The sequence below is a fragment of the Gymnoscopelus braueri genome (assembly GCF_963280865.1).
Source record: "Gymnoscopelus braueri genome assembly, chromosome: 19".
Classification (NCBI taxonomy): Eukaryota; Metazoa; Chordata; class Actinopteri; order Myctophiformes; family Myctophidae; genus Gymnoscopelus; species Gymnoscopelus braueri.
The window spans coordinates 50,592,162-50,736,340 of NC_137621.1; the positions used below are offsets into that span (position 1 = coordinate 50,592,162).

General features: G+C 41.3%; 4 protein-coding genes and 1 pseudogene across 9 annotated transcripts; 4 read left to right on the forward strand and 1 right to left on the reverse strand.

Annotated features, from left to right (window-relative positions):
* Positions 1-2,869: 2,869 nt before the first annotated feature.
* Positions 2,870-16,372, forward strand: LOC308075320 (alcohol dehydrogenase 1-like). The gene is made up of 11 exons (XM_080415131.1): positions 2,870-3,050; positions 6,758-6,859; positions 7,734-7,875; positions 9,220-9,307; positions 10,718-10,790; positions 11,300-11,446; positions 12,756-12,947; positions 13,830-13,898; positions 14,646-14,778; positions 15,588-15,726; positions 16,188-16,372. Exons 1-11 carry the CDS (start codon positions 3,033-3,035, stop codon positions 16,219-16,221), a joined length of 1,137 nt encoding a protein of 378 aa, XP_080271257.1. The 5' UTR covers positions 2,870-3,032; the 3' UTR covers positions 16,222-16,372.
* Positions 16,373-26,097: 9,725 nt separating this feature from the next.
* Positions 26,098-42,337, forward strand: LOC308075321 (alcohol dehydrogenase class-3 chain L). Its single transcript, XM_080415132.1, has 9 exons — positions 26,098-26,233; positions 27,649-27,750; positions 30,897-31,038; positions 32,048-32,135; positions 32,467-32,686; positions 33,601-33,861; positions 34,022-34,157; positions 39,581-39,719; positions 40,263-42,337. The coding sequence occupies exons 1-9, from the start codon at positions 26,216-26,218 to the stop codon at positions 40,285-40,287; spliced, it is 1,131 nt and encodes a 376-aa protein (XP_080271258.1). The 5' UTR covers positions 26,098-26,215; the 3' UTR covers positions 40,288-42,337.
* A 4,679-nt stretch (positions 42,338-47,016) lies between these two features.
* On the forward strand, positions 47,017-52,111 carry LOC308074360 (kinesin-like protein KIF2C; annotated as a pseudogene). The gene is made up of 2 exons (XR_013935020.1): positions 47,017-47,984; positions 48,483-52,111. The product of XR_013935020.1 is annotated as a kinesin-like protein KIF2C (transcript).
* metap1 (methionyl aminopeptidase 1) lies at positions 52,046-100,386 on the reverse strand. Of its 4 annotated transcripts, none has more exons than XR_013932094.1 (13): positions 100,233-100,386; positions 93,419-93,470; positions 91,931-92,034; positions 91,124-91,184; positions 80,301-80,324; positions 76,985-77,076; positions 74,914-74,997; positions 73,628-73,766; positions 58,469-58,600; positions 57,946-58,089; positions 57,124-57,189; positions 53,173-53,409; positions 52,046-52,634 (listed from the first exon to the last, which is right to left on the reverse strand). XR_013932094.1 is itself a non-coding variant. In XM_080413782.1 (12 exons), exons 1-12 carry the CDS (start codon positions 100,371-100,373, stop codon positions 53,243-53,245), a joined length of 1,206 nt encoding a protein of 401 aa, XP_080269908.1. In that variant the 5' UTR covers positions 100,374-100,386; the 3' UTR covers positions 52,046-53,242. The 4 variants fall into 4 exon arrangements, 2 of the variants coding, with proteins under 2 accessions (XP_080269908.1, XP_080269909.1); XR_013932095.1 differs by having other exon boundaries at positions 52,046-52,464; positions 52,525-53,409; XM_080413782.1 differs by having other exon boundaries at positions 52,046-53,409.
* A 3,616-nt stretch (positions 100,387-104,002) lies between these two features.
* Positions 104,003-121,548, forward strand: eif4eb (eukaryotic translation initiation factor 4eb). Of its 2 annotated transcripts, XM_080415137.1 has the most exons (7): positions 104,003-104,046; positions 109,110-109,213; positions 113,677-113,772; positions 115,273-115,336; positions 115,742-115,855; positions 116,721-116,860; positions 119,272-121,548. In XM_080415137.1, exons 1-7 carry the CDS (start codon positions 104,029-104,031, stop codon positions 119,384-119,386), a joined length of 651 nt encoding a protein of 216 aa, XP_080271263.1. In that variant the 5' UTR covers positions 104,003-104,028; the 3' UTR covers positions 119,387-121,548. The 2 variants fall into 2 exon arrangements, with proteins under 2 accessions (XP_080271263.1, XP_080271264.1); XM_080415138.1 differs by lacking the exon at positions 113,677-113,772.
* The last annotated feature ends 22,631 nt before the right edge of the window (positions 121,549-144,179 follow it).

Sequence of the window (144,179 nt, forward strand, 5' to 3'; positions counted from 1 at the left end):
TAAAAGATGCCTATTTTCACGTCCCCATCTACCCCGCGCACCGGAAGTTCCTACGTTTTGGCTTTGAAGGCAAAATATACGAATACACGGTGCTCCCGTTCGGCATGTCACTGAGCCCTCGGGTCTTCGTGAAGTGCACGGACGCGGCTATCGCCCCGCTACGCCAGCAGGGTCTCCGCCTGGCGACGTACATAGATGACTGGCTACTGGCGGCGCGGTCGAGGGAGGAGGTGGCGCTGCACACAAAGGTAGCCATTGCGCACCTGACGTCCCTGGGGTTTACGATCAATACTCAGAAGAGTGTTCTGATCCCATCCCAGCAGACCACCTTCGTGGGGATTTCCTTGGACTCATCCACGATGGTGGCGCGCCTGTCTCAGGACAGGTTGGCCGGTTTCCTGGCATGTGTGCGCTCTTTCCGTGTGGGGCGCAGAGTCGCGTACAGGACATGCATGCAGGCTGCAGGTCTTATGGCCTCGGCCATACACCTGATCCGGCTGGGCAGATTCCACATGAGACCTTTTCAAAGGTGGATGCGGAGTCTTAGGATACCGCGCACCATGAAGTCTCGTAAGGTGGTGATATCTCCCCAGTGCGTGACGACGTTGCAACCGTGGTCACAGGCGTCCTTCCTGTCCGGTGGAGTCAGGATGGGCGAGGTGGTGTCACGAAACGGGATTACCACAGACGCTAGCCTCTCAGGTTGGGGGGCTGTCCACGACGGTTACTCAGCCAGGGGGGTGTGGACTTCTGCTCAGAAGGTATACCACATCAACTATTTGGAGTTGGTGGCGGTCTTCCTCGCCCTCCGACGGTTCGAGGACCGCATTGTGGGATGTCATGTTCTGGTTAGAACGGATAACACCACAACGATGTGCTATGTCAATAAACAAGGGGGCCTGGGCTCTGTTGTTTTGGACAATTTGGCACGCGAACTGACGCTATGGAGCACGTTGCGCCTAGCCTCGTTACGCGCTTCCCATGTGCCGGGTCTCCTCAACAGCGGAGCGGATCTGCTGTCTAGGGGCGAACTTCGGTACGGGGAGTGGTCTCTCAACCCGCAGGTGGCGAGCCTGATCTGGCTCCGGTTCGGTCGGGCTCGGATTGACCTGTTTGCGTCCGGGGGAAACGCAAAGTGTCGATTATTTTCTTTGAATCGCAAGGATTCATCCTTGGGAGTGGACTCGTTGGCACACGTCTGGCCGGACGTTTGCTTTCCCACCTTTGGAACTGATCCCGTCCGTTCTGGAGCGGGTCAGGGTCCAAGGCAGGACGGTCCTGCTGGTGGCCCCAGCATGGGGAGTGTGGAGGTCGGAGATCGCTCCTCTCCTCTACGCTGAACCCTGGCCTCTCCCGCTTTTCAGAGTCCTTCTGAGGCAAGGCGGGGATGAGGTGTTTCACGAGTTCCCCGGGGTTTTGGACCTGTGGGTCTGGCCCGTGAGGGGTCGGTGAACGACCAGAGGTGGTTGGACCGGTGATACATGTCCCTTGGGGACACGGTTATTGCCGCTGGCCGTCCGGCGTGGAGTCTTGACAAAGGGTTTTTGCCTCTGTGGCCCTGGCTCGACCGTGATGGCACCTGGGGTGTCATGCGTGGTCGGGATGGGGTGGGACTATGGTCAGGGGGTTTGGCTGGTTTCTCTTCCCTTGACCAGTGGTCTCCTTTCTGTTTCCCTGGGGCCGGCTGGGCCAGGCCAAGGGATGGAAGGTGGGGACAGGAGCCTGGCTCTCTTTCAGAGAGAGGTCAGGTTCATCTGATGGGCTCCTGTCTCGTTTCCCTTCCTTATGACCTTTTGGGTCATGCGTCTGGGGGTCGGGGTTTTGCCGGGAGGCATGACCTTTTTGACCTTGGGGCGTACAGGTTGGATAGGGTTGCTCCTGGTACTCCCCAGGGGGGTCTATGTGTCCCGTAAGTACGTTTCTTATGGAGAAACGAAAAGAACAACTATGGGTTACGTAGGTAACCCCAGTTTTCTTAGTTTCGTAGTAAGAAACTTACCGGAAACCCCTTCTGTGCGCTTCAACTAGCGTGTGAAGGGTGAAGGGTGAAGGGTAAGGGTATCAGAGGACGAACCTAGTGACGCTGGGGGCTTTATAACCCAACCGGTTTCCGGTTTGCGTCACAGAACCCTGTCCAATCGAAGATTGTTTCCGGGAGCTCATGTGTTGTGCTCTGTGCCATCGTCAGAGGGCGATGATATCCCATAAGTAAGTTTCTTACTTTGAAACTAAGAAAATTGGGGTTACCTACGTAACCCCTAGTTACTAGTTACTTTGTAAATTTTGATTATTATTACAAAACCTACATTAAAGGTTTCATGACGTTCAGTTTTACCACACATTAAAAGTCTTTGTCATGGTCCTTCAAACGTGTATAAAAAGTTTAAACAAAAAATTCCACTCCATTGATCCATGGCAGGTGTTTTTCTCTCACATTTCTAAAGCCTTTTCAACTGCAGGTTGCCTGCGGGTGTCGCTGTTGAGGGATTTTGCCTGTCAATCATCGCCTCGGCTCCTTTTTATAGATTTTATTTTATTATTTAAAAATTTGGAAATGGGCCATTCTGCATAATGATAGGCTATACCTTCTACTTTTGGTACTTCAAGTATATTTTGATACCAATACTTCAATACTTTTACTCAAGTCAATTTTGAATTCAGGACTTTTACTTGTAACAGAGTATTTCTCCATTGCAGTATTGATACTTTTACTCAAGTAAAACATTTGAGTACTTTTCCCACCACTAACTACTCTCTTATGGTGCATTGATCACAGCAGCTGTTAGTCCCTCCTCTCTTCATGTGGGCATGTGTCCAGCCTCTATATTAACCTCTGCAGCTGGCTCTGCTCTGCTGTGTTGCTGTGAGCCTGCTGTCCTCCACTCAACCCTAAAACCTATGCTTAATACTTAATACACTTTAAAACGTACTCACTTATACTTATACTCACCAGGACTCTGCTGTGTTGCTGTGTCAGCCTGCTTGTCCTCAACTCAACTCTCCTGCTCATCTTCTCTTTGCACCGAGACATCATGGCAACCGCAGGGAAGGTGAGTAAACATGCTTCTGAAACTTTTTTTTTTAAATTTCAAGGACCCCCATAACCCTGAGAGTGTACAAATGTAACCAAATGGACCCGTAAGGGTCCATTTGGTTCTATTTGTAAACTCTCAGGGCTATAGACCTGTAAGGGTCCATTTGGTTCTATTTGTACACTCTCATAGTTATAGACCTATAAGGGTTCATTTGGTTCCATTTGTACACTCTCAGGATTACAGACAGACCCACAAGGGTCCATTTGGTTCCATTTGCATCAGTGGTGGAAAAAGTGCTCAAATGTTTTACTTCAAAATTTACTTGAGTAAAAGTACAAAAGTATTGGTATCAAAATGTACTTAAAGTACCAAAAGTTTAAAAAAATGAAAATTGCAGATCTACAAGCTCACAATGCGTCGCATCTCGACGTATTGTGAGCTTGTAGATCGGCTATTTTCAAATGGACTAAATGTATATAGGGTTACTGTATGTTTTGTAAGAATAATCCAAATCTACAAAGTAAGTTTTCAAATAAATGTAGTGGAGTAAAAGTAGAATATTTGGACCCGAGATGTAGTGGAGTAGAAGTAAAAGTATTGGAAAGTAAAGTACAAATACCTCAAAATTGTACTTAAGTACATTAAAGTAAATGTACTTAGTTACTTTCCACCACTGATTTGTATACACTCTCAGAGTTACAGACCCGTAAGGGTCCATTTGGGGTCCCCGTCAAGGAGCCCTGAGGGTCCCTGGACCCCAACTTCGAGAACCACTGCTCTATCTCAAAGAAAGTAAGAATGGAATTAGGCAAAAGAACAAACAAACAAAAAAACTGTTTTAATAACTTTAAACCCTCTTAGTAGAGTGGACCTGAGTTGGCTCTGTACTTCTCTTTTTTCCTCTCCTCACCAAATCTATTCACCCAAAAATAGCCGATTGTGCCGTTGTTGAGAGCCTGTAGATCTGCACATTTTTTGGCCATTATTCCCCCCAGGATAATATGGATGTTGGGGTCCAAGTGGTTAAACATGTTGCCCCTTCATCATGGAGTGATCTGTAGAAGATTTTGAAACTATGAGCTGATAAATATGTAATTGACACGAACTGTTGGAAATAAAAATCTAATTTTAAAGTATTGGTGCTATTGGCAAAAGTGACATATTCAAGATTCAATACCTTTTATCTGTCACTGACTATACAGTTATATTATATTATATTGTGAGAAAATGAAATTTTAAGCAATACAATAAAATAGAATGACAATAATAAAAAGAAAATATATACAGATACTATACCCCAACACTTAGGGACTTGTCTTTGACAGGCACAGTGTATATATACAGTATGCATAGTGCACACAGGGGTGGAAGAAGTAATCAATATATATATATTTTTACTTAAGTAAAAGTAGCAATACTCTATTACACGTCAACATATTATATTATAAGTAAAAAAGAACAAAGGGATTGGCATCCAAAAGAACAAATAGTAAAAGTACTCATTATGCAGAACCCATTAATTGTCAAAATCTTTAAAAATAGTAGATCTACAAGTTTTGAATGTGTCACATCGCAACGCGTCAGGAGATTGTAGATCAGTTATTTTAAAACAACCAAAACATAAAATAGAGCTTAATTGGTTAATGTAATAATACACAAATTAACTTAAAATTCAACATTGTTGTACTTAAGTAGGCTACAGTACTAAATGTACTTTTACTTTCCACAACTTGATGCATGATATATATGCGTGGTAAAAAATAGCAGCAATAGCAATTATTTCTCCCACTGTTTTACACCTGTACACTAAATAGTGTAAATAATCACTTCATTTCATTAATTTTATTTCTATGTAAACATGATCAAAACCTACGGCTATGAGCCTGACTCAATAGAAAGCAGTTTTATGCAATAAACCAACTTTTGAATCATAACGATCTGCTATTGCACACTGGAGTTGTAACTAGAATGCAACTCCAATGTGTGTGTCTCTCTCTCTCTCTCTCTCTCACACACGTACGCCATGCGCGTGTGTGTGCACGTGTGTGGCGTACGTGTGAGAGAGAGAGAGAGAGAGAGAGAGAGAGAGAGAGAGAGAGAGAGAGAGAGAGAGAGAGAGAGAGAGAGAGAGAGAGAGAGAGAGAGAGAGAATTGTAATTACAGTAAGTGTAATGTTGTTACTGTGCAATGCAGTTTTTCAGTTCAGTGTGTGAGTGCACCACAAATTGTAATAATAATAAATGAATAATAATAATTACAAGTTTGCGTCATGGTGTGACACATAGTGAGCTTGTATATCAGCTATAGTCAGTATAAAATCAAATCAAAGTCAAAATATATAAAATAAATTAAATACATAAAAAATAAATACAAATAAAAAAACTTCCACACATGTAGGCTACTTAAATCTACTTAGTTGTTGTCCAGCACTGCTGTGCTGAATAATGGCCTGGTCAAAGCAATGCTGTCACAGAGAGTTGAAGTGACATGCACTGTGTTTCTGTGTGTTAATGTGACTCCACCCAAATAAACGTAGATTCAGTTGGCTGCCCACTAAGGGAGGGGGCAATGAGATCGGTGCTTTGAAGTCACGTAGGCAGCAGGAAATTATGGAAACCAGCGAGCTTGCAACATAACTGAAATTAATCTTGTAACCTTAAAATTCCCCCAACTCTCTGTCTGTCTGTCTGTCTGTCTGTCTGTCTGTCTGTCTGTCTGTCTGTCTGTCTGTCTGTCTGTCTGTCTGTCTGTCTGTCTGTCTGTCTGTCTGTCTGTCTGTCTGTCTGTCTGTCTGTCTTACTCTACTGTGTGTAAGGTCAGTGAAATGCGGTCTTTGCGTTAGACAGAATGTTTGAAACACTCCACATTGCTTGGCAGAGTGTGTAAGACACTGAGTCAACAGACAGATAACACTGGAAGCAGTGGTTTTGATAGGGAAAAAAAGCAGACATCCACCAATAAAACCTGCTTGTATTGTTTTATGATCACTACACTGTGGTCTCACTTTTATTAGAGTGGTTATTTGTTTTTTACTGCCTTGTGCATGTCTAATTAAATCACACACACACATACACACACACGCACACTCACGTATGCACGCACGCACGCAAGCACAGATACAAGTGTGGTGATAAGATCTTTCCTGGTGTGTGTTAATGAACAAACAGAGGAAATCCCTCTTTATCATGTTTTACTGTACTGCACTGCATGTGACCTTTGACACCATCTGTCCCCTTCTGGCCCATGCATCTACTGGCTACAGTATAGATGAAACTGAAGTCAATTAAATTTTTATAGTCTCATATGGCCTCATAATCTAAATGTAATTCAATTATGTACACACACACACACACACACACACACACACACACACACACACACACACACAACAAACACACACACACACACACACACACACACACACACACACACACACACACACACACACACACACACGCACACGCACACGCACACGCACACGCACACACACACACACACACACACACACACACGCACGCACGCAAATGCCATCTCTCTCGAGTTATGGGAGTCTTTGAAATTAAACAAAGTTTGAAAACTGTGCTACACTAAATGGAACAGCCTTCATTAGTATCATTGGTAACACCTGAAGGAAGTAAGAAGCCCAATTTCTTTCCAATATGGCTGCTGTGTCTAGAGCCTATTGGTCCCTTGAGCAAGGCATTATGAATGTGTTTCTCCAGGTGATTAAGTGTCGTGCAGCCGTGGCCTGGGAACCAAACCAACCACTGGTCATTGAGAACATAGAGGTGGCCCCTCCTCAGAAGAACGAGATCCGTATTAAGGTACTGTACACACGCAAAAACACAAGCACGCACACACGCACACACTCGGGCGCGCGTGCGCACACACACACACACACACACACACACACACACACACACACACACACACACACACACACACACACACACACACACACACCTGTGTTTGCTGTGGTGGGAGTGGATTCATGTCAAGTGTGGGTGCTCAATGATTCAAAGACACGATTCAACATGCTCATACTGTAGATATAAGTAAGTATGTATGTGTACATGTACAGACAGTTGCTCTGTCATACTGCGCTAAACATAATGTTCAACCTATAGAATAGAGGGTAAATATAATTAAGGGTGTGGAAGTAACCTGTACCTGAATGCCCTTATTATCTCACACACACCTAGCCTGTCTGAGACATTTGACAAGTGGTGGACAAAGTACTTGAGTCAAAGTATAGATACTCCCGGTCAAATATTACTCCATAAGTGAGAGTTCCTCTGTCAAATTTGTACCGGAGTAGGCCTACTTTTTTTTTTAACAATACTTGAATAATGTTCAAAAGTACATGCTTTAAAAAAAATACTTTTAATGAAAAAGAGATTTACACATTTATACTGTACATACATTTTAAAATAAAGTTTTGTAATATAACGACGAGTGGACTTTTGCCTATCATTTAAGCTTTGTCTCACTGTGTTTTCAATTATTAAAAAAAAAAAGGAAAAAGGTCCTGGCAAAGCTTTTTGCAATAGCAGATCTGCAAGGCGCCGTGAGCTTGTAGATCAATATAATGTCTCTCGACACGTTCAGCCTAAATAATCTAAAATGAGGCTGTACACAGTATAGCTAACTGTAAAATCTAATTTCAGTTGTAAAATGTCATGGCGGTTGTCGTTGCAGATCGTGGCCACCGGGGTGTGCCACACTGACCTGTACCATATGTTTGAGGGGAAACATAAGGACGGCTTCCCAACGGTCCTGGGTCACGAGGGGGGCGGCATCGTGGAGAGTGTGGGACCCGGGGTCACCGAGTACCAGCCAGGTCAGTGTCTGTCCTCATTTATACTCTCTTAACCCATGAAGACCAGGAAAGCGATCTGTCATTTTAGATTTCAACCACTCTAGCCAGTGCCACCTTATACTTGGGCTATTCAAAAATAGCAGATCTGCAATTATTATTATTTTAAATCATGACCATTTTTACAAATCTTTGAATGTATGTTTTTTAGGGGGGACCTGAGACCGATTCTACAAAATATGTCTTCTAAATCCTAACAGTTTTCTGAAAAACGTATGATGTTGTATCAGTGGTGCTCAAACTTTTTCATGTCACGACCCAAAATTATATGTACTTGGCCGTGGACCCCCATCTCAAATTATTTTGTTCCAGAGACCCCCCAGAAGCAAAGATTCGAAAACATTTAAAAGCTTATTTATCAGCTATTTTTTACAAATCGTGACACACACTAATACAATTTAGCTAAAATCTAAAATGACACAGATGCTTTCTCGGTTTTGAGGTTAAAGGACCACTTCACCTATTTTCATATAATTGGTCTTCACTAATGCTCATTATAATATGGCACCATTTCTGTCTACTTACTCTGTGTCTCTCTGTTCAGAAAAGGTATCATCAGTAGGCAGGTTTGGTTATTTCAAATAAGATTTCAAATGTTTATTTTGTTTTCTATTAATGCAAAAACAATGGTTTCCATTATAGCATGCTAACTTCCCAGGAACAGAAAGCCTGCAGTTTCTATTAGCTTGGATCACACATCGATCACTGGTAGGCAGGTTTCTGAACTGTCCACAGCCCTCCTCTGAGGCACAGAGTGAGTAGACAGAAATAGTGCCATATTATAATGAGCATTAGGGAGGACCACTTATATTGTATGAAGATAGGTTGAAAATGGGTGAAGTGGTCCTTTAATGGCATTAATAGTGAAACCTTGCCATTAACCCATTAAGACCGGGAACGCAGCTGTGTGTCATTTTTTGATTTCTTTGGCTATTCAAAAATAGCAGATATACAAGGTCATAGTGTGGCACAGAGTTTAAACATTTTTTTTAACTCTATAGGAGGCTCATAGCGCGGCACTCGGTGCCGCGCTATGAGCCTCCTATAGAGTTGTAGATCTGCTATTTTTGAATAGCCAAAGTATAACATATGGATAAAGCGGTTAAAATGATTGTGACGCTTTATTAACTAATTTTGCCGAAGGACCCCCTGGTACCCACCCAAGGACCCCTGGGGGTCCCCGGACCCCACTTTGAGAACCAATGCTCTATATTCCAATGTGGGCGGGGTTATCGGGACGTTGTGAAATGGGACGGCTCGAGAGGGAGAGTGAGTTGCATTAAAGGAAGTTGTGTCTCCTCTCTATAGGAGACAAGGTGATTCCACTGTTCATCGCCCAGTGTGGGGAGTGTCGCTTCTGCAAGAACCCCAAGACCAACCTGTGTGTGGAGGGATGGTGAGAGAGCATGCTACACACCTCCAATACACATACTGCACTAAGTTCTATGATCTCATCTGCAAGGAGAGGGAGAGAGAGAGAGAGAGAGAGAGAGAGAGAGAGAGAGAGAGAGAGAGAGAGAGAGAGAGAGAGAGAGAGAGAGAGAGAGAGAGACTTATGATTTTTAAATCACATAAGAACTAGGGTATAAAACCAGAAAAGCTAGACGAATGCTTTGTTATGAAGGAAAGTCTTTTGTCCTCTCTTGAAAACATCAGCTATTTTGGGATGGGTGAGGAGCTCTCAGGTCATGAGGGAGTGAGTTAGTTCCACAGTGGAGGGGCAGCCGAACAGAAGGCTCCGGTCGCCGGTGACGCCACGGCTCCCTTCATCCATATTTCCATATTTCGTCCATATTTCAGGATCCTAGCAGCACTGTTCTGGATATATATGGATATATCCTGGCTAGGGATCCCGATGAGAAGTGCGTTACTGTAAGTCCAGCCTGAATCTTTGCACAGGTGTTTAATGTGGGCCTCACAGCTGATGTGGGCCTCACAGCTGATGTGGGCCTCACAGCTGATGTGGGCCTCACAGCTGATGTGTAGCCTGGGACCAGACGAATCTGCGAGTGAAAAAGAAAATTGGGTCTGGCACCGCTCCATAGAGAATCTATTTCCTGCTCCAGAAGACGTGGGTGACCAATCAGGGCCCAGTATTCGAATATGGGAGACTGTAATTGGTAGTTTGGTTGTAGGTCTAACCAATTGCGTGATCCCGCCCCTTAGGAAAAAAAACGTCCCCATGGAAGCACCAGACTCATATCCATTCCACGCAGTGATATAGTCTGGCTACGCGAGGCTATGATGTGGGGGTCCATTCTTACACCCAGGTTGGTGAGAACATATGCAAGGGGATAGCCCTGACCAGAGAAGATGACACTGGTTTATGGGGGATGATTGGACCTGGTGTGCAGGATGCCGACTTAGAAGTTTGAGTTGTAGGAAGTTTTTTTTTCATCCGCGCCTTTATCTCCACCAGGCAGTTGGTGGGTTTGGATGAAGGTGAAGATGACGACGGGGCTGCAGAGGGGGTTGGTTCAGTCTTTATGGAGAGTTGGGATGGGTGTGGTGCTATATAGAACCTCAGTGGTTCTTTGGGATGATCTGTGGTGCTATATATAACCTCAGTGGTTCTTTGGGATGATTTGTGGCGTGCTATAAACCTCAGTGGCTCTTCAGTGGTTCTTTGGGATGGGTGTGGTGCTATATAACACCTTTTAAAGATAGGTGCAACTGCATCTAGCACCAAAAACGATTCACCTATAACTACGAGCCAAAGTACCGCTTATTGGTGCTATATAGCACAATTCGGTTTTTTTAATCCACTGAGTAAATGTACTTATTAACTTCCCACCACTGTGTGCAGGTCTGATGAGCGTTATGACGTGATGTCAGAGGAGGACAGCCGGCTTTCTTGTAAGGGTCAGAAGCTCTACCAGGTGTGTATATACAGTACCACTGTTTTTCTGTAAACAGTCAAATCCCTAGTGTTAATTTCAGTGGTGGAAAGAGTACTCAAAAGTTTTACTTACGTAAAAGTATCAATACTGCTAAAAGTATCAATACTGCAATATAGAAATATTCTGTTACAAGTAAAAGTCTGGAATTCTAAATTTACTTGAGTAAAAGTACAAAAGCATTGGTATCAAAATGTACTTAAAGTACCAAAAGTAGAAAGTACTCATTATGCAGTTTGTCCCATTTCACAAGTTTTCAAATGTATAAAAATCTTTTGAAAATAGCAGATCTACAAGCTCACAATGTGTCACGACACGACGCATTGTGAGCTTGTAGATCTGCTATTTTCAAATGGCCGAAATGTGTATATAGGGCTGAAGTGATTTATGTGTTTTGTAATAATAATCAATCAGCAAGGTGATTTAGTTTCCCATTTTCCTCAAAAGTACCAGTTTTGGACAAAACAAGGTCTGATCTTCTACCATTCCAGTTCATGGGGACCAGTACGTTCTCAGAGTACACCGTACTGAACCAGCACTCGGTGGCTAAGATCAACCCCGAAGCCCCGCTGGACAAAGTGTGTCTGCTGGGGTGTGGCATCTGCACCGGATACGGGGCTGCCGTCAACTCTGCCAAGGTACTGCTGCACCACTCCTGTGTGTGTGTGTGTGTGTGTGTGCGTGCGTGCGTGCGTGCGTGTGTCATACTTTAAACTCATTCAATCCAGGAATGCATCTGTGTCACTTTTAGATTTCTTTGGCTATTCAAAAATAGCAGATCTGCTATTTTCTGCTAAAAAACGTGAACATTTGTGCAAATCTTTGAATATATATTTTTTAAAGTGAACATTTGTAACTCAAATCTTATGCGTCTGGAGGAGGTCCCTGGAACAAACTATTTTACAAATGTTCGCACAATTTTTTTTCAAAAATAGTTGATCAACAGCTTGGCACTCGGTGCCGCGCTATGAGCTTGTAATGTATATCTGTTTTTTTTTTAATAGGCAAAGAAATCTTAAAATGACACATGGATTCAGAACAACTTCACCCATTTTCAACCTATCTTCATATTATTGGTCCTCACTAACGCTCATTATTCCCATTGTCCCATTGTTCCCACGGGGGAATGAGCACCAGTGAGGAGCAAATAAAATATGAAGATAAGTTGAAAATGGGTGAAGTGCTCCTTTAACTAAAACTACAATTGGAAAAACATTTAATGAACTACAAAATAAATAATGAATATAAACGTACTGAAGCTGTATTGTGTGTTTTTACACAACTAACTTTAACTAAAATCATGTAGAAATGTCCCTAGTTTAAGTTTTTGTAGTACAAATGATAAAATACAAAAAACATCAATAGTGAAAATAGCTGATCTACAAGGTCACTTGTGAGCTTACACCTCTATAGTATTTTCACTATATTGCCTAAGTGGCCAATTAATAATATACTTTCCCTTCCTAGAAATGTAGTGGAGTCAAACGTACAACATTTGTCTTTGAATTGTAGTGGAGTGAAAGTCATTAATTATCAAAAAATACAATATAAATAATAATGTACGGAGAAACTTTTTATTTTTTTTATTTAAAGGGGTAGTTCACCCGCAAAAAAAAAATTCTATGGATTAGTCACCCCATGGAGACTTGAATTCATGGATATTTTTTAGTTTTTGTCACATCCTTAAGCCAATAATTTGATGACCAGCGGACCGGTAGGCAGTGGTTCCGGTAGGAGACACAAAGGAGACTCTTCGTGTCTCCTACCGGAACCGCTGCCTACCAGTCATCAAATTATTGGCCTAGGAATGCGACAAAAACATAAAAAATATCCATGAATTCAAGTCCCCATGGGGTGACTAATCGATAGGAAGAAAAGTCATTTTGGGGGTGCACTATCCCTTTAAGTACAAGTACATCTTTTTCTGTCCACCACTGCCCCCTGCAGGTAGAGCCGGGGTCTACGTGTGCAGTGTTTGGCCTGGGGGCCGTGGGCCTGGCGGCGGTGATGGGCTGCAAGGCGGCGGGGGCCAGCCGGATCATCGCCATCGACATCAACCCCGACAAGTTTGAGAAGGCCAAGGTGTTCGGCGCCACCGAGTTTGTCAACCCCAAAGACCACAGCAAACCCATCAGCCAGGTGAGAGATGACGAGAGACGCCCAGGGGCATGACACCAGACCTTATTCCGCCCTAAATTCGGCTCAAACATGGGGGGGGGGGGGTAAAATGGCTTCTATGCTGCCACCAAAATGTGGAATGCCCTACCAACAGCCATTACTCCATTTAGACCGGGAACGCATCTGTTTCGTTTTAAGATTTCTTTGGGCTGTTAAAAAATAGCAGATATACAAGCTCATAGCGCGGCACTCGGTGCCGCGCTATGAGCTTGTAGATCTGCTATTTTTTGGGGGGGAAATCGTGGCAATGTGTTCAAATCTTTGAACATATATATATACATTGTACTCAAATCTTTGCTTCTGGGGGTCCCTGGAACAAGATATTTTCAGATGGGGGTCCGCGGTCATCATTTTGGGAGGTCCTTGACATGAAAAAGTTTGAGAACCGCTGATATATAGCAACATAAGTTTAAAAAAAACACACATTTAGGATTTGTATATTGATTTGACCCCAGAAGCAATAACATTTGAGTTACAAATGTTCGCTTTAAAAATATATATTCAAAGATTTGCACACATTTTCAGGAATAAAAAAAAAATGTAGATCTACAATTGAATAGCCAAAGAAATCAAAAATGACACAGATGCGTTCCCTGTGTGCAGTGCTATCCTCTGCCCCCATCCTCCACCCCTCTGTTTCCGTATAATATATATTTTTGCTCTTATTGGTGTTGTTACTGATAAGTCATTTATTGTGTGTATGTCTTGTTGATGAATTGAGTACAATGGACCACAATGGAAACATTTTGTGCAATCCTTTTAGCAGAGCTATTTAGACTGTACTGCCGTAAAACATGTTATAAAAGTATTCATTCAATCAATCAAACAATCAATCTATCAAAGGTACTGGCTGACATGACTGGAGGAGGAGTGGACTTCTCTCTGGAGTGTGTGGGCAACACTGGAGTCATGGTGAGAGAGAGAGAGAGAGAGAGAGAGAGAGAGAGAGAGAGAGAGAGAGAGAGAGAGAGAGAGAGAGAGAGAGAGATGCGTGCGTGCGTGCGTGCGTGCGTGCGTGCGTGCGTGCGTGCGTGCGTGCGTGCGTGCGTGCGTGCGTGCGTGCGTGCGTGCGTGCGTGTACAGTAGTGTCTACTACATTTGTGGTATTTCTATGTATATGTAGTCAATTAACCCATTAAAACCAGTGGTGTAAAGTAACTAAGTACATTTACTCTCAAGTACTGTACTTAAGTACTCCACTACATGTCAGAAGCAAATATTTATACTTTTACTCCACTACAATTATTTGAAAACTTTAGTAAGTAGTTACTTTGTAGATTTTTTGATTATCATTACAAAACATACATTAACCACTTTAGCCCTATATACATTTCGGTCATTTGAAAATAGCCGATCTACAAGCTCACAATGCGTCGTGATGCGACACATTGTGAGCTTGTAGATCTGCTATTTACAAAAGATTTGTATACATTTTATACATTTGAAACCTTGTGAAATGGGCCATTCTGCATAATGAACTTTTGTTAGGCTACTTTAAGTATATTTTGATACCAATATTTTTGTACCTTTACTCAAGTAAATTGTGTGTGTGTGTGTGTGTGTGTGTGTGTGTGTGTGTGTGTGTGTGTGTGTGTGTGTGTGTGTGTGTGTGTGTGTGTGTGTGTGTGTGTGTGTGTGTGTGCGTGCGTGCGTACACAGAGGAGTGCGTTGGAGTCGTGTGTGAAGGGCTGGGGGGTCAGTGTTCTGGTGGGATGGACTGACATGGAGGACTTCGCTGCCAGACCCATCCAGCTCATCGCGGGACGCACCTGGAAGGGCTCCCTGTTTGGAGGTCTGTCAGATCACTGCAGCTCGATCACTGTGACACACACTCTACTGCACTGTCAAGTACATTTACTTAAGTACTGTACTTAATTACAATGTTGAGGTATTTGTACTTTACTTGAGTATTTCCAATTTCCAACACTTTTACTTCTACTCCACTACATCTCGGATCCAAATGATGTACTTTTACGAGTGCGGCGCTATGAGCTGTAGATCTGCTATTTTAAAAAAATAGTGAACATTTTTGCAAATCTTGGAATATATTTTTTTAAAGCATTTGACCCCCAGACGCAAAGTTACAAATGTCCGGGGGGGAAAAAAAGAATCTAATATTTCAACAGATTTTCATGATTTTTCAAAAATATCAGATCTACAAGCTCATAGCACGGCACTCGCCCTTGAGATTAATAAAGGGTTCCTCTATCCACAGCAGTGGTTCTCAAAGTGGGGTCATTGAAGGAGTCCCAAGGGGTCCCCAGCAAAATCCAAGTCATTTTAACCTATACTCATCGATATTCAAAAGTAGCCGAACTAAAAGCTCACAAAACGTTGTGATGTGACGCGTTGTGAGCTTGTAAATCGTCTATTTTCAAAAAATCGTAATTTTTTTTAAGAACATTTCAACAACAACAAATCTTGTATGGCTGTCCCTGATACAAACAATTTTCAGATGAGGGACCAAATACATATTAATTGTGTGTGTGTGTGTGTGTGTGTGTGTGTGTGTGTGTGTGTGTGTGTGTGTGTGTGTGTGTGTGTGTGTGTGTGTGTGTGTGTGTGTGTGTGTGTGTGTGTGTGTGTGTGTGTGTGTGTCAGGTTTTAAGAGTAAGGACGGCGTACCAGAGATGGTGAATGCGTACCTGCAGAAAAAGGTGAAGATAGACGAGTTCATCACTCACAAGATGAACCTGGACAAGATCAACGACGCCATCGAGCTGATGAAGCACGGACGATGGTACTGAAAACTGTCTTCTTTAGCTGGGAAGGAATATGTCAAAAATCCTAAATATCGTGCGCTTGGTGACTAGTCTGGTGTTTAGTCTTTGTTACAAAAGCATAAGCAGTTTTAGTTAAATTAGTCAGACTGAATTAAATACATATGTGCCCTTTTGATATGTTTGTTATTCATGTTAGATTATATCACTATTGAACAGTGTAATTATGTATTACCATTTTGGGCAGGAAAACATTTTTCTTATTTTAAATAAAACAAATGAGAAAATAGCTGATCTACAAGCTCACAACATGTTGCATCACCACACATTGTGAGCTTGTAGATCAGCTGTTATTTGTTGATGTAAGTATATAGGGCTTAAGTATTTTTAACATTATTATTTTTATTTTATTGCAGTCTATTGGAAGTTCTGCAGTGTTGCGGTGAAGTAATATTTCATTTTTGTTTGTTTTGTTCGACAGCATTCGGTGTATCGTGAGCGTCTCTCCACAATAAGACGGAGGTGGTCCATTCACCCTGCAGGGAGACAGAAGCCCACCCTGCACGCTTAGCCCAAACGCTAGCTACCAGCTAGCCAAACATTAGCTCCCACCGCTGCCTTTGTTCTACTCACTCCCCCTCCTCTCTACTTCCATACACTGTCTCACACTCAACCATGCAAGCTCTTTAAAGAGAATATCGGTTCATCATTTGAAATGGTTGCAAATGAAAATGTCAAAGTCATACTGTTAACATACATTTTTGTAGAGTATTTGGCAACGCCTCTGGTAGCTCCATTGTCATTACAGCGTTTGTCTAAACGGAAGTACCGCTCAAAAAAGAATGCTGGTCCTAGTGCATTAGGATATTTTTGAACGCAACAATTTGTCAGAAATGTATTTATCTTACAGTAAATGCAGGGAATCTCTGTACGTACGTATGTATGTAATTCACGTATCTCGAGAACCGTTCGACCGACTTCAAATTCGGCACACACATCGTAGACGACCCGAGGGAGTGCAGTGCCAAGTCGGTGCCATGGCAACCCCAGCCTAAGCTTGATTTGCCAAATTCCCCACACCTGCCATTTGATTAGTTAGTCAGTTCACTTTCCACAGTCAGTTTGCACTCTTCAGACATTCGTCACAGACGTTTACCACTGAAAAAGGACTATACTGGTATAATCCCTATTTGCATCGTTCCTGAGTAGGGCGGTAGCCTACCCAACGGGTCTAATTGATGTTAAAACTCATAAATTGGTACATTTCCGGTGCCTACGTCATTTGGGCGTGAGTGTCGGGGGCAGACCATTAAAATAGTGTTTAACACATTAATGTGGCATGGTTATGGTGACAAATATACCAGTGAAAGAACAACTTATGGTTAATTGAAAAATGTACACAGTATGACTTTAGCATAATACTGTTATTCAGTTTAATGAGTATTGTGAACAATTGTTGAAATTTAGATTTTTTTAGATTTAGAGTTTGTTTCTAAAACTCAATGATTCAAGCTTTTTCTTAAGAGAAAAGCACGTTATCTCAACAAAAAAGTTTAGGTCAGAAAAAACGTTTTGTAAGTTTATTTCAATACCCAAACATGTAGTAAAGAAAGTTGAAACTTTAAGTTTTCTCCTTTTCTATTTTACAGTGCATGTCAGAGCTGTACATTTTTTATTTCAAAGGCAGTTATATTGATTAAGCTACAACATTACTAAAACATTGACGTTATGTGTATTAAAACCATGATTATTAATCAGCATTGAGACTATTATGAGAACAAGATGAAACTTTTGCTTTGCTTCGAAATAAAGCTTTTGTTACAGCCACAATAAATGACTTCAAATGTTCTATCTGTTTTACGGGTTTGGTCAACATGCTCCTTTGTCTTTTATATTTTAACTGCATGCAGTGGTGGAAGAGGTACTCCCATTTTTTTTTTAACTTTCACCCATATTCAACCTATCTTCATATAATTGGTCCTCACTAATGCTCATTATAATATGGTATCATTTATGTCTTGGGCTGTCTCAGAGGAGGGCTGTGGCCAATTTTGAAACGCCGCCTTCCAGTGCTATAGGCAGGTTTGGTCATTTCAAGATTACATTTTTATTTTATTTTATTTTGTATTGATTGAAACAGAAGACATTGCTGTTGCATTAATATTAATACAAATATAATAAATAAAAATGACCAAACCTGCCAAACGATGTTGTCCCTGGTAGGCAGGTTTCTGAACTGTCCACAGCCCTCCTTTGAGACACAGAGTGAGTATGTAGACAGAAATGGTGCCATATATAATCAGAATTAGTGAGGACCACTTATATGAAGATATGGTTGAAAATGGGTGATGCTATTTGCATTAGTTTGGGTCGCAGGGAGACAGATTTGTCTTTTGGGTCTCGGGGTATAAAGTTTGGGAAATAGTGGTCTAGAGTTTTTCTCTAATGACCCTCTATAGATATATTGTCTAATCATTTTATCTAATGAAGAAAAAACTGAGGAAACATTGGATTGGAATTACTTGAAAGACGTACATAAAATTTGGGAAGACATTCATTTTAAAAGTGTTAATTTCACTGGTGGAAAAAGTACTCAACTCCAGTGCTTGAGTCCTGGTCCTGGTGAAAGTTGCTCTGTCAAATTTGTATATAGTATTTGCTTTAAAAAATACTGATGCATTCAAAGGTACACATTTTTTGTCATACTAAAAGTATTGAAAAGTACAAATTACAAAGTATATGTTCTTTTAATATCAATGCATTGCTGGATTTTATAAAGAGAAACCTATATCAATAATAGTAGCTGATCTTAAGTGGTTAGTTCATAATGTACTTTTTCCCTTTTTAGAAGAGTTGTGCAATCAAAGAACAATATTTGTCTTTAAAATGGAGTGGAGTGAAATGCAAGTATCCAAAAACACACATACTCAAGTAAAGTACAGATACTCTAAACATGCACACAGTACTCAATTAAATGCACTTAGTTTCTGTCCACCACTGGTTGAAACTCAAAACTGTTCATTTTTCAGGAAATGGGAAAAAATTGAGTTAGGAGGTTTTGTTCATCATTGATAAGAACAGCTAAATGGACCTCCAAGCTCACAATGAGGTTGGAGGTCAAAAGGGGGTGTAGCCTGGAGTTAGCAAAACCAGCTAACTCCACCCCCCTTTGGTGGAGTTAGCTGGTTTAGCATAACGTTTGAGGATCCAATGGAGTTAGTTGGTTTTGTCAGAAACGCTTTTTAATACTTTTCATTGGATCAATATTTTTTAACACAGACATAAAGGGTGTTCAATGGTACTGATTTATGAAAAAAAATAAAAGATGAAAAATTGAGTTAGCTGGTTTCTGCCAGACACCGACAAATTATGCTCTATACATATCTCATATATCTAGCTCTATAGAGATTAGAGACACACGGCAGACTACAAATTCACGCCCACGATTGAGACAGCACCCCCACTCAAGGTCCGTTAGAACGATGTACTGAAGCTGTCAATGCAATCCCTATGAGAGGCATTGTAAAATACTGTAATTTCACTGTGTAGCGATTTTTTTTGTGTTCTAATAAAGTGTCCCATTTGTTTGATTTGTCTGTTTTAATGTGACATACCTGCCATCTCAACATACAACCCACCATATACTATAATATACTCCATCAGTGTGTCAAACGTTCTAGCATCTGAAATCTGAAGTTTAAGTGGTCCCATACGTCACAGACACATCCCCCAATACCCAGATACGTTTGTGTCTCTCATGTATCATTTTGATAGGCTATTCATTTTGGACAATGATCCAAACAGCATCTTGCAAGACTATTTGTATATTAATACTAACCTGGAGAATTCAATAAGTAGTTGAAAATGTCGGGATATGTCACCCCTCCATTTAGGCCATGTAAGTTCCCCAACTTACATTCAGGCAAGTTAATACAACAGCGGTAAACCCACACGTTAAAATTTTTTTCACCTCGAGTGGGGGTGCTGTCTCAATTGAATTGTGTAGTCCGCCGTGTGTCCCTATTTCTGAGGCTAGCTGTACTCCTTAGTATACTGTACATATAGTTACTACATCAGCTAAACTCATTAAAAGGGTCTCACATTATAAGTAGGCCTGGTCTGCTTTTTTATAACATAGTTTATTATGGTCTTACATTTAAACATCATATATATGCTCTCATGTTTCTGTGTTGTGGTGAGAAAGGAGCTTGTCTCAAAGTGTGAGCTATGTTTTTTGTCACTGTCAGGTGGAAACCTTGTATGTCCAATACTGTTACTTTTCAGGAAATAGAAAAAAAGAATAGTCTGTGTTCCAATGGATCCAATGTTATTATTTAGTCACAAGCTAGGCCTACTTGTTAATACTTGTCATTGGTTCAATATTTATAAAACACATGGATGCTCTAAACCACTTTCACTTTCAAAAAAGTTCCAAAATAGTTTAAATAGCTGATCTACAAGCTCACAATGCATCGCTTTGTCATGATCTACACACAATTGTGCATGTAGATCGACTACTTTTGCACAACACTCTTGTTAGACGAAGCAGGACATTAACGTACAAAAATAATAAAATAAAAATAAAACACATACAAAGCTGGGATTTGGAGATACAATGGCTTCTGGCCCACAGTGAGGATTTGATTGATTGATTGATTGATTGATTGATTGATTGATTGATTGATTGATTGATTGATTGATTGATTGATTGATTGATTGATTGAATACTTTATTAACAGTTTGCAAAAACAAGGCACGGTGGCACAGATTTATACAAAATAATGGATAAAAAGGATAAACCAGATAAGCCCTCAGGGCTTGTTTCCATTAAGGCCCTGTGTATTCAATTCAGCGAGACATTTAAAGACAAACAATAATATAGGGGGGGGGGGGGGGGGGGTGGCATTTCCGGAGATAAGTTTCGAGTTTTTACTTTTTACAGGGGGGGGGGGGGGGCAGTTACAATTTGCAGCCACCTGTAGGTGCTCTTTTAGAGCGGTTTTGAAGGAGGGTAAGGAGGCACACTTTTTTATGCCTGTTGGTAAGCATTCCACGTTCTGGCGGCATAGCAGTAGAAATAATTTGACCTCATTTTTGTGCCGAAACTGGGTTTAGTGAGATCAGTGAGGCTCCTGGTGTTGTGCCTGTGTGTGTCTTTTACGCTATTGAAGTATAGCTGGGAGGGAATTCGTCAAAAATCATCAAGATTGTGCACTTGGTGACATAAGGTTTTCAAAAGCCATCGCAAACGAGTTGGGCTCGCCCCCCTGTGGTCGGTTTGCAATGAATCCAATATTAGATATTTCAGTATGGTTCAAACCCAAAATAATTGATATAAGAGATTTTTCTATGGATTCTGTTACTATTGGGTATGCTAAATAACATACACAAAATGTACGAAAATGTAACTTCCGGAAAGGCATCACTTTCAAGATAGTTCATATTCCCTCCCAGCTTATAGCATTTTAAGCTCCTGGCATTTTAAGTTCCTGCCATCTTGAAAATGATGCCTTTCCAGGAGTTAGCTATTTTTTTTGTATGTTATTTAGCATACCCAATAGTTTCAACCATGCCTATCTAATATCGGATTCATTTCAAACAGACCACTAGGGGGCGAGCCCATATGCCCATACCTAACACCATGCCAAAAATCTAAAACTTTTCACAAAGTGTCAAGTGATTTTTATGAATTCTCTCCCACCTAGAAGTCTGACAGGTACATGGGTATCCCTGTATTCTCACGTATCTTGAAGACCAGACCCATTGCAAGTTGCTTTGCTCTGTCCTCTACCCTGAGTCATCCCGCCCTAGCATAATGAGCAGGGCTTAGGTGAGTTCTGGGTGTGAGGCCTTGTCGTAACCTGACCAGTTTGTTTTGAGAAGTCTGCAGTTTTGTAAAGGCTCACCACACTTAAGCATATAAGGCTTAAAGCAGTAAAGGCTCTATATAGTGAGAAAAGTAAACATACTTTGGTGGTGATGTGGCGACTCATAGCTGCACTTCAGTGAGAAGAGGTTCCTTAACAAGTCCCTCTTAACTATCTGATTCTTTAACGGTTCCCTTTAACGATTCCTATATATTTTTACGAATATATATATAATTTTGGTCTTCATTAACCATTAAATCCGGGAACGTGTCTGTGTCTATTTAGATGTCTTTGGCTATTCAAGGGGGAAAATCGTGAAAATTAGTTGTTGTTTTTTTTAAAAACGTATGTTGCTATATCAGTGGTTCTCAAACTTTTTTCATGTCAAGGACCCCCAAAATTATATGTATTTGTCCACGGACCCCCCCATCTTAAAATATTTGTTCCAGCCAGGTACCCCCAGAAACAAAGATTTGAGTTAAAAATGTATACATAATATTCAAAGATTTGTGCAAATTTTCAAGATTTTTCAAAAAATTGCAGATCTACAAGCTCATAGCGCGGCACTTGGTGCCGCGCTATGAGCTTGTAGATCTTCTATTTTTGAATAGCCAAAGAAATCTTAAGTGACACAGATGTGTTCCCGGATTGAATGGGTTAAAATAGTTGATGAACACAAATTCAATCATACAGGAGTATTGCATACATATTATTGTAGTGGTTCTCAAAGTGAGGTCCACGGACCCTCTGGGTTTCTTATAGACCCTTACAGGTCTGTAACTCTGAGAGTGTACAAATGGAACCAAATGTGTACACTCTCAGAGTTATGGTGGTCCTTGAAATTAAAAAAAATTGAGAATCACTGCTATTATAATAGTATAGTAGACGTGAAGTCCTCACACCAGCTCTGACACTGTGATAAATCGGTTCCACGGCTAAATGTGATGGAACGGAGGTGATGTAATAATAGGCAATTCAGCTTAAAAACAGATGGTAAGATAAACAACAATAAAATCATTACAGCCATAAACAAGAAAAACAATAAAGCAATAAACACATGATCTATGAGAAAGCCTTGGTATAGGTTTTCAGGAGTGATTTACAGTAAAAGATGGCACTGAGTTTGCATCCCTCAGGTCCTGAGGTAGGGTGTGTTGGGCATTTTGAGGTACTTTGACTTTACTGGAGTGTTTCCAATTTTCTGTACTTTTACTTCTACTCCACTACATCTCAGAGACAAATATTGTACTTTTTACTCTACTACAATTACTTGAAAACTTTAGTTACTAGTTACTTTGTAGATTTGGATTATTATTACAAAACATACATTACCCACTTCAGCCCTATATACATTTCGGCCATTTGAAAATAGCCGATCTACAAGCTCACAATGCGTCACAATGCGACACATTGTGAGATTGTAGATCTGCTATTTTCCAACATATATAACTTATAATACAACAGAATCAGAATCAGAATCAATCTTTATTGTCACATCACAGGTAAAGTGGGTGAAATTCTTAATTGTGCAGGCTCAGTTGCAGTTTAAAAGATAGATAGTCATCTCATAAGAGAGAGGAGAGGCACAAAGTGCATAAATGACTAATCTACATAACAATACAATAATGTGACTATGTGCATAAACCTAAAAAGTCATGAAAGTGCTTCTAAAAAGTGTCCCTTTAAGCACATTTCACAGTTCATGTCTGTGCAGTGTCACCAAACTTAGTTTTTGTTCAGCAGCCTGATTGCTGCTGGGTAAAAACTGTTCAAGAGTTTGGTGGTACTGCTCGCCAGGCTCCTATACCGTTTGCCCGGCCGTGGATGCGGCAGCGGTTGGAACAGATTGTGGCTGGGATGGTAAATGTCCTTGATGATGTTCTCAGCCTTAGCGACACAATGTTTTTCGTGTATTCCCTGGAGGGCGGGAAGCTCCCCTCCCACGATGCGCTGCGCTGTTCGCACCACTCTCTGCAGATTTTTGCGCTCCGCTGCGGTGCAGTTCCCAAACCAGGCCGTGGCGCCGCTCATCAGAACGCTCTCGATGGTACTGCTGTAGAACGCTCTGAGGATGCGAGGGCTCATTCTGAACTTCTTCAGGCGTCGGAGGCAGTAGTCTTTGTTGGGCTTTTTTCACCACTTGTGTGGTGTGTGTGGCCCACTTCAAGTCCCTTGAGATGCGTATCCCAAGGAACTTGAAGTCGCTGACCTGCTCCACTGCAACACCATTGATGTAAACTGGTGCATGCACCCTCTCAGTCCTCCTAAAGTCCACGATCAACTCCTTGGTTTTATCAACATTCAGAACCAGGCTGTTCTCCTGACACCACTGTGTCAGTGCTCCAACCTCAGCTCTGTAGGCCGTCTCGTCATTGTTGTCGATCAGGCCCACCACTGTCGTGTCGTCCGCATACTTGATCAGGACGTTGGAGCTGTACGTGGCTGTACAGTCGTATGTGTACAGGGAATAGAGGAGAGGGCTCAGCACACAGCCCTGTGGGGCTCCTGTGTTGAGGGTCAGGGGGTCCGACGTGATGTTACCCAACCTCACCACATGGTCGAGTGCAGGCCCAGGTCTTCTAGCTTTGCGACCAGTCTGGTTGGGATGATAGTGTTAAAGGCAGAACTGTAATCCACGAAAAGCATCCGCACACATCTGTTCTTCCCCTTATCCAAGTGGGTGAGCGCAGAGTGTACAGCCAAGGCAACTGCGCCGTCAGTTGATCGATTCTGACGATAAGCAAATTGCCATGGGTCCAGCGTGGCAGGCAGCATGGAGCAGATGTGGTCTCTCACCAGTCTCTCAAAACACTTACTCACAATCGGTGTTAGAGCGACCGTTCTCCAATCGTTGAGGCACGTCACCTTGGAGTGTTTGGGAATCGGGACCACGATTGATGAACACTGATGATACGTCCCAGGTGCATCCACGTGATGTTTTTTATTTATTTTGTATAGTATACTATATTGCGATTTTGAGTTGTATGGCAGAATTGTCTGTTTTTGTGTGGAGGTTGGGGGGTTCTGATCTACTCAAATTTTACCTGAGTAAAAGTACAAAAGTGTTGGCATCAAAATATACTTGAAGAACCAAAAATAAAAGTACTCATTATGCAAAACGTCCCATTTCACAAGAGTTTGCATCGTCGAATAGACGGGGGGGAAAATCGGGCTGAATTGGTTATTGTTTTGTAATAATGCTATAAATCTACCAACTAGTAACTAAAGTTTTCAAACAATTGTAGTCTAGTCAAAAGTACTGTATTTGCCTCTGGGATGTAGTGGAGTAGAAGTATTAAGTATTGAGAAATAAAGTGCCTCAAAATTGTACTTAGTCACTTTGCACCACCGGAGCCGGACAGATATCGTACCGTGACTTTTCAGTTGCTTCATTGCTCATGAAAGCATTTTAAGTGTGGTTTAATTATTTGTCTGTGTGCCCGGCAGTAAGCCCTCCGGGCCTGATGACATGCCAGGAATAGAGCAATATGAAATGTTAATGTCATTCTCTCTCTCTCTCTCTCTCTCTCTCTCCCTATTTACACAAGATGTCCACTCAAGCCTTACCGTTGATCTTCCACTTGACCCCAACACAAGCAGTGTTGCCAGATCTTGCAAGAGAAACGAGCAACCAGGTCTATGACATCTTTGTGTGATAGATTTTTAAATTTTTATATTAACCCATTAAGACCTGAGGCCGATTCTACAAATACCTTCTAAATCAATAGTTCTCATATTTTTTTGTGCCCTTGAAAAAGGGTAACAAAATCGTGGGATAAAAATAATCCCCCCCCCCTCAAACACGGCCCCCTCACGCGACATGTTGTGAGCTTGCATATCTGCTTTTTTAGGCGAAGAGGTTTGGTATAGAGGGAAAACAGAGGGGACCAAGTTCAGAGCCAAATGTCAAGTTTACTAAGTATTGAGGGTTTAAGTGGTCAAATGTCTGAAAATGCACATTAACATGAATCCAGCATAATATGCTGGATGATGATCTTTTCTATTAATATTATTAATTGAAAAGATCATGTGTACACAAAAAAACAACATTTTATACAATGTGTAGTGGGGGTCCCTGCTTCATCTCTCTCTCAGCTAAGGGGTCGTTAACCTGAAAACATTAAAGGAGTAGTTCACCCAAAAAATTACTTATTTTCTATCATACACCCATGAAGCCTTGAATTCATGGAGTTTCTTTTCCCCGTTTTTGTTACATTCCTAAGCAAAAAAGTTGATGACTCAAAGAGTGACCTAGCCTACTGAGTTTCCTACTGACCGATGGCCCAGTCATCAAATTATTGTCTTTGGGAATGAAAAAATATATAAATAAAAAAATCTCCATGAATTCAAGGCTTCATAGGGTGTATAATTGATAGAAAATAAGTCATTTTTTGGGGGAGAACTACTCCTTTATAGATCCTTGTCTTATAGTGCTGTGCGCATAGTTCATTGGAGGGCAGATTAGTCATGTGGAATGGCTAACTGCAGTGTGTGAACACACCCACACACCCACACACCCACACACACACACACACACACACACACACACACACACACCACTATGAGAACGCCCTCTTCCTGCTCTGCCTCAGTCTGAAGACGTTTGTCTTGAACCTTGTCTTCTGTTGGACACAAGCACAGCATGGACACTGCAGGCAAGGTAAGAATGCTCTCTCATATACACTGTAAGACTCTTTTAATGCTTTCAGTTCAAATGAACATGTCTGTACGAGTAAACATGTGTAGGAGAGTCAGGATTTATCTAATGCTGAGGCCCACTGTTTACACAGTAGACAAGAATGTCTCTCTCTGTCTGTCTGTCTCTCTCTCTCTCTCTCTCTCTCTCTCTCTCTCTCTCTGTATGTGTTTGTTTCTCTCTCTCTCTCTCTCTCTCTCTCTCTCTCTCTCTCTCTCTGTGTGTGTTTCCTCCATGCTGTGGGCTCAGTATTTGAAAAGGCACATTCAGAGTCTTACAGTAGAGAGTACAGTAGATTAAAGGCAGGGCCGTCATTTGGGGCTGGCATTTTGCCAACTCCTATAGCTTGCACGTTTAACCTCACATTCAGTTATGCTTTGCATATTTTCCCCACCTCTGATCTGAACAGTGTTTGCAGATCAATCTGATCTCAAACCACTCCTATATATACACATGAATAATGTCTGCTTTAAGGACAGCCATTCTCCATTACAGCACACCTGACAGCCAGCTCTCACCAACACAGTAATGTCACCATCATGGAATTTTACTTTAATTCATTGTCGTACAAAGCAGGATGTCGTATCCTACATGAGACATCCCCCTCCCCACTGGTCCACAATCTGGCCTAACATCTGGGGAAAGACCTCACTTTTATTCAAAGTAAAACAAAAAAAAGTTATGATACTTGAAAGCAAGCTAGCCTATTCCATGTCTCAACCCACAAGTTATATTTGTGTAAAATTTGGAGACAATTGCAACAGCAAATTCTATTTTATTACAGTGTAAATATTGTATTTGTTTTGGGCATTGGAACATATAAATTAAATAATTACATTTCTGTCTTTGTAAACAAAAGTTGCACAGAGCAGATATGGCAAAAATAACTTAAATATACAAAGAAATCATCAGTACCAATCAAAATACATAATGTACTATGGCCTAATATTTTGAAGTTGAATTTTTACAATGAATGGAAGCGATTCACAACGATTATGCAAACATATGATCAGGTGATTATGTAATAATTGTCACAGGCCTAAGTGGGCCGTGGCACCCTAGGGCAGTGGTTCTCTACCTTTTCAGGTTGAGAACAAACCCCCCCAAAAAAAATTTTAACTGGGGACCCCCAAGCACTTGGAATTGTAAAAGTAGAGGCATACAATTTAGTTTGACTCGGTTCCACAGATAGATACAGCCAATACAAAGCTATTTTCAGTATATATATATTATGTACCATAATATGACATAATTAAGGTGCTATAAACAATTACAATTACAATGTAATTCAGGGGTGGTGTGGATGAAAAGGTTATTTACAGGGGTGACCTGTAGCCACTGGTCTAATGACGGCTGTGTTTGTTGTTTGTCTCCTGTAGGTGATTCGCTGCAGAGCAGCCGTTGCATGGGAAGCCGCCAAGCCCCTCTCTCTGGAGGAGGTGGAGGTGGCGCCCCCTAAGGCCGGGGAGGTCCGCATCAAGGTAATCACTACTTTCAGTATCTGTACTGGAGTATTTATATTTTTGGATACTTATGACCTTCACTCCACTACCTTCAAAGACAAGTGTTGACCTTTTGACCCCACTACATTTAATCAGACACGCCTCCTTCCTATACAAACCCGACTTCAAACTCCATTTTAACCATGTTAGATTCATTGAAAACACCTGTCCTTGGTTCTGGTGATTGATATTGTCCTTCTAATAAGTGAGGGGGGCTGTGTTTTTCAATAATTATTTATGTATTTTTAATAATATTTTTTTGGGGGGGGGGGGAATATAATAATTGAATAAAATAATGGAAATCGTTGATGTCAGGTGGAAACCTTGTATTTCCAAAACTCTTAATTTTCAGGAAATGGAAAAAAATAACTTGTGTTGCAATGAATCCACTGTAGTTATTAATACATTGTTACAAACGTGCAGATCAGCTATTTTAAAAAAAATACAATAATAATAACAACACAAATCTTATATGGGGGTCCCTGGCACAAAATATTTTCAGATGGGGGTCCGCGGCCATATACATTTTAATTTGGGGGTCCTTGACATGAAAATGTTAGAGAACCTCTGGTTTATACATGATTGTGTATGGTGGCCTGTGTCGTCATGTCAGCCTGGCACAGGGCTTAGAGGGAGGGGGGTGGAAGAGACTGGCCCCAACCCGCCTGATAAGCCAACAGTACAAGCATAGATATGTACATTACATACTAACATAACTTATCTATGACACGCTGCTTAATGGATATTACACCACACTAATACATACTGTATACTACAAACACTACAGTGCAATAGGGCTTGAGTGACTCATTCATAATGTACTTTTTTCCCTTCCTAGAAATATAAGTCAAAAGCACAATATGTGTCTTTGGAATGGAGTGGAGTGAAAGTCATAAGTAACCAAAAATACAAATACTTGAGTAAACCACACATACTCAAAAAGTGTACTTAAAGCTGCCCTATGTAACTTTACTCTTCTACCCCGGATTTGAACCCGGTATCTTGCACAAGTGCAGACATTTTTTACCACTGAGCTAATAGAGCCGGCCTGCTTGCTCAGGGGATAAATTCAATCTTGACCTTCAGGTCAAAATGTGTCAGATCCTGTGTCTAGGTGAGACATGACCTTTGACACGATCTAAATGTCTCAATAGAAGAGCAGGGAGACACAATAATTTACAACCACCCCAATTGTTAAATTGTAATAACAAATTATATTTCATTCATTAAACAAAGTTATATTTGAACTTTAAGTACAGTACTCAAATACATGTATTTAGTTACAATACATGTATTTAGTTACTGTCAGTGTCCACCACTGCACATAATGATGCCCCTCAGTGTGTTTGCTGTTTGTGCCCATGTGACCACAACTTGGCAAAGTGTGTACAATATCATATCTTCATGTTGCAGGACAGGGCCGACCGCACACCACCTCTACACACACACACACACACACACACACACACACACACACACACACACACACACACACACACACACACACACACACACACACACACACACACACACACACACACACACACCACCTCCACCCGTGGTCACGCTTATACAGTTACATTATCATACTCTTAATAGCAATAACGGACACTAGGGCTGGGCAATATAAATTCAAATCCCATATAAACCCATATTTTAACCGGGAAAGCATCTCTCATTTTAGATTTTAACCACTTTAACCATTATTTTATACTTTGGCTATTCAAAAATAGCAGATCTACAAGCTCATAGCGCGGCACCGAGTGACGCGCACATAATATAATCTGATAAAATAATCGTATAAGATTACCCTATCCTGTAGTCTAGTGTTATTGGTTCTATATGTGTTTCCATATGGACACTAACATCCCCACAGGAAGAGAAAAGAGTCTCAGGAGATTATTCATACAGCATAAAAGAGGCATTCAAAAAGGATAAAATAGTGTGAGAGCAGTGAGTTGTAGTTTCATCCAGTGGTGTAAAGTAACTAAATACATTTACTCAAGTACTGTACTTAAGGAGGTACTTTTTAGGTACTTCTGGAATATGAGTATAGCGGAGTGAGGGAGCAGTGTATCAGCTTATTAAGGTGTGTTCATGGGCATGGTCATTGTCCACAGCTGATAAGTGCAGTTCAGTGCAGATAATCCACTCTGACCTATGGACTTACCCTCCAGTAATCTATACACCATACAGTATTCTATATGTTTACCTAAGGCTCAGTGGTAACTTATTACATTTACTTGAGCACTGTAATTAAGTACATTTATTTGTATTTTTGGATACTAATGACTTTCACAAGACAAATATTGTACTTTTGACTCCACAACATTTCTAGGAAGGGAAAAAGTGCATCCTATATTAAAATTTACTTAAGGGAGGACGGCAAGCCCCCAGAGCCGCGGTAGATCAGTGAAGCGGCCGTTGCCTGGTGGTCAAATCTGGGATAGCAACACTTCCGCATTTAAAATGCTACTGTGCGTGCATCTACCGTTTGTGCGCTCATAACTCCATGGCCGCTCTAATCAACCCAATATTGGTACTTCCGGCAGACTATTGCATAGACCCAATGGACCCAATATTAAACTTCCGGCAGACTTCCGGGTGCTTCAAACGCCACTGAGCAACATTGAAATGAATAGCTGGGGGCGGGGCAATCCGCCCTCTAGATATATTATAACTCTATGGGACTCTATGGGTGGCCGACGATCCTCTGGCATCACGCTCATGTCACTATGACTCAGCCATAACCAATCCATATAAGGAGTTCCCAATGCAGCTACGCCCAAATATGGAGTGTGTTGTTTAACCTCAATGTGTCGTCATGGCATCAGGCACAAACAAATCAGTCAGCTACATATATGGGCACTCATGATAACATCAGTGATCTCCATATATGGGCATAAAAGGGACAAGTACTGACAGATACAGAGATCTCCATATGGCATAGCGGCCCGAACTAGATGCGAGGGCCACTACCCGTACCTCTAGTTATGAATGAACCCTTTAAGACCGGGAACGCATCTGTGTACCAGGTCTTAGTTATTGAAAATAGCCGATCGACAAGTTTCACAACCCATCACATGTGACGTTGTTTTTAAATGTCTAAATGGTTGTTGTTTCAGATAGTGGCCACAGGGATCTGTCACACAGACTCATACACGCTGAGTGGGTCAGACTCAGAAGGGGTGTTCCCTGTGGTTCTGGGTCACGAGGGAGCTGGCATCGTGGAGAGTGTGGGAGAAGGAGTCGCCAACTTCAAACCAGGTACCTGACTGCTGACACCACCACTGGTGGACAGGAACTAAGTACATTTACTTGAGTACTGTTAGGTGATAAGGTGACCACCGAAAATGGTAGCATACTTAATCCATTAAAACCGGGAACACATCTGTGTAATTTTATAGATCTCTTTGGCTATTCAAAAAATAGCAGATCTACAAGCTCACCGAGTGCCGCGCTATGACCTTGTAGATCTGCTATTTTTTGGAAAAACATTTTAGCAAATTGGCCGATTCTACAAATGTCTAAATCCTAAAAATCAGTTAAGATTTTTCTTCGATCCTTCGATTCCAATTTCAGACTGAAGCTCCACGCAGCTTCAGGCTGATAATCAGGCTAATGTATTGGTATTAACAAGAACATGTATTTCTTAATTTAATGTGTATTTTTTAATACTTGAGTATTAACTCAGGAGTGTCTCTCGGAGTATATACTTTGTCCACCACTGACCACGACTAAGCGTGGTGATATCACAATACACCATATCTGCCATAAACGATGTATTGCAAGACATTTTATCTATGACACGTCACAATATCTGTGACTGAAGAAGAAAACATACCCATGAAAAGGCATACATCTGTAATTATGCTTTTAAAATCTTAAAAGATTTCCCTCTCTAATATCTCCAGTGCAAATCGAATTCACAGGAACAATATGTATAAAGCTGGACAGTGGACACATCAAAGTGCTAAGCATAAAAATGCTTCATCTGGACAGTGCTTTCTCAATAATAAAATACTGTTGTCAGTGTATCGATATGAGAAGAGGGAGTATTGTAACTTATTAATGGCCGAAACAGTAATAACATTACTGTTATAAATCAAAGTAACTTTTAGTTACTAAGTTGCAACGACAACGATTTGTTTTTGACAGAGACAGACTATATTAACGAGAAGGTCGTTAAGAATCGTTACAGATCATGACATTGTGAGCTTGTAGATCAGATGCAGTGTGAAATGATGTTTAGAATGCTGTTTGTTGGTGTTCTCAGGGGACACGGTCATACCGCTCTACATCCCACAGTGCGGAGACTGCAAGTTCTGCAAGAACCCCAAAACTAACCTGTGTCAAAAGATCAGGTAGAGTAAGAGTGTTTTAAAGAACCTAAAACCATCTATGTCAATAGATCAGGTAGAGTAAGAGTGTTTTAAAGAACCTAAAACCATCTATGTCAATAGATCAGGTAGAGTAAGAGTGTTTTAAAGAACCTAAAACCGACCTGTGTCAAAAAATCAGGGAGAGTAAGAGTGTTTTAAAGAACCTAAAAATATAAAAAATAATTGTTTGAAAATCATAATATATTTTGTGCTGAAAAGTGTTGATTGCATTCTGCACCTTAATGTTTTTAATCACCTTTAATCCAATGTCCGTTCCAATTGTTGATCTGAGCTCCATGTCGTGGCATTGCAGGGTGACCCAGGGCAGAGGGCTGATGCCAGACGGGACGTCCAGGTTCTCCTGTAAGGGTAAGAGCCTGTATCACTTCATGGGCTGCAGCACCTTCTCTGAATACACGGTGGTGGCTGACATCTCCCTGGCTAAGGTCAACCCCAAGGCTCCGCTGGACAAGGTCTGCCTGCTGGGCTGTGGCATCTCTACTGGCTACGGAGCAGCTCTCAACACTGCCAAGGTCAGTCACCCCTCTAGGGGCAGTGGTCCTCAACCTTTTAAGGCTGTGACCCCCCAAAATAATCATATTTGAACTGGGGACCCCCCACCCTGACAAGCACTTGGAATGTATGAGTTGAGGCATTAACTTTTTTTTTACTCTTTCTTAAATTATCTAACAATTTGGCCAATGTTTGACCATTTTAGTACTATAGTTTGTTGATTACTTTTGATGCAGTAATGGTATTTTTCCTTTTCTTTCTATCTTTTGTTTTTGAGGTGTTAAAAAGGTCTTAAAAGTCCTTAAATTGTCACTTCACTGTCATCTGGGGACCCCCCCAAAGTCATGTCGGGGGTCCCGACCCACAGGTTGAGAACCACTGCTCTAGGGGACAATTAAACCCTAATGCAGTGATCCTCAATCTTTTTCATTTCAAGGACCCAGTTTGACATGTATCCAACATTAAATTCTCACTCCCAAATAGTATAGTGACTTCATGGGGACTTCATGGGTCACGTCAAACGTCAAACGTCAAACATTTGACGTGACGGGGGTCCCCTTCACGTCATCTGACGCCATCCCGGTCACTTCCGCACTCTCCAGGAATGCGGAAGATCTATCTATCTATCTGTGCTATCTGTCTGACAGTGTTGATCTATACATCGGGATTTAAAAAAGAAATTACAATTAGAGAACTACAAGACCATACCCGTGGGGGGATATGAGCATCCACGCTTGTTTCACGCACATGATTTGGCAACCCGGGAGCCAGCGAACACAAAAGCGCTAATTAACAGCTGACATTTGGGGAAAGCGAAAAACGGGCTTCGGTGTTCCGTGCACATGGTAATGGTCAATGGCTGTGTTGAACATTCCAAATTAGAATGTGAATGAATTGAAATGAATTGATTGTCATAATGTCTTTTTGGTGTCAGGTGGAGGCGGGGTCTAGCTGTGCAGTGTTTGGTCTGGGTGCATTGGGATTAGCAGCCATCATGGGCTGCCAGGCGGCCGGAGCCGGCAGGATCATCGGGGTGGACATCAACCCTGACAAGTTCAACGTGGCCAGACAGTTTGGTGCCACGGACCTGGTCAACCCCAAGGACCACAGCAAACCCGTCCAGGAGGTGCTGGTGGACATGACCGACGGAGGGGTGGACTACTCCTTCGAGTGTGTCGGAAACGTTGGCATCATGGTGAGAAGAACCATCTGCTCAACTTTATTGTCATATCACTGTTTTATCAAATTCCTTTTTCCTTTCTTAGTATAAATGAATGAATGAATGATTGAATGAATGATATATAGATGTTTTCAATGAGTATAACACTAGTGTGATCATTATGTTTCCATTCCAGAGAGCAGCATTAGAAGCATGTCATAAGGGCTGGGGTACCAGTGTGATCATTGGGGTAGCTGCAGCTGGACAGGAGATCTCCACCCGCCCCTTCCAGCTGGTCACCGGACGCACATGGAAAGGAACCGCCTTTGGAGGTGACTGACTGACTGACTGACTGACTGACTATAACTAACTAACTAGGTGGCTAACTAACTAACTAGGTGGCTAACCACTTTAACATTTTAATCGATTAAAGTACAATAATAAGGAAGGACGTTTGATCCATGCTAACGTCAAACAGACTTTTATTTTGGGTTATTTCACACAAACATTTCACCTGTATGCTGAACCCAGTTCCTAACCCTCTGGACCTGGAACAAAGGATTAATTAACCAGTATAATTTCCATAGTGTAACAACCATTGAGCTATTAGTATCAACCCATGCCATTATACAGAGGTTGCACTTCAACTTGGTGTTTTTTTTTCTTTTTCTCTCATGGCAAAATATTGCTCCCCCTTGGCTGTGGCTAAACTTGCCTAATTATGTTATGCAAATGACAGAATCATTGCAAAGTTATACGATCGCATGACACTGCACAGGATGCAGAGCACCATCGACCCCCACTTGAGAAAGAACCAAAACGGGTTCAGAGAAGGCAGAACCACTCTAGATCATGGGTTCCCAAACTTTTCAGCCCGCGACCCCAAAATAAGGCGGCCATTGACTCGCGACCCCACCTAAACCTGGAGGTAATTTATGCACATAAACTTGCACGTTCGGTGCGCATTTGAAATGTATTAAAATGGTAAAATGTACTATTTGTAATCATTTTAGGTTGTATTTCATCCATTCTGTTGAATTAAAAAAAAAATGACCCAAATATAATTTCGTGACCCCACCGTCAGTCTCCCGCGACCCCAACTTTGGGAACCCCTGCTCTGGATCTTGTCCTTAAAGGGATATTTCAAAAAAAAAAAAAAGAAGGTAATCTTATCGTCTACTCAGGCCTTTGTGAGCCCCCCAGACAGTTTTTAAGTTGCTCGATTCAGTATTTAGATATTTGATATTTATTTAATCAGACACGCCCCTTTCCTATACAAACCCATTGTAACTTCAAACTCCATTTTAACCATGATAGATTCATCGAAAACACCCGTCCTTGGTTCTGGTGACTCACCCTGCCCTCCTAATGCGTGAGGGGGCCGTGTTTTTCCGATAATTTTTTTAATTTATTTTATTTTATTTTTTTATTGTATTTTATTTTTTTATTTTTCAAAAAAATATATTAAAAATAAATGAAAAAAGTAATTGAAAAAACACGGCCCCCTCACGTATTAGGGGGTGGTATGAGTCACCAGAACCAAGGACGGGGGTTTTTGATGAATCTAACGTGGTTAAAATGGAGTTTGAAGTTACAATGGGTTTGTATAGGAAGGGGGCATGTCTGATAACATGAATATCAAATATCTAAATACTGAATCGAGCAACTTAAAAACTGTCTGGGCTCACAAAGGCCTGAGTAGACGATAGAATGACCAAACGTTTTTTTTAAAGTGAAATATCCCTTTAAGAGGGTCACTGAGGAGGTGAAAAGGAACAACCTGCCAGCAGTGCTGTGTTTCATTTGGCTCCATACACAAAGACATGATGATGAAGATACTCAAGGCATACGGTGTCCCTCCCAACCGACTCCAGGCCATAGGAGCCATGTACACTGTACTGGTACAAGTCAGAGTATTTCTTCCTCCACTGTGAGCTAGCCGGATGTGAGGATGATGGAGATGGCTGGAGACACGATGGAGGGCTCATCCTAGGATGACGTAGAGCAGTGATTCTCAAAGTGGGGTTCTAAATTGACCCTTACGGGTCTGTACTAATAGAACCAAATGGACCCTTACAGGTCTGTAACTCTGAGAGTGTGCAAATGGAACCAAATGGACCCTTACGGGTCTGTAACTCTGAGAGTGTACAAATGAAACCAAATGGACCCTTACTGGTCTGTAACTCTGAGAGTTACAGGTCTGTAACTCTGAGAGTGTACAAATGGAACCAAATAATGGACCCTTACGGGTCTGTAACTCTGAGAGTGTACATATGGGACCAAATGGACCCTACAGGTCTGTAACTCGTAGAGAGTAGCCTACAAATGGAACCAAATGGACCCTTACTGGTCTGTAACTCTGAGAGTGTACAAATGGAACCAATGGACCCTTACGGGTCTGTAACTCTGAGAGTGTACAAATGGAACCAAATGGACCCTTACGGCTCTATTTAATTCCATTTGTACACTGGAGTTTGAGAACCACTAACCTAGAGAGAGAGAGTCCAATACATAAAGATATAAAGATACACGCAATGCGTGGAGAATTTCATGTGGGTGGTCCCAACTTCAGGATGAGATCATTAGTCATTAAAGCAGTCATGTCTCCCTTGTATCCAGTCCAGAAATAAAGCATCTGTGTGTGGACGTGACGCATGCAGAGATGCTACGTGACCATTGTGTTTGTTACCACTGATAAGAATCCCTCTCATCCTCATCCATCTGTCTGCTTTGTTGTCATCTGTTGACGTCCGTGAGGGAGGTGCATTCCGCTCACATTCCCATCTCAGTTATTTAACCCATTAAGACCGGGAACGCATCTGTGTGCTTCTAAGATTTCAATTTTTTTAAAGATCTACAAGCTCATAGTGCGGCACCGAGTGCTGCGCTATGAGCTTGTAGATCTGCTTTTGTTATTTTTTTTAATCGTGACAATTTTTGCAATTTGGCCGATTCTACAAATGTCTAAATCCTAACAGTCAGTTAGGATTCTCAAACTTTTTCGTGTTTAGTTCCAGGAACCCCCAGAAGCAAACATTTGAATTACAAATGTTGGCTTTAAAAAATATATATTCAAAGATTTGCACATATTTTCCACGATCTTTCAAAAAATAACAGATCTGCTATTTTTTGGAAAAATCATGACAATGTGTTCAAATCTTTGCTTCTAGGGATTCTACAAATGTCTTCTAAATCCTGACAGTTTTTTGAAAAAACGTATGTTGCTATATATCAGTGGTTCTCAAACATTTTTCATGTCAAGGACGAAGGACCTCCAAAATGATATGAATTTGGCCGCGGACCCCCATCTCAAAATATGTTGTTCCAGGGACCCCCAGAAGCAAAGATTTGAGTTACAAATGTTCGCTTTAAAAATATGTATATTCAAAGATTTGCACAAATGTTCAAGATTTAAAAAGAAATAGCAGATATACAAGCTCATAGCGGCAATCAGTGCCGCGCTATGAGCTTGTATATCTGCTATATCTTTTTGAATAGCCAAAGACATCTTAAAATGACACAGATGCGTTCCCGGTCTTAATGGTTTAAGGTTGTGTGTGTGTGTGTGTGTGTGTGTGTGTGTGTGTGTGTGTGTGTGTGTGTGTGTGTGTGTGTGTGTGTGTGTGTGTGTGTGTGTGTGTGTGTGTGTGTGTGTGTGTGTGTGTGTGTGTGTGACTATACTTGTGAGGAACAGATGTCTCCACAAGTATAGTAGAATTTGAGAAATAGACATGGTGAGGACAGTTTTCCTGGTCCTCACAAGAGACATGGTTGTTTTATGGTTAAAACAATATTTTTACAATTAGGAAAAGCTTCAGGTTGGGGTTATGGTATTTATGCATTCTAGGAACACATTCGGTTTTTAAAAAAGAACGAAAAATGTTATCTATATTGTTTTGTCTTGAGAGATAAGGGCTAGAGTTATACGATAGCCGATCTACAAGCTCACAACGCGCCACCCCGTGCAGTTGGTAGCTCTTACATCGGCTTTTAGATATATTTTCGGCGTAAAAATGGCCAAAAATGGTCAAATGCCATTCATAAAATGTCTGTCCTAAAACGTAATGTCCTCACAAGTATAGTAATAAATACGTGAGCGCGTGCGTGCATGAGTGCGTGTGTGTGTGTGTGTGCGTGCGTGCTCTAGTCACTAGAGCACGCACGCAGAGTCTAGTGTGTGCATGAGTGTGTGCATGAGTGTGTGCATCAGTGCGTGCGTCTTCATTTCCACCTCCGCTCTAGTGACACATTTACAACCATATGTGGGCGTTTGGCTGCATGCCTTAATAAAACAATCCCACATGTCTACCTCCAGGAAATCGAGCTCTAAGTTATGGTCCAATTCATCCCACTGAATGATACAAATATCCATCAGTTCACACAATGTGCTGGAAACTGATGAGGGCCTAAAGTTCAATTAGCCGTAGGTGAAAGAGGTAGCTGTTAAAAGGTCATCATTCTCTGGGGTGATAAAAATAAAAATAAAATTAACATCCTTTTGTACTCAAGAAATTAGAAAAAAACGACACACACAGGCACGTTGCCCACCCATCTGACCACTTAACAGCCGAATGGCTGATGGTTAGATGGGTGGGCCGTGAGATTTTCAAGTCGGCCCCTTATCCAGAAAAGGCTGTGAAACATTGACGTAGACCACACCATGTAATGAAGTACAACATGATCATAAAAGCTCATCAGACGTTCTCTGTCTCTGAACCAAACAGACATAATGTCCACCCAAACTCATACAACATAACTCTTCATTTTATCATTTCCTGGAAATATCCTAGAAAATCACTGTTTTAAACCCAACCCTGAAGAACTCTGCCTCGATGTGCAAATAAAGCCTCTCTCCCTCTCATTATGTGGTGCACAAAGTACTCGACCTCCAGTACTCGAGTCAAAGTATTTATACTCCTGGTCAAATAGTACTCGACTACAAGTGGAAGTTGCTCTGTCAAATTTCTACTTGAGTTGTTTAAAAAAATACTTAAGTATTCAAATGTAAACACTTAACAAGTATTCAAATGTACAGATAACACAGTACATTTTCTTTTAAATGTTTATTTCCCCCAAAAATAGTGAACAAAACTAACTGCGTTTGCTTTCTTTTCTTTCGCTTATTTAAATAGAAGGAACATTGACACCGCATTAAAAGGACAAAAAAGAGAGGCACGGTGGCGCAGTCGGTAGCGCTGTCGCCTCACAGCTAGAAGGTCCTGGGTTCGATTCCCGCCGGGGACGCTGTGGGCGCTGGGGGCGTGTCTTCTCCTCCGCGTCATCAGCGCCCATACCCTAGGTGGGGTTGGCGAAAGGGCCTACTCTGTGTGGAGTTTGCATGTTCTCCCCGTGTCTCCTAGGGTAGTTAATACCCTCACAAAAACATGTAGTAATCCTGGTCGCTATACCGCCTCCCCCATGACAGCCAGGGCGCCTGATGGAGGGGAAGGGAACTGGTTGGAATAACGTGTTCCTTCCACGCGCTACGTCCAACCAGGGAAACTCCCCCCTGTCAGGTGACAAGAAGGTCAGTTGGCTCTCATGCCTGAAGGAAGCATGAGCTCGGCCCTGGCCTCCCTACTGTGGGGGACTGGTGTAGTGCTGGTGTAGGGCTGGTGTAGCGCCCAGGATCACTTAGGAAATTGGCACCGGGTGAAAAAAATGGGTTACAAAAATCGAGGGATAAAAAAATGTTAGAAAAAAAAAAAAGGACAAAAAAGGCGTATATGTTTTTTTATTTTGTTTTATTTTAAAGGGTATAAGAGTGTGGAGAGCGTCCCCAGGCTGGTGGAGGACTACATGAAGAAGAAACTGAAGGTGGATGAGTTTGTCACTCACACGCTGCCCTTTGAGAAGATCTCTGAGGGATTTGACCTCATGCACGCTGGGAAATGGTATGATCCTCTCTGTCTGTCTGTCTGTCTGTCTGTCTGTCTCTCTCCTCTCTCTCATTTGTAATATTGTTCTGAAGCAATATACCAGGATGGCATCCGGCTGCTGTCAGCAGTCTGACAGCAGCCGGATTAAAACGGCACCAGAACCTGGTGGTGCCGCTCTTGATACTGCGGTAGGGCCCCTTGCCCGGTCGTGGTCGTTGTAGGGTTTTGAACAGTTTGTGACTTGGGTGGTGCTTGTCCTTGATGATGCGTTTCAATGAGATTAAATGAGTGAAATATATGTGAAATATATGGAGACCATGTTAAACTGGATTTAGTAATGTAGATATAAAGGCCTCGTAGCGGCCTGAACATCTAGTTTTTAGACCTGCAATGATTCATATAAGTCACAAAATAGTAAGCCCACAACGTGACGTGTTGTGGGCTTGTAGAACGGCTTTTCTCACTATACTTTTACATGACATCAATTTACGTAAAAGCAAACAAAAAAGAATAAAAGTCGACAGCGACACATTCTCATCTCATTTTCTTGTTTTTCAGCATCCGTGTGGTCCTGCAGTTCTAGAGGAACACACACACACACACCACATGACTCCTGCAAAGAAGAGCCATCCACAGGAACACAAGCTAAATCTCAATACTCACATTTCTGTCTCCTCGCCTTCTCCTCGTCCCGGAAACTGTTTGCATGTTAAGCCGCTTGGACCGAGGATCATCAATTATCCCATTAAGACCGGGAACGCATCCGTGTAACCACTTTAAGCATTATTTTATGCTTTGGCTATTCAAAAATAGCATACACTGTAGCTTGCTTATACAAGCTCATAGCGCAGCACCGAGTGCCGCGCTATGAGCTTGTAGATCTGCAGTTTTTTGGAAAAAAATGTGGAAAATGTGTGCACATCTTTTGTAATTTGTAACTAAAATCTTTGCATACAAAAATAAATGCATTTCTATTGAATATCTTAATTACAATGAGATTGAGCTAACAGTTACGTTTTGTTTCTCTGTGTTCAGTTTGGAAAAAGTTGTCGAGCGCACTGCTGAGTAAACAGGGACTCATGTATTTCCAGGATAACAGAGATAACACTCGCAAAAAGGTTATCTCGTGAGCAAAATGCCCCACGATATGAATAACATTTTATATTGATGGGTGGCTTTACCGTGATTATTGGCACTTCAGTCATGCTTGTGGAACTAGGCTCCTCCTTGTTCCTGACCGCATCACTTTGATTGATTGATTGATGTACTTTATTTAGTAAGACATGAGAACAACAGTACATGGAAGTACAAATTCACAATACAAGGTCTACTAAACTGGAAGACTCATTAAGCACTGAGCTTGTTTAAGATGAGAACCCCATGCACACAAATCATGATGACATATAAGAGACAGACAGATATACACACTACTATACAGAACGTTGTGCCAATCATCACCGGTAGCCTAATATTGCTTAAAGGTAGGGTAAGTGATATTTTTTGGTTAAAACAAAAAGTATTTTTTTTAAAGGTTAAAATACTATATTCTGATCGTAATCATTGCTATAGAGTGTTTGTTCAGTAACAGGAGTCTCCCCGTCTCTCCAGCTCTTTAATAAACAGAAAATACATTTTTCGGTAGGTGTCAAAATCTCAGCCAATCAGGAGAAAGTACCCATTTTTAAGCTTAATTTGTATAGTTTTCAGTTCCAATTTTGCATGCTCATTTCTTAGTGTCATCACTTCCAATTTCACTTGTTTAATCTGTATCCTGATTGAGTTCTCTGTCCTGGTTGGATAAAATTGGAAATGAAACTAAAAAAAAAAAAAAAAAAACTACAAAATACATTTTCTGTTTTATAAAGAGCTGGAGAGACATGGATACTCTTTATATGGACAGGACACTCTATAGTAACGAGCACTATCAGAACATAGACCCATTTTGCAATTATTTGAAACTTTGCAAATCACTTACACTACCTTTAAAGGAGTAGTTCACCCAAAAAATTACTTATTTTCTATCAATTACACACCCCATGAAGCCTTTTTTAGTTTTTGTCACATTCCTAAGCCAATAATTTGATGACCAGGTGTATTTCCGGTAGGAGACTCAAAGAGTCTACTTTGTGCCTCCTACCGGATACATTACCATCTTTCCACCGTTAAACAAATTATTGGCTTAGGAATGCGACAAAACCCCCCCAAAAATCCATGAATTCAAGGCTTCATGATAGAAAATAAGTAATTTTTTGGGTGAACTACTTCTTTAAGATACTCCTCTGCGGAAGAGTAGTTTTTGTCAGCATGCTTGACGCAGTGGTGTTTCTGGACATCCTGGCACCCAAGTCAACCGCCTATATTCAATTCAATTCAATTCAATTTTATTAAAGTGTCAAATCACAACAAGTTGTCTCAAGAAACTTTACATGTAGAGAAGAGACCCGACATCCCACCCTGAGCAAGCAATTTTGCGACAATATATATATATATGTTGCCTATACGCCAAGAAACGGGAACACGACGATGTATGTTTAGAGTATTGGGCTGTGGCTCATGACTCCTGCTGCACTAGAGAATCACACACATCACATGACTCCACGCTGACTCCAATAAAGCTTTCACTTCCTGCTCTAGTCCACTCTGTTTCATTTCATACCCACAACATCTCGCGGTCAGTGGTGTAAAGTAACTAAGTACACTTACTTAAGTAACATTTTGAGGTACTTTTACTTCACTGGAGTACATTGCAGTATTGATACTTTTACTTAAGTACAAAATGTGAGTACTTTTTCCACCACTTCTCATATTTCCTCTGAACTTTTACCAGGGTCGTATGAAAAGTGGTGTATTTATTCATTTGTTTTAATCAAGCAAAGTGTTGAATAGCTCTATATTGTGAGAGTGTTTGTTCAGTAACATGGGTCCATCTCTCCAGCTCTTTAGTGAGTGAACCATTTATAGACAAATAGGATCATACAATGTATAAAACAATACAAGGACATGCATACAATTCAAAGGGATAAAAACAGAGCAAAACCCGAAGGCTTATTTCCATTGTGGTCCCTGTCATTGACAAGAACACATACATGAGCAGAAAATGCTTTTTCCTGTTCGGAATACCCATTTTATCAGGATCAGAGAACTCATACAGGATAGAGAATAAACAAGAGAAATTGTAAGTGATGACAGAATGAAATGAGCAGACAATTGGAACTGGAACACTATAACATTGTGTGGGATTCTTTCTCCTGATTGGACAAAATTGGTATCCTGAATTTATTTAAAGAGCTGGAGAGACCGGTAGACCCCTACTGAACAAACACTCTACAACAAGGATTACTATGACAATACAGAGCTTTAACTTGAACAAAACCATGCTCTCTCTATCTCTGTCTTATTACTTACACACCCTACAAGTGACTCTTTAAGTGACTAATAAAGGTATACGATCTCAACAGGTTGTACAGAATGGTGAATAAAAAACAAATACAAATTTGGATATTTATCAATTAAATTCACCTCCTGGGTTGATATCATACACACTTTTCCAGTCCTTTAGTGATTTCGGTCAAAAAACAAATTCAAAATAAAATAACGTAGAGTTCTACATGTGTCCACAATGAAATGACAGAACCAAACCCTAATGGACCCATGAAATGTCTTCACAGATCCGATTTGTTCTGAGATATTACAGAACCAACCCAAACTCAGGGTATTATTTGGACCTGACAAACCTAATTATTACATTTGCGTTTAAAACATGTCCTACCAGTCGATACCAAGCAGCTATATCCTACAGTAACAGACAGTGGCATTACATTTCATGGTTTCACCTCGATGCAGAAGGAATCTGTGATCGCAAAAAGGTGCATGCACCTTTGCTTCCATGGAGGTATAGTTTGATTGATGCGCTCTCCACTCTCCCTTTAAGTCACTGGACTGACAGCTGGCAGCCTGGCACACATGCACAGCCTATTCAGTGGTGTAAAGTAACTAAGTACATGTACTCAAGTACTGTACTTAAGTACAATCTTGAGGTATTTTTACTTTACTGGAGTATTTCCAATTTTCAGTCCTTTATTTCTACACCACTACATCTCAGAGGCAAACATTGTACTTTTACTCCACTACAATTAATTGAAAACATTAGTTACTAGTTACTTTGCAATTATCAATTATTACATTATAAAACATACATTAACCACTTCAGCCCTATTTTATACATAGGCTATATGAAAATAGCCGATCTACGCTCTCTAATCTAAACTCAAACCCATACTAGTCTCAGGCATGTGGAGTATTTTTCGGTTTGGGTAGACCTATGAAGACCTCTGCTGCTCAGTTTACGCCATTCTGAGAATGTTATACGTTAATATTGTTGCTGACAGGCAGAAACCTTATTTCCATATTTCAACTATGAAAAACAATGTTTTTGTCATAAATGCCCTACTTCATACTACTGTGGTACAGTGTCACACAAAAAAACAGATCTACAATTTGGGATGTGTTTATGTGAGAGTGAAAGTGGTTAAGTTTGTGTGTTTAAAAAGATAATATATCTAAACAATGAAAAGTATTAACAAAAGCTTGTGACTAATAATAACTACATTGGATTCATTGGAACACAGGTTTTTTTTTTTCCAATCACTGAAAAGTAACGCGTTTGGACGCTTTTCAGATTTCCACCATCATGTTGGCAAAGGCCGATCTGTCAGCCACTCAGAGAAGTAATACAAAATAAAACCCATATATTGTTGAGCGGACTCCCTCACAATGCATCGTGTCGCGATGCATTGTGAACTTGTAGATCTGCAATTTTCTGCAAACATTTGATGTGTTCAATTCACTGCAAATGCAACAGAACATGTATTGATCCGCTTTAAATTGTACATTCCTAATATAACCTTGGCATCCCTATTTTGGGCAATTTTTTAATATTTTTTAAAATAATTGGGAAAGTAGCAGACCACAACAGGCCGCATCATTCACAACGCGTCGTGAGCTTGTAGATCGGCTATTTTCACTATTTCCCATACTACAATAGAAAGTATGTAGGGCTTAAAGGAGCACCTCAACCATTTTCAACCATATCTTCGTATAATTGCTCCTCACTAATGCACATTATAACTTCAACTCACTCATTGGAGGGCTGTGGACCGTTCAGAAACCCGCCTACCAGTGATATCATCAATGGAGATTACAAGCTAATATAAACTGCAGGCTTTCTATTCCTGGAAAGTTAGCATGCTGAAATAAAGCCACTGTTCTAGCATCAACCCATTAAGACCGAGAACGCATCTGTGTCATTTTAAGATTTTTGGGGGCTATTAAAAAATAGCAGATGTAGATCTGCTATTTTTGAAAAATGTTGAACATTTGTGCAAATCTTTGAATACATATATATTTTTAAGCAAATATTAGTAACTCAAATCTTTGCTTCTGGGGGTCCCTGGAACAACATATTTTGAAATGGGGGCCCGGGGCCAAATACATATCATTTTGGGGGTCCTTGACATGAAAGTTTTAGAACCACTGATATAATATATTTTGTTCCAGGGACCCCCCCAGAAGCAAAGATTTGAGTTACTGAGTTGCTTTAAAAAAATATATATATATATATATTCAAGGATTTGCACACATTTCCTCGATTTTTCAATAGCAGATCTACAAATTCGTAGCGCGGCACTCGGTACCGCACTATGAGCTTGTAGATCTATTTTTGAATAGCCAAATACATCTAAAATGACACAGATTCGTTCCCAGTCTTAATGGGTTAATGTTATTTCCATCGCTTTTTTTGTTGTTTGCAATATCCTCACTTCCCTCAACAAAGAGCTGGAGAGTGAAAACTACATGACACTTTGGTTGTGTAGCTGCCTTGTCATGATGGAACTCCAACTATTGGTGAGATATCTACAAATAGTTGCTCCATTGATTAGAAATGGATATCCCAAAAACAATCTCATTGACTTGCATTACAAACAGGTCTCAAAGTCAACTCTTTTGGCACATGAACAAATGCAAACAAAGCTGACACTGACAATTACAAAACCTGGTTTGTATTCATTTCTCTCCCTTTCTTTCTTATTTTCTTCTTCCTAATTCAAATAGTAAATCACCAGGAAGTTGACATTTTTATTTCAATAAGATCTACATGGGTTCATTTATGTACTAAAAGAGTGAATTTGAGAGCTGTCTAACTGTGCAATGCAAGAAAAGGAGACTTGTTTTCTAATCAACACAGCAACTAATACATTGAATTGAAATGAATTGAAGGTGTCTCATACATTTTGTACTTGCATCATGTCAACACACAACCAAAACCTCTACCAAAGTGTCGTTGTTTTTAAACCATTATTATAAGAGTTACATCTTCTGCCATACGGAACTAATAAAGATCCATTTATTACTCCAGAAGAATCAATAAACTGATAAGATGACTCCACTGCTCCTATTTAAAGAAAAAATAAATAGCCATTATTGTGAAAATGCACATTAACCAGACTGATATTTTTTTAAATCTTAAAATCAAGGTACATTAAGACATGATACACTAGCCCATATACCACACATCAACATCCATGGCTTTCCTTCTAAGTGAGATCACCGTTTTGCACTTCAACAGCAGAGCTTTGCATTGGATGTCAGCTCAAATCTAAATGACACACAAAGATGATACAGGTTAGCTTACTGGGACTTACCACTTTAAGTGTTTTGTACTAAAAGGCCAATTGGTGAAAACGTGATCTTATTTATTGATCTCAACCAGAGACTCTTGTAAAAAAAAGTTACAGGTACAGTAGAGCCCCCCTGAATATCCTTCTGGTCCATATTTCAGCCATTGTTTGACAATGTGTTCACATTTTTTTATTTATAGGCAGACATTTTCAAATGTTTTTTTTCTTTTGAAAATGTTTAAATGTGGCTTAAGTGGTCAAATAAATGAAAGTTGTTTGAGTTTATTTTTTATATATAGTTTGTTGATATTTTTCTCAGATACACTTTAATCAAATCTAATGTTTCAAATTGATTAGAAAATATTGCACTTTTTGACATAATCAAAACACGAGTAAGGAGTGGTCGAACTCTCCAAAAACACGGGATCCACATCGGACCCAGAAATCTGGGTTGTACATGTGTCGTGTTGTACGTGTGTGTGTGTGTGTGTGTGTGTGTGTGTGTGTGTGTGTGTGTGTGTGTGTGTGTGTGTGTGTGTGTGTGTGTGCGTGCGTGTGTGTGCGTGTGACACCAGTGTTCCACAACCAGTCATCGGACTCATCCTTTATTAAGTTATAATTTGTATGATTCCCTGCTACATAGAATGATGACAACACCTGTATGCACATGACTTCAGGCCCATCTCCACTGCATCCTGGAGGCATTCACACCAGCCAAACACATCAGCAAACACACTGCACTTTCAGTGGTGGACAAAGTACTCAACCCCAGTCACTTGAGTGAAAGTAGCCTATAGATACTCAAATATGAGCCAACTACAAGTGAAAGTTGTACTAGAGTATTCAAAAGTACAAAGCACATTTTCACTATATATATATATATATATAGCTGTATTGAAATAGAAATTTTTCAAATCAATAAAAGCAGACGTACAATCTTACGAGCTTGTAGATCTACAATTTTCACTATATTTGAAATAGTGCTCAAGCAGTTAATTCATAATGTACCTTTTCACCCTTCCTAGAAATGTAGTGGAGTCAAGAGTATATTTGTCGTTGAAATGTAGTGAAAAGTCATAAGTATCCAAAAAATGCAAATACTCAAGTAAAGTACAGGTACCCAAAAAAATACATACTTAAGTACAGTACGCAAGCACTTTCCACCACTGGACAGTTTGCTCGCCAAGATACATTTAGGCTGTGTTCACACTGGCAGTCCAGTTCTGATTATTGTCCTATTCATGTTGATATCAGATTGGTTTGATCAAGTCTTAACAGCAAAAAAAAACATGGAAACTGATTTTTGGGAATGAAATTTGAGCCACATTTCTGGTAGTTCGTCTCATTGTCTCATTTTGGACACTCACACGGAAGCCTACGATCTGCTATTTTCGCTGATGTCTGAACGCACAAACCCGCTCTAATCACTTGTAAATAACGGCGTGGACAGTTGGAGCTAAAGATCAGATTTGAGAAACAAATGGTATTAGCCTGTAGTCTGAACAAAGCCTTAAAGGAATATTTCACTTTAAAACACTTCTGGGGTTATTTTAACATCTACAGTGGCTTTTATGAGCACCCCAGACAGTTTTTAACACATTGGGTGCCAGCATTTTTTCATAACAACTTACGTTGGGTGCCAGCATTCTCCCCATTGACTGCGCTTTGCTGTTTAAAGCTCTAGACTCCACGAGGAGCAAATCCATGTAAAAAAAAACATCCATTCATGTTGCGCGATGACCCTGGCTACAGCCTGGAACGATAACATTTCACTCGCGAGTTACAATGGGGGGGGATCGCGCATCGCGCATGACCGGTTTTCCCCACCGGAAACAGATTCGGAGATATAGGTGTTTTAAAGAAGGAAATAGACAGGAAGTGGATGGCAGCCATGTTTTTGTTTTTCCGGTGATCTATCTGGCCTATCCTTCTCAAGATCACAATGGGTACTCCCAGAGCTGCTCTAGCCCCGCCCGTGTGGAGAAAAACGAAAAAAACAAAAAGACATATTTCACGGTCTGGACCGTGTTCGGCACCGGACCGCTACTCTGCGCAAACACGGTTCAGACCGTGTTTGGCACCCGATGTGTTAACATGGAAGTGAATGTGGCAGTTTTTTTTTGCGATCACGTAATTTGCTGCTTCTTTGCTTCACTGGGAGTCAAATGGTGACTCACAGGTTAGCAAACAGCGCCATCTAGCGTAAAACCACTGAAAACACAAAATCGCGCCATTCTAGTCATTGGCAGTCTGAGCCTTGGCAAAATATGACGAGAAATAGTCATTGCTTGATTCGGTTTTTGACATTTATTTGATACGTCCCCTTCCTATACAAACCCATAGTAACGTCAAACTTCATTATAACCATGATAGATTCATTAAAAAGACACCTTTGATCTGGTGACTGATATTGTCTTAATGCACGAGGGGGCGTATTTTTTCAATTACTGTTTATTTTAGTAGAAGTAGTATTATATATTTTCATTAAAATAAATAATAACAAATACATTTTTAAAAAGGCCCCGGAAGTGTATTTAAGTGACCCTTTTAAACACCAAGTGTGAACAGGTGTGCTGATGCCAGCAGGAATGGGACATGGGACGTCCTGTTTAGAGGACAGTGTCAGTAACTGTCCCCACAGAGAGAGGACAGTGTCAGTAACAGAGGGACATGGGGACAGAAAGCATTGTGAGGCGTGCTTGTAGAATTGGCACTCTAGAAACAATAAGTCAACCATACAACAGTCAACACATACCAGCTGTGGCTGGCACAGCGCCAGAGGCCCATTAAAGTACCAGTCTGCAACTTCATGCTTAATTGGTAGTGATCATAAGACTACATTTTATAGGTCACAAATAAATACTTTTTTTTTTTTTTTACACATTTCCTACAAAAAAAATTAAACATAAAATAAAAACATCTACCCCCCTCCTACAATTTTTTTTGCCCCCAAAGTTTCTAAAAATTTAAATACCTGATCTACTAGCTCACAATGGGTCACAATGCGACACGCTGTGAGTTTGTAGATGCAGACTATTTTAGAAACAATTAAAACATTTAAGCCAAAATGAACCTTTGTTCTGCCATATGTGGGGCTTGCGGGTCATTGCTGGATCATTCCCCGGTGTCTGTGAGTTGATCCCATACCCAATGAGACTCCAGGCACTGACAGGAGTTCTGGATCGGTTCTGTACGGGCTAGGGTCCATTTGGTTTTATTTGTACACTCTCAGAGTTATTAGCACTGAGGATCTTACAGTGTATCAAATGGGGGTCCGTGGTCTCATGCATATCAGGTGTTTTTAATCCGGACGGCAGTTTGTTACTTTTGCATAACTAACCTCTCGTAGAAATAGAGGCACATTTGTTGGATGTCTGCTCGGCCATACTGTGCAGATCAGCAGGAGCGGTGGCCGAGTTCATTCTTTGTTGGTGAAGTCGGTGGATGAGGCCAGTTATGTGGACGGAGAGGAATGCAACCAAAAGGAAGGAGGTTGATTTTGAAGACCTTTGTGCCCTCAATGGAGGAGCTCCTGTGTCACCTCACTTCTTTGGTCGAGAGTCCCACTCACAACAAGAAATGCTCTAGTCGCCTGCGCTGGTCCAGGATTCCTGCTCCTCCAACTATTTCCAGGCCTCCGACAAGGCAGACGTGTATGTTTGTGGCGCCACTTCAAGCCACACTCCCGGAGCCAACTCATTCAATCCCTATCCCTGTCCCACCCCCCACTGGACCTGTGGCCACCAAAAGGGTGAGGAAGGACAGAGAGCCTGCAACCCATCTTCCCCCTGAGGAGGCCAAGGAGAATCCATCGCTCCAAAGGATAAAAACATGTTGTGAAGCCCCCCTCCCCCCCCCCCCCCCCGACGCTCAAACCAAGAGGGGGAAGTTTGGAGAGGTCTACCGGCCCAACCAGAAGCTCTATGAAATGATCGAGGAGTTCAGAGAGACCCTGGACATGAACCCTCCCTCAGTCATGGAAGAAGCTGAAGATCAAAAGATATGTGTGTGCATTCGCAAGCGGCCATTCAACAAGCAAGAACTGTCTAGAAGAGAGATAGATGTGGTCTCTGTGCCCGGCAACGACGAGAGCGCCACTAATGACATGGTCTACAGGTTCACGGCCAAACCCCTGGTCCAGTCGATCTTTGAAGGTGCCATGGCAACTTACTTTGCTTATAGATAAACCGGCAGTGGAAAGACCAATACCATGGGAGGTGACTTCTCTGGGAAGCGCCAGAACAGCACTAAAGGCATCTACGCCTTGGCAGCCCAGGATGTGTTCACCCTCATTAACAGCCGGAGGTACGCCTGCCTGGATCTCTGTCCATATGTCGCCTTCTTTGAGATCTAACACGGCAAGGTCTATGACAACAAGTCCCAACTGCGTGTTCTGGAGGATGAGCGGCAGCAGGTTCAGGTGGTCGGCCTGCAGGAAGTGGGTGTTTCCGCAGCGGAGGACATCATCAAGATCATAGAAGTTGGCAGTGCTTGCAGGAAGTCTGCGAATGCCAACTTGTCCCGCTCACACGCCATCCTCCAGATTGTCCTGCGATGTAACAACCGCGCCAACACCTTGCACGGAAAGTTCTCTGTGATCGACCTGGCGGGGAACGAGCGGGGCACGGACGTCAGCAGCAGCGACCGTGCCACACTGGTGGAGACCAATGAGATCAACCACAGCCTGCTGGCCCTGAAGGAGTACATTCGCTCCCTGGGAAGGACTGGTGACAATGTGCTGTTCAGACTGAGCACCTTGACCAAGGTACTCAGCGACTCCTTCATCGGGGAAATGTCCAGGACCGGCATGATCGTGCGGTTGTCTCCAGGCATGGCTTCATGTGACTACACGATGAATACACAACGATATGCGGACAGGGTGAAGGAGTTGAACGGTCCCAAGGCCCAGCGATCCGCCAAGGCAGCAGAGCCCATGAACAGAAACAAGGGAACCAGGAGACCTGGTACTACCAGACCCCTAGTGGTTGAAATCTGAATGGCCGGACTTCGCATGACGTGTGTGCAGAGGAAAAGAGGGACAGGACAGGAAAAGAGGGACAGACCGACCGACCGACCGACCGACAAAGCCTCATGTAGGCCGACCCCTTGGGTCTGGCAAAAACTAGACCAGTAAAAGGACCAGGGGTGGCCGCGCCTTTGCTGCTGCCGCCCAGATGCTCTGGAACGACCTGCCTCTCTCCATCCGATCTGCCCAGTCCAATTGGGGTTTTCAGATCCCTACTTAAAACCCACCTATTCTCTTTGGCTTTTAATTGCACCTGATCCGCTACTGTGTTTTAACAATGTACATATTTGTCTGTGCGCCAATGGGCGCTTGTTGATACTTTGTTTGTCTCAACCTTGTGCAGCACTTTGGTCAGCTTCTGTTGTTTTAAATGTGCTTTATAGATAAAGATTGATTCGATCACACTGGGGGTTCTTAAAATTAAAATTAAAATGTGCGGACTGGTACTTTATATAAAACCTGTCGGACAAACAGACAGACACTCATTCATTCATTCATGTACAGTAAGAACATAATCCAATGCTGATATCACACATATGCAAATACTTCCATTAATGTTTAATTAATCAACTAATCTTTTATTCAATGAGCAGTTGGAGCCCCTTCCTTCCCCCTCTGTGCCCCGGATGTTCTGTGTGTGTGTGTGTGTGTGTGTGTGTGTGTGTGTGTGTGTGTGTGTGTGTGTGTGTGTGTGTGTGTGTGTGTGTACTATTACTACGATACTTATGAGGGCCAAATGTCCCCGCATGTATAGTAGAATTTGAGAAATAAACAATGTTCCTGGTCCTCACAACAGAAATGGTTGTTTTATGGTTAAAAGGAGTATAAGGATAATGCACTCACGTCCAAGTCTATTTGGATGGGTGCTGGATAAAAGGGTGAAGTTCAAAAATATCTTATTTTTGTATTACGGTTAAAACAGATTTGTGGAGTTAAAATTATGGAAAGATTCAGGTTAGGATTATGCATTCAGAGGGTAAGTTTAGGATTTGAGGTAAGAATTTTCACTGATTTGGACTTGGTTGCGTGCCGGTGTTGGGCACCGGAAATAGCCGATCTACAAGCTCACAACGTGTGAGCTTGTAAATCGGCTATTTTTATAGGTTTGGTGCGCGACACCAGCAAAGCATGGCATTCAGAAAATTGCCATCCTAAAACTGGGATGTCCTTCACAAGTATAGTAACACAATATTGTGTGTGTGTGTGTGTGTGCACCTGATTCGGATGCTATCAATGCATTGAATGGGACATTATCACCTTTTATTAGACCAGTGAATGGGCGAAGTAGGCGACATACTGACCTACCCGCGATTTATCAGACCATTCATTCGGTGTTATCAAGACATACTGACCTACCAACGGAGATGACTTAAATAGTTCAATTTCGGTTTTGGTTTCGGACCATGACGGAGGCGCGCAGTCTCAGGCGAACTGTAACCCCGTGAAGGACCACCAAGGGAGCTAAAGCGACCGAGTTGCCGTCCTGAACGGTGTGACGTTCGCCTGAGCCTACTCAGCGCCATTGGAGTTATGTACCGGTAGGCACAGAATCGTAAATAATTTTGTGGGGACTGCTCCGCCTCCAAGTAGGTCAGTAGCTCCTGATTACGCCCAATGAATGGTCTGACAAATCGCGGGTAGGTCCGTATATCGCCTACTCGTCGCCTACTCGCCCATTCAATGGTCTGATAAAACGTGATAATCTCCCATTCAATGCATTGATAGCATTCGAAGCCGGTGGTGTGTGTGTGTGTGAGATCCAGACACCTCTGGATAGCGTGGGGGGAGGGGGGCGGTGTCAGAACGTCCTTGGGGGGGAGGGCCCGGGGCGGGGCCTAGATTTGGCTTTGGAAGTGGGCGCGGCCGTTGTCGTCGAGTCGGCGCGTGAGGATGTCGCAGCCCGTCTCCGTCACCAGCAGGGTGTGCTCAAACTGCGCCGAGCGCTTCCCGTCCCGGGTCACCGCCGTCCAGCCGTCCGGCCACGTCTCGTCCTGCCAGCCACCTAGCAGGACACACACACACACATACATTTTTGGACAGCCATTTTATAGGATTATTAGGATTTAGAAGCCATTCTACTAATGTCTTCTAATTCTAAAACAGTTTTCCGAAAATACTTGTTTCTATATCAGAGGTACTCAAACTTTTTCATGTCAAGGCCGCTGACCCCCATTTCAAAATATTTAGTTCCAGGGATCCCCAGAAGCAAAGATTTGAGTAACTAGGGATTTGCACACATTTTCAAGATTTAAAAAAAATTGCAGATCTACAAGCTTGTAGCTACGAGCTTGTATATCTGCTATTTTTGAATAGCCAAAGAAATCTGAAAATGACACGGATGCGTTCCAGGTCTTAATGGGTTAATACATTTTGACATTTTTAACCGTAAGCCTAAAGCCGGAAAATAGCCCTACTACACCCAGGGGTTAGAAAAAGATTCAGGTTAGGATTAGACATTTAAAGGCATCTAAAAAGATAAAATAAAAATAATAATAACCATGAAACAACCATTTTTTTCTAGGGAGGATCAGGAAATGGGTCCCTGCAACGTCTATTTCTCTATGTCTACTACACTTGTGGGGACATTTGGCCCTCACAAGTATAGTAATACAAACACACGCATGTGCACAGGCACACACAGATTTTAACACCGATTATGGCAGAGGTGAAACAAGTAGTCAATTTTTTTTTTAATGTAAATATCAATACCACAATGTAGAAATACTCTATTACATGTGAATGCACAATTAATAATCGAATAATCGATATCGGGGGCCTTAAACCTTTTACGACCGAGAACGCATCTGTGTGTCATTTTTAGATTTCTTTGGCTATTCGTGTGTTCATCACTTTAATGTTAGTGCTGGTAAAGGTAGGTGGGGCTGATGACTTTATGTGCAGCTGGGTAGATTAACCAATAATAAGATCATTTATCACTTAACGTATGTTTTATTCATTCTCAAACGTTGCCATTTATTTACTATATGTTTTTGAACCCCTAACGATGCCTGGTCAATGCTGCCACCTAGTGGCCTATTGCCACTACCTGTAGATTACGTTAAAACTAGCCTCAACATGCCCTTTACACACACACACACACACACACACACACACAGGGAACGCATCTCTGTAACCATTTATTCCATATTTTATACTTTGGCTATTCAAAAATAGCAGATCTCTCTTATAGCGCAGAACTCGGTGAAAAATCGTAACCATTTGTGCAAATATTTGATTTTGTTTTTAAGGGAACACTTGTAACTCAAATCTTTGCTTCTGGGTCAAGGAAAATATTTTTTTTCAGAAAACTTAGGATTTAGAAGACATTTGTAGAATCTCCAGAAGCAAAGATTTGAGTTACAAATGTTTGCTTTAAATATATATATATATATATATATATATATATATATATATATATATATATATATATATATATATATATATATATATATATATATATTCAAAGATTTGCAAAAATCAAGATAAAAAAAAATATATAGCAGATCTACAAGCTCATAGTGCGGCACTCTGTGCCGCACTATGAGTTCTTAAAGGGTTAACATAGCGGGAGTTCGTTTATAAAAAGGGTAGGACCGAACTCGGCGCGAGGACCGCCCTCCGCTCCAAGCCGCTCCGGTCGGGGCCGCGCACCACATGTTTGAGCATGCCCGGTCGGTCGCACGGTCAGACACAAAGAAATCCTCAACACTGCAACAAAAGTGCACACAGTGCACGTCCTGTCGTCCTTGATCAAGATTTCATTCAAATGTTGCCGTAATCCACACAGTAGGCCTATGTTTATAAATTCCTATGTTTGTATCACCATCCAATCAAAGGATACAATACAATTTGAAACGCAAGTGACAGGTTTTGGCTGAACCACACTCGCTATTCGAGTGCCCCCCCCTCTCTCCCGAACCTGTTGATTAATCATTAACCCAAAGGATTTAATATTGTCCGTCTTATTAAAAAAGAAACGCCTACATAAAAAGGAAACTTGGATGCCGTTTATTTTTTTACAAGAATTTATTTTATCACACGATTCTGTAACCCTTTTTCACCCAGTGCCAATTATCTAAGTGATCTTGGACGCTACACTCCCCCCACCAGCCTAGGGAGCCCAGAGCCGAGCTCATGCCTCCTTCAATGCATGAGAGCCAACTGACCTTCTTGTCACCTGACAGGGGGAAGTTTCCCCGGTAGGACGTAGCGCGTGGAAGGAACACGTTATTCCAACCAGTTCCCTTCCCCTCCATCAGGCGCCCCGCCTGTCATGGGGGAGGCGGTATAGCAACCAGGATTACTACATGTTTTTGTGAGGGTATTACCTACCCTAGGAGACACGGGGAGAACATGCAAACTCCACACGGATGCTGTGTTTTGCATCATAGTTGCTGTCCACTCCATCTAGGCCCTCTGCACACTAACAGGGACACATTTGTGCCAAAAGAGTGCGTTTCGGACATGCAGCAAAATCTGTTTTTCTTTTATAGTTTTCTTTGCTGCTGGGAGGAGGCGCACAAATCAAGGTGAGCGACGTAGCAGGGGGGGAATCAACATGAGCGGATAGCGAGTGTGACAACAGCCCCCTGGAGTGTGAAGCGTGGAGCGGCATTTACCCCTCCTCAGCTCGTATGCGCTGACACGCACACACGCATCAAATGGAATGTATAGGGTTTAAGTTGGGGGTGTAAAGATGAACCGATATTAACCCATTAACTGCCAGAGGTATTTTCATATTTTTTTAGCCAGTGCCAGAGTTTTTCATTGAAAAAAAAAAAGTACTCAGGAGCCGAGATACAGAATTTTTAAGTTTTGAGTTAACAAGGAAGTGGATAGGAGTCTAGATCTTCGAAAAATCATATCTCCTTGGTCTTTGGGTCAAATTGGGGAAATTTTTTAAATAAAATTTAGTTCACGTAGATCTACGCGATTGGCACGTGGCGGCTTTAAATAGGTTCGCGTAGATCTACGTGATTGGCAGTGAATCAGTTAATAATGCGACTATATCGATGCACAAACCCCTGGATAGATATAAATGTACCATGAACCTGCGGCTGGATAACTTCTTCCCGCCACAACTCTGCGAGGTCCAGTATCTGATTTTATACTTGGTTGCGTGCCGGTGTCTGACACAGAGGTGCACAGCAGCCATATTGGAAATAAATTGGGCCTCTTCCTTACTTCCTTCACAGGTGTTACCAATGATACTAATGAAGGCTCTGTTCCATTCTGGTCAAACAGAGTCAGGGTGCTGATATTGTGCATGTTGGCTCACTGGAAACACTCTGCTACACCAGTGGGTCTCAAAGTGTGGTCCGGGGAGCCTCATGGTTCCTTGAGGCGGTTCCAAATGGCCCGTTACGGGTGTGTAACCCTGAGTGCGTTCCATTTGTACACTCTCAGAGTTATGGGGGTCCTTGAAAATAAAACGTTTGAGAACCTATGTGCTACACTAATCAAACAAACAAAAACAACCGGTCCATTCACTTAACACAAACACATTATACAGTGCATTGCAGTTAAATTAGCCAATCTAGAAGCTCACAATGCGCCGGCACGTTGTGAGCTTGTACATCGGCTAATTTAGCAGAATGTTCACCCCAGAATAGGGACAAGTGTTAAAGCTTTATTCCCCAAGAGTATTCTAGTGTGCACAGGAACACCCTGCAAAAAAAACTTTCCTTCCATTTAGTATTAGTGGTGGAATACTCACCTTCACATATCATTGGTTCAATGGTGAACACATGTCCCGGCTTCATTACTCCTACTGCTTTGTTTTCTACAAACATACATACACATTATTCAGCAACCATGTTGAAAATTAAAAACAAGAAATTCAATAGACTAGAATAAATGTAGTTCCCTTTTCCAGAAAGGTGGCATAATTTCCAGTTCCGGGTCAGTATCTCATAGCTTCATCTCATTGGCTCAGCAGCAGATTTGAACTGGAAACAGAAGACACCTTCATATGGTTTCCGGTTCAAATCTGCAGCTGAGCCAAACAAAAAGCTATGAGATACTCCCCTGGAACATATTTAGTAGTAACTAGTCTATTGTAACTTTCCCCAATTAAAAGGTAGGGTAAGAGCATTTTGTTTTGTTAAAATAAGTGTTAAATATCTCTATACAGCATTCTGATAGTACTCATTACTATAGATTGTATGTTCAGTAACAGGAGTTAGTCTGCTGTCTGAATGTATGTAGTGTCTAATGTATAGTCTACTGTCTGCAGTATATGGATGTTGTGTTACATTTATGTTGAGATGATTAATGTACGTATGTTAAGGTGTTCAATAAATGCAGAGATTTAATGATGTTTTTAGGCATTTAGCAGACACTCTTATCCTGAGTGACTTACAGTAAGCAAGGTAAACACATACATCAAATGCAGAGACACAATGTAGTGCCTCAATAATCTAGGATCAAGGGTAAACCAAGAACCCAATATCAGTCTAAAAATACTATCAAAACATGTAGAGGTGTGTAATGCACGGTATGTTGGGGTGTGCAATGTTGGTGGCAGTGAGGGACTCACTGGCATAGTGGGGCACGTTGGGCGCGGTGTGGAACAGCCTGTGGATTCCGTGTCCACAGTAGCTTCTGACCACAGAGAAGCCGTTGGCCTGGGCGTGTTTCTGGATGATGTTTCCCAGCTCTCTGTAGCGAATACCAGGCTTCACTGTGGAACACAATTCACCCTTAATTCATCTGCCCTTGATGCTGTTGCAGACCCCAGTTCATTGATTCCCTAAAGCATATTACTTCAACTGCTCATGTGGTCTGTCGAGGAAAATGGGAAGAAAATAACGCGGATGCCTCCCCCCACTTCTGTTTCGCCAATACAGTTGCGTAAGTAAGTCCATAGCTTCCATAAGGCATTCATAAGGGTCTTACCAGAGTCAATAGATTGCATAAGGCATTCATAAGGGTCTTACCAGAGTCGATACCTTGCATAAGGCATTCATAAGGGTCTTACCAGAGTCGATACCTTGCATAAGGCATTCATAAGGGTCTTACCAGAGTCAATAGATTGCATAAGGCATTCATAAGGGTCTTACCAGAGTCAATAGATTGCATAAGGCATTCGTAGGTGGTCTGGACCAGTCTCCTGCCTGCTTCATCTACTTCACCCACATAGAAGGTTTCGTTCAGGTCTCCATGGAAACCATCGTGATAGACGGTGATGTCCACTGCATAGAAAGGTCAAAGGGTCAAAATCACACAACATCTATATATCTATATATAATGACTTGTTTTCCATTAATTGAATAATTGAGATGCAACTTTTTGGGCTAGTTTTGCTACATTGCTCTCTCGGTGTTCACATATGGGAAACAGCGCCCTCTGGCGATGTACAGAAGCTTCACATTCACTCCCTCAGGGCCAAACCCTTTTTGGCCCGATGGGTCTTCCGTCGCTTTCCGGTAGCCCTCTTACCCGAGGGCACAAAAGGAGACCGGAACGCGGAAGTCATTCTCTTGGCTTCCTTCTGCCTACGATGAAGGAGCTTCTCACCTTTCTACAAGATCGAGGTCTGCGGGTTCTACTAACTCTGAAGCGACGGGTAGGATTCTCAGTCCATTGAGAGTTCCCCGGACCTCCTTCTCTCCCTCCTATCCCCGCCGTGCTTTTCCGGACGAGGAAAACACAGCATTCTACGGACGTTAAACTAACCAGACTAGTTACCTTGGCCTAGCTAATACAGCCTTTAGCTTAGCCTGGCCTCTAGCTAGCTCAGTGGCCTTGGCCTAGTCTAGCCTAGCCTAGCCTAGCCACCTACGTCCTCTACGATGACTCGACGAGAGCTTAACACTACCGCCGATCGCCACGACCGGGGAGCCAGCTTGGATCTCCCCTCCCCCCCGGTGAGGACGCGACACCCGTTCCTGCTCACAGCCCCTGGATGAGTGGGACACACAGTCTACCATGACGCACGCGCCACCGTGGACCACCAGGCTCAGTTCTCGCCACCTTCCCTTTACTTTACTTTACTTTATTATGGATCCCCATTAGCACTTGCACTAAGCATGGCTATTCTTCCTGGGGTCCGACACACCCAAATACACATCATACAGAACGAACATACTACAGATACAAACACAGACAATAGTTCACCTACAAAAATTCAGAAATACATTTACAATTTTTTACATTTCATGATCAAAGGGAGAAAAGGGTTACCCATACATTATTATTATTATTGTTATTATTTTTTCATGATAATAACAAACAAGTCAATAAGATGTCAAGGTTAAACACAAAATCATTAAAGTTCATGAAATATTGGAAGGTACTGTTTTACCATAATTTTGAAACCCTCTTTTGTATTGGCTTGAACAATATAACTCGGCAATGAATTCCACCTTCCAATAGCTCTATACATAACAGTTTTCTGTATAACAGATGTTTTAACTTTGGGAAAATTCAACCTTCCTTCAATTGCATGTCTTGTTTGATATTCATGATGAGTACAATGTTTTAATAACCTTTTATATAATATTTCTGGAGATTGTGTAACTTTTATGTTTCTGATGAAATTAACTAAACAATAAGTAGCCCTTTGACTAACAGACAACCATCTCAGACTGTCATGCATGTCTTTTACATTAGTTCTATAGGAGCAATTTAACGCACAACGTGCAGCTTTATTTTGAACAACTTGTAGTTTCTTAATATCGATCATTGAGGCACTAGACCAAATAACAAAACAATAATCAAGCTGTGACAGAACTAAAGCGTTTAAGACCTGTCTAATGACATCTGGTGGCAGTCCCTTAGAAATTCTTCTTGTAACTGAAACAGCCCTTCCCATTTTGCTCACAGTATTATCAACATGATGTGACCATGATAGAGTGTTGTTGAAAGTAATACCTAAAAGTTTTGTCTCTTGTACCTGATCAATTGGAATGTTGTTTATATTCAAATTCAATTTTGGTTCAAATAACATCTGATACTTTGATCCCATTAATATAGACTTTGTCTTACCAATATTCAGTACAAGTTTATTACTCTTTACCCATTCTGTTACTAACTTTAATTCATTTTCCAAAATATTATTAATCTCATCTGTGGTCATTCCTGCAGCATATATGGTCGAGTCATCTGCATACATTGAAATTTGAGCTTTATGTAGAACTAACGGAAGATCATTTATAAAAATTGAAAACAATAGTGGTCCTAAACAACTTCCCTGAGGGACTCCACAATTAAGCCGACTGATCTTTGAAAAACTACCATTAAAGAAAACTGTCTGCTTTCTGTCACTTAAGTAACTATCCATCCAATTTAATGCAGTGACAGTGAAACCATATTGTTTAAGCTTATCCAGTAACAACAGATGATCTATCAAATCAAACGCTGCACTAAAATCAAGTAAAACAGCCCCCACCAATCTTCCATTATCCATCTCACATTGCCAATCATCGGTCATCTGTGTCAAGGCCGTGCATGTAGAGTGACCAGGCCTGTAGGCATGCTGATATTCTGTATTTAATCCATTCACATCAAAATAAAGTTGTATTTGTTGAAAGATAATTCTCTCCATTACCTTTCCTAAAGCTGGTAACAAGCTTATAGGGCGACTGTTTGTACCAGAAAATGGTGCAGCTGTATTTTTTGTAAGTGGAATGATTTTAGCTATCTTCCAAGCTTGAGGACAGATGCATTTCTCAATGCTCAAGTTAACAATATGACAAACAGGGACAGCAATGAAATTAGCAACCAAACTAAGAAATTTAACATCTAAATCATCAACCCCTGGTGGTCTATCTTTACATTTATTAAGCAGACACTCAACTTCATTAACACATCCACCGCCAGAGGTTAATCTCATAATGTACTCACCAGTGCCAAGGTGTTTTTGTTGTTTTTTTGTTTTTTTCATGTCGCCATAGATCTTGTTAAAATCCTTAAGATTGAGCCGTGAACGGTCTGTTTACATCCGCGAGATCTCCCTGTATCTCCCAGTGAAGACCGCATGTCAAACGGACTTCCATGACTGTAGTTAGAGCGGATTACGTTAAACAGTGAAATGCGAGGAGAAAAAACTACAGGAAGAGAATTGAGTTTCAGTTTCGTCTGTAGAATGGGAGCGGGCGTGATCGTCGAAACCGGATCCCAAATAATTCTATTTCCTGTCATCAAACCGGAAACGGAAGTGGATCAAAAAAATTCCGAAAGTGCACCCGGACCGCGCATGCGCGAAAAGACCGCAGCCCGTAGGACTACGGGCTCGGCGCTTAACCGTTGGATTTAACGGCCCGTAGAACTACGGGCCCGGCGGTAAAGGTGTTAACGGTTACTTTTGCTAGTTTAAATTGACAGTTCTTATTATTCATTGAGTTTTTAATTAATGTAGTTGAGGGATTTATACTTGCATGTTGCATATTGCTCCTAAAACAGTTGATCTTAGAATAAAAATAATCATCAAAATAATTAGCAATGTCAACTGGCTTGGTCAAATATTTTCCATCCACTTCAAGATAAGATGGGCAAGATTTTGGTTTTCTGCCCATCATGTCATTTACAACATTCCACATTTTCTTTTTATCATTTTTCACATTTTTTATTTTGTTCTCATAAAACAATTGTTTTTTCTTTTTGTTTTGAGCCGTCACATAATTTCGTAGCTTCTTATAGATTTGCCAATCAGACTCAAAACTTGATAGGATCGCTGCTTGTTTTGCTTCATCTCTCAATCTCATTGCTTCTCTTAATTCAATATCCAACCAGGGTGATTTCAGATTTCTTACTGAGTATTTTCTAATAGGAGCATGTTTTTCAATAATTTGTAAAAATAATGTATTAAAGACTTCAAGTGCATCATCTGGATTTTCCTTGTCCAATACTTTCTTCCAACATATGTTTTTAATATCATCTGTAAATACATCTTCATTAAATGTTTTCATTGATCTCTTATAAACAATTTTTGGTCCTGATTTGGGCACCTTTGCTTTTCTTATAGCTACTATTAAATTATGATCAGTACACCCGACTGGTATGGATAATGCTTTGGAGCATAAATAACTACAGTTTGTGAATATATGATCAATGCACGTTTCACTTTTACCACCATCTCTCCTTATCCACACTCTTGTTGGTTTTTCCACTATCTGAATTAAATTACATGTTCTAGCAGTTGATTGAAGCTTCTCTTTAAGTGGGCAATTAGATGAGTTCCAGTCAATATTTGTATCACCTAAAAAATAAATTTCATGACCAAGATCACATACTTTATCTAACATAAAACAAAGTTGGTTAAGATAATCCATATTTGCACTTGGTGGTCTATATACACATCCTATAAGCAGGGGTTTTACATGTGGTAAATTAATTTGCAGCCAAATCACTTCAATATCTGCAGCCATTAAATCAGGTCTTAATTTGACTGGAATATGATTCTGTACATAAACTGCCACCCCCCCCTCCATATCTATTCCTGTCCCTTCTAAAAATATTATACCCCTGAATACCCAGTACCTCATCATTAAAAGTATCATCCAGGTGGGTTTCTGATAATGCTAATACCTGTATACCCAGCGATAATAATTCTGATACTTCAATAATTTTATTTCTCAGGCTGCAGATATTAATGTGAGCTAATTTAAACCCTTTTCTTGGTAGATTAATCGTAATCATAATAAACAAAATTCAGTAAACAAATTCTTCCCTTAAGTTTGTGAACTATTAAACACATAACACACACATTCACAACCAACCATAAAAACACACAATTTGCCATACATGCTGTAACCTGCCTTATTTCCTCACCCCCCCCCCCCCCAACCCCTCTTAATTCTTTCAATCTAACGACAACTATTTATTCTCAGCACATTCTTGGCTATTTGATTAGTAAAGGAAACAAAAACAAAAGGATGATTATTGTATTCCAGGTCAAAAATAACATCCTGACCTGGCAGTACAATATCCTACAATCCTACTAATCATTTTGAGCAATCACTAGATTCTTTTTAATTATTTATTACTTAAATCATATTGTCTCGTCACCAAATTCTGTACACACCCAAAAAGAAAATTCATAAAAAAAGTACAAAGAAAAAAAACTTTAAATATATTGCAAAAATCAACACTTTAGATTAACTAACTACCCAGCTTAATCAAATAGTATTAATAATAATAACAATAATAATAACAAAAATAATAATCACAGCAATAGATAAGAAAGGGAGTAGTTCTTTTTTTTCCAAGTTAGCTACTTTTCCTCCCTCCTCTTTTTTTGTTTTTTGCCATATTCAACTTTAAGATAACGAAAAAAAATAGTCTTATAATGTCTTGGTACTTGAATTAAATGTTTTCGTTTGTGGACTCCTTTGTGGTAATTAACCATTCTTCTTTTTCTCTAAGATAACGAAAATATTAGTCTTATAGTGTCTTGGTACCTGAATTCATTTTTTTCCGTTTGTGAAACTCCTTTGCGCTGGTAATTAACCACTCTTCTTTTCCTCTGACTTTTCCACGCTCTTCTTTATATAGTCCTCTCTTTTCCAAGTCTCTGGCTGCCTCTGTTGAATTTGAGTACGTTGTAAATGTTCCATCTTCATTGAAGACCTTCAATTTAGCTGGCGCAAGGATGTGCGTCTTGATGTTTTGTAGTTTCAAGGATGCCCGAATTGGTTTATACAGAGCTCTCTGTTGTCTTGTTTTATATGTATAATCATTGTCAAAATAAATCCGCTCATCCTCATACAGCACTTCTTTTTTATCCCATGCTGCTTTAAGCACTCTTTTCTTTGTGTCAAAGCTTAGGAAGGCTGCAATAATCGGTCTTGTAAAGTTTGTTTGCTCTTTGTATATGCCCATGCGGTGCGCTCTGATTATATTGGCATCACCTGGCACCTCCAAAATGTTTGTTATTAATGTTTGGAGAAACTCGGTCATATTGCTGCCTTCACTTTTTTCTTTGACATTATAGATACAGACATTATTTTGCCTGGATTTATTTTCCAAATAATCCACCTGGTCTGCCAGTTCCTCCATTCGGGTCTTTGTCTGTTTCACCTGCTTTTGATGCGTATTCTCTGCGTCATCCAGGTCGCTCACTCTTGTCTCCAGCTGGTCCACACGCTTTGCTGTATTCTCCATGTCCTTGCGCAGATCCGCTGTTTGTTCCATAATTGTTTTAATATCCTTTTCTGTATCATGTCGGAAGGCTTTGAAGTCATTTCTGAACTCCTGGATTTCTTTAGTCAGGGAATCTTTCAGATCCGCAAACAATTGCTGCAGCTCCCCTTTGTTTGCCATAGTAGATTCCACGTTTGCTCCTTCACCCTTCTTTTTTAGCAGTATATTCTCAGGCTTTGTTGTTTCTCCAGAGCGTAGATTCATTACTTTTTAAGGCTATTATTGTACATTGTTTGCTTTCTTATTTCCTAGTTTTACTCATTATTTTCAGGGTTGGCGAGGGAGAGGTTTCATGCTGCGGCTTCACGCTGCGGCCATCTTCTATACATGGTATAGGCCCTTAGGCTCCCCAGCCCTGGAAGAAGCCGCGACACACACATCAGCGTACAGATCTGGCCGAATGTGCATGCCTATGTGTTCCCTTTGTTTGTGTGGCTCGAAATGTTTTTCCATGACAAAGTAAGTGTCTGTGTAAATTTAAAAAAGCAACTCGAGACCGGAGATGCCGCTATACGAGCGCTAGCTGAGATGCGACGCCTCACACAGGAGATCTTTCTCGACAAATACTCCACAGAATGGGCTGGTAGAGTACTCGGTTTGTGCGTCACCCACGGAAGGGCACGGTGGTTCACCACAGACCCGGCAGGTAGGTCCAGCTTGCTTTTCCCAGTCTTCCTCCGCCCCACCCGCTACCGACCAGAGGCGAGCAGCTTGACCAGAGGGACAGCGACGCCTCCCCGCCTTCCAAACCCCACCAAACCGGAGCTAGCGGCGACAGAAAACTGCGCTACTAGCCCCGAGTTACAAGACACACACACACACACACAATTCATAGTACAGGATTACGTGAATGTGAATGTGCATGCATTTGTGTCCCCTGCTTCTGTTGCAAATGTTTCTTATATGACAATACAGTGCTTGTGCAATAAATAAAAATAAAAAAAAAGAATTGCAACCAAAAGCCCTGCCGTCGCAATCACATGTCATTGTAGAGAATTACGTGAATATGCGTGCACAGTTGAATACACATGTCTTTGTAGAGAATTACGTGAATGTGTATGCACTGTTGAATGTGATTGTGTCCCCTGCTTATGTTGCGAATGTTGCTTATGACAAAAAATGCTTGTGTAAACAACCAAGTTTATTGCAACCAAAAGTACCCAAAATGAGCCAACGACCACTACGGACCCCCCACGGGGGGTCCATGGTGGTCGTTGGACAGAGAAAAGGCGTTATGGCGGGCCAAAACCGTCATTTCCTACAAGGGTCACGCCAAAATTTTCCTTGGTCCATGAAAGAAAGTCACAAGGTAAATATAAGCCAAATAGTTGTAAGGAAGGTGGGGGTAGCCAAAATGGCCGCCCCCACTGCACAACACATGTTGCCAATAAAGATGGCCGCTGCTGCTCGCAGACACGTGTTGCCGGCAACAATGGCGGCGCCCACGTGCGTGGACAGTATTTCCAAAATGGCCGCGTACATGGGCCCGGAAGTAACACCAAGCACGGTTGTCAGGCCAACGAGTGGCGCCAAGATGGCGGCTCATGTACGCTCGAATACAATAACAACCCCCCCAAATCCGTTGTCATTGCACATCGAGCAATGGAAAAAATGCAACCCCAACCCCTGGGTGCTTCGTACGATAGCAAAGGGTTACAGACTGCAATTTTCCACCAAACCACCCATGTCCAACGAAGTACTGTTGTCACAAGCGAGTGGTCAAACGGCGGTGACGTTACGAGAGGAGATCTCCTCTCTATTACGCAAGAATGCCGTAAGGGAAGTGTTACCAGGAAAAAGCCAAACATGGTTGCCGGGCCAACGAGTACAGCCAGGATGGCGGCTCGCGTACGCCCGACATTAATAACAACCCCTCCAAATCTTTTGTCACTCCGCATCAAGCGATGCAAAGAATGCAACGCCGACCCCTGGGTGCTTCATATGAGAGCACAGGGGTACAGGCCGCAGTTTCCACAAAACCACCCATGTCCAACAGGGCCTTGTTGTCACACACGAGTGGACAGTATAATGATGTGTCGGTTATGATCGATCCTTTCACAAGAACTAGTGCTTGACGTGAACGAACGGACACTCTTCCCTCTTTGGAACCGTTACGTTCACGATTTCGTTCATGCCCCCCCAGCACACCGCACACACGACAGGTGGACTGGTTAACTCCTCCTGCGACTGTGCATTGTGCAGTCATGTTAGTGGGATCAGGTGCACACGTTTGCATGCACATAGTAGCCCCTTACGCCCCACCGGGACCGGAAGCACTACCGAACTTGAACAAATCATTTGAACGAATGGTTTGAACGAATCCTTGAACGAATCTTTGAACGAATCTTTGGTCATTGCCGTGAACGTGAATTAAGTCGTTCGTTCACTGAAATGAACTGTTTGGCGGTTTGAACGATTCTTTGAACGAATCTTTTGAACAAATCATTGCCGTGAACGTGAATTAAATCGTTCGTTCACTGAAATGAACTGTTTGGCGGTTTGAACGATTCTTTGAACGAATCTTTTGAACAAATCATTGCCGTGAACGTGAATTAAATCGTTCGTTCACTGAAATGAACTGTTTGGCGGTACATACTGCTTTTTCCACCAGACCACCCATGGCCAACAGAGCACTGTTGTTACACGCTAGTGGTCAAGAGGCGGTGACGTTGCGAGAGGAGACTGCCTCCCTTTACGCAAGAACGCCGTAAGGACAGTGTCACCAGGAGAAAGCCGGCTCGTTTTCTACTCGAGATACTTCCTGGTCAAGAAGAAAGGGGAGGGGGCTACGTCCTATCTTGGATCTAAGAGCTCACTAGATCTCAAGGACGCCCTTCTCCACATCCCTATCTACCCGCCGCACAGGTAAATCCTGCGCTTCGAGTTCGAGGGTCGTGTGTACAGGTACCTGGTCCTCTCGTTTGAAATGTCTTGAGTCCCAGGATGTTCATGAAATGCACTCAAGCGATAGCTCCTCTGAGACAGAGGGGAGTCCGCATCGCAACCTACATAGAACATTTGGTTGCTGAGTGCGGACTCGCGTTCTGGATGCATGTCATCACCATAGACTGGTGGTGTCGCACCTGACCTCCCCGGGATTCACACTGAACTTCGAGAAGTGCACGAAGTGTGTGCTCACCCAGTCCCATCACGCTACCTTATAGGTATCGCACTGGATGCGGTCTCTCTGGTTGAGCTCCCTCAGGTTTTTTGCCGTGTGACAGTGTCCGCGGCATGCATGCAGTCCCTCCAACAAGGGAAAGTAGCTTCTTTCCTGTCGGAGGGCGTCCCGGTAGGGAGGATCATCTCAAGAATGATGATCGCCACCGATGACAGCCTCACAGGGTGGGTCACCACCTTCGGGGGCCGGACGGCCATGGGTCTGTGGAACCGCAGCATGAGGACAGCATACATTAACTGCTTGGAGTTGATGGCAGTCCTTTTGGCGGTAAAACACTTTGAGCCCCACATCAGTGGACGTCAAGTTCAGGTCAGGACGGACAATACCACGACCATGGCCTGTACCAACAAGCAAGGAGGTCCGAGATCTCCTACCTTGAACAGTCTGGCACGGAGGTTTGATTTTGTGGTGCGACGCACACTTGGAATCAATCAGCGCCTCTCATGTACTTGGCCTTCTGAACAGGGGAACCGATCCTCTGTCCAGAGGCGAGACTTTTATTCAGATTGGTTTCCGCACCGGGGTCGCGGACCAGATCTGGACCTAGTTGCCGCGGAGGAGAACGCAGATTGCTCGCTGTTCCTCTCAATGAGAGAGCGGGCTCCGCTGGACCTGGACGCCCCGGCGCACGAATGGTCGTGGGGGCTGCCTTATGCGTGCCCTCCGCTGGAACTGATCCACCCCACTCCGGAACGGATCAGACTCCAAGGCTTGGTGGCGTTGCTGGTGGCTCCGGTACGGGGCTCCCGGAGGTCGGGGATAGCCCCCCTCCTCTAAAAGCAACCTTGGCCCCTCCCGCTACGCAGGGATCTGCGACAGCAGGCGAAGGGCGAAACCTTTCATCCCAGACCCGCGGAAATAGAATTGTGGGTCTGGCCCGTGGAGGGAAAACTTGACTGCGACTGGTTTTCCACCTAGAATGGTGGCTACCAGTGGGGTATCGTTCAGGTTCGACTCGCTCAAATTAACTAGTTCCTTGCCGTGAATGTGAACGAGTTTGTTCTTTTTCTGGGACGGTTACGTTCACACTATAGTGCATGCCCCCATCCCCTCCCCCCGCGTATAGGACGGGAGGTTGGGCTGTACGTGCGACGTAGAAGACAAAGACGCTCCCACGAGGGCGTTTTCACACTAGAGAGTGGAGCTGCTGAACGAAAACGTGAACGAGTCAATTGAACTATTCATTGCCGTGAACGTGGACAAAGTCGTTCGTTCGCTGAAATGACTGTTTTTTCCACTACTAGCGGATACTATTTAGGCCGCTAGGGCACACTCCACTAGGTCTCTCTACGGGACAAAGTAGGGCGTGTGCGAGGAATGGTATCTGGGACGGTCCCCGGCTGTGCATGGTTCCGCTCCAGGTTTTGGTAGCAGACGTCCTGATCTTCCTACAGGACAGGTATGATCTGGGAAACGTTTTCTCCACAATCGAAGGGTACCTGGCGGCTATCTCAGTGAGCCACGGTTGGCTTCGAGGGGAAAACCGCGTAAAACAGCCCCTTGTGGGCCAGTTCATGAAGTGCGCTGCGTGCACATCCTGTCTCAAGGTCCCTGTTCGCCGCGTTGGGACTTGGTCCTGGTGCTCGACTCACTCTCTCGTCCTCCTTTTGAGCCGTTGGAGACGGAGGAACCAAAGTTCCTCACGTTCAAGACGGTACTCCTGGTTGCGCTGTTGACAGCGGAACGGGTGAGCGATATTCGTGCCCTCTCGTGACTCCAGAGTGCATGAGGTTCGCTGGAGGTGACGGTAGGGTTGTCTTCAAACCCAACCCGGCGTTTGTCCCCAAGACTACCTAGCAGTGGTTAAAGCCTACTGAGGTGGTGGCTTTTCACCTGCCTCCGGTTGCCCGGAGGTGGATCAGAGGCTGCACTGTCTCTGGCCAGTGAAGGCCCTGGGGGTGTATGTCCGAAGGACTGTGGCCCAGAACCGACCCAGCCGGTTGTTCGTTTCTCTGGGGCCCGGGTCACGGGGAAGGCGGTGGCTTAGTCAACGCCTTCCCGGTGGATTTTGGATACTATTCGCCTGGCGTACACTAGTAGCGGAGCCCCAGTGCCTGACGGCCTGAGAGCGCACTCTACTAGGGGTGTGTCGACGTCCTGGGCCCTCTGCAGAGGTGTGTTTTTCAGGACGCCTACACCGCAGCAAGTTAGTCGTCTACCTCGACTTTCGCTGCTCTCTTTGGCCTGGACGTGGCAGCGCCCTCCATGGCGCAGGCAGTCCTGGGCGTGGTTTCCACCTGACGGTGGGGTAGATCAGTGTCTATCAACCTTTTTTGTGCCAAGGCACACCTGGCATAGCCAAAAAATCCCAGGGCACACCTAGATATACGGTATATATAATTATATATATACTACCGTATATATATATAATATATATCTATACACACACTAGGGGTGTGCCGATTTTCACATTTCACGAAACGATACGATACGATATTGGGCACACAACTTCGATACGATTTCGATACGATTCTCACTTTTTTATCATGAAAATATATGGGGGAGAAAAAAACCAAATGCAAACAAATATTTCTGTTTTTGCATTATTCAGACATGCAAACTTGTGGCTTTTCAGCTTCCACTAGCCGTTTTGAATCCAAATAGGGCAATAGTGTGACACCTGACCCAGCATGTTGTCACCCTTTTCACCTCGGGGCTGTTTGCATGCCTGATTATTATTATTGTTGAAAAAAAAAAAAAAAAAAAAAAAACTTTTTTTTTTTCAAACCTCCTTCAAACGTCGCGGCACACCTCAGCAGTAGCCCCGGCCCAAAATTGGGACGTTTGCCAGGGTTGATATACACTGGGGTAGATGCATGGAACAGACGTAAGGTCGGTTCATGCCCTTGTGCCTCCTAGGGGGTGTTGACGTCCTGGGCCCTCTGCAGAGGGGGTTTTTCAGGACGTCTACATGACAGCGAGTTGGTAGTCTCCTTGACTTTCGCTGTTTTTCTAGCCTGGACGTGGCGGCGTCTTCCTTGGCGCTCGCAGTCCGGGGTGTGGCTTCCACCTGAAGGTGGGTAGGGGCATAGAACGGATGTAGGATCTGTTCATGCCCTTGTGCCTAGTATGTCATAGGCCGACGTCCGGGCCTTAGGTCAGTAAGGCGGACTTCGGTCTGTCAGGGCCCTCCACGAAGATGGACAGGCTGTGCCTGTCTTTTAGTTCTTAGGGCTGACAATGGTGTGTCAGGGCCCTACTTTCCTGATCCTTGCCTCAGACCCGGTGGGTCTGATGGCGCCTGGGTGCTGAGGGCCACGCCCCTGGCGCCCGGTACTGGGGCAGGTATTGTGGTATCTCGATTTGTAGATACATTCCGGGGGTTTATATCTCCCATATGTGAACACCGAGAGAGCATTGTAGCAAAACTAAGGGTTACTTCCGTAACCCCGGTTTTGTAAATTGCGAACGAGGTGTTCACAAAAACACCCTTCTTTTTGCTTCACCGTAGGCAGAAGGAAGCTGGTGTATCAAGAGAATGACTTCCGCGTTCCGGTCTCCTTTTGTGCCCTCGGGTAAGAGGGCTACTGGAAAGCGACGGAAGACCCATCTTCAAAAAGGGTTTGGCCCTGAGGGAGTGAATGTGAAGCTTCTGTACATCGCCAGAGGGCGCTGTTTCCCATATGTGAACACCTCGTTCGCAATTTACAAAACCGGGGTTACGGAAGTAACCCTTAGTTTTTTCATTTATCTCCGCCAGGCCTTCACGGCTAGGAGGCAGAGATTATGTTTTTGCTGGTGTATGTTCATCTGGCCGTGCGAGCAGCTAATCCCGGCAACCACTGGACCGGCGTGAAACTTTGCACTCGCACTCCCAGTGGGCCATGGAATAACTTCCACACCAAATGTTTAAAATCGGCCTCAAGGTGGTGCCATAAGGGGCTTATTCACGTTTTGGCCTATAACTTGCATACAAATCCCTGGATTCCTTTGATCACTCCCCATATAGGCTCCGCTTATTTCTGCCCGACATGATTGTCAGACATTTTTAGTTTTCTTCAGAACACGTTTTGTTACTACACCTACAGATTTTGTGCCAAACTCACACAAATCGGTAGCCTGGCTCCAGCCCCTGAATCGATAGCCTCGCATGCAGGGTCTGGTGACGCTGTCAAAGGCGGGGTTTTCTCGGGTGAAAATAAATGTAATAATTCTGATTGGCTACGATTGACTTCCGGGAACCTTTTTTTTTTTAACGCCAAAAAAATCTACTTATTCAATCTGCCCCGAATTGGGCCGATTGTGTTCCTATATAGACGCTCAACAAAGCCGGAAGCACCGTAGCGGTTTCAAACCGCCAGCCTACGTGGTGGTGGGCAGCTACTTTACCACTGCACCGCCCCGAACGCCTACTTCCTATTACATTACCAGTCAAAATACTGATGGACAAACACTTCAGCAAAACATTCTGACATTGCAGGAAGTGCCTAGAGAACCCCCCCCCTCCCACAGTAAACGCTAATGAAACCATTTGTCTTGTCACTGCGCCGCTGGGTCTGTGACAAGTCCTCTATCAGTGGCTCTGAGGGGAGTGGTCACCACAACACCATCAGCGGCCCACTAATATTCATGAAGGGACTAAAATTGGCCCAGCTCCTGTAGAGTCCATTTGTGACACGCTGGTTACGACCATTCATCATGCTGAAAAACTTTTTTCTAAGTGCTTCTGGCAAAAACATCCTCCTTTAGGAAAAAAACTAAACTTTGTTCCATTCATTTTGAACGCAAACACTGTTGAAATGAAGTTGAAATTGAGATTCATGCACTGTAGCAAAGATGACAGTCTTGCTTTTCCATGAAGCCAATAACTTTGTACTTGAAATCGGTGGTGCTCAACCTTTACTGGATCAGGGCCCACTTGAGCATCTTGAAAGTATTCACGGCCCACCCATCTGACCACTTAACACGGCAGCCAAAAGCCGGGTGCAGATCTTGTAGATCTTGAGTGTTACCGTTGAGGATGTTACTAATGTGTTAACAGGGACGTACTGGGCCAAAAAATCGTCCCAGGACTTAACGATGGAGAGGCCCTTTAACAAAATATGTTGCTGATACTTACTGACAAATGCTGACAGTACTTTTAGGTCTAATCATGTTTGTGGAATAAAGAATATCTAATCATGTTGTAGGCCATCAAGACCATTTAGGTCTTATTGACACCTGCCACAGTTTGTACTGTATAAGCATTTCACCTCTACTGCTAATTACTAAGTAACAACTACCTAAATGTGTACTCTCTTATTTACAACAGAAGAAGACAACAGTGCTACATTGTCTGCTATTTTTGGGGAAAATCGTAAAATAATTGTGCAAATCTTTGAATATATATATTTTTAAGTGAACATTTGTAACTCAAATCTTTTGCTTCTGGGGGATTCCACAAATGTCTTCTAAATCCTAACAGTTAAAAAAAAACTTTTTTTTGTTGCTATAATATCACTGGTTCTCAGACTTTTTTCATGTCGAGGACCACCCAAAATGATACGTATTTGGCCGTGGACCCCCATCTGAAAATATTTTGTTCCAGGGACCCCCCAGATGTTGTAACATGAGTTAAAAATCACTTAAAAAAATCTATAATCAAAGATTTGCAAAAAAAAATAAGAAAAAAAGCAGATCTATAAGTTCATGGCACGGCACTCGGTGCCACGCTATGAGCTTGTATATCTGCCATTTTTGAATGTCCAAAGAAATCTTAAAATGACACCGATGTGTTCCCGGTTAATGGCTAACAACACAACAGGTGGTCTTTAGTTCAGGAAACTAACGTCCAGAATTCCTGCTTGATCTTACCCAGTGGTGCAGACAAAAATCACTAAGGCAAAGACAGTGAACAGAGCAGTAAAATCACCCCGCCCTTGGTTATTAATGTGGTTTAGAGGGTGTAAAGGGTTACCGTTGAGGATGTCTCCATCTTGTAAGGGTCTCCGGTCAGGGATGCCGTGGCAGATCACCTCGTTGACTGACGTACAACACGACTTGGGGAAGTTGTAGTAGTTGAGAGGAGACGGGTAACACTTCCTCGCGGTGCACGCCTGAAAGCACACGCACGCGCACACACAGGTTAACTCTTTAACTGCCAGAGTATATACAGTACAACTAAATAAGGTCCAGACTGCCAGCGATTTTCTAACCTTTTCAACTAGTCACAGAATATTTATCTCCAGTATGATCGATCCCCTGATGGTTGCTAATCACGGAGGGTTTCACTGTGCCTCCGAAAAAGAAAAAAAAAAGTAATCGCGACCTTCCGTTCGCTTGTTATACGCTGTTAAAAATAGAATGTTTCGTTAAAAATGCATATTAAAACACAGGAGCCGAGATACAGGATTTTTAAGTAATAAGTTAACCAGGAAGTGAATGGAGCAGTAAATCTTTGGATCACGTTATCTCCTGGTTCTGTGTGAAAAAACAAAGAAAAACTCTTTTTGTTTTGTTTTGTTTTTTCAAAAACTCGTCGTTGGCAGTGTGAGCACTGGCAGAATTCGACGAGTTAACTCATCCATGGCAGTCAATGACCAAGACATGGACACACACAGTGACATCGGTAGGCAGTTATGGTCATTGAAATAAAGAAAAGCCAAACTTAATAATTATTTTTTTAAATTAATGCAAGAACACTGGCTTCTATTTCAGCGTGCAAACATTCCAGGATGAGAAATGCTGTAGTTTCTATAAGCTTGTAATCCTCATCGATGATGTCATAGCCCACCAATGAGACACCAAGTGCCAGGATCACAATTGGCACTGGGTGAAAAAAATGGGGTTGCAAAATCGTGGGATCAACATTTAAGAAAAAAAAAAGAGCATTAGTGAGGACCAGTTATATGAAGATACGGTTGAAAATGGGTGACGTGCTAAATCGACCACAGATTAGAAGTTTAAACAAGTACATTCTCGCCGTGTGTGTGCGCAGTGGTGTAAAGTAACTTTACTCAAGTAATGTACTTAAGTACAATTTTGAGGTATTTTTTACTTTACTGGAGTGTTTAAAATTGTCAGTACTATTACTTCTACTCCACTACATCTCAGAGGCAAATATTGTACTTTTACTAAATGCTTGTACTTTTTTGTGTGTGTGTGTGTGTGTGTGTGTGTGTGTGTGTGTGTGTGTGTGTGTGTGTGTGTGTGTGTGTGTGTGTGTGTGTGTGTGTGTGTGTGTGTGTGTGTCTGTGTGTGTACCAGATGCACAGCATGGTCAATCTCCTCAGTGGTTACACCAGGCTTCACCATCAACGCTGCGATGTCCAGCACCTCTCGAGCCAACTGCAAATAAAACAACAGTTAAACCACGACACATTTAAAACACAAGTAACACAGCTAATAGATATACTGTATACGTTGTGTATCGTCGTCACTGTCAGATGGAAACCTTGTACGTCCAAAACCGTTACTTTTCAGGAAATGGGGAAACAAATAACCTGTGTTCCAATGTAGTTATTATTTAGTCACTTGCTCTTGTTAATCCTTTTCATTGGTTCAATATTTATAAAAACCCACACACACAATTTTTTTTTTTCAGAAGTAGCCGATCTTGAAGCTCACTAGAAGCTCCTTTGTAAGCTTGTAGAGGGGCTATATTTGTGTGACACTGTCATAAGTATGAAAAAGTAGCTCCGTTGTCTGTCTCCTTGACATGTTTCATAAGACTGTCTGACTCTTCTTTTCTTTCTGAAAACAGCAAAAACGATGAAGCTTGCACAAAAACTAACTTCAACCTCTTCTTTACAGCTGTAAACCTGTGATGTGACAATAAAGTTGATTCTGATTCTGTCTGTTAGAATTGCAAATACTAAACTTCAGAACAAAATATACCGCTCCGAAACAAATGCCACAGGGCCCTAGTGCCGAGGATATTTTGGAAAGCAACGGCGTCGTCAGAAACTGTATTTGCTTTTAGTATAAAATAAACACATTTACGGAGCCTGAATCATTTTGGCGTGAGTGTTGAGGACAGACACTGAAATAAAAATAGTGTTTATAGAGAAATATGGAGATATACTCTTTCTGCACTTTTAAATCTGTGGGGTTCAATGTGGCCACTAGATGGCAGTCTTACACACATGAGTGTAGATCCATTCACATGCATATTGTGTTATTTGACATTCTGCACAAGACACTGTGATCAATGTCACACTATTACTACTCATACTTTTAAAGTGCAGGCCGGTATGCGTGTGTGCATGTGTGTGTAAATGTCCTACAGGCTACATGACCTCAGACTTGTGTTGGTATTGTGTTTATGTTGTACAGTATATTCTTCATTGTATTTAATGTAAATGTGATCTGTGGAAAGCTTACACACCAATACGCATCACAGCGTGTTGTGAGCTTTTGATCAGCTTGTCTTTTCCTCTTTGCCTTCTAAATCAGTAGTTCTCCCAGTTTCAGGATTTTTCAAAAATGTTCTAACGTAGCAGCTGTACAAGCTTGCACCTCGACCTGCATTGATATTCCTGCTTACTTACTTTGATTGATTTTAAAAGGATTTCATTGCTTATGGTAATGAAAGTAGTCCATTAATTTATGCCAGGTGCGTTCAGTGCAACTCGGTCCCCTCGGAAAACAACAGGAAGCGTTGATAAGATAGAATACATTTTCGGTTACTGCATATTTCTTCCATCAAATGTTTTCAAAAACATTGTGTTTGTTTACATGGCTGCCATGTTGGATACGGCACAATATCAAGCAGTGCAGATATGACCCAGGTGCTCCGAGTCTTTCATTAGACAGTGGTCTGTTATTGAAAAGCAGACAGCTGAATTCAGTGATTGACCAATCAGAATCAAGCATTCAAACCAAGCCGTGTAATGAAGCAAAATACAATCTCACAACATTATGTCAGGCTGCGATTTGTGAAAGAGCAATTGAAGCTCAAAACGAGAGGGAAAACCAACAGAAGAATATTGGGGATTTTGGCAATTTTTTTGGTGGGCGCCATCCACACGGTTAGCTGTGTTGCTCATTCCACGATCCTTACAAGTTGTACCTCGTTGTAAACGTGACTAATCAGGCTTTCCAACTCCATAAAATACAATACCAATTGGTATTATTGAAGGGGAGAAATAATCGACTGAAATAACGTTTCCAAACTTTTTTTTATCTGAGATTAGAGTTTATGGGAAAAGCTTCTGAACATATTCTATTGCTAGTTTGACCACTTCAAATCTTTACTTAAAATAATGTAGATCAGCTATTTTCGGTGTGCGACATGCTGTCGTGACGACTTAGAACTTGAGTCCATGAGTCCTACCGTGCACACCACTCGCATGCCTTCAATGTCTTCAGGAGGGAGGATCTTAATCTGTGACGTCCCCTTCAACGACTGCTCCGACTCAGACATGCCTGCAGTGGACACACACACACACACACACACACACACACACACACACACGCGCTTTGTTCACAATCCAAACCAAATCCAGTTGCTTATTATGTGCAGAGTCCGACTCATGTCAGATGTGTGGGTCCCATGTCACCGATTACCCATGTTTTGAACCATATTTTGTAAAGACAAAATACAAATAATAATTTAAATCCATTAGATTTCTGTTTGGGAATATTGTGAGCAAACACATTTATAAAAGCATATATTCAACCTCAGCATATGAAAATAACATTTAACTTTAATTAAACAATAGACAAGTAAACTAATTAAGGAACATTGCTTAAAACGTTTGAAAATGTCTGCCTATATTGACGTGTCCAACATAGAGATGCCAGATTTAAAGTGGTTCTGTGATATTCGGCTGCATAAATGCCGTAACCGATGTCAAAAAAGTAAAAGATAAATAAATGAATTAGAATAAGAACATGACTGCAGATGTATTTAGGGTAGGGATCATTTAGGATTGTAACCATTCTAAAGGTTCCCTTAAGTTTAATGATTCCTATATTATATTCTTATATCATTTTGGCCTTCATTATATTTTTTGATAAACACAAATTCAATGAAACGTATAGTATTGCATACATAATTGTAGTGGTTCTCAAAGTGAGGTCCAAGGACCCTCTGGGATTTGGGGGGGGGACCTTACAGGTCCGTAACTCTGAGAGTGTACAACTGGTACCAAATGGAGATTGAGGCTTTGCTTTTATATGAAACAGCCGAGACCGTTAGGGTTTTATGGAAGATGCCTCTGAGCTAGTTTCGACCGCTTTAAATGCTCTAATCTTAAAACAATAACTGAAAATAGGCTATTTTCGCTGTGCAACATGCTTCCATAGAAGACATGCTGACTTCTATGGAAGCCAAATGACTGAAATCAGTCGTTGCGACTGAGAACTTTAATCCATGTGTCTCTCTGTGTCACAAGATGCAAGCCAATTAATCAGCAACACACTGTAGGGACCTCAAAGACATGTGGAGGTCCTCTCTGCACCGTGGCACATGACAGCCAACTAAACTGTGCTCTCAACTAGAGCCCGGGCCATATGGCTCAGAACTGTTTTCACAGCATTTATAGCCCCGTGTCGACATTTGCCTCATGATGTCTCCATATTAGGGCCGGGCGAGATGATTTCAATTATGATTAATGAATGACATCATACACACACACACACACACACACACACACACACACACACACATATACATGTACATATACACATATAAATTTGTTTTCTTCGTACACCACAATTGTCCATTGTACAATGAAGTACAATACAAGATTAAAGGAGGAGTTCACCCAAAAAATTACTTATTTTCTATCAATTGCACACCCCATGAAGCCTTGAATTCATGGATTTGTTTTTGTTTTTGTTGCATTCCTAAGCTAATAATTTGATTCCCGTCTACGAACGACTAATGTATCCGGTAGGAGACACAAAGTAGACTCTTTGTGTCTCCTACCGGAAATACAAACGGTCATCAAATTGTTGGCTTAGGAATGGGACAAAAACAAAAATAAATCCATGAATTCAAGGCTTCATGGGGCGTGCAATTGATATAAAATAAGTCATTTTTTGGGTGAACTCCTCCTTTAAGTGGATAATTAGACTAATCAATTTAGTTGATTTAAAAAAAATCGTATTATATTGTTTTTGTATCGATTGATGTACAGTATAAGAAAACGTATACATATTATCTCGGTTATTCTATTAACCTATATGAGCAAGATTAAGTCGGTTATTGGCTTTAAATATATAAATAATTATTGGTGGTCTAGACTCTAGTGGTCTCCAAAATCGTGATCAGCATCGGACCCAAAGAACGGTCGGGTGTACAAATGGTTCCATTTGTACATATGGGGGGGTCATTCAAATTAAAACCTTTGAGAACCACTACCTTCCATTAATATTGTATAATTCCAAAAGAACGTTTTTTATATTGATTTTATTGTATTATGTGTTTACAACATACTGGTATTATTGTGCATGAATTTATATCATCCACACCTACTGTATACACTGCAAGCAATGTATGGGGCCAATCCATCACCATGCTTTCCAATAGCATTTATCAATGTCAATTAATAACTTAAACACTATATACTTAGTTGGAGTCAGTCCCCCAGGGGTCTTTTTTTCACCAAAGGTTCACCTATTTGTGTAAGTGATAATTATTTTCAGTTTATTTACAAAATAAACAAATATATATATTGTGATAGAGTGTTTGTTCAGTAACAGGGGTCTCCACGTCTCTCCACTTCTTTAATAAACAAAATACATTGAACACAAATAACATACAAATCATCAATGAACCCCCTATAAGTGTGTAGAGTGGATAAGCAGACAGTGTCATTGAAGCAGATGGTACAACCACAATACTACACACTACTACAGTACAACCCACACACACACACAGCTGTGTACAACAACAGTACATCATGGAAGAAGTACACGCTATGCCATGCAACACACATAGTGTACATACACACAGCAGCCATACCGCAGCCTGTACCGACACCCACTGTGTGTGCGCACGTGTGTGTGTGTGTGTGTGAGAGAGAGACTATACTTTTGAGGGCCAAATGGCCCTTAGGCAGCGGTTCTCAAACATTTTAACTCGAGACGTAATAGAGAAATGTGAACCCCCAGGATCCAAACTAGTGAAAATAGCAGCTCACAATACCTCACGATGTGATGTATTTTGAGCTTGTAGATCTGCTATTCTCACTACTTCTTCTTCTTAAAAGTATTTTTTTCCCTCTAATTAATGGATTATTATTATTATTTATTACTTATGAAAAAGAAAATCCTTTTGAAATAATCATCATAAAAAAAAAAAAAAAAAGGTATTTACTTGCGACCCATAAAGATTGGTCCGCGACCCACACATGGGTCCCGACCCACTGTTTGGGAAACAGTGCCCTAAGGCAATGGTTCTCAACCTGTGGGTCGGGACCCCAACTTATACTAAGTTGGGCGCCTGTGTCACATACCGAAAATGGCTTTCAATAAGTCGCAACGCGTTGTGAGCTTGTGTATCGGCTATTCTCCGGCTATTTTCCAATGCCGTCCTAAGGTTTTGAGGTCCTCACAAGTATAGGAATACATAAGTGTGTGTGTGAGTGTGTGTGTGTGTGTGTGTGTGTGCGTGCGTGTGTGCGTGCGTGCGTGTGTCATACCTGCCATTAGACCAACTTCTGCTGCTGAAGAAGATTAGATGATACCTCACCATTAAAACAACACACACACACACACACACACACACACACACACACACACAACTGCATCCATCTACACTACTAGGGGTTTTCAACTGGTGGTCTGTGAAGGTACGGCATGTGGTCCCTGACCATGCATTCATTAATGTAGGAAAAAAATTCTCCTTTACGTTACTTCTTTTGGGGAAACTTCGAGCACAGCTGTTGGTATGTTAAATACAACATTGTTTATCATTATGTGGTCATTTTAGGGTTAACACATCCACTGCCAAGGGCTAATCTCATAATGTACTCACCAGTGCCAAGGTGTTTTTGTTGTTTTTTTGTTTTTTTCATGTCGCCATAGATCTTGTTAAAATCCTTAAGATTGAGCGCTACACTGTCTGTTTACATCCGCGAGATCTCCCTGTATCTCCCAGTGAAAACCACGTGTCAAACGGGGCATCCATGTTTGAGTTAGAGCGGATTACGTTAAACAGTGAAATGCGAGGAGAAAAAACTACAGGAAGAGAATTGAGTTTCAGTTTCGTCTGTAGAATGGGAGCGGGCGTGATCGTGAAAACCGGATCCCAAATAATTCTATTTCCTGTCATCAAACCGGAAACGGAAGTGGATCAAAAAAATTCCGAAAGTGCACCCGGACCGCGCATGCGCGAAAAGACCGCAGCCCGTAGGGCTACGGTCTCGGCGCTTAACAGTTGGATTTAACGGCCCGTAGGACTACGGTCTTGGCAGTTAATGTGTTAACAGACATTTTTTAAATGTTGACATTTTTTTTATTGAATTTCGACCTTCAGGTCAAAATTTCTTTCAAACCAGAAACAGGAACTAAAAAAAGTTCCAGCCTAGACACGGGATTTAAATGTCTCAATAGAAGAGCAGGGAGACTAAATTGTTATAAAAGTTATATTGTACCGTACGATTGGTCAAAATAACATTATTCACACAAAAAACAATTACATATTAGAGCTTTAAGATCTACACACTGTGACGAGGCTCATGTATGAAACACAGTCCATTGTGAAGTTCTGGGTGAGTTGTGAAGGCACAATTCACAGAGCTTTGTTTTAGTTTTTTACCGTTTGCAAGTATGTACGTATGTCTGAGAGTGGCTTTTCTACACTGGCGTCCCTGAAGACTAAGTATAGGGCAAGGGTTGGTGCCAGAAAATGACATGAGACTTTGTCCCTGTCCACCACTGTATAATTATAATATCTAAATCTAATGGGACGGACTATGTGCAACTCAATAAAGACCCTCATTGTAACTAGGGGTGTGCCGATACACTAATTTCACCAAACGATACGATACGATATTTGTCTCACAACTTCGATACGATTTCGATACGATACGCACTTTTTTTATTATGAAAAATATATGGGGGGAAGAAAAGCAAATGCAAACAAATAATTCTGTTTTTGCATTATTCAGATATGCGAACTTGTAGCTTTTCAGCTACAATAGCCGTTTTGAATCCAAATAGGGCAATAGTGTGACACCTGACCCGAAAAAAAACCAACATGTTGTCACCCTTTTCACCTCAGGCCTGTTTGCATGCCTGATTATTATTATTGTAAAAAAAAAAAAAAAAAAAAAAAAAAAGATGTTTTTCTTTTTTTGAAAACGATATATTTTTTTCTCAAAACGATACATATCGTCACGAAAACGTATCGCCATATATCGCGGGACGATATATCGGCACACCCCTAATTGTAACCCATATCCCCATCCAACACAACAATGGTCCCAAGGTTGATTCTTAGGCCTAAATCATACTTCAACGTCACATGGCGAGAATGGTCGACCTACAAGCTCACGTGAGCTTGTAGGTCGACTATTCTCGGCGCACCAAGTATTAATGGGGCTCTTAGCCAGGATGGTGGTTGACAATCAGTTGAAAACCCCGGATCTACACAACTACACCTCCTATTGACCAACTGACAGCTGACCTATTGACCTTACTACACACAGCTTCCCCCTTTCATTTGATTTACTAACAAGTGCCACCTACAGCCTGAAACTACTAAGTGCATTGCTGTGCTTACACGAACACCGATGAATGAAATGAAACCCCAGGCTGATTTTGTGTAGTATTGTTTTCCAGTTCAGGTTAAAAACTACAGCAGATTAAAAACATGGCAGACTAGTAAACAACACAGCTGCACCAAACAAATCAATAATGAGTGTGTTAGATTTTCACAGGTGTGTCCATAATTAACAGCATGCCAATGTACAATGTTTTACCCTGCTGTAGTTTTTAACCTGAAGTGACAAAAAAAAAACTATAAAACTAGCCTAGGGTTTTGTTCCTCTTTAACCCGGAGTTCCCACCAGCGGATTTGATGCTAGTTCACAACGCTAAATCAGACATCATCTTTATTGTCACCCAGCAACAGACCTCACTCACTCACTCACATGCACGCGATGCTCGTCTCCGGCAGTTTGTGAACCATTTATACATTGTAGGCATTAAATACATTAAATATGCCATAAAAGTAAGGAATATGTGTGTGTGTGTGTGTGTGTGATTTAGACCGGGAACGCATCTGTGTATCATTTTTTTTATTTCTTTGGATATTAAAAAATGGCAGATCTACAAGCTCATAGCGAGTGCCGCGCTATGAGCTCGTAGATCTGCAATTTTTTTTAAATCATGAAAATGTTTGCAAATCTTTGAATATATATTTTTTAAAGCGATCATTTTTAAATCAAATCTTTGCTTCTGGAGATTCTACAAATCTCTTCTAAATTTGAAAAAACGTATGACACTCTAGTGGTTCCCAAACTTTTTTCATGTCAAGGACCCTCACAATTATATGCATTTGGCCGTGGACCCCCATCTCAAAATATGTTGTTCCAGGGACACATTTTTGCGAACGCAGCGGAAGGAGGCGCGCCGAAGGCGCGCCTCCGCGCAAGTGGAGCTTACTATGAAACCGTGCTCGGGTTGTGTCATCTCTGTGTCTCTGTGTGCACTGCCTCTCTGTGTCTCTGTGTGCACTGCCTCTCTGTGTCTCTGTGTGCACTGCCTGCCTGCAGCTCCTCTGAGATAAGTAAATGTCCAATTTAGACGTACCATACATCAAATGAAAGGTCTTTGAAAACTGAACACACCTGTCAAGGTTGCGTTTAAGCCCGCCCCTTCCCCCGGAAGCCACGCCCCGGAGAAGGCTCCTAAAAACTCCCCATTGAAACCCCATGTTAGTGGGGTTTCAATGGGGAGTGCCCGAATCGCTCCGAAACTTTTTCTACCCCCCCTAAGTGGGGGTCTACGAACAAATACTTCGGGCTCGGATTTTGGCTCCGCCCCCCGGAAGTGGGTGAAACAGGCACTTCAAACACTTTGTTGAATTGTTCAAAAACATTCAAAGTTTTTTTTTTGTGAATTTGTATTTTTCTAAGATGCTCCTTTTAACGCAGATTTTTTTTGTATTTTAAAAAAAAATAATTATTGGTTACTTTTTTTTTAATCTTTTTTTTTTCATATTTATTTTATTTTTTTTGCGTTCGCTTCCCGCGTTCGCGCGTCTTACTTGTTATAATAACCCCCGCAAATATTTGCTTCTGGGGGGGTTATAAAAATATTCGCTTTAAAAAATTCACACGATTTTTCAAAAATAGCAGATATACAAGCTCATAGCGCGGCACTCGGTGCCTCTCCATGAGCTTGTATATCTGCTATTTGTAAATAGCCAAAGTATAAAATAATGGTTAAAGTGGTTACACAGATGCGTTCCCGGTCTTAATGGGTTAATGGGCTTTTCGCCTTATTCAGATGGTGAGACAGTGGAGAGACAGGGCACACGGGAGGGAGTCGGGGAGTGACGTGCAGCAAATGTGCCGCCGGGCTCGGGAATCGAACCCGGAACACGCCGTCAGTCATCAAAGCCTATGTGGTACGCGCCTTAACCACTTGGTCATAGGCGCCCCTGTCTGTGTCCTTTTAATGCCTGTATATGGAGATCTCTGCATCTGTCCGTCTGTGTCCCTTTGTATATAGCACTAAATGGGACTAAGAAAATTGTTCCACTTGTACACTCTCAGAGTTACAGACCCGTAAGGGTCCATTTGCACCCAACATTGAGAACCACTGGTCTTTACTGTTCATTTAACTCCTTAAGTGTTCAAATGGAACTCCCAAGGACCCAAGTTACACCGTCAGAGTTAAACAAGCACGAATTTAAAAAAAAATGCCTCTGGTGATAAACCCGCCCCATATTTGCATAATGGTCCCTGATTGGTCCCTCACTACTTCGGAGGGAGTGAAATCCAATCACAACTGAGCGGTGCCAGACCAAATCTGCCGAGGGCATTTTCGTTTGTTGCAATGGCAGATTGGTCTGGTTTCCAGGCTACGTCAGCGCTGTGATGTCAGTACCCGCTGTGACAGTCTATGACGTCAGTCATCTATTCTATGACATCACACGCAACTTATACGTCCGCACTTGCTTTCACCAGTGAAGCCGATTCAGAGACAGACAGGCACACACGCACGCACATAGACAGGCACACACGCACGCACGCACAGTGGTGTAAAGTACATTTACTTAAGTACTGTACAATTTTGAGGTATTTTTACTTTACTGGAGTACAGCATGTCCAATACTTTTACTTTTACTCCACTACAAGTATTTGAAAACTTTAGTTACTAGTTACTTTGCAGATATGATTACATTATAAAACATACATTAACCACTTTAGCCCTATTTTATACCTAGGCTATTTGAAAATAGACGATCTACAAGCTCACAACGCGACGCGTTGTGAGCTTGTAGATCGGCTATTTTCAAACATTTTATTACTTTTACTTTTGGTACTTTAAGTATAATTTGATGCTAATACTTTTGCACTTTTACTCAAGTAACATTTTGAACACAGGCCTTTTACTTGTAACGGAGTATTTTCATATTGTGGTATTGCTACTTTTACTTAAGTAAAATATCTGAGTACTTCTTCCACCACTGCGCACACACACACACACAAGACATGAACATACAGACAACACAGTGCGGTTGCTCGTCCATTCCTCTGCGTTCCGCGGTGCCCATGTTGGTAACCACGGCAACCTCCGCAGCCCTGCTACCTAAGCAGCACATCATCAGCACACCTAGGTTGCCATGACTACCGTCTCCTCTTCTCCTGTGATATCTAAAACAAAGCCACACTCCCCTCCCCCCCTCTCTCTCTGCATGATGACACCACCAGGCTTTCTCCAGCACCCAGGAGCTTACACTTGGTTTAATGCTACTTTACAATGAATGCATTAGAACAGTGGTTCTCAAAGTGGGGTCCTTGAGGGGGTCCCCATTAAAATGTGTTAGCCCTATAAGACCGAGAACGCGTCTTTGCCATTTTAGATTGATTTGGCTGTTAAAAAATAGCAGATATGCAAGCTCATACATAGCGCTATGAGCTTGTAGATCTGCTATTTTTGAAAAATCGTGAAAATTGGTGCAAAACTTTTTTTTTCAAGCGAACATTTGTAACTCAAATCTTTGCTTCTGGGGGATTCTACAAATGTCTTCTAAATCCTAAGTTTAAAAAAAACAGACTATAATGATTAATCAGTGGTTCTCAAACCTTTCCATGCCAAGGACCCCCAAAATGATATGGATTTGCTGTTTCAGGGACCCCCCAGAAGCAAAGATTTGAGTTACAAATGTTCGCTTTAAAATAGTATAAATCAAAGATTTGCAAACATTTTCACGATTTTTCAAAAATAGCAGATCTACAAGCTCATAGCGCTGCAATCGGTGCCGCACTATGAGCTTGTGTATCTGCTATTTTTTAATAGCCAAAGAAATCTTAAAATGACACAGATGCGTTCCCGGATTTAATGGGTTAACGCAACTTAAAAATCTGTTTAACAACTTCAACCCTTGATCTCCAAGATCTAAAATGTATATAGTAGGGTTTGCTCTAGGGCTTCTACTGGTACGACTGAGTGAAGACCCTTGTTTTCCCCATTTTATACTTGGCTGTGTGCCGATGTCACACACCAGAAAACAGCCGATTTACAAGCTCACAACGAGCTTGTAGATCTGCTATTTTTTGGGCTACTTTCAGGCTATTGTCAATGCGGTCCTAAAAAGTATAGTAATAAAAACCTGTGTGTGCGATTGTGCGTGTGCATAAACACTGGTGGCTCAGGGAATGCAGACTCCTGGGTAGGGGAGGGCGGGCTATTTTTGACCACACAAACCTGCCTGTGCTCTGTGTTGCCAGGCAACCATCCATCGGCACTCGTCGGGGCGATGAGCATTTTGTCTCGTTAATCATTTATGATTGATTGGAACATGGACACTTTCAATGCTTTGAACCGCGCACATTTCCACAGGTAGTAAACCCTATGTGTCCAAAACCGGTTCCTTTTTATTATAAAAAAAAATAGTGAAAAAAGCAGATCTACAAGCGCGGTACTATTTTAGCTTCTACATAAATCCTATTTCATCTTCAGTGATCAAAACTGAACATTGGACTCAACGAGAACATTCTCCATTCAATGTCATCGAGAGAGAGAGAGACATGTAGAGGTCGTGGGTTCAAATCCAGCGTAATTTCTGCATTGCCACTCTGTGTCAAGCCAACTTGATCCCAAAATGGAATAAATAGCACACATAGAAAAATAACTTCCCTGTAGGCTCAATATTGTTGTACCAAATGAAATCGACAGATGTAGCTACTCCAGCACCGTTATCTCCCTTAGACCTTATACGCATCTTCTCCACTGTGTAGCTTAACTCCTCAAAAAAGGTCAGGAAACATTTCTGCCGATTATTTCTCACCTTCAATAATACCAATTATTATTGAAGGGGAGAAATAAGTGACCGACATAACATTTCTGAAATTCTTTTTTTTAGGAGTTTATAATCTATGCCCGATTGACCATATGGGTAACCTCAAAATTTACCATTCATGTTAGATTCATGGTAGGGGACGCATCTGTGTGTCATTTTAAAATTTCCTTGGCTATTCAAAAATAGCAGATATGTATACAAACTCATAGCGCGGCACTGAGTGCTGCGCTATGAGCTTTTAGATCAGCAAATTATTTATAAATTTTTTCTAATCGTGAAAATTTGTGCAAATCTTGAATATATTTTTTTTAAAGGGAAAATGTTTTACTCAAATCCTTGCTTCTGGGGGTCCCCATTACAAAATATTTTGAGATGGGGGTCCGTGGCCAAATACATGAAACGTCCTTGACATGAAAAAGTTTGAGAACCACTGATATAGAAACATACGTTTTTCAAAAAAACTGTAGGATTTAGAAGACATTTGTAGAACCCCCAGAAGCAAAGATTTGAGTTAAAAAAAAAATTGCTTTAAAAAAGTATTTATTTTCAAAAGATTTGCAAAAACATTAAATTTTTCTTTCAAAAATAGTAGATCTACAAGCTTGTAGATCTGCTATTTTTGAATAGCAGATTCATTTTTTTTCAAAAATCGCAGATCTACAAGCTCTGATCTGCTATTTTTGAATAGCCAAAGAAATCTAAAAATAACACAGATTATTTCCCGGTCTAACTGGGTTAACGTCACAGACTGGGCCTCCCAAGCAATATGACAACAGGGATCGGCATAGTGCTCGGTACCCCCAAGACTAATAATTATAAATATAAGAGAATGAATGTGACACAAAAGTCTCTTCATGCCAGGATTCAATCACAGCGAGTTCAAATCATAGACTGTAAAGAAATATGGACGAAGGGAGCCGTCATGTGACCCATTGGTTTCTACAGACCCGTTTTGAAGCCACTTTTTTCAGCTAATTCAAATCCACCATCTTGGAGTTTCCGGACCCCGAAAAGCAACCGGAAACAAATGCTATTGGCTGGAAGGGCAGCGAGGGTGGGTCTTCACTCAGTAGAGCCAGTAGAAGCCCTAGAAGCATACCCTACTTTATCATCAATTTAAACATTATTGGGACCAAAATTTACAAAAACACTTATCATAATAATTGAAAGAAGACTTTAAACTAGTATGACAATGATTACTAACGTAATAACATCAAGTGTCAAGTCCGGTCAAAAGCCCATTGTAATCAATTGTTCTGCAGCCAACAGGGGGGAAATAGTGACATTGATGAGAACTGCAGGGAATTCTGCACTTCCTTATTGGCTTCATTTTAAAAACGGGATGCTTGCCGCCTGGTTAAATGGAAATGGAAGTCACTCCAAGGTTTTAAAATGTCATTACACATTTCAGTGACATTCAGCAGAAAAACGAGGGGGGGGGGACGACTAAGATGCCAGAGCTGTTCAAATGACCCTAACTTGAAGTTGATTAAATTGTGGGGGGTCAAGTAGCCACTATGACAGATGGAAAAACGTTGTTGTTGTTAGGTGAAAACCTTGTATGTCCAAAACTGTTACTTTTCAGGATATGGGAAAAAAATAACCTGTGTTCCAATGGATCCAATGTAAAGAAAAATTCAAAAAGCTGCAGAAATTGCAGATTTACAAGACTTGTAATTTATATTTTGCTACTTTGGTGCAAAAATATACGACAAAGTATGGCATTCATTTATGAAAAACATACAAAAACATAATAAGTAGAAATATGGAGATCCAAGGTTTCTTCCCGACAGTGACTGTATTCATTTCCTGCCCGCTCTAGTGCAATCCTCTCAGTGTACAACACTCACACACACACACACTGCTAGATGGAGCAGCACAGAAATAGAACTGTCAGGCCTACATTCCCCTAAAAATACTCTCTATCCAGTATTATGTGGGCTCCCATCAACTTGACATCCTTATTTAAGTGCCAGTGGCGGTGTGAACCACAGGCCTTGTAACATAACTGCCATTTCGTTGCTGTCGGGCAGAAAGCTCATATCTACGTATTTCAATGGATATATTTTATTTTATTTTCCAGTAGGCTCGTCAGTGATTACACTGCAAGAGTTGTTTTGGAGTTTGTATTATTCTTTGCATATAGTTTTGCATTGGACACCGAAAATATTGAATTGTTGTCTCAGGAATGTGACAAAAACTAAAATAAAATCTCCATGAATTCAAGGCTTCAGGCAATTGATAGGAAAGAATGACATTTTTGGGGTAAAGTGTTCCTTTAACCCTTTAAGACTGGGAAAGCATCATTTGTGTCATTTTAAGGTTTCTTTGGCTATTCAAAAATAGCAGATATACAAGCTCACATTCGGTGCAAATCTTGGAATATATATATTTTTAAGCGGACAATAAAAATCTAATATTTGCACACATTTTCATAATAAAAAACACTTTTGAACATAAAAGGAGCGATTTGGAGCAACATATAGCTAGAGGCATGGGAATGTTGTCTCCCTGGTGGGAAGGAGGGAGAGGGAAGAGGGGAGATTGAGGTGTCCACAAATTTTATATGAATGGGGCAGGACATCAAAAAAGTCTATACAAGTTAAACACATATATTTAAATTAATTGTATGCCCCCAAGTGCCATCATGTGTCATCAAAATGTATTTAATTTGACCCCTAAGGGGAAAAAAGGGAATTACCATGACAGCTTCCTAAACAAAGAAACATTTTAGGGGGTCACTCATACTGCCAGTGGTGTAAAGTAACTAAGTACATTTACTCAAGTACTGTACTTAACTCTCTCAGTGTCAAAAACGAGTTATCCCGAGTTTTTCCGGAATGCCCTCAGTGCCAAGAACGAGTTATCCCGAGTTAAAATAAATAAATAATAATAATAATTTTCAGAACCCAAGATATCGTGATCCTAAGATTTGCTGCTCCATTCACTTCTTGTTTAACTTATTATTTTGTTTTACTTAAAAAAAAATAGCTGGCACAGTATGAACATATTTTTTTATTTCATTGGCACTGAGAGAGTTAAGTACAATTTTGAAGTATTTTTACTTTACAGGAGTTTTTCCAATTTTCAGTACTTTTACTTCTACTCCACTACATCTCAGAGGCAAATATTATACTTGTCCAGAAGCACGCAGAAAAGGCTCAGGCCGTGGCCCAAATGAGACAATTGATTGCCATGGGAACCCCAGTCTAAGCTTGATTTGACAAATTCCCCACATCTGTCATTTGATTATTAGTCAGTCTACTTTCCACAGTCAGTTTGCACTATTCAGACATTCTCCACAGACGTGTACCACTGCACAAGGACTTTCCAGAACCGCCGATCCCCCCCGATCGGACAAAAGGGACAAGGACAGACAGATATAGAGATCTCCATATATGGGCATAAAATGGACAAAGACAGACTGTTTCAACGGGTATAACTGGTATTGCATAACAAGGTGGTTCATGCATTCCCTATGTGCATCGTTCACGAGTGGGACTGTCTAGTTCAAAACAACTTGTGATATTAACGCTGTTGATCAATGCAAAAATGTAATGCAATACAATGTCAAAATGTTTTAAAAATAATAATGAACATGGTCCTTTCCTGGCTGATCATAACAATGCCCAGAACTCACTGCGAAGGGTGGGTTCTTGAGACCACTGGCCCTAGAGGCAGAGAGGAGAGAGGCGGTCCTGGTAGGATATAGAACAGCAGTGCTAGAGGTCCTGGTATGAGATAAAACCAGCAGTGCTAGAGGTCCTGGTATGAGATAAAACCAGCAGTGCTAGAGGTCCTGGTATGAGATAAAACCAGCAGTACTAGAGGTCCTGGTAGGAAATAAAAACATCAGTACTAGATATCCTGGTAGGATAGAAAACCAGCAGAACTGGTGGGGGAATGTATACAGCGTGGACAGAGTTTATCTATCTATCTATCTACGAGAGAGACAGACACACACACACACACACAGAGAGAGCTTACCTAGTGGGTGGTCAGCATAGTCAGGTCTCTGGATTTCACCAGGTACTAGTCTCATGGGAGTCTGCAGAAGCCAACAATAGAAACACAACAGGGTTAGATGGATTACTGAAATGACTCGTTACCTCCAGCCACACAGCGCTGGACAGGTGACAGTCTACCTGGTCTAACTGTCTAACTGTCACCATCATAGTTGACGATCAATTGTCACACAAATAATGTGATCATTTGTGTTTTGGGGATTGAATGTTCAAAATATGAATACAAATTGCATTTCTGTTTGCCTTTGAGGCTTTGCAAATATAAATTGCCCAGGGCAGAAAGGACACTTAACTTGAATATACAAAGAAATGACTGACACTGACCGAATAAATAAATAATGAACTATGGCCAATAAAGACCATATTTAATCATTTCAAACTTGTTTGAAAAAATTGTGGAAATCTATTTATCTGCTATTTCACTTTTCACTTTTTTGAAAGATTTGAAAATGTATGAAAATGTTTCAACAGATTCAAATGAATGGAAACGATTATGACAATTATGCAAAATAATTGCGATTATCTCAAATAATGGCAATCAGGCAATTATGTAATGATTGTGACCTGCCTAATCGACCGTCAACTGACAACCTCTACAGCTCGTCAGTCTCCTCTGAGACACAGACCAAGTAGATAAAAATGGTACCATATCATAATGAGCATTAGTGAGGACCAATTATATGAAGATAAGATTGAAAATGGGTGAAGTCCTCCTTTAAGTGTTTAGCTGGGAACCCCACTTGGAGGAGCGGCGTGATGAAGAACTCACCAGTGGATAGTGAGGACGTAGTTTTCCTGTGAAGTGGTATCCAGGCCATGGGTCTATGTTGGTGTCCTTCACCACGCAGTTCTTACATTCACTCTGATCCTCCTCTGCACACACACACACACACACACACACACACACACACACACACACACACAGATGACAGCCATGTGACACCACTATGCTAGCTCATCATGTACTGTTAACATTCCTCACTGGCTGCCAGTGGTGGAAAACGTACTCACATTTTGCACTCAAGTAAAAGTATCAATACTGCAATGTAGAAGTACTCCGTTACCAGAAAAACGTCCGGAATTAAAAATTTACTTGAGTAAATGTACAAAAGTATTGGTATCAAAATGTACTTAAAGTACCCAAAGTAAAAGTACTAAAATGTTTGAAAATAGCAGATCTACAAGCTCACAGCGCGTCACGATGCGACGCGTTGTGAGCTTGTAGATCGGCTATATGTTAGGGTGGGGGTCCCCAGTTCAAATATGATTATTTTGGGGGGTGCACAGTTCAAATATGATTATTTTGGGGGGTCGCGGCTGGAAAGGTTGAGCCCACTGCCTTAATGCATATAATTTTCTAGCCCTATAAATAATGGAAAACATTGCAAAGCACAAATGCAATAAAGTGTGGGACCAAAGTGCCTCAAATCGTACATATTCTCTGGACAGAATGCCGATAGGAGACAAATGTCAGGTGTAATGAACCGATATCAAAGACTGCACAGTTATTTTCCCACCACAGTCTATTCTGTCTCCAAACTACAGTGAGTCATAATGAACGTCGTACATCGGCAGTACTTACTTGTTTAACCCATTCAAACCGGGAACGCATCTGTGTAATTTTTTTATTTCTTTGGGCTATTCAAAAATAGCAGATATACAAGCTCATAGCGCGGCACCGAGTGCCGCGCTATGCGCTTGTAGATCTGCCATTTTAGAAAAATCGTGAACATTTGTGCAAATCTCTGAATATATATGTTTTTTTAAAGCAAACATTTGTAACTCAAATCTTTGCTTCTAGGGGATTCTACAAATTTCTCCTCTAAATTCTAACAGTTTAAAAAAAAAAACGTATGTTGCTATAGTATCAGTGGTTCTCAAACCCCAAATGATATGTATTTGGCCGTGGGCCCCCACCCCCCATCTCAAAATATGTTGTTCCAGGGACCCCCAGAACTTGTAACGGAGTTAACAAAGTTTGCTTTAAAATATATATTTTCAAGTTTTCAAGTTCATCCACGCTATGAAATTGTAGATCTGCTATTTTCCAATATCCAAAGAAATTTTAAAACGACACAGATGCGTTCCCGGTCTTAAAGGGTTAACCACTTAAAACCCATACGTTGCTGAGCGGAGTCCCTCAGGGCGCCATACTATTGTATATAGTGTATTTTCTGTTTCTCGCTCTGCATGAAACACTCAGTACATACTTGAGTCATACAGTGAGTCATAGTGTCCGTACATCAGATGTACATACTTGCTTTTTTGTGCAGCTGCTTATGAGTTCCCCAGCTCCCTTTGAAACATTCCTGCAGAAACAAAAAGGAAGGGAAAATACACATGAGCACAAGAGAGATTTTATGATTCCCACTTCACCCATTAAGACCAGGAACGCGTCTGTCATTTTAGATTGTAACCACTTTAACCATTATCTTATACTTTGGCTATTCAAAAATAGCAGATATACAAGCTCATAGCTAGATATGAGCTTGTAGTAGCTAGATATGAGCTTGTAGTAGCTAGATATGAGCTTGTAGATCTGCATTTTTTTTTGTAATCGTAAACATTTGTGCAAATATATATATAAATGTATATGTTTTATTGTTTTTATAACATTTATAACTCAAATCTTTGCTTCTGGGGGATTCTACAAATGTCTTCTAAATCTTAACAGTTTTTGGAAAAAACGTATGTTGCTATATCAGTGGTGCTCAAACTTTGAGCAGATCTACAAGCTCATAGCGCTTGTAGATCTGCTATTTTTGAAAAGCCAAAGTATAAAATAATGGTTAAAGTGGTTACGCAGACGCGTTCCTGGTTTGAATGGGTTAATTGGAGAAGGACAGTAACAGAAACATGACAATGACAACAGTGTCTAAAGCAAAGCAGTGGTTTGCAAACTTTTTCAGCTATTGACCCAAAAGAGATATGTCTAAGTCTTCCAGCTTCCCACCAGACACCGTCAGCAAGTTGAGGGAGCCCCCCCATCCGTTTTCAATAAATATACCTTTTATTGCTCCTGGTATTGATCAATTATGAATTAAATACATAGGACCGCAATGGAAACAATCCTTCTGGGCTTTTTGTGTTATCCTTTTAGCATCACTCGCGTTAACAGTACCTGCTGTATTGTTTGCAATTTGTAGTTTAGTATTCAATCAATCAATATTATAGTATTACAGTATTCAATCAATCAACAATACAACAATAGGAATTCATAATTTAATCCCAAGTTTAAAATAATGCTAAACTAGCCGAAATAAAAGTTCACAACGCGTCACATCGCAAGTTAACGTCTTGTTAGTTTGTAGATGGGCTATTTTCACCATACATAGGGATTGATTATTAATCCTTATTTATGGATTAATTTTCGATTAAATTGATGACTCTAATAACTGTTGCACCCGTACAACACAGACAGACCCAAGCAGCAGCCAGTGCCTTCTCACTGCACACACCAGAACTCAGCACCATTATCTAGGCCAGTGTGGTTCTTAAAATTATTTTTATTTCAATGACTCCAATAACTCTGGAAGTGTACAAATGCATTTGGAACCCCTTAAGGAACCCTGAGCGTCCCAGACTCCACTTTGAGAATCACTTATGTGGGCAGAAGTCCTAGCCTCCACTGGGTACCACAATATCAAATGTACTCCATTCATCAAAACGTAGCTTAAACGGTGGCGTAAGCAATATTTTTTTTTTTGTTCAAGTGTCACATTGCTCTATATTGTGATAGTGAACCTTGCTATAGAGTGTTCGTTCAGTAACAACGGTCTCCCCGTCTCTCCAGCTCTTTAGTAAACAGCAAATACATTTTCATGTAGGGATACCAATTCTATCTAATCAGGAGCGAGATTTCATACAGGATACACAACAGAGCAAATGGAAGTGTTGAAACAAAAACGACGATATTGGAACTGGAACAATATAAAACTGAAGCTGAGGAATGATCTTTGTGGCATTCTCTCTGATAAAAGTGCTATCCTGAAACAGAACATTATTTACTGTTTATTAAAGAGCTGGAGAGACGGGGAGACCCCTGTTACCGAACAAATGCTCTATCATTATCATCGTATAGTGCTTTTACTTGTTTTAACAAAAACTTTTTAAAACAAACAAATATCACTTACTCCTCCTTTAAATATGGTCTTATTTTATGTGGAAATCCCACATTGGTCTGCCAAGTAAAATGTTACATTTTTAGTGACACAGCAGAACACCAGGGAATAGCACATTGTCCATTCACTACTAAAACATAAACAGTCCAGTTGCATTTTGCTTCATTGTTTCAAACATGACCAAGGTCATCGGGTATCAACATTCCTGTGTAATCTGCAGGCATGTCATTTGGGTATTGACTGCTCTCTTGATGACTTGGTAATTTAGTAGCAAATAAGGCACAACTTCAGAATATTTACATAATAGTCCATAATCTTAAGCAACAATATCAGTTGCTTTCTTGTATAATTATATGGAAATTGTACAGAGGCTGTACAATTCATAAAATGTTAACACAAATCTTTGATGGGGGTACTGTATGTGGCCAAATGTATATTAATTTGGGGATCCTTGACATAAAAAAAGTTTGAGAAACACTGATTTATACTAGCACGACTACGGCTTGCCGAAAATAACTTCTACAAGCTGTCAGCTTGCAGATCAGTTCTTCTTGGCAAGTGACAGCCTCACGCCATGGCATATTAATTGGGATTGAGACGTGTTGACAAGTGTATCTATAGGACCTGATTTAATGTTATTCCATGACTTCTATGACCCCGCTGCATTCTGGGATGTGGGTGGTTTCACACTAAGAAAGATTAACCCATTCAGACCGGGAAAGAATCTGTGTAATTTTTTAGATGTCTTTGGGCTATTCAAAAAATAGCAGATCTACAAGCTCAAGCGCTATGAGCTTGTAGATTTTTTTCACGTCTAGCGTGACGCGTCGTCCACTTCGCATCGCAGATCCACCTTACAGCCACCTCACAGTGAGAGAGAGAGTATTGTGTGAAAGTAGGGCAAAGTCGCTTACGATTTTCAGACATGGCAACGCTGTGGTGAAAAGTAAGGCAAATGCGCGTAAAATCAGAGGACATGCAACGCTGAGTGTCCTGTGCTCCCCTCTTTCCACGGACCCCTTGGAGTCTTGGGACACCCGCGAAACATTGTGGAGCCCTTCGGACCTCCGCGAAACATAGCGGAGCCCTTGGGGGTCCTGCGAGACCCTTGGGGGTTCCCTGGAGACCCTTGGGGGTCCCTGGAGACCTACAGACAAGGCGAAGGGAAATGGAAAACTGTAAAGCCACAGCCACGCATGCAAGAGGTTGCACATGAACTCTTCAGCCGCACTGAGGCGCTCCAACACAAGCACTGTGACGCTCCCCTAAATCCACTCCAGGGTTTGAAAATACCCACTTCACAAAGGGGTGACGTGCATCACCATTCCAATGACCAAAACTCCACTTCGGGATTTTGCAAAGACCCACAAAAGCGCGTGCGTGCGTGCGTGCGTGCGTGCGAATGGAGCACAGCGTTGGCTCGCGGTATTTTGGTTGCGGTTTCGCTCGCCGGTGGTCGGTGCTGACGCTAAGGAACAACATGGTGCGAGTTTGTGCTGGCCGCAATTAATTATGCTCCGAGGAGGCAAATGTGTGGTGAGCAATGAAAAGTAGCCTACGCCACCCGTAAATTAATTGCGCGCGCTGTGGCTTGTGTTGTTAGTGACATGTGATATGTTGTTGTTGTGTTGAGTGCAAAACAATGAGATGGGAAAATTATGGCTTTTTATCTCTCCAATGTAATATAGGATGTGGTATTTAGTTTGAAGACGAGAGGACTGACTCCCCCTCATTTTCTCTCCCAATGTATTCACTGATCCAAGATGCCTGAGTCATACTCGGTTGTATATTTCAGTGTTTTTTGATTGATTGAACAATGTATTAGTCAATACATGTAAACAGAATGGAGGTACAGTAAAACACTTGGGCTAAAAGGATAACACAAAAAAAGTCCTAAGGACTTGTTTCCATTGTGATCCTGCGTACAAATCATCAACAGAGCATAGAATATGAACACAAATACCAAGCCATCAACAAATACAAATAGTTATATTTACAGAGGAGAAAAATAAAAAAACGGTGGCAGTGTATATGAGCCCTCATTTCAATGGGAATTATTATCTAACTCCCTGTGTAGTTTTTAGGCCAGTTTAGAAAGAAGCCAGTGATTCACGTCCTTTAATGGATGATGTCAGGGCATTCCACATTATGGCTGCAAACGTTTTCATGACAAGGACCCCCAAATTCATATGGACCCATCTGAAAATATGTTGTGCCAGAGACCCCCAAAAATGATGTGTTCTTAAAATGTTTTCAAATATTTTAAAGACAGCAAAAGGCCGTCAGGATCGGGACTCGACACCGCGACGCGCTGTCAGGCTACTTTGGAGCCTAGGTGCCCGGAACCGCTACGCCAGCGGCGTAAAGACTAAAACTAAATGGAATTTTATTCAAAAGGCTGACTGAAACTAAATCAAAATTTGCTGCCAAAATTCAACACACACACACACACACATTTGAAATATTTATTTATGTCCACATAATAAGAAGTACAGGATGTACAAAGGACATAAACACTGCCAGTGCAGTCAGATGAAGGGAAAACAGTTAGTTACAAAGCGCATGTAAAGCAGAGCAACGTTACATACAAAACAAAAGATGTCATACTTGTCAAACACAGCGGACAACAATCATGGGTAAAGGAAGCAACGCCTCCTCCAAATTGAGCGGCTTCCTATAATAGCTGATATTGAGCAGTACCTTGCTAATTGTTTAGCCCTCCTTTTGGAGAGGCCGGCCATTTGGAGGCCCCTTACAACCAACTTGTGCACGTGCCCTAGACTACCAAAGATAAAAACCAAAAGTTTACATCTGTAGCCTAGCTGAGAGATGGTCTGCTCTAGCTGATGATATTTTAGCACTTTGGTTAGGAAGGCTTCCTCTAAGCTGTAATCAAAAGTACAGCCGACCTCGAGAATGAACACCTCCCTATGGTTTTCATTAACAACAATGACATCAGGGGTGTTAGCTGAAATGTTAGAGAACACAGAATCATCGTTACACAGGTTAAACATGCTCGGCTTCACAGTAGAATGCTTATACAGCATGATGGAGGACCTGAAAATAGAAGTGATATCTTTAGATGTCATGCCTACTTATGTAGAGTCCCCTGTATACATGGCACCCATTTAAGATGTGGGACATGGTTTCAGCTATTTGTTCATGACCATGATGTATACAGTGAGGAGCATGGTTGCCTGGAAACCAGATGGAGAGGTTAAGTTTAGATGGTAAAACCTGCAACCTCGCTTTCAGAGTAAAGATAATAATGCATTCGTCTAAAGCAACATTTTTTAGCACAGAGTGCGAGACAGAATGGTCCGCAGCGGGGAGACATGCAGTCTTCCCTTGCAACCTCAGTTCAGTCCAATGCTGCCGCTGCCTTTGCTGTTGTGCCCATAAGCGCGCGCACACACACACACACGCACACACACACACACACACACACACACACACACTAAAGTAAAAATATCTGTCCCAGCCAGTAGGAAACAGGAGCCTGGGGCCATGAAGAGAGCATAGAGTTAGTTGGCTGTCTACAGTCACACATAAAACTTTTACACTTTAGTTTAACATTACAAGCATTGGGATCCAATCCAAAAAAATTATTCACACCCTTGTGTCTGGCTGTGTGTCAGGGAGCAGAATGTAGAGTGGTTCATATGCTCAAAGGCACAAAAGGAAAAAGAAAGCAGAGCCCCAGACTCCCATGGCCATGTGCGCTACACCAACATTGGTGACCCGTCGTATCCTGTAACGCCGCCATGTCTGCTTATTATAAGCGACTTTGGGCTTGTTTTTTCTGCTAAGTTGCTTGTAAATATTGCTAGTTGTGTTTTTTTTTTTACTCGTTTCTAAAGTGTAGTGTTTTTTCTGGGGCTCGTTTCTAAAGTGTAGTTGTTTATTTGGTCTTGTTTCTAAAGTGTAGTTGTTTATTTGGGCTTGTTTCTAAAGTGTAGTTGTTTATTTGGGCTTGTTTCTAAAGTGTAGTTTGTTTATTTGGTCTTGTTTCTTAAATGTAGTTGTTTATTTGGGCTTGTTTCTAAAGTGTAGTTGTTTATTTCGGCTTGTTTCTAAAGTGTAGTTGTTTATTTCGGCTTATTTCCTAATGTTGTTTAAACCAGTGGTTCTCAATCATTTTCATGTCAAGGACCCCCCCAATTGTTTTTGTCTGCGGACTGAAAATATGTTGAGCCATGGGACCAGTGTACCAAATTTGTGTTGTTGAAATATTCCAATTTCTTTTGAAAATAGCAGATCTACAAGCTCACAATGTGTCACGTTGTGAGCTTGTAGATCAGCTATTTTCAAATAGCCGGAGTAATATAGATTTACAAGCACTCATGTGGCCACTTTGCTTCTTTTAGGCTTGTTTTCATAGACCTGGTTGCTCAATTCTCTCACAAAATATGGCAACACTGAGAGCCAACGAATTCGACGAGGTAACCGATGTCCGCGTGACCCCCCCGGGGCTGAGGTTAAGTGGAGTTTTGCTACAGCAGGGGCTATGTCAACCAAAAAACGGCTATATTATGACTCGCCCCCCTCAGAAAAAGAACAGATCTACAAGCCAACAACGCGTCACGTTGCTTGTAGATCTGTTCTTTTTCTTTCATCGTTTTTAGCAAGCGAAGCAAGCCTGTCTGGCTTTCACTTCAGCACCTGTGGAAAACGTGCTTCCCATTTACCACTCGCCTCTCACATCCGGTCTAGCGCCCACCTACCGGATTCACTCATTTCCCCCACCTATACGCAAGCACAAACACCAACCATTTCCGTATCCGCTCTAGACCGGACGTCAGGGGAATAGCTCCCATTCTGGTGGATATATGGGTGTGTGTGTGTGTGTGTGTGTGTAATGTAATGAAGCAGTGCTGCTGCTAGGGGCCTTTGGTCGCGGTTTATGACGCAAAAATGTATTAAAAAAAATAAAAGCCACCAGACACCGACCTGCGAGCAGAAGTAGGAGCCCGGTATGTGCAGCTTGATGCAGGTGGGACACTGCAGCTTGGCCTCCTTGCCGCAGCCCTCCGTTTCGCATTCTCTCTGCTGCTCCGGCTGCTGCTCTGCGTCGCTGCTGGTGTTCGCCATGCTGCCTGTCGTCCAGGAGAGGAGAGGGGATGGGAGGGGAGGGGGAGCCAGACAGGAGGCTGGCTGGCTGGGGGTCATAGGGTAGTTTTTTCTTTTTTATCTATGCATTTGTAAGGCAGCTGTTATTGTGTGTGTCGGGACTCCCCACCAGTGGTGGAAAAAAGTAGTCAAATGTTTTACGGCAATGTAGAAGTACTCTGTTACAAGTAAAAGGCCGGAATACAACATTTACATGAGTAAACTAAAAGTATTTATTGATTGATTGATTGATTGAGTGATTGATTGATTGATTGAATACTTTATTTAGAAATTTGCACATGAAAGTAGCCTACAGTTCAAATACAAGGTCAACTAAATAGGATTAAAAAGCCCATGAAAGCCTAATGGCTTGTTTCAAATGGGGTCCCCATGTACTCAATTCATAGTGAGTAAAAGAAATCCATGTATTCAAGGCTTTATGGGTTGTGCTGCAATTGATAGAAAATAAAGTGCTTTTTTAGGTGAACTCCTTTAAAGTACCAAAAGTAAGAAGTACTAAAATGTTTGAAAATAGCCTAGGTACAAAAGTGGGCTAAAGTGGTTAATGTAGGTTTTATAATGTAATGATTTATATCTGCAAAGTAACTAGTAACTAGGGTTTTCGAATAATTGTAGTTGAGTAAAAGTACAATATTTGCCTCTGAAATGTAGTGGAGTAGAAGTAAAAGTATAGAGAATTGGAAATACTCCAGTAAAGTAAAAGTACCTACAAATTGTACTTAAGTATAGTGAGTAAATGTACTTCATTACTTTACACCACTGGTCCCCACATGATTTTTTGGGGGGGGTCCCCAGATGACAGTAGAGTGACAATTTAAGGACTTTTAAGACCTTTTTAATACTAGTGCAGGAACTAAAACCCCAAAAGTTGACTATACCCCTCCACGGGGTAGAACAAATCGTTTTTTCATATCTTTAGGATGTCCCCTTCATGAAATGGATTGTACCCAAATTGATGTAGATTTGGCCACGGACCCCCACATCTGAAAATATTTGAGCCAGGGACCCAAAGAAGAGAAGATTTGCGTTAAAAAAACTATTTCAAGATTTTTTAACAAATGTTCAACAATAGATTTACAAGCTTTGATTTAGGAAACCGGGCCACTCGTAAATCAAAGCACTCCCATATAGTATGTTTTTGAAATTTTTCAAACAGGAGTTACCATTTGATTTGTAACCATCTAAATTAAAACATTTCAAAAACACGCCATACGACTGTGGTCACAGACAAACTGAGGGATTAAAGAGTTGACTCGTAATAATGTCATGCCAAATGTCATGCTTGTATCACAGAATGAATGATTGTTCCTGTTATCTGCTCTACTATACCTCCCACTCGGCGCGGTCTGTCTGTCTGTCTGTCTGTCTGTCTGTTTTTCCGGGGCAAGACAGATCAGAACCTAATTTATTGTGCAGACTGTTTCGGAAATGTATAATAAGAATAAGAATAACTAGAAAAAGTGCTCCTCGGAGCACAGGTCTCCGCCATGCAGGTCAGGTATGGTTATTGGTATCACAACACCACTAAGGCCTTAAAAACAAGGCTCCAGACATCCCAAAACAAACTGGTAAGGTTACTTCTTGGCCTCAATCATACAACATTACATTACATTACATTACATTACATTACATTACATTACATTACATTACAGTCATTTAGCAGACGCTTTTATCCAAAGCGACTTACAATAAGTGTATTCAACATAGGTAGGGAACGAAAACTACTAATCACCAGAAGTCTTTAGTGCATTTTCTGCAAAAACAAGCAACCAAGAGTATACCGAGCGCTAAGGTAAAAGTGCAATATATCAGCTACCTATTTCCTTAAACAGATGAGACAAAATAGCTAAGTCAAATAACCACATCACAACCCATCTAACCCCTGCTCACTTTGCTAGGGTTGGATGGCTCAGGGTTGAGGACAGAGTATGGCAACTTGGCTTGGGCCTGGTCTACAATATTCGACAGAACATTGGGATCCCCCTGTATTTGTCAAAATACTTCCAAAACGTAAATGAAGTCCACAATCATAACACCAGAGGCAGCTCCACTGATCATGTTCAACCAAGATTTGGCACAAACAAGGGAATGAACTCTTTCTCATGCTATACAACAAAAATGTGGAATGCCCTACCCAAAGGAGTAAAGGAGTGTAAAACCCTACTCACTTTCAAAACTGCCCTAAAGAATCACCTTCCAGGAGGCTGCAATTCCAAACTGGCCCCTGTCAAAGTCCTAACCTACCCCCCCTCCCCCTCCCTCCTCCTAAAACTGTCTATTGTACATATTTCTTGTTTTTCATACCAGTAATATATAACATGTATGACGTTCTGCATAGTAGTGTATATTTGTATGTCTTAAATGTCATCATGATTTGAGTGCACAGGATCTCATTTTAAATAAGCCAAGTGCTTTTATGAGCGATCCAGTTTAGAGGACCTTGTATTGTGATTTGTACTTCCATGTACTGTTACCATGTCTTTCTAAATAAAGTATTCAATCAATCAATTGTGGTCCAGCAATGTTCGGAATTCACCAATCAGGATGGAATATGAAAAATCAGACGGATCCGTCTTGATCACTTGACTATAAAGATAATGTGTACCGATTTGCGTGATGTTTGGACAAAATCTGTAAGAGTAGTGTCAAAACATTTGTTTTGCAAAAATCGGCCTCTTGGTGGCGCTATAACCATAGAGGTATAATATAACTTGAGGGCGGATTGCCCCAGCTATCATTTCAATGAATGTGCTCAGTGGCGTTTTGATGCACCCGGAAGTAAGAATAGGATATGGAACCAATATGAACCAATGGAATGGATCCATGGGTCGTGACGCGTTGTGAGCATGCGCACAAAACGGGAGACGCACGCGCAGTAGCATCTAAGTGCATTCTCAGATTTGACCACCAGGCTTGGCCGCTTCACTGTTCTACCGTAGTTCTGGGGGCTTGGCTATAGGCCCATGTGGGGCAGAGGTTCTGCTATGGCATCCAGGGAGTGTTTGTGCAGTTTTGCTGCGATCAAGCCAACAGTGCCGGAGATTATCTGACCACACACACACACACACACACACACACACACACACACAAACACACACACACACACACACACACACACACACACACACAGGGTGCAAAACATAGTCTCGGCCATGCCTTTCGGCCTGGCGGAGACAATAATAGTTATTATTATTATTATTAGTAGTGGTAGTAGTAGTAGTAGTAGTAGTAGTAGTAGTAGTGGCAATATTATTATTTAGTATTATTATTTAGTAGTAGTATTTATACGTTCAGACTTCAGAAGGCAATTTTAAACTGAAGGTCTCCAAGTTTAACGCGTGCCTGAAAAGTAGGTTTAGGGCAATAAAGTAACATAAGACACCTGCGCATGCCCAATCAAGCCGTCAGGTGGGGTATAGCTTTGTCCAATCAACGTCTACGTTCCGATCTTTGCCCACATTTATGTTCCGTCGCAGGACGGTGCCGCGCGTAAAAAATAGCAGATCTACAAGCCCACGCGTCGTCACGGACAGTACGCCCCTTGGGCTTGTAGATCTGCTATTTTTGACGCGCGGCACCGTCCTGCGAAGGACATATACACGTCAGGCTGTGAAAGATGGCGACCGCCGGACCGGTGAGAACTTTCACTTACAGAACACTCCAAAAACATCAAAAATCACGTTTTGTACCTCTGTGACATCACACATACATTAAAGTTACTGCATAAAAACTATACACGTAAAAATAAATAACAGTTATTAATAATTATTTATGATTATTTAGAACTGTATGAACTTTTTTATTTTTTTTACTGCTCTGCCAACCCACGACCCCCTGTCCAAATAGAGTTCTGAAGACTGACTGGGCTCCATTTACTTTGCAGCTTGCAGATCCGGTCTAGAGCGGAAGCGGAAACCGCTTGTTTGCACAGATATTTGTTCGCGTGGAAATGACCGGATACAAGGGGCGGGCTCTAGACCGGATATGAGTTCCGACTAGTGAAAAGAAACCAAAGCTTTTCCACTGTTCACTGTGAAGAAGTGACGCGAGGTTTAAGTTCACGTTAGCTCCCGTGCTAACAGCTGTTGAACACAACGTGTTTTTGTTCTTATAAACGTTTCAACAAGTTGTCCATTAACCAACAGTGGTGGAGAAATTACTGCATTTCTTTACTTAAGTAAAAGTATCAATACTGCAATGTAGATATACTCTGTTACAAGTATAGAAGTCCTGTATTCAAAATGTACTCGAGTAAAAGTACAAAAGTATTGGCATCAAAATGTACTTAAAGTACCCAAAGTAAAAGTACTCATTGTGCAGAATGTTCCATTTCAGCAGATAGCAGATAGCTGAAGCGATGCATTGTGAGCTTGTAGATCTATTATTTTCAAATGGCCAAAAGTGGTTAGTGTGTTTTGTAAACAATGATAATCTAAATCTACAAAGTATCAAAGTAACTAAAGTTTTCAAATAATTGTAGTGGAGTAAAAGTATAATATGCAGACATGCAAAAGTGTCACTTTTCAGCTACAGTCACCTTTTTGAACCCAAATAGGGCAATTGTGTGACACCTGACCCGAAAGAAAACAACATGTTGTCACCTTTTTCACCTCGGGGCTGTTTGCATGCCTGAATATGTGCCTCTGCAATGTAGTGGAGTAGAAGTAAAAGTATTGAAAATTGGAAATACTCCAGTAAGTAAACCTCAAAATTGTACTTAAGTACGGTACTTGAGTAAATGTACTTAGTTACTTTACACTATGTTACAACATGCAGTGGCAGTCATGTTGGCTGACAGCTGCCCTCATGTCCTTTTAAAACTTAAATGGATAATTATAATGACTTACATATTATTGCCAGTCCACTAGAAACTTCATGTCAGGAACTGAGGAACAGTTACCCAAGTTCAATAACTTGTCCCCAACTAAACGTAATCCTATTATCAGACAAAATAGTTTAGTGTGGTTGTTGTTGTTTTGTTGATGTTATATATATTAATTTAAACAAAGTTTAACCAACCGCATTCCAAAATAAATAAATAAAAAGACTTCTTCATGAAAATACCTGATTCACAAGCTCACAACACGTCACGATGCGAGCCGTTGCGAGCCTGTAGATCGGCTATTTTCAAATGGCCAAAGAATAGAGTAAAATAATCCTGTACACTGTCTACACTTGCTACTATTAAAAATGTGTATATCGAAAATATGTTCCGGTCGCACTGATCTGGCAGACTGGCACCTGATGAAGGTCAGCGTGACCGTACTTATTTTCTGCATTAAAGGTAGGGTGAGTGATATTTGTTCTAAATGTGTTCTTTTAAAGGTAGGGTAAGTGATTTTCTTTGGTTAAAATAAGTGTTAAATAGCTCTATATTCTGATAGTACTCATTGCTATAGAGTGTTTGTTCAGTAAAAGGAGTCTCCTTGTCTCTCCAGCTCTTTATAAAACAGAAAATGCATTTTCGTTTCAGTTTCAGTTTCATTTCCAATTTTCTCCAATCAGGATAGAGAACTCAATCAGGATATAGATTAAAGAAGTGAAATTGGAAGTGATGACACAAAGAAATGAGCAGGCAAAATTGGAACTGGAACACTATAAAAATGGGTACTTTTTCCTGATTGGCTGAGATTTTGACACCTACCGGAAATGTATTTTCTGTTTATTAAAGAGCTGGAGAGACGGGGAGACTCCTGTTACTGAACAAACCCTCTATACCAATGATTACTATCAGAATATAGTGCTTTAACCTTTTAACAAAATACTTTTTGTTTTAACCAAAAAAGATCACTTACCCTACCTTTAACTAAATGTGTTTGTGTTAAAAGGTTAAAGTTCTACATTCATAAATAATTATTGCTATAGTATAGTGTTTGTTCAGCAACAGGAGTCCCCTCCATCTTTCCAACTCTTTAATAAACAAGAGTGGGTTACCAATTTCAGCCAATCAGGAGAGAGTACGCATCAATTTTGTAGTGTTCCAGTTCCAATTGTGTCTGCTCATTTCTTTGTGTTATCACTTCCAATTTCACATGTTTATTCTGTATCCTTTATCCTGATTGGATACAATTGGTAACACGACCTGAAAATGTATTTTCTGTTTACTAAAGAGCTGGAGAGACGGGAGTACCCCTGTTACTGAACAAACACTCTTATAGTATTGATTACTATTAGAATACAGAGCTATTTAACACTTATTAAATGGGGGAAAAAATAGTTGCTGTAAATGAAGATTATTTTTGTGTCTATTGTTGGCTGTCTACTCCTACACACCTGTCCTATCAAGTAGATATAAAAAGGACTTATTTTACTGAATAAAGTATTAAATAGCTATCAATCAAGCTTTAGCACAATTCAGAAAACAAGTGCAGTTCATTATGCTTCACCGAAAAAGGTGGTTAATAACTTTTATCTCCAACTAAATATAATAATATAATAATTTAATCAGACAAGATAGTCAGTGAATAATAATAATAACAATAACAACAACAACAATAATCCATTGCTCCATTATTGATCTGTTTTGCTTGTTTTGCTTACCAGGGCCGGCAGGAGTGCTGGGCCACTTGCCTGGGGTGCCAAGTCCCTATGTGCGCCATAGGGCGCCCCACCACATTGTTTTCATTTACCTAGCTACCCAATAGAGACCATATTCACACGGCGGCCATTTTGGAATTTAACATTGAAAGTGCCACCCCGTTGCCGTGGCAACCGGGGTGGCACTTCATTGACTTAATAGCAACATGGCCGCTGTGTGAATATGGTCTATACAGACAGGAGTCAGGGAATAAGACAACGAAATTCCACCACAATGAATCGGTCTTCAAAATGAATTGGCGTGCTGAATGAGGACAGATAGACACATCACTTAGTCTTGCTTGCTTTTCGTGGGTTGTGTGTAGAACTTCATATCTATTTCTTGCCTTTGTAGCAGTCCACAGAATGTAGACTAAACCACTTTGTTTCCCGTGGAAGTTTATGTCAATGAGAGTGAGACACAGAGAGGGGAGTGTGCCAGCTGTGTGGCATGAGAAGAATAGAGACAAAAGTGATCTGAATCGTCTAAACCAGGAGTCTTCAACCTTTTTCAGGTCAAGGACCCATAGCTGTGAGAGAGATGTAGTATTACATATTGTATACAATTGTGTTGCAGATGAACCCTTTTCATAGATTTCATAGATTCATAGACTTGTTTGACAGCACTGTCATCAGTGTCGTGTCAATTCATGTTTGTTTGTTGGATTAATTTTAATGTGTATTGTCAGACATTTAACCACTTAAACCCTCAATACTTTGTAAACTTGACCTTTGGTACGCCGAAAATAGCCGATCTACAAGCGTGTCGCAGCACAACACACTGAGCTTGTAAATTGGCTATTTTCGGTGAAAATAGCCAATCCACAATATAGATGCTAGCTAGGGTTCAAGTGGTTAATGTAAAAAAAATCTTATCACACAAATATAGTGGCCCCTAGTAACTCTGAGGACCCCCTAGGAGTCCCGGACCCCCTATTGAAGATGATCTAATCCATTTTTAATTACCCTGACAGTGTTGATTATTACTTACTGTCTGTTGATTACATTTTTGGCTGTCATCTCTCTACCACTATGTTCTTTGCTACAGCCTTCACCCTTCAGTTCCCTTCATTGAGAAGGACACTCAGGTTTACTAGCTTAGCTGTGAAATATATATTAATCGTTTGATTCAGTGAAGTGGTCCTTTAACTACCAACTAGGAATGTTGTCACGATCATGACATTTTAGTTGACGATTGGTTGTCGTTCAAATAATTGCGACTAACAATTTAATTGTGCTTTTTACATTGAACACTGGAACATAAATGAAAATTATATTTCTGCTTGTCTTTTAGGCTTTGTAAACAGACATGGAACAGGGCAGATACAGTGGTGGAAAGTAACTAAGTACATTCCAATTTCCAATACTTTTACTTCTACTCCACTACATCTCAGAGGCAAATATTGTACTTTTACTCCACTACAATTATTTGACAACTTTAGTTACTAGTTACTTTGTAGATTTTGATTATTATTACAAAACATGCATTAACCACTTCAGCCCTATATAAACTTAAGCTCACATTGCGAGCTTGTAGATCTGCTATGTTCAAAGGATTTTTATACATTTGAAAACTTGTGAAATGGGACCTTCTGCATAATGAGTACTTTTACTTTTGGTACATTAAGTATATTTTGATGACTATACTTTACTACTTTTGTAAAAAAAAAAAATATTCCGGACTTTTACTTGTAACAGAGTATTTCTACATTGCAGTATTGATATTTTTACTTAGGTAAAACATTTGAGTGCTTTTTCCACCACTGCTGGAGTTCCTTGCCAAAGCTTGCAGCGAGTTTGAAGTCGGTCAGTCCCATATATGCACTCTGATTGGTGCTTCTGGATAACCGGATCTCCATGTATACCAAATATGGGCGTAGCGGTCAGATCTGACGACTCGACGCCGGGCATGACACTTATTTGTTATATCTTCCGCAGGGGTCGACTTTCTTCTCACTTCACAAATGTTCACGTTTTGTGCCGTGATGTCTTGTGAGCTTGTAGATATGTTGTTTTGCCTAAATGTTGCCCTAGAACAGGGACACTAAGTTACATGTGGCTGGCGACAGCTCTAGTAATGTTCTGTACCAAAGCTTGAAGCCGTGGCCTTGTGTTGTTCAGGAAAGCAACCCTACTCCCTCCCCCCATGAAGAAGAAGGGCAAGAGGAGACCGGACAAGAAGTTGTGAACCCCGAAGAATACATCAAACACCCTCTGCAGAACCGGTGAGACTCCATAAAACACACCTCTCCATTCATAAAACACATGAAAGAACTCTCATTCATAAAACACCTCTCCATCCATAAAATACCTCTCCATTAATAAAACACCTCACATTCATAAAACACCTCTCATTCATAAAACACCTCTCATTCATAAAACACCTCATTCATAAAACAACTCCATTAATAAAACACCTCATTCATAAAACACCTCTCATTCATCATTCAGCTCACATGAACTACATAAGTAGTAAATATACACTTGTAAAGGATTAAATGATATGTAAATCTGCGTGTTGACTGACGTCAACATAAACAACAACCGTTGTGGTGTACAGTCTATTGTCATGCAATGTATTATCATTGTCCCTGTTGTCGGACTTTCAAATTGAAATGTATTTCTGGTCCAGTAGACATGAAAATAATTTAATATAAATATATACGTATATATATTTTACCGACTGAATGGATTTGTCTGATTAATCACTTAAAGGTAGGGTAAGTGATATTTGTTTGTTTGTTAAAATTAGTGTTATATAGCTCTATAGTGTGATAGTAATATTTGCTATACAGTGTTTGTTCAGTAACAGGGGTCTCCCTGTCTTTCCAGCTCTTTAAAACAAAATACATTTTCAGGTCGGGATATCAATTGTTTCCAATCAGCAGAGAGAACATACACAGGATACAGGATAAACAAGTGAAATTGGAAGTGATGGCACAAAGAAATGAGCAGACACAATTGGAACTGTAATGCTATAAAGATAATTAAGCTGATACATCTCTTTTAATTGGCTGAAATTGGCAACCCACCTGAAAATGTATTTTCTGTTTACTGAAGCTTGACCTGAAGAGACAGAGATTACTGAACAAACACTCTATAGCAATTTCTATCACAATATAGAGCTTTGACCTTTTCATAAAAATAAAAACTTTTAGTTTTAACCAAAAAATATCACTTAATATCCCTACCTTTAACCTTGTATTATTTAACCTTTGTTGTACAATGGTGGTGTACAAACATTGTGAAAATAGTTGATCTACAAGGTCGCAATGTGAGCTTGTTGATCTGAGGTGAATATATCATTCTTTAAAAAAAAAATCCTCAAAGATTTTCACAAAAAGACCTCAATTTAAGGAATGTTAAAAAAAAATCCAAAACAATTCCACAAAAGAAAACATAATACATAGTGACAATAGCGGATCTACAAGCTCATAACGTGTTGTGAGCTTGTAGCTATTTGCACTATTTGCATTAGGACTTTAGGAAGTTATTAATTCATAATGCATTTTTACAAGTTTGGGTCCCTGGGACACAACACATTTTTCTGTTGGGTATCAGCTGAAAACGTTTGTGAACCCTTGCTCTAAATTCCTTGTAGGGCTAATATCTCATTGGCAGCCATAACTATGTAATGCAGCCAAAGTTGAACATTTTACTCCAGTTATGATGTCAAAGGGTACAATCAGTGAATATGAAAACCAAGGGGATTACAGTTTGTGGGCGTTATAATTTAGTCTCTATTACGTTTCTATCCATTTTGAAGACCTACGTACATTTGCACACACACACACACACACACACACACACACACACACACACACACACACACACACACACACACACACACACACACACACACACACACACACACAGACTACGTGCCAGACTTGCCAAAAATACTAATGAATAGCTTACATTTCCCAAAGCAGCTAATACTGAATAATTCCTTAATCTCAAATGTCAATAACCTTTTAAATAAATTCTCTTCCTGAATTCGGTACAGCTGAGCTTTCCATAAGCGCCGATCTACAAGCTCAGAGCAATTTGTCATACGACAATGTACAGTATATTGGGCGAAGACATTTATGGTCTTAAAAGGGGGGTGGGCGATTTTTTTTAACCCATTAAGACCTGGAACGCATCTGTGTCATTTTATGATTTCTTTGGCTATTTTTGAAAAATCTTGAAAATGTTTGCAAATCTTTGAATATATATATATTTTTTAAAGTGAACATTTTTAACTCAAATCTTTGCTTCTGGGGGGGTCCCTCGAACAATATATTTTGAGATGGGGGTCCGCGGCCAAATACTTATCATTTTGGGGGTCCTTGACATGAAAAAAGTTTGAGAACCACTGATTATAGCAACAAACGTTTTTTCAAAAAACAGTTAGGATTTAGAGTTACAAATGTTCGCTTAAAAATATATATATATTCAAAGATTTGCAAAAAGCTTCATGATTTAAAAAAAAAATGAGTACAAGCTCATAGCGCGGTACTCGGTGCCGCGCTATGAGCTTGTAGATCTGCTATTTTTGAATAGCCAAAGAAATCTAAAAATTACACAGATGCGTTCCCGGTCTTAACTCTTTCAGTGCCAAGAGTATTTTCATAAAGTACTCCCAAACTGCCAGGAATTTTATTTTGCAATTTTGTAATTTTTCATTCAAATAAATGATCTGATTGGGGTTTTAAACCCATAATACAGTTCTACCAGTAGAGAGCAACAAATCGACACATTGATGACCTCGCTGGCTCACTCGCCCCCTCCCAAACAGGCTCACGTCATATCCGGTCAGAACCGGATGTTGACATTTTCGTTGATCGCGCTAAATTACGATGCGATACACGACTACGATGACTGATCGTCACCCAGACCAAAGAGAGTAGACGTGGACCTCTCCGTTCGCTTTTTATACCGTGTGAAAAACCGTGACTTTCCCTATTCTGGCCGAAAATCACCGGAGAAAAACAACGTGACCCGGAAATGATTTATTTTTTTTACATCCGGCTCCGGGTGAGTCTGATGTAGTCAGGAAGCGAAAGTGATCATGAAAAATAAACAGAATAACGCGACCACAGTCAAAAGTAAAAACTCGGGATTTCTCGTGCTGGCACTGAGGGTACTCGGGAAAAACTCGGGATATGTCGGGGCGTGGCACTGAGAGAGTTAATGGGTTAAATCTAGCCCTGAAACATGACTGTCATACCATGACAGTCATGGTGCCGAGTCCCCCTGGTCTAAAGTTGTGTTCGATTTTTTCACATTGCCATCTCTCACATAAACATAAACGTTCAGATTTCAAATATAAAGTGCTTACCACCGAGCCACGGATGTTACAAGGCGATGCGGACCGCGATGAGTACCCGTATCTCCCGTATTGTTCAATAAAAAGCATTTTAATCCCATCGCCGGCCATTTTCTTTTTTTCTTTTTTTTTGTTTTGTAATGTATCAGAGTGCAATACACCTCCCAACCATTAGTGTCGCATGGTTGAAAGTATAGGAGACAATTTGGAGAAAATGGACGGCGATGGGATTAAAATGCTTTTTATTGAACAATACGGGAGATACGGGTACTCATCGCGGTCCACATCGCCTTGTAACATCCGTGGCTCGGTGGTAAGCACTTTATATTTGAAATCTGAACGTTTATGTTTATGTGAGCGATGGCAATCTGAAAAAATCGAACAAAACTTTAGACCAGGGGGACAGGGCACCATGACGCTTGTATACAAGCGTCATGTGAACCATGGCTAGGTTAAATCATACCTTAGTGTTAAATATTATTATTCATGACACTTTCTTTTAGAGAAATTACTCCCCCTGAAGAGCTTATACGCTAATCACAGAGGCCTAGGTGGAGTTGACATTGAAGTTGAACAAGTTATTGCAGTGGTTCTCAACTTTTGCTGGATCAGGGCCATAGATAGACTGTTAAAAAATAATGGACGAAGGGAGCCGTCGCGTGACCCATTGGTTTCTACAGACCCGCTTTAAAGCCAATTTTTCTGCGAATTCAAATCCACCATCTTGGAGCTTCCGGTCCCGAAAAGCAACCGGAAACAAATGCAATTGGCTGAAAGAGCAGCAAGGGCGGGTTTTCACTCATTAGAGCCAGTAGAAGCCCTAGAAGCGGATCTTACTAGGGGTTTCACAGAGTAGTCGAATATTCAATCTTCAATAATTGTTTTGATTATAATAGTATAATATATAGTATTATAGTTTCTGAGGGAAGTACATTTGACGGAAGACCTGCCTTACCAGGCTTTTCTTCTCGGAGATGAGAAAAGGCTGGGAGTGAGGCTACCGTTAGTTCCTATTTATCGGTATCACAAAGAAACCTCTTTTTTCTCCAAGGTTTTAAAGAATATATACCATGATTTTATTTTCTTGTTTTTTTTGGGGATTATTTGATGTTATGTTATCATTAAAATCTTAGTGTTTTGCCAGTTATTTTGAGTCCCACTTGCAATATCCTCACGGCCCACATGTTGAGAATCACAGAGTTCTTGGACATCCGGCGTGACTAAGCAGGATTTATTGAAGCATGCATGTGCCAACTTAGCCTTGCGGCTCCATCCATATAATAAGTTCCTTATTTGCTCTGTGGCTTATGGTCTTATAATTAGCTTTGTTGTACCATGGCGTTTAATGAGTCTTGTTTACCTCTCCGCTGTCACCAGATGGTCTCTGTGGTTCTTCAAGAACGACAAGAGCAAATCGTGGCAGGACAACCTGCGAGTCATCTCCAAGTTTGACACAGTGGAAGACTTCTGGGCGTAAGAGTCTAACCCACTTCTCATTGTCAGCATTGTGGATAATAGACTCTGTGCACAGCAGCCATTATTGGGAAAGAAATTGGGCCTCTTCCTTACTTCCTTCACAGGTGTTACCAATTATACTAATGAAGGCTCTGTTCCATTCTGGTCAAACAGAGTCAGGGTGCTGATATTGTGCATTTTGGCTCACTGGAAACACTCTGCTACACCAGTGGGTCTCAAAGTGTGGTCCAGGGACCCTTGTGGTTCCTTGAGGGGGTTCCAAATGGCCCCTTACGGGTTTGTAACTCTGAGAGTGTAGAAATGTATACACTCTCAGAGTTATGGGGGTCCTTGAGATGTAAACGTTTGAGAACCACTGTGCTACACTAAATGGAACAGAGCCTTAGGCCCAATTTCTTTCCAATATGGCTGCTGTGCATAGAGCTTATTTTGTCGCTGTCAGACAGAAACCTTGTATCTCTCCTCCATATTTCAACTTTTCATGTTTATTTTCAAAAAATGAATGCCCTAGGTTGTCATACAACAGTGTCACACTTAAAGGGATACTTCACTTTCGGTGAATATTTTTTTTAAATGTGTCCCCGGCCCGAAAGTGAAGTATCCCTTTAATTAGTGAAAATAGCCGTTCTACAAGCTCACAACATGTCGCATCACAAGGCGTTGTGAACTCGGCTATTTTCATATTTTTTTTACTTGAGAACTACATATTCTTCGGCCTTCAAATCTGGTAATCAAGTTGTCTCCATATATGGGCATGTTATGTTTGTGGCACCCACCTTCCACCTTCTCCGTGACTATCCACCATCTACCCACAAGGCAATTTTAAACAGTTAACAAGAGCTTGTGACTAAATAATATTTCCTGAAAAGAAATGGTTTTTTAGACATACAGGGTTTCCACCAAACATGAACACTGCCATATAAACCACTATGTGATGTGCTTGGAATGATGAGCATTCATGTGCTTGTGATTCATTGTAGTCTCTACAACCACACGTTGTGTTCATGTTGTATTGTTCACGTTGTAGTCTCTATAACCACATGTTGTGTTCATGTTGTATTGTTTACATTGTAGTCTCTATAACCACATGTTGTGTTCATGTTGTATTGTTCACATTGTAGTCTCTATAACCACATGTTGTGTTCATGTTGTATTGTTTACATTGTAGTCTCTATAACCACATGTTGTGTTCATGTTGTATTGTTTACATTGCAGTCTCTACAACCACATGTTGTGTTCATGTTGTATTGTTTACAGTGTAGTCTCTACAACCACATGTTGTGTTCATGTTGTATTGTTTACATTGTAGTCTCTACAACCACATGTTGTGTTCATGTTGTATTGTTTACAGTGTAGTCTCTACAACCACACGTTGTGTTCATGTTGTATTGTTTACATTGTAGTCTCTACAACCACATGTTGTGTTCATGTTGTATTGTTTACATTATAGTCTCTACAACCACACGTTGTGTTCATGTTGTATTGTTTACATTGTAGTCTCTACAACCACATCCAGCTGTCCAGCAACCTCATCACAGGATGTGACTATTCCCTCTTTAAGGTAAGCTTCCATAACAAGTAAACCTGCACATCATCGCTGTCAGGCTGAAACCTTGTATTTCCTTATTTCTTTTTTTTAAATGTTTTTTTCTTTGTAAATCAAGGCCCTATACCTCATCATACAAGAGTGTCGCACACAAGTAGTGAAAATAGCGGTGAACTTGTAGATCTGCTATTTTCAGTGTCCAAATGTTTGAAAAGGTGTGATTTATTTATTCACTTATTCATTCATTCATCTTTTCACCTATAATGACATGCCCAACATAGGGACACCGGGCTGAAAGTGGTTAGAAATGTGGACACATTGACAGTTACCAATACAAAAAAACAAAAGCCAAATAATGGCCGATATAATGGACAGAGCAGGGTGGGTTTGTAACTGTGTTGTCGTCCCTTGTCTCTGCAGGACGGCATTGAGCCCATGTGGGAGGATGAGAGGAATAAGCGAGGAGGACGATGGCTGATCACACTCAACAAGCAGCAGAGGAAGCAAGACCTGGACCGTTTCTGGCTGGAAACGGTAACTCACTTTGAACCACTATTTCCCAAACAATGGGTCGGGACCCATGGGTGGGTCGCGGACCAATTTTTATGGGTCACGAGTAAATATACCCTTTTCGTTCGTTTAAAAAAAAGAAATATATTTCAAAAGATTAAAAAAAAAATAAGGTTTAAACAAACAAACAAAAAAACACATGTTTCAAAAGTATTTCATGAATGAAATAAGAAAATTAATATTTTCATGAATACATAAATAATAGTTTTCAAAGTGTTGAAAATAGCAGATCTTGGTGCCGTGTTGTGAGCTTGTTGTAAATGTGCTATTTTCACTAGTTTGGGTCCCGGGCAAACGTCAAATTTTTCTTTTGGGTCTTGAGCTAAACATTTTGGGAACCACTGCTTTAAACTGTAGACTAAATCATGGGTTGTCGGAGTAAAAGTACAAAAGTATTGGCATAAAAATATACTTAAAGTACCAAAAGTAAAAGTACTCATTATGCAGAATGTCCCATTTCAGAAGTTATCATGTGTCGAGACTCGTTGTGAGCTTGTAGATCGGCTATTTTCAAATAGCCAAAGTTTAAATAGGGCTGAAGTGGTTAATGTATGTTTTGTAATAATAATCAAAATCTACAAAGTAACTAGTAACTAAAGTTCTCAAATAATAGCAGTGGAGTAAAACGTACAATAGTTGCCTCTGAGAAGTAGTGGAGTAGAAGTAAAAGTACTGAAAAATGGAAATACTCCAGTAAAGTAAAAGTGCCTCAAAATTATATTTTAAGTACAGTACTTGAGTACATGTACTTAGTTACTTCCCACCACTGTAGTTTGATTAACTCTGCCACACGTGTCCTATTTCTGTCCAATGGCATGGTCCACCACAGCTGCTGTGTCTGGTGGGAGAGGCCTTCGACGACCACAGTGACGAGGTGTGTGGGGCCGTGGTCAACGTCCGCACCAAGGGAGACAAGATCGCTGTGTGGACGTCAGACTTTGAGAACCGGGAAGCTATCACACACATAGGGTGAGTCTGTCTGTCTGTCTGTCTGTCATTCAATGCCAGAAAAAAACACTGTCTAGTAGCCACAGTGCCTGCAATTTTCACTCACCTTTGAAAAATCATAGAATATTATTCTTCACAGCGATCGACCATCCGAAAGACGTAGCGGGGTCACATACACTCAGAGAAAAATAATTGGCCAGCCGCGATCGTCCATTCCATAGATATGGACAGTTGAATGAGGACTGGTTTTCCCCCACAACAACAGAAAGCACAGAAAAAGGCGTTTTCTTATTTTTTTTTCCAAAAGGAAGTAAACGTGCTGTTTTTTTGTGATCACGTGGTTTTGCTGCCTCTGAAGGACTCAGATGGTGATCGCTGGTTTGCAAACAGCACCATCTGGTGGATGAACACTAAAACACGTCAATGGCACTCAGAGCCTTTGGTAAAAAACACGTCAAACATGTCAATGGCACTGAATGAGTTAACACTTTCTGTACACTTTTTTGAAAGAAATCATAATACCTGATGATCATGTTTTAGGGGGGGGGGGGGTTAATCACGGCACCCCGTCTTTAAAATTAGGTTTTTATGTGGACACGCATCCAGTTCATTAAGTATACCTGGTTCTCACCTTAGCACCTCCCACCTGAACCTGTCCCTCCTCCTACAAGACTACCCACCTGTCCTATCCTCATGAAAGGACTGCCCATGGCCCTTCCCAGTTGTTTATAAAAATGCTCTAGAGCAGTGGTTGTCCAACTGGGGTCTGGGGACCCCCAGGAGTCCTTGAGGGGGTTCCAGAGGGTCCACAGCAAAATTAATTTAGCATCAAAATCAGTGTAACCAGTTGAAACCTATACATTTGCTATTTGAAAATAGCAGATCTACAAGCTCACAGAGTGACGCATTGTGGCGCTATTTTATGTTTTCAAAACATCTTAGGGAAAAACGTTTTTAAATAACTTATAACTACATTTTAATTTGGGGGTACTTGACATGAAAAGGTTTGAGAATAACTGGTCTAGAGTTAGCCCTCCACTTCCGGTGGTGCGCCTATGTTTTCATTTCCACTAACAATATTTCTCCACGGAACACTAACACCATTTCTCCCAAAGAACATGGATCGTTTTGGTTATAAGCCCACTTGTTTCTATGATGAAAGAGCAAGTTAAAATGTTACTAACTTTCCGTGGTTTTGTTGGCTCCGAGGACGCTATTGTTAGATGAGTTTCGGTTTGTTTCCAGTGGGAAGCGAGCCGCACACATGTAAATCCCGCCCACTACATTTGATTGGGTAAAGCGCGGCCTGCTTCCTGATCTGAAGGCACGCCCACTTGTAGCCAATGTGCATGGGTTCTCAACACGGCTCCCGACAGATTCAAGCGCAGCTATGAATCTGTTCTTTTAACTCTTTGACTGCGGTTGACTCGATAACGCGTCAATTGCTAGTTTGTCCAGTTGGCCGTCGACGCGTTAGACGCGTTGGACGCGCGTTCATTGTTTAATCTCTGATCGCGCTATTCTGCAATGTTTCACTCTAGGATTCGAGTTCCACTTACTTCACCCACACTTGCATCCGGTTTTATGACGCAGATTCCGTTTCCGGTTTTCTTTTTTTTTCCCACGGTCATTTTCGGCCAGAATAGGGAAACACACGGTTTTTCACACGGTATAAAATACGAACGGAGAGGTCCACTTCTATAATCTATAGTCTGGGTGACGAACAGTCGTCGCCGTCGTGTATCACATCGTACATTTTTGCAATCGGAGAATCTGAGAACACGTCACATCCGGTTTGACGTATTTCATTGTTTGGCTCTGTTGGGGGGGGGGGGGCAGCGAGTCAGCGAGCTGATGAAAGTGTCTATTTGCTGCTCTCTACTGGTGGAACCATCGTATGTGTTCAAAACCGCAGCTAGACTTACTATATGAAAATTAAATAACAAAATAACAAAACAAAAAAAACACGAAAATCGCTGGCACTGGGGGAGTACTTTATGAAAATACTCTGGCAGTCAAAGAGTTAACAACAGCAAAGCTTGGAAAAATATAATACATTGTATTTTTAGTTGGACCCTATGGGCCCATTTGGTTGCATTTAATAATAATAATCTAAATACATTATATATATATATATATATATATATATATATATATATATATATATATATATATATATATATATATATATATATATATATATACTGTATATATATATATATAATTTATATTTATATATATATATTTTTTGTTGGAAATAAATGTAACCAAACAGAGTACTTTTTCCACCACTGGTAGCCGGTATACTTAGTTACAGTCCACCACTGTTTCTAACGTGAGCCGTGTGTGTGTGTGTGTGTGTGTGTGTGTGTGTGTGTGTGTGTGTGTGTGTGTGTGTGTGTGTGTGTGTGTGTGTGTGTGTGTGTCTACAGGAGAGTTTATAAGGAGCGTCTGGGCATCCCCATGAAGGTGTCCATCGGGTACCAGTGCCACGCAGACACTGCCACGAAGAGCGGCTCCACCACCAAGAACAAGTTTGTGGTGTGACCAAGCACCCAGCCATGTGCCTACTAGTCTTTATGTTGTCGGTGCATAGCTCTGGTCCATAACGTTGGGAGTTCTCCTTAATGCTGTGTGTTTCCCTCATTTGAACGTGACCAGTGGTGTAAAGTAACTAAGTACATTTACTCAAGAATTTACTTAGTACTTTACAAGAACTTTTAGGTACTTTTACTTTACCGGAGCATTTCCAATTGTCTATACTTTTACTTCGACTTTAGTTACTAGTTACTTTGCAGATATAAATATATTACATTATAAAACATACATTAACCTCTTTAGCCCTATTTTATACCTAGGCTATTTGAAAATAGCCGATCTACAAGCTCACGGTGCCACGCGTTGTGAGCTTGTAGATCGGCTATTTTCAAACATTTTAGTACTTTTACTTTTGGTACTTCTACATTTTGATACCAATACTTTTGTACTTTTACTCAAGTAAATTTTGAATTCCTGACTTTTACTTGTAACAGAGTACTTCTACATTGCAGTTTTGATACTTTTACTTAAGTAAAACATTTGAGTACTTGCTCCACCACTGAACGTGACCATGCTGTCTACAGTTAACCCATTAAGACCGGGGTCCATTTGGTTCCATTTGTACTTATGTAGTTACATAAGTACAAAGTACAATGTAGTTATGGGGGTCCTTCCAATCAAATGAGTGAACCAACTGGCATCGTCCGCCCGTTCAAATGAGGAAACGACACGTACAGTGGCTCAGTGCTAAGGAGAACTATAACGCTATGGACCAGAGATAGTTGGTGCATATGTTTACTTCACTGCTGCAAAGACTGCGTACCATGCAATCTGGAGGCAAACCATTTCAACCACCACCTACCAAATATGAACATAAAACCAAACCCTGGACTTGAACCACCCGGGGAGAAAAAAATAAAAATAATGATGTAATCTTCACAAACACTAAAAGCTAGATTTGTACATAGTTGTGTGCGGTTGTCGTGCACCGAACATATCAAGATAGCAAGCTCACAACTAGCAGTGGTGTAAAGTACCTAAGTACATTTACTCAAGTACTGTACTTAAGTAAAATGTTGAGGTATTTTTTACTTTACTTGAGTATTTCCAATTTGCAGTACTTTTACTTCTACTCCACTACATCTCAGAGGCAAATATTGTATTTTATTCGATACAGCTGTTGAGTGTAGCGGATCTGTACAGTGACGTGAGGTGTAGAAGGACAAGAGTTAAATCAAATCACAGGGGTACAAGCGGTCAATCATCTGACAAAGATGATCAGATGTACAAGCTAACAACACGTCGCGGTGTGACACGCTGTTAGTTTGTAGATCTGTAGATTTGATGACGTCAAATCTGTGACATCTTGTTAGTCTTAAAGTGACACTACAAACAATACGGATCTGTTAAGAATGTATTTTCATCTCGTCTTTCCATCCAGTAACAGAAAAAGTATCTATAGTGGTATCGATAAAAACTCGGATCATTAAGCATTATCAATCACCTTGTGAGCTTGTAGATCGGGTATTTTTGGAGCGTGACAGCCGCACACTACCATGCATAAATCATGCATAACGATGACAATAATCAATATCAAATGAGAAAATGTGTGCTGCATGCTGTTTCTAAAGAAATGTTTGTTGATTTATTTAATGGCAGGGAATTCTTACGAAATGAAAATAATGCATAAAAATACCTTTATTTCTGTTGCCTTCTCTTACAGCTCTTGTGTATTGCTGTAACCCCTTAATGTTAAAGCCTTTTTTAATTTATTCTATCAATTTGCCTACATATTATATATAGTTATTATTATTATTATTATATATTAGTAGTTTAGACCTTTTATTTTATTGCTTACGGCCTCAAAACCAGTGCACATAATCAACCTTTTATGATAATTTCATTACTCAATGATTCATTTGAGTGTCGACGTGATTAAACAAATATTTGGTTTTTGCAATTTGAGTATTAAGTTGTTTTTATATTGTGGAATACATATTTTCTTTCCACCTGTAATTTGTACATTCCTTGTTAGAAATAATTTAATATTCAAATCTCACGGATGCTGACCTGAACTGTGTCCATTTCCTAGTGACTGAAATTGCTCTGCCTTCTAATGGAACACACCGTCATGAGGATTTCTCTGAATAAAGATGTTTTTTGTGACATGAGCTGACTTCTCCTCGGCTCATTTTTGAACCCACAGCCCAGGAACAAAGGAGAGCTTTAAATACAGCCCGACTCATGCCAGATGTATGGGTGGTTCTAACCAGTGGTGTAAAGTAACTAAATACATTTACTAAAGGCTTAATTACAATTTTGAGGTGTTTATACTTCACTGGAGTATTTCCAATTTTCAATACTTTTACTTCTACTCCACTACATCTCAGAGGCATCTTTTACTCCACTGCAATTATTTAAAAACTTGAGTTACTAGTTACTTTGCAGATATAAATTATTATATTATAAAACATACATTTACCACTTTAGCCCTAGTTTATACATCTACAAGCTCTACAAGCTCTACAAGCTCACAACATTTTAGTACTTTTACTTTTGGTACTTTAAGTATATTTTGATGCCAATACTTTTGCACTTTTACTCAAGAAACATTTTCAACACCGGCCTTTTAGTTACAGAGTATTTTTATATTGTGGTATTGCTACTTTTACTTGAGTAAAATATCTGAGTAGGCTACTTCTTCCACCACTGTATGTAACGTTGCCTGTGTTAACATAACAAAACAATGTATACATTTTGTACCAATCATGTTCTCATAGCAGCAGTTATCAGCCACCAGTAAGTAGTGTGGTGGTGTTTACCTGCAGAAAAGCTGTATTTTTGTGTTTTCACTGCTTGTTTTGGTAGACAGGGGGGCTACCAAAACAATCAATGAAAACCCCAACATACAGTTTGGAATGCGTTAGACCACGGACCCTCATAACTCAGAGAGTGTACAGAGTTACTCCATTTGGTTCCATTTGCACATACAGACCTGTAACCTAACTATCAATCATTTAACTGAGGACCCCCTGGATGATTTAAAATGTGTCAACTTTTCACTGCCTACACCACACTAGTGAGTCCACTCAATTGCTGTCCAGAGAGAGAGAGAGAGAGAGCTCTCTCTGTTTGTCTCACTATTTACGTTGATCTAGATCAGTGGTTCCCAAACATTTTAGCTCGAGGCCCAAAAGAGAAACTAGAAAAAGTACTCCTCGGAGCACAGGTCTCCGCCAGGTCAGGTAGGTTATTGTGGACTCCCGGTAGCGCTATAAAACGCTGATGTGAAAAGGGTACCTTTTTTTTAGGCCTTTCACAGCACTCGGACACTGCTTTTATGATTTGAGGCATTTTCTTCCAAAAATGTGTTTTGCTAAATTAGGCCTCCTGGTGGCGCTATAACAGGCCAATGTGAAAAGGGTGGCATTTCTTCCTCAGCCTAGTGGGAATGTGTGTGCAAAGTTTCGCGGTAATCGCACGCGGCGTTCATGATTTGAGGCATTTTTTTCAAAACGGACCAATCCTGGAAACCTTGGAAGCCAACTTTAGCCAATTAGGATGGAATATGAAATATCGGACACATCCTTCTTGATCACATGACTATAGAGATACTGTGTACCGATCCACGTGTTTTTTGGACAGAATCTGAAGGAGTAATAGCAAAAAAATTGTTTTACAAAAGTCAGCCTCCTGGTGGCGCTCTAAAAGGCAGATGTGAAAAATAAGGACAAAGGTTTATCCTTGGCCTCTAGAGATTGTGCGTGCAAAACTTTACGCAGATCGGTGTAGTTCTAGGTAAAAACACAAATCGGCCTGTAATAGCGCCACCATGAGGCTGATGTGAACATTTTCAAGTGGTATTTCTTCCTCGACCTAGTGAGAATGTGCGTGCAAAATTTCACAGAAATCGCATGCTGCGTTGATGATTTGAGGCATGTTCAAAATGAAGCACTCAAACTTTGGAAGCCAATCTTAGCCAATCAGGATGGAATATGGATGTTGATCACATGACTATAGAGATACTGTGTACCAATTAGCGTGATGTTTGGACAAAATGTGTTGGAGGGATAAAAAAAAAAAAGGGTTTTGCAAAATTCGGCCTCCTGGTGGCACTATAACAGGCCAATCTGAAAAATTGGCCAACGGTGCCGGAGATTAGCTGCTCACAGACAGACACACACACACGGACACACGGACGGACAGGGTGCAGGGTCCCTGCAGGGTCTCTCTCAGCTAAGGTGTCCTTGGCCTGAAAAACGTTGAAGACCCTTGATCTATTCTAGATGAATGGTTCAGCACCACTACAGATGGACAGCGACAGGCCAGCACACTGTGACCCAGTCTTTTTTTACACAGGGATACAATACAGCGGGTTCCCAGCTGCTATTTAAAAATAGCAGATCTACAAGCTCTACAACGTGTCACATCGCGACGCATGGTGAGCTTGTAGATGTGCTACTGTTTTTTTTTTTTTTTTTTAAACATGTTGACCTTCTCTTATGGGGTCCCTGTGCACAAAACCCTTTCGTATGGGGGCTTTGCAGCCAAATGCATATCAATTTGGGGGTCCTTGACATGATTTGGGCGTCCGTAGCGAGTGGGACAACTGGATTTCCAAATGAGTTAAGCCTTTAAGACCGGGAACGCATCTGTGTCACTTTAGGTTTCTTTGGCTATTCAAAAATAGCAGATATACAAGATTGTAGATCTGCTATATATTTTTTTAATCGTGAAAATTTGTGCAAATCTTTTGATATATATATTTTTAAAGCAAACATTTGTAACTCAAATCTTTGCTTCTGGGGGTGTCCGTGGAATAAAATATTTTGAAATGGGGGTCCACGGCCAAATACATCTGCTATTTTTGAATAGCCAAAGTAGAAAATAATGGTTATAGCTCAAATCTAAAATGACACAGATGCGTTCCCGGTCTTAATGGGTTAAAACATACAAAAAGTGCTCAAAGGAACGGTTCTGAATGAAAAAAAATAAAAAGCAGAACAAAGGGAAGGTATAATTAACGTGAAGGAAAGAAGAATGGCAACGTTATGACACTGATCAATGTATAAAGTATGCCCCCATAGAGCACCAGATGTGTTTTTGTTTTGTTTTTCCCTGGCATTATTTTATTATTTGTGGAGTGGACTTTAATGTGTTCATGAATAATAATGTTGATTACAACAAGCCTCAAGAGAAACAAGATGCATCTGACCAAGTTTATGAACCCTTCAGAGCAGGAAATGGAACACATTTATGTTTGTTGAGAACTACATCCTCTACAATGGGACTACACATGCTCTTCTGCCATTCCATTACCTCATTTTTAATAATACTACTACTAATAATAATAAAAGATACAGAAGCAAATGATAATTGGATGTGGACAGTGGTGGAAATTAACTACGTAAATTTACTAAAGTACTGTATTTAAAGGTAGGCTAAGTGATATTATTTGGCTAAAACAAAACGTTTTGTATTAAAAGGTTAAAGCTCTATATTCTGATAGTAATCATTGCTATAGAGTGTTTGTTCAGTAACAGGAGTCTCCCCATCTCTCCAGCTCTTTAATAAACAGAAAATACATTTTCAGGTAGGTGACAACAGTACAGCCAATCAAGAGAGAGCTTCATTTTTATAGTGTTCCAGTTCCAATTTGTTCTGCTCACAACTTCCAATTTCACTTGTTTAATCTGTATCCTGACTGAGTTCTCTATCCTGATTGGATAAAAATGGTATCCTGACCTGAAAATGCATTTTCTGTTTAATAATGACCTGGAGAGACGTGGAGACCCCTGTTATTGAACAAACACTCTATAGAAATGATTACTATCAGAATATAAATCTATTTAACACTTATTTTGACCAAAGAAAATCACTTACCCTACCTTTAAATACAGTCTTGAGGGATTTTACTTTACTTGAGTATTGACATAATACTTTATACTTCTACTCCACTCCATCTCAGAGGCAAATATTAGTAGATTTAGATCATTATTACACAACATACATTAACCCATTAAGCCCTATGTTACACTTTGTTTCAAAATAGCTGAACTATAAGCTCACAACACATCACTTCACCATGTGTTGTGAGCTTATAGGTCTGCTATGTTCAAAAGATTGTGACAAGTTTTGAAAACTTGAAAAAAGCTCGTGAAATGGGCATTCTGCATAATGAGTACATTTGTTTTGGTCCTACTTTGATATTTGATGGAAATACTTTTGTGCTTTTACTCAAGTAAACTTTTGAATACAGGACTTTTACTTGTAACAGATTGTTACTTTATTACTGAAGTAAAACATGTAATAATATATCCTGATACCGATTCCGATGCGTATTGGTCGATACCGAGTACCAATCCGATACCAGTGGGTTTCAAATGGACCCTTACAGGTCTGTAACTCTGAGAGTGTACGGGTCCATTTGGTTCCATATGTACACTCAGAGTTATGGGGGTCGTTGAAATTAAAAGCTTTGAGAACCACTGATCTAGGAATAAATAGACATTTTAATATATAAAACAGTAGTACAACATCAACTGACACATTCAAAATACAAAATAATTGATTACTGTAAATGACATATCATGTGATAAGGAGGCAAATATTGTACTTTTACTCCACTACAATTATTTGAAAACTTTAGTTACTAGTCACTTTGCAAATATACATTATTACATTATAAAACATATTTTAACCACTTTAGCCTTATTTTATACCTAGGCTATTTGAAAATAGCTGATCTACAAGCTCACAACGTGTCGCGATGAGACGCGTTGTGAGCTTGTAGATCTGCTATTTTCAAATATTTTAGTACTTTTACGTTTGGTACTTTAAGTACATTTGGATACCAATACTTTTGTACTTTTACTCAAGTACATTTTGAATTCCGGACATTTACTTGTAACAGAGTACTTCTACATTGCAGTATTGATACTTTTACTTGAGTAAAACATTTGAGTACTTTTTCCACCACTGTCAAAAGTCAGGGCACCATTGGATGTGGAGCCTATAATTTTATGGGATACTGTGATGGCGGTTATTCATGGCAAGCTGATCACCCTGACAACATGGTGGAAAAAGGCCCGGCCAGCCACACGCACACGCACACGCACACGCACACGCACACGCACACACACTCACACACACCACGCAGAGAGAGGAATTGGAGAAGGGTGAGATAGATGACACCCTCAGGGGAGAGATAGAAACATGGGCAGGATTTGTAAAGCTTTGTTGTTATGAATCATGTCCAACAGCAACTAGACTGCCGGCCAGACGCCTGCCTAAACACAACTGTATTTTATACAGTTCATAAAATAACCAAACAAATACGACATGAGCCACAGATAGAGAGTATGAGTATACTCTAAGTAAATCAACCACCATCAGCTCGGCAGCTGAAAAAACAAACATGTTTTCTTAACCGCTTAAGGGCAGTGGTGTAAAGTAACTAAGTACATTTACTCAAGTACTGTACTTAAGTAAAATGTTGAGGACATTTTTACTTTACTGGAGTATTTCCAATTTTTTATGCTTTTACTTCTACTCCACTACATCTCAGAGACTATAAATATTGTGCTTTTACTCCGCTACAATTATTTGAAAACTTTAATTACTAGTTACTTTGTAGATTTTATTATTATTACTATTACAATTATTATTATTACAAAACATACATTAACCACTACAGCCCTACATACTACAGCCCTACTCACAATGTGTCGCGATGCGACGCATTGTGAGCTTGCAGATCTGCTATTTTCAAAAGATTTTTATGCATTTTATACATTTGAAAACTGTGTGAAATGGGACACAATGCAAAATTAGTATTTTCTACTTTTGGTATACTTTAAGGACATTTTGATACCAAGACTTTTGTAGGCCTACTTATACTCAAGTACATTTTGAATTCCTGTTTCAAAAATTTCAGTAACAGGAGTCTCCATGTCTCTCCAGCTCTTTAATAAACAGAAAATACGTGTTAGGTCGGTTGCAAATGTTCAGCCAATCAGGAGAGAGTACCCATTTATCAGCTTTTTTTTTTTTATAGTGATCCAGTTCCAATTGTGTCTGTTCATTTCTTAGTGTCATCACTTCCAATTTCACTTGTTTATCCTGTATCCTGTGTGAGTTCTCTCTCCTGATTGGATAAAATTGGTATCCCGACCTGAAAATGCGTTTTCTGTTTACCAAAGAGCTGGAGATACATGGGCACTCCTGTTACTGAACAAACACTCTATAGCAATGAATATCACAACGAGATATTTAACACAAATTTTGACAAAACACATATCACTTACCCTACCTTTAATGCCCGACCTCATCATACTACAGTGTCACACAAAAATACCCGTTCTGCAAGCAAGCGTTGTGAGCTTATAGACTGGATATTTTAGCTATTTTTGGGAATGTTTGGAAGAAAAAGTGAAAGTGGTTATACTTTCACCCCACAGACACAGACAACCACAGACACACTTATAAGTGTGTCTGTGGTTTGTACAATGAAAAGTATTAACAAGAGCTTGTGACTAAATAATAACTACAATGGATGCATTGGATTTTCTTTTCTTTTTTTTTCTTTCTGAAAAGTAACAGTTTTGGACATACAAAGTGTCCACCTGACAGTGATGATATAGTAGTAGTGTGAAATTAGACCTGTTTCATCACATGGGGGAAATGCAGTTTCCAGCTTCACCCAGCTGAGTGCTTCTCAAGCAAGCGCAGAGCAGTTGGTTAAAAGTCTTGCTGAGGGACACCTCGACACAGTGGAATCGAACCTGGGACCTTCTCTGTCCCAGCAGTGTTAATTTTGACAGCAGATTTTGATTTAGGTTTAGTTATAGTCTTTCGAATAAAATTCCATTTAGTTTTACTCATATTTTAGTCTAGTTAGTTGACTAAATTTAGTCAACAACATTTTATTTTGGCAGGCCCTGATGGCGTCGTAATGCCTGATTTGTGGACCGGCTACCGAAAATAGCCAATCTACAAGCTCACAACGAGTCGCTTGAAAATCTGCTGTTTTCGGAGTGTGACAACCGCACACAACCAAGTATAAAATGACTTGTCATAGTTCTACAGGATCCCTTCTCTACTAGTCCCCACTAGTTTAGTTTTTATTTGTTGACAAAATAGTTTTTGTTTAGTTTTTGTCAGTGAAAAAAAGGTATTCGACAAACATTGTTCGTCACAGTTTTGGTCAATGAAATTAACACTGTCTCCCAGGCGGGTTCTCTACCCATTCAGCTATGGCCGGCAGGTGAGAGGGATCAGGTCACGTTTATGAAAGGGATAGCTGGTCATCAAATTATTGGCTTAGGAATGCGACAAAACCAAAAAATATCCATGAATTCAAGTCTCCATGGGGTGAGGGTGACTAATCGATAGAATTTTTGTTCTTTCTTCTATCCCTTTAAGGAGTCTAATGGCAGAGGGGATGAACCTGGCACTGCCCTTTTTGTTCTTGAATGTGTCAACTTTGTTTCCCCAGTAAATATATTTCCAATGATGCTATTCTCATGGAATTCATACCTGACCTGTATTGACTCAAGAAATCCACACATTATACCAGCAGGCAAGGAAAGGCAAAGGCACGACTGAAATTGTAAGTCATTTGTCAGTATTTCTGACATTCCTCCTGTCTGTGCAAATCAACATCAGCTGGGTTAGTGCAAATTGATACTTATTTCCCCAACTGTATCTCTTTCCTGAGGGCAGAACCTTAAAAAGCAGGTGCTGAGGTTATGAGTTAAGTCTCTTGAGATCGTTCCTTCTCTGTCACAGTTCCTGTTACGCCTGCTCCTCGTGGCCGCCCAATGCGTCAGAGACCGGTCACATGAAGTCCCAGAACCTCATGGAGTCACATCGTTATTAAGCCCCGTCTTTGTTTTCACGTTTGATACTTTTTTGGAAATATTTGACTAATTGGAAGTGTGAAAGAGGGACCAGAATGGGATGAAACCTTGCCCAAATGTGGAGTCGTAGTATCCTACTAGTAGGATGTATCCTACTAGGATGTATGACTCCACATTTGGGCAAGGTTCCAGCCCGTATCTAGGATGATCCTAGATACATACGTCATGGACGACTGCCATCACTGGTCCGGGGACCAGCAGTGGTCCAAATGGACCCTTACGGGTCTCTAACTGAGAGTGTACAAATGAAACCACATTTGGTTCCATTTGTACACTCTCAGGGTTACATAAACACTGGGATGTTATAGTGTGTAGATTAGGGTCCCAGAGATGGAAAAAGGGTATCTATTTGGGGTCAGCGGCCTAAGGCAGTGGTTCTCAAACTTGTTTCATGTCAAGGACCCCCAAAATTATATGTATTTGGCAGCGGCCTCCCATCTCAAAATATGTTGTTCCAAGGACCCCCAGGAGCAAAGATTTGAGTTACAAATGTTTGCTTTAAAAATATATATATATTCAAAGGTTTGCACACATTTTCAAGATTTTTCAAAAATAGCAGATCTAAGTATAAAAGGTTAAAGTGGTTAAAATGTATGTGATGCTATATTAACACATTTTGCTGGGGACCCCCTGGAACCCCCCCAAGGACCCCTGGGGGTCCCCGGACCACACTTTGAGAACCAATGGTGTACTTTTACTTAAGTAAAACATTTGAGTACTGTTTCCACCACTGATCATCACATCAAAGCGATAACAGCTTGAGCTGACAATCAATGGTCATTTGCATTATTATTAGTTCAATTCCAGTTTTTGTTTTTGTTAACTAGTAAGCCACCCAAAATAAAAGACAGCCAACATGCTACACAACAACCATATGGGACCATGTAATAATGTAAACTGAACACTGGCATATTTTCTGGAATTGTAAAATAAGGCTAATATGGGGAGAATGTTTCATGCAACTGTTCAACATATTTGGGACATGAAATCCCAGATACACAGAGGTTCTGTACTCTGGAATACACACATCTTCCCTCTGTCATTTCAAACAGGTTGGGGAACGCACACACACACACACACACACACACACACACACACACACACACACAGATCTACAAGATCTGCTACAAGAGCACCGAGTGCCGTGCTATGAGCTTGTAGATCTGCTATTTTTGAAAAGCCAAAGCGAAGTGGTTAAAATGATTGTGATGCTATGTTAACTCATTTCGCTGGGGACCCCCTGGTACCCCCCCCCCCCCCCCCCCCAGGACCACTAGTGGTCCCCTGACCACTGGTTGAGAACCACTGAGCTACAAGGCACTGAACAATCTGGCTCCACCCCCTACCTCTTCCATCTCCTCAAACGTCAAAGTTTGCAGGAGTTCAAATCCTGAACACAGCATGCAATTTCCTTGAAATTTTGCACGCATATTTCCACTATGCCGAGGAAGACATGCCACTTGAACATTTTCAAATCAGCCTCATGGTGGCGCAATAACAGGCCAATTCGTGTTTTTACCTTCACCGATCTGTGTAAAACTTTGTAAGCGCACTCCCTAGAGGTCAAGAAAAAACCTTTGCCCTAAGGGCCGACTTATGTATAAGGCCGACTTATGTAAAACACATTTTTTTATATTACTCCTTCCGATTTTATCCAAATTTCACGCTAATCGGTACACATGATCTCTATAGTCATGTGATCAAGACGGATGTGTTTTTTTCATATTCCATCCTGATTGACTAAGATTGACATCTAAAGTTTGCAGTAGTAGCTTGTTTTGAACAAAATGCCGCAAATCATGAACGCAGCGTCCGATTGTGGTCAAACTTTGCACGCACATTCACACTATGTTGAGGAGCAAATGTCACCCTTTTTTTCCCTTTAAAAAAAAAAAAAAATTTTATCCCACGATTTTGTAACCCTATTTTTTACACCCAGTGCCAATTATCTATGTAATCCTGGGCACTACCTTCCCTCTGCCAACCTAGGGAGGCCAGGGCCGAGCTCATGCCTCCTTCAATGCATGAGAGCCAACTGACCTTCTTGTCACCTGACAGGGGAGAGTTTCCCTGGTTGGACGTAGCGCGTGGAAGGAACACGTTATTCCAAGCAGTTCCTTTCCCCTCCATCAGGCGCCCCGGCTGACCAGGGGGAGGCAGTATAGTGACCAGGATTACTGCATGTTTTTGTGAGGGTATCTACCCTAGGAGACACGGGGAGAACATGCAAACTCCACACAGAAAGGCCCCTTCGCCAACCCCACCTAGGGTATGGGCAATGATGACGCGGAGGAGAGAACCAGCGCCCACAGCGCCCACAGTGTCCCCTGCGGGAATCGAACCCAGGACCTTCTAGCTGTGAGGCGACAGCGCTACCGACTGCGCCACCGTGCCCCCACAAATGTCACCCTTTTAACATTGGCCTGTTATAGCGCCACCAGCAGTTATAATTTAGCAAAACACATTTTTTGAACGAAATGCCTCAAATCATGAATGCAGTGTCCGATTGCCGTGCAAGGCCTAAGAAGAAATGGCACCCTTTTCACATTGGCCTATTATAGCGCCACCAGGAGGACACAATAACCTACCTGACCCGGCGGAGACCTGTGCTCCGAGGAGCACTTTTTCCAGTTTTAATCTCTGGGAGTTGGCAACCCTAACCTTGCCATACCTTAGCTTTTGCTGAACTGACGCCACTGCATTGTGAGCTTGTAGATCTGCTATTTTTTAAAGCTGTTTATACATTTGAAAACTTGTGAAATGGGACATTCTGCATAATGAGTACTTTTACTTTTGTAAATTAAGTATATTTTGATACCAATACTTTTGCACTTTTACTCAAGTGAATTCTGAATTCCAGACTTTTACTTGTAGAAGAGTATATCTCACTATCCCTCCATGTATCTCCGATCACTGCACTATTGTTTTCACTACCACAACACCCGGTTCTGTGGCACAGGCGCCCCCCCCCATCCCCCCCCCCCCGCACGCCGCACGCCGCACCCGTGCCATAACCCCATTAACTGTATCTCAGTTTTCCATGCTATTTAGGGAATCTCCCAGTGCCCTGGTCTCATCCAGTTCCCCCAGCACAGTCACTTCTCTCCACTTTTATTACAAGCTGCACTATTATCCTTGATTCTGTTGCTCCTCTCAGGTACAAACGCACCAAGTCACTTTATGAGCCATGGCTGAACGACACAACACGTGCCCTAAGATGCACTTGCAGGCGTGCCGAGAGAAGTTGGCGTAAGGATAATCTCCATATCTCATTGGATATTTTACGCACCTCCCTCACTGCTTATCACAGAGCAGTAAAAGCCGCCAAAACAGTCTACATTTCAAATCTGGTCACTAAGAACAGTAACAAACCCCAGGTTCTTTTCAATATATATGCCCCTCCTATCACCCCATCTCTTTCCCTCTGCACTTTTCAAGTTTTTATTGACAGAATTTCCGATCAATGCACTCCATTACTGGCCCAGATCCAGCTCCTCCCCCTTGCCTGCCCATCGCCACTCTCTCTCATTTCGACCCCGTGTCTCTCCCCGCACTCACTGAGGTGGTCATGCACCTGCGGCCTACAAACTCCCAGTCCGTCTGCATTCCCTCCCAGCTTTTTAAAGATGTCTTTCGTACTGTGGGCCCCCTTATTTTTCCAACTGATCAACTCCTCCCTCCTCTCTGGCTCCGTCCCTGTCACCCTCAAACATGCCATTATACATCCTCTTCTTAAAAAGAAGAACTTAGATGGTGCTACTCTGTCCAATTTCAGGCCCATCTCACTACTCCTATTCCTGTCCAAACTCCTGGAGAACAATTACAATCATTTTTTACTTCAGAACGGACTTCATAAGAAGTTCCAGTCAGGCTTCAAGCCAGGGCACGGTAGTGAATCTGCTCTCCTGAGAGTTTTTAATGACCTACTTTTAACAGCTGACTATGGTATTCCCTCAGTTCTCGTGCTCCTTGACCTTTCATCCGCATTCAACACTGTCCATCATGAAATTCTGCTCTCCCGACTAGAACACCATGTTGGCATTACTGGTACTGCCTTAGCCTGGTTCCGGTCCTACCTCACTGACAGATCCTTCTCTGTTCAGCTAGGGGAATTCTCATCCCCTGCGGCCCCCCTCACATCTGGAGTTCCTCCTGGGGCCTATTCTATTCCTCCTATACATGCTGCCCCTAGGTTCCATTTTCGCCAAATTTAATATTTCCTTCCACTGCTATGCGGAAGATGTCCAAATTTACCTTCCCCTCACAGTTGGCTCAAATGACTCCCTTCAGCTCCTTCTCGACAGCCTCGAAGAAGTGAAAACCTGGATGGCCATACATTTTCTAAATCTCAACGACAACAAAACTGAAATAATATTTTTTGACCATAATACTGCCCAAACCACCCCCATCCTCGGTTAGGTACACTCAACTCCAACATCTGCTCATCAGTCAAAAACCTTGATGTCACCCTCGACAGCAACTTCTCCTTAAATAAACATATTAGCTCTGTCGTAAAAAGCAGCTTCTTCCAACTAAGACTCCTGGCCAAGGTTAAAGCCTACCTCCCCCCTAAACAACTGGAAATGGCTATCCATGCCTTCATTTCTTCTAGGCTTGATTACTGCAACTCGCTGTATATAGGTATTGAGCAGTCCGCACTCAAGCGCTTGCTGGCCACACAAGTCAAGACACACTTCTTTTCTCTAGCTTTTAATGTTGCTTAAACTTCTTACCTTGTTTCTCATGTTTGTTTTTTTTTGTTTTTTTTTGCTCTGTCCTGTGACTATGTTGTTGCACAGGCCTGTTTCTGTGGTTATCCTCCATGTTCAGCACTTTGGTCAATCTTGATTGTTGTAAATGTGCTATAAATAAAGCTTGATTTGATTTGATTACATTGTAGTATTGATACTTTACTTAAGTAAAACATTTGAGTACTTTTTCCACCACTGACTCTCAGAGATGCTCCCACCCTCCAAACCTTTCCCCAGCTAACTCCACCCCCACCCCCTTTTTTCCCTCTTCATTCCACAGTTTTTTAAAAATGTATTCCTTAGTCTTAGTGTTTCCCCCCCCTAATAAAGTTGTTTGTATTTGTTGTATTTGTTGTTTTTGTTGCCTAGCTACTTGCAGTACAGATGGCTTACGAGGGATGGGGAGCGCTTGTTTTCCTTACAAGCCCCGCCCGAAGCCCCTCATTCACTCGCTGTCCCACACGGGCGGTGCTTAGAATCCCTGCACTAACGGTGCTTGAAAGGAAAACAAGCGCTCCCATTCCATCGTTCAGCTATAAGATATGCTGGATCACTGTATAACAAATCACGCACCTGTGATCGATAAGCTGATCTAAGGTCTAAGATTATAGTCTGTTTTATCACGTCTACTAAACGGAAACCAGCCAATCAGGATCAAGGAATGGTACTAGCCGTTTTAGAAAGTAGCCTATGTTTTGTTTTTCTTTAATAATGTAAATCTGAAAAGTAACTAAGTTTTAACTAAGGCTGTCAAATAATTGTAGTGGAGTAAAAAGTACAATATTTGCCTCCGCGATGTAGTGGAGTGGGAAAAAAAAAACTCAACCAAAGTCTAAAAAGTCTAAAACTTTTCCTTATGTATGGTATTTGATAAATTTACTACCGGTAGTTACTTTCACCACTTGCTTCGTGGTCAATGAGAAATTCAAGTCTCATGGAGGAATGAGTGGAGAACTGATGATTCGACCTACAGTGGTGCAAGACCACACAAACACACACACACACACACACGCACACGCACACGCACACGCACACACACACACACACACACACACACACACACACACACACACACACACACACACACACACACACACAGGCTTTGGTGTTTTGTGACAGGTGATCTGTCAGTGTCAGAGGAAAGCAGATCCGTTGGGACAGCCCAGTGCCTTTTATATTCTTCCTTTCTTTCTGTCTCCCCGATGGACCTTTTGTAAAACCTGTGAGGAAAGCAAATCGCCGCTGTCTGACAGAAACCCTATATCTCCATATTTGGATTTTACATATCAGACGTTACATTATTTTACATTCAACTGGACTGTTTTTCCCTGGGAGAAAAAAAAGAAAGAAAGAAAGAAAGAAAGAAAGAAAGAAAGAAGCATGGTACAGCCTTAATATAGGCTAGGGGTGCTATTATATTATTATTTACTATAGTTAAATATAAAGTTAGGTAAATATTGTACTTTTACTCCACTACAATTATTTGCAAACTTTAGTTACTAGTTACTTTGCAGATATAAATTATTATATTATAAAACATACATTAACCACTTTAGCCCTATTTTATACCTAGGCTGCTGAAAATAGCAGATCTACAAGCTCACAACGCGTCGCATCGCGACGCGTTGTGAGCTTGTAGATCTGCTATTTTCAAACATTTTAGTACTTTTACTTTTGGTACTTTAAGTACATTTTGATACCAATACCTTTGTACTTTTACTCAAGTAAATTTTGAATTCCGGACTTTTACTTGTAACAGAGTACTTCTATATTGCAGTATTGATACTTTTACTTAAGTAAAACATTTGAGTACTTGTTCCACCACTGGTCATTACGAAGGATACCCAATGTCGTTACTCAACCTGACTGCCGTCTGTAGGATGTCAATCTGGGAACCCATCGGCGAAAACAATAAAAATGATATTTTCTTTCCTTTCATTTTGCCTGGGGGCACCGCCTAATTCCCCGCGTAGAGACCGGATGTCGGCCCGTTGACTCTCCTTCAGCCCGTCTCTTATGGTGGTACTCCTTTGTTTTCATTCCTATAAATCCATTTAGACCGGGAACGCATCTGTGTGTCATTTTTTTTATTTATTTGGCTATTCATAAATAGCAGATATGCAAGCTCATAGCGTGGCACCGAGTGCCACGCTATGAGCTTGTAGATCTGCTATTTTTGAAAAAGAATCGTGAAAATATGTGCAAATCTTTGAATATATATATACATTTTTAACTGAAATCTTTGCTTCTGGGGGTCCCGGAACAAAATATTTTGAGATGGGGATCCGCAGCCAAATACATGGCATTTTGGGGTTCCTTGACATGAAAACAGTTTGAGAACCACTGATATTATTATAGAAACATAGGTTTTTTCAAAAATAGCAGATCTACAAGCTCACTGAGCTTGTATATCTGCTATTTTTGAATAGCCCAAAGAAACCTTAAAATGGTAGTTGCCAACAGATTCAGCTGGGGAGCTCTGAATCGGTCTTGAGAGATTAGTAGGATGTCAACAGGCCGTCACCACATCGTTAAACACATGCTGAACACCTTATTTTGGACATTGGTCATTAACAGACCAATGAAACTTTTCATTGGTTTCATTTTCAATCACTGAAACTTTTAAGATTTTCCATTTTCGAACATTTTGTGGATTGTGGATCAACTATATCTGCTATTTTTGGAAATATTTGGAAACCCTCCAGGTATAAGAAACATATAGGAAACATACTCCCCATCCAAAATCAAGGTCCCTTATGACCCCCAACAGCACTTCAGCCCCTTCCCCCCTTTCAAACATACTGCTACCAGTGCTCCCCGATGTTCTCTGAACGCCCCCTGAGAGAAACGCTATTCTACATTTGAATACAGCAGTGCATTTGTACTAGAAAGAAAATGTATTTTGTAATCTGTAATTTTCAATATCTTTAAGTACTAACCCATTCAAACCGGGAACGCAGCTGTGTAACCACTTAAACCAATATTTTATACTTTGGCTATAAAATACCCAAGCATAATAGGCCAGATCTGTGGGGCATGAACACTAAATGCTGCTCCTCCATGTTTAGTTTTGATTCTGGACAAAAAGCAGACCTTTGCAGTCGTCTGAACCTTTTCAGACTGCAACCCTCCAAAATAATAATATTTGAACTGGGGACCCCCAAAAATTATCACATTAGTGTGTTGATTACTTTTGATGCAGTAATGGTCTTTTAAAAAAATAAAACACTTCTTTTTTGTTATTAGGTAAAAGTCCTAAAATTGTCACTTTACTGTCATCTGGCGACCCCCCTGGGCGTCCCGACCAACTGGTTGCTACCACTGGTCTGATTGATTGCAGGGTAGCGGACTCCCCTCTCGGCAGCCGCTGTACTTTTGTTGTGCTGTGTTTTGTTGATTTCCATTTGGCTTTGTGGAGTAGATACTGTCTTAATTTGTTAATGTAGTTTTCTGCCTGTTGTGATTATACTTTAGGGAAAAACGATGACTCTGACATCTGGCTCACAGGCTCAGTAGCTTCTCCTGCTTTTTGATGTATAGTTTGATTAGTTAAAAGTTATATGTATAAATTATTTTTATTGATTTGTCTCCAAGCCGTAACAGTCTCCATGACGCAAAGGCTCCATCAGAGAGAGAGAGAGAGAGAGAGAGAGAGAGAGAGAGAGAGAGAGAGAGAGAGAGAGAGAGAGAGAGAGAGAGAGAGAGAGAGAGAGAGAGAGAGAGAGAGAGAGAGAGAGAGAGAGAGAGGAGAGAGAGAGAGGAGAGAGAGAGGGAGAGAGGGAGGGTCTATTATATCTAAAAGCTTGTCTGAATAGTATCCAAATCTTTATTCACTCTCTGGGTTGGCAGTGAAGTGAGATCAGTGGTCTGCATGTAATGAAGTAAAAAATACATTACTTCCATTTGTCTATGTACATGGGCAGTAACATTTTACTTTTGGTTTATTTTGGGGTCAAGCATGAAGTGTGTTTCAGACAGACAACTCTTGGATTGAATAAAATATGTATTGAGCATAAATATATAGAGCAATATTTAAGCATATTTGGTGTCACGGCTCTGTCTCATTTCATTCATTCATGATTTGATTTCACAGGGAATGGAACGAAATAGACCCCCTTAAGGGAATCATAGAAACAGTAGCCTCGGAAACCCAGGCTTTTTTTTTTGTTACAAAAGAAAAAAAGCCTGGGGGAGCGATGCAAGAACGATGGTCTTGGACCTTGTTATCTCCTAACCAATCAGAGTGCAGAGGGGCGTCGCTCTAAATTTGGTGACGTCAGCGTGCTCCGTGCACAGGCCGAGGGGGGGAGGGGAGGGGAGGCGGGGACATAGATTGGTGAAGCAATAGGAAGCCACGCACAAATCCAGGCGGCTGTGTTTGGGTCCGCCCTTCAAGACCATGGATTGAGCTCGTAGCCTCAGGCTATAGAAACAGAGGCCACAGGTGGATGCTGGGGTGGTGGTGGGAAGTATTAAAAAAACGTCAAAGAGCAGAGCACAAAGCAGCAGCAGAGCACAGCAGCAAGATGGCAGAGCAGCAGCAAGAAGAATGAGCTGTGAGCAGGGCAGGCCCCCAGAGTTGCTGAGAAACATTGAAGCTGCCACCCCAGTGGCCAAAGCTGGCACTGCAGGCAGGGCGAAATACATGCACGAGCAAAAGATACTGAGATATTTATATATATAAATATATATAATATAATATCAATATGTAAACATATTATACATAAATACATATGCATTTACATATAAATATGCATCTCGAGTGTATTTGATAAATATAAATATAAACACGGGCTCGTTCATGGAGGTAGGTTGTGACATAGGACGCAAAAGGGACACTGGTGGTAGCTGTCCTCCTGAAGCCTTGTGCTGGCCTGGTGGATGCTGCTGCAGGCCTGTATGGGGCCTGGTGGTAGCTGTCCTCCTGAAGCCTGGTGGTATAGCTGTCCTCCTGGAGCCTGGTGGTAGCTGCCCTCCTGGAGCCTGGTGCGGGCCTGGTGGATGCTGCTGCAGGCCTGTATGGGGCCTGGTGGTAGCTGTCCTCCTGAAGCCTGGTGGTAGCTGTCCTCCTGGAGCCTGGTGGTATAGCTGTCCTCCTGGAGCCTGGTGGTATAGCTGTCCTCCTGGAGCCTGGTGGTATAGCTGTCCTCCTGGAGCCTGGTGGTATAGCTGTCCTCCTGGAGCCTGGTGGTATAGCTGTCCTCCTGGAGCCTGGTGGTATAGCTGTCCTCCTGGAGCCTGGTGGTATAGCTGTCCTCCTGGAGCCTGGTGGTAGCTGCCCTCCTGGAGCCTGGTGCGGGCCTGGTGGATGCTGCTGCAGGCCTGTATGGGGCCTGGTGGTAGCTGTCCTCCTGAAGCCTGGTGGTATAGCTGTCCTCCTGGAGCCTGGTGGTAGCTGCCCTCCTGGAGCCTGGTGGTAGCTGTCCTCCTGGAGCCTGGTGGTAGCTGCCCTCCTGGAGCCTGGTGGTAGCTGTCCTCCTGGAGCCTGGTGGTAGCTGTCCTCCTGGAGCCTGGTGGTAGCTGTCCTCCTGGAGGCTGCTGCAGGCCTGTATGGGGCCTGGTGGCAGCTGGGTGGCTGCTCTAACTGCTGCCTGGTGGTGGTGGTGGTGGTGGTGGTGGTGGCTGCTCCTGGCCTGGCCTGGTGGCTGGCTGCTGCCTGGTGGTGGGCCTGGTGGCTGGCTGCTGCCTGGAGGTGGTTGTCTGCTGCCACACTGCTGCCTGTTGCCTGTTGGAAGGAGCGACCCTGTTGGAAGGGTCGCTCCTTCCAACAGGCAATCAAGTCTGTGTCAAATGCTGCAGAAAAAAAGCAGCAACTGGCTGTGGATAAAAAGGAAGGACCACAACTGGGCAGCAAGATAAAGACCGTTGGTATGCGGTCAGGCTTAGGCTTGACTCAGGGAGATGGACGCCCCTGCCATGCAGAGTCCAGTGAGGGAGATGGAGGGTATGGAACGGATGGGGGTGTACCTGGGACGCCAGACACACCGTTGAGCCCTCTGGAGTGGAGACGTTGTGGGCTAACATCAATGAAACGTCGATGAAGCAGGGTGCCCACCTGATGACCTCAATGAAAAACCTACCCTCCCTATTCACCACTCCACTCTGACCCTCAAGAGCGCCAATTTTTTCTACCCTAACTGTTTAAATGAACGCTTTCCTGTTGTTCTGAATATCAAAAGATTCATACCACCCCTCTCAACCAGAACGGAAGTTCCATCTGATCAGACCGGATTTGGAATATTGTCTTCCAGTTGATGTGTTTAAATGAGGCATTTGTATTCAGATTGAGCTGTCACACACGTTTTGCAGAGTACTGCACGAGTTGTGCCATAGACCCCCATACAAGATTTGCGTGGATTTGGAAAATATTCCACAATTTTCACATTTTTTCAAGATTTTTCTTCTGAAAATAGCCGATCTACAACCTCACAGTTGTGAGCTAGTAGATTGGCTATTTTCAAATATCCAATGTATTTGTATATAGGTTTAAAGTGCTTATGTGGCCTAGTCGCTTCTTTTTGGCTTGTTTTCATAAATCTGGTTGCATATTTCGCAAAAAAAAATCTGGCAACACTGTTCAGAAGCATTTCCTCGGACGTTCAGGCCACGGTGATAAAACGTATTATGACAAACCTTCATGTATACATGTAGACCTACTCTATAGGCCTACAGTAAGTGACAAAGGAATGATATCCCCTTAACCTGCAACCTATTTAAAAAAAAATAACCTGGCTGCAACAGAGAAGGAGCGCACATGATGAAGGCAGCATCGCCGAGCGCTATCATCGCGGCCAGATCCTCTCGCAGAGCCTTTCACTCACAGCGAGCAATATCTCTGCAATCAAAGCCTGATCTTCGTCAGAAAAAGGCCCCTGACAGCATAATCGGACCAAATATCCTACTAGCCCTTGGTCAGTCCACTTTCAGATATTCTCCACAGACGTTTACCACTGCAGGACTCTCTAGAACCGCCGATCCCCGGATATACCCAATAGGGCATGCCCAGATATGGCCATATACTGATAACTTCAGGGGCATTTTATGGGCATAAAAGGGACAAGGACAGACAGATACAGAGATCTCCATATACAGTATGGGCACAAAAGGGACACACAGACAGACAGACAGACAGACAGACAGACAGACAGACAGACGGTTACAACAGGTATAACTGGTAGTGCATAACAGGGTGGGGGCATGCATTCTTTGCATCGGTCCCAACTTGCATCGTTTCCCGAGTAGAGCGGTAGGCCTACCCAGCGGGCACAGGTCCAGTGGATTCAATTAATGGATTTCAAACCAACAGCCACACCGGGGTAGCAGCCAGCCTCCGACTGGATGTGAACCAAGAGCTTTTTGTCCATCCAATTTGGAATGCCACCAGGATAGTACTCAACATCTTTAGCAGTGATTTATGAGACACAGTATATATTTTCCACCTGCCTCTAGGAGCTGAGACAACAGCAAAGACTGCCAATAGTCTATTCTGCTGCTTTATCCCACTGTCAGACGTGGAAGAACTACTCAGACCATTGACTTAACCCGTTAACACCGGGAAAGCATCTGTCATTTTAGATTTGAACCACTTTAACCATTTTCTTATACTTTGGCTATTCAAAAATAGCAGATATACAAGCTCATATGAGCTTGTATATCTGCTATTAAAACCATTTGTGCAATTCTTTGAATATATATATATTTTTAAAGTGAACATTTGTAACTCAAATCTTTGCTTCTGCGGGATTCTACAAATGTCTTCTAAATCCTAACAGTTTTTTTAAAAACCTTATTTTGCTATAATCAGTGGTGCTCAAACCTTTTCATGTCAAGGACCCCCAAAATGATATGTATTTGGCCACCATTTTGGCATTGAACTTTGGAACATATAAATTATTTATGAATAAAACCTTAATTTCTGTTTGACTTTTAGGCTTCGTAATCAAAACTTGCACAGGACAGATATGACAAATAACAAAGAAATGACTGACACATTTTATAATAAATAAATAAAAGTAAAAATAGAAAAAGAAGAAATAAGAGAAAGAAATAGCTGATCTACAAGCTTACAACATGTCACGAAGTGACGCGTTGTAAGCTTGCCTGCTGTTTCTGCTTTTTTTTAATGTTTGAAAATGCCTGCTGTTTCTGCTTTTTTTTTATGTTTGAAAATGTGTTGTTACAAGTAAAAGGCAATTCAAATAATTGTAGTGGAGTTAAAACAAAAGTGTAATATTTGCCTCTGAGATGTAGTGGAGGCAAATTGACATAAGTAAATAGAGTAAATAAATAAAATACTTAAGTACAGCACTTAAGTAAATGTACTTAATTGCTTTCCACCACTCGTACTGGACTGGTACATCTTTAGCTGTGATTTATGAGCCAGAATATTTCCAGCTGCCCCTCCCAGCTGACAGCAACGACTGCTAATAGTCAGTGGTGAAGTAACTAAGTACATTTACTCAAGTGCTGTAGCCTACTTAAAGTACAATTTGCAGGTACTTTTTCTCTACGTGAATATTTAAATGTTTTGATACTTTATACTTCTACTCCACCACATCTCAGAGGCAAATATTGTACTTTTCACTCCCAATTTACAATTATTTGACTTCAGTTGCTTTAGTGACTTATTACTAACATTCAGATTATTATTACAAAATATACAATTTTGAATAATTTTAGTACTTTTATTTTGGTAGGCCTACTGTAAAATGGTGCATTTATATAGCGCTTCTATCCGAAGCGCTTTGCATTGATTGTGCCATTAACCCATTCACACACACATTCATACACCGATGGCGGAGGAAACCATGCAAGGCACCAACCTGCTCATCGGGAGCAATTAGGGGTTCAGCGTCTTGCTCAAGGACACTTCGACACTAACTCTATGGGAGCGCCCCAGCCCGAGATCGAACTGGGAACCTTGCGGTTTTCCAGTTCACTCTACCCGGCCACTCTACCCCTGAGCCACTGCCGCCCCACTACTGTAGCATATCTTGATGCCAATATTTGTGTTCTTTTACTCAAAAGAAAACTTTGAACACAGTATTCATATAATGTGGTATTGCTACTTTTACTTAAGTACAAAAATCAGGGTACTTATGTATTATTCCTCCCACTGCCACCAGGATGGTACTCGACATCTTTAGTGGTGATTTATGAGCCAGAATATCATCGCTGACTGGATAGAAAACCTTCTATCTCCATATTTCACATTTCTATCTATTTCTTTCCGTAAATGAATGTCCTATTTCGTCATACAAAAGTGTCGCACAAAAGTAGTGAAAATAGCAGATCGACAAGATCATAGCGACGCGTTGTGAGCTTGTCGATCAGCTATTTTCACTATTTTAAAGGTAGGGTAGGCCTAAGTGATATTGTTTTGGTTAAATCAAAAAGTGTTCTGTTAAATCTCTATATCGTGATAGTAATCATTGCTAAAGAGTGTTTGTTCAGTGGGAGGAGTCTCCATGTCTCACCAGCTCTTTAATAAACAGAAAATGCATTTTCAGGTGGGTTGCCAATTCTAGCCAATCAGGAGAGAGTACCCATGGATCAGTTTCAATTTATAGTGATCCAGTTCCAATTGCGTCTGCTCATTTCTTTGTGTCATCACTTCCAATTTCCTCTATTCCGTATGAGTTCTCTCTCCTGATTGGATACAATTTGTATCCCGACCTGAAAATGCAATTTTCTATTTAGTAAAGGGCTGGAGAGACGGGGAGACTAGTTACTGAACAAACACTATATCGCAACAATTGCTGTGAGAATGTAGTTGTTCAATGCTTATTTTAACAAAACAAAATATTACTTACCTATACCTTCAAGTTTTCATTTAGCCCGTTAAGACCTGAGGCCGATTCTACAAATTCCCTCTAAATCAGTAGTTCTCAAACTCTTCTGTGCCAACAACCCCCCAAATTGGCCACGGACCCCCCATTTGAAAATGTCTTGCGCCAGGGACCCCCGGAATTGGAGATTTGTGTAAAAAAATCTAAATTTTCTAGATTTCTCAAAAATGTTCAAAAATAGCATCTGTGAGCTTGTATATCTGCTATTTTTGAGAACCACTGTTCTAAGCCACTGTTCTACATTTTCAGAAAGTGTGTTCTGAAAAACGTATGTTGCTTGTAT

What these genes read in the sequence shown, in the direction of transcription:
- LOC308075320 (XM_080415131.1), top strand. An exon ending in AACCTGTGTGTGGAGGGATG is followed by an intron (nt 9,308 to 10,717) that starts GTGAGAGAGCAT and finishes CACTGTGTGCAG; the next exon opens with GTCTGATGAGCGTTATGACG. An exon ending in TGGGCAACACTGGAGTCATG is followed by an intron (nt 13,899 to 14,645) that starts GTGAGAGAGAGA and finishes GTGCGTACACAG; the next exon opens with AGGAGTGCGTTGGAGTCGTG.
- LOC308075321 (XM_080415132.1), top strand. An exon ending in AACCTGTGTCAAAAGATCAG is followed by an intron (nt 32,136 to 32,466) that starts GTAGAGTAAGAG and finishes GTGGCATTGCAG; the next exon opens with GGTGACCCAGGGCAGAGGGC. An exon ending in TCGGAAACGTTGGCATCATG is followed by an intron (nt 33,862 to 34,021) that starts GTGAGAAGAACC and finishes TTTCCATTCCAG; the next exon opens with AGAGCAGCATTAGAAGCATG.
- metap1 (XM_080413782.1), bottom strand. Translation starts at nt 100,373, where the DNA reads ATGGCGAACACCAGCAGCGACGCAGAGCAGCAGCCGGAGCAGCAGAGA. An exon ending in GCTCCTACTTCTGCTCGCAG is followed by an intron (nt 93,471 to 100,232) that starts GTCGGTGTCTGG and finishes TTGTTTCTGCAG; the next exon opens with GAATGTTTCAAAGGGAGCTG. An exon ending in GCATGCGAGTGGTGTGCACG is followed by an intron (nt 74,998 to 76,984) that starts GTAGGACTCATG and finishes TTTTATTTGCAG; the next exon opens with TTGGCTCGAGAGGTGCTGGA.
- eif4eb (XM_080415137.1), top strand. An exon ending in ACAGTGGAAGACTTCTGGGC is followed by an intron (nt 113,773 to 115,272) that starts GTAAGAGTCTAA and finishes TTTACATTGTAG; the next exon opens with TCTCTACAACCACATCCAGC. An exon ending in GTGACTATTCCCTCTTTAAG is followed by an intron (nt 115,337 to 115,741) that starts GTAAGCTTCCAT and finishes TTGTCTCTGCAG; the next exon opens with GACGGCATTGAGCCCATGTG.